Source organism: Chiloscyllium punctatum, chromosome 30 (genome assembly GCF_047496795.1).
Source record: "Chiloscyllium punctatum isolate Juve2018m chromosome 30, sChiPun1.3, whole genome shotgun sequence".
In the NCBI taxonomy this organism is placed as follows: domain Eukaryota; kingdom Metazoa; phylum Chordata; class Chondrichthyes; order Orectolobiformes; family Hemiscylliidae; genus Chiloscyllium; species Chiloscyllium punctatum.
In genome coordinates this window covers 42,451,343-42,595,521 of record NC_092768.1, presented here as the reverse complement: position 1 = coordinate 42,595,521, position 144,179 = coordinate 42,451,343, and the positions used below count along the sequence as shown (strand labels likewise).

Sequence of the window (144,179 nt, the reverse complement as noted above, 5' to 3'; positions counted from 1 at the left end):
TTCCTGGTCTGACATCCCATTCAACATCTAAAAGCAAGTGATAATAAGTGACAATATTCTATTTCTAATCACCTCCTTCTTCTCTTTCCCAGAGAAGCATTAATTGCTGAGGCGTTGCTCGTCTCTCACCAGTTGCTCAGCGCTGAATCCATGACTTCGAGGCTATTTCATGAAAAGCTGAACTGTTTCAACGTCGCCTCTAACACGATAATCCACTGGACTTTGCTGATTTGCATTGCTTATTTCTTTCTAATAAATTTTGAAATGCTTGTTCAGTTTCACTCCGCGTCTCAGATCTCTACAATGGCCCATGATCTTTGAACCCTGACCCCTGTACAGCCTGCTGTCCTTTTCAGTCCTAAGTTTTCAGCCATATCATCTTGTGGATGGGCCTGTAATCTCCGGGACCAAAATCACTGCTGTCTGCAACTCAAATGAAAAGAACCCGACAGGGATGTTTTTTTTAAAAAGTGATTTTTTTTTTGTTATTTCTCCAACCCCGATTTCCTGATTAAAACTGATTGGAATCCCACACATTGGACTGTGAGCCAAATCAAGACGGAGTGGCACGGTGGCTCAGTGGTCAGCACTGCTGCCTCATAGCACCAGGTTCAATTCCACCCTTGGGTGACTGTCTGTGTGGAGTTTGCATGTGCTCCCTATGTCTGTGTACTTTCCCTCTTGGTGCTCCGGTTTCCTCCCATAGTCCAACCATGTGCAGTTTAGGTGAATTGGCCAAGCTAAATTGTCCATTGTGTTTGGGGATGTATAGGTTAGGTGCATTAGTGAGGAGTAACAGGTTCAGGTGGGATACTCTTCAAAGGGATAGTGTAGACTTGTTGGGCTGGAAGGCCTGTTTCCACACCATAGTAATTCTAATCCTTTAAAAAAAAAGGGGGTCCTGTAACAGAATGAAATGAATATTCCAAATTAACTCTGTGACTTTTATTACTGAGCTTTTAGTTTTCCATGTGTCTTTTGGAGGTCTATAGTCACGCCTTTCAGACTGGTATATTCCAGTCCATTTTACAATACTTTTGCAGGTGCTCACTGTTCTAACACAGGGGCTGGGGCAACCAAATTGTGCACAGCAAGCTCCCGCAAGAAGGAATTTGCTAGTGACTCAAAATATTCTGTTTCTTTCCAGGTTTTTGTTGTGTGGAATGAATTCGCCTTGTTATGGTCCAGGCCAGACCCCTTCAAAACATGTCAAGAAGATAGCCCAAGACCCTCACTTTTCTAGCTGTTTGTAGAGTGGATATTCCAGGAGAGATGCAGCTGGTCAAATCACTCAGCTTTCAATGAAACAGAATTTATTTGCAGACTACTGAATGAAGCAAGAGAAAGAAAACAGAATTTAGAATAACAGCTATTTCAGAACCCAACTGACTCGATAACCCCTGCAACTTAACAAAGAGCTTTTCTTACAACATTTCATAAACACACCCCTTGGCAAAAAGGCAAAATCAAACCCAGGTTCTGACAGGGGAGAGAGAGAGAGAGAGAGAGAGAGTTTGCAGGGATCATTCGATGAAAAATGTAATCTCTTCTTTTCCCAATATTTCTCGGGGTCCCTAGCTAAAACTCAACCAAGCTAGCGAAATCCATGAACTGGGAGAACCAGCCAATTCCCTTTTATTGTACAAGTGCTTTTAAAACAAACCAGAAAAGTCTTTTCTCTGGTTGTTGCCTGAGGCAGTATCTGTTAGCCATAATCAAAGTGGCCAAAACCAGACAAAGTGGAACCCCTGCCTTTTACAACCCCTTTTGAGAATAAAACTCAAAAGGACAACATAACCTTGATAAATGAGCAGCATTGTCGCACCATTCCCCTTAAAAAAAGACCCATCAATATTCAAAGATGACTTCATTTTAACACCTCTTAACCTTACACTGTTAGTATACTGCAACACATATGCATTAAATTGACTACAACCATGCAAACATGCATTTTTGCGCTCTAAATCAGTCCATTTACTCCTGCCAACAAATGCCTCCATTTTCATCCTAGTCTCAAACATTCGTCAGCAATCACATTTTCTTGTCTCACCCCATGTACAATTCTCAAACTGAATGACTGGAATAACAAGCTCCATCTAAGCAGTCTGGAATTTTTGTCCTTAAATTTCTCCAAAGACTTCAATGGGCCTCAGAAAAATTGCTGGCAACATGAATGCTGAAATATTGTAACGCCAACACCAAGTTCAAAGTCTCCTTCTCAACTGATGAACATTTCTGCTGATGAGTGTTCAATTTCCTGGAGAAATATTCGATAGGTCTTACTATTTCTCGTTGTCTTCCTTTAAGAGCACAGCACCAACACCCGCATCACTCGCATTGATAGCCACCTTGAATGGCTTTCTAGAATTAGTTGTGGCTAACACTAGTGCAGTGGTTAACACTGCTTTCAGGCTGTCAAATGCCTCCTGATAGTCCGCTGTCCACTGTAACTTTCTTGCCTTTCTTTGGTAATTCAGTGAGTGGAGCAGCCGCACTGCGAAAATTTCCAATAACATCCAATCAATCCTCAGAACGGTAGTACTGCTCTCTTTGTTGATGGTATGGAAAACTGCCCAATCACCTTTGTTTTTGCACCCTGTGGGGCCATTTGTCCATCTCCAATAACATGGCTCAGAAAGGCGACTTGGGCTTTGGCAAATTCACTCTTCACTCAACCCTGCTTTCCAAAGTTGATTGAACAATTTTGATAAGTGCCTTCTGTGTGTGATGAAAACTCACCAGGTCATCTGTATATATGATACAATTGCGTAATCCGGCAATGACCTTATTGGTTAGTTTCTGAAATGTGGCTGGCGCATTGTTCATGTCAAATGGCATGACTTTAAATTGATGCGATCCATTCGGTGTTACGAAAGGCAAAATTGTCTTTGCTGTTTCGGACAAAGGTACCTGCCAGTATCCTCTTAGTAAGTCCAACTTAGAAATATATGTTGCTTGTCCTCCCTTTTCTCCAGTCTTCCAAAGCTGGAATCAAGTATAAATCAGTTTTTGCAACCGCATCGATTTTGCTATGGTCCACACATAATCTGGGTACCATCTGGTTTTGGCATCATTACTTTGGGTGAGCTCCAGTCTCTGCAACTTACTTTGATTATGTCGTCTTCGAGCGTGCATTCAATCTCCTTTTGAACATGTGCCAACTTTAGAGGGTTAAGCCTATAAGGATGTTGCTTAATTGGAACAGCATCTTCTACATCTACATCATGCATAATTCAGTTAGTACTTCCCAGCTTGTTGCCGCATATATCCCCATGCAATAGCAATAACTCTTTCAGGTCATTTCAATTTTCCTCTGGAAGATAATTCAATAATTCCATCACAATTTTTGACAACTTCCTCATTGTCCAATTTAATTTGAGGAATGTCCAATTCAGAATCTTCTGGACTTGGTTCTTCCCACTGTGTTGTAACCAGCAACATCTTCTCTTTTTGCTTTCCTTCCCTGTCAAAGTACCTTTTGAGCATATTCACACAACGGACTCCTTATCAAGTAGTTCACCTCACTGAATCTCTATTCAACTTGATAAGATCCACTAAACCTTGCTTTTAAAAGTTCACCTATTACTGAGGATAGCATGGTGGCTCAGTGGTTAACACTGCTGCTGCTTCACAGTACTAGGGGCCTGGGTTCGATTCCTGTCTCGGGCAACTATCTGTGTGGAGTTTGCACATTTTCCCCATGTCTATGTGGGTTTCCTCCGGGTGCTCCGATTTCCTCCCACAATCCAAAAGATGTGCAGGTCAGGTGAATTAACCACACTAAATTGCCCATAATGTTAGGTGCATTCGTCAGGGGTAAATATAGGGTAGAGGAATGGGTTACTATTTGGAGAGTCAGTGTAGACTTGTTGGGCTGAACGGTCTGTTTCCGCACTGTAGGGAATCTAATCTAATACCAAAACTTGAAGTAACACTTTATCTCCGATAGCAAAATTGCGAGTTTTGACTTCTTGTCTGCTTCCTATTTCCTTGTATGCTGTGATATTTCTAAATACCGTCGAGCCAACTCCCCCACTCTATTTAATCATTCCCTAAAATCTGACAGATAGTCCAAATACGTGGTCTCTGAATTCTGATTCACCAATTTATCTTTAATCAGTTCTAGTGGTCCTCTCACTTCATGCCCCAAAACTAATTCAAATGGATCAATTCATTTGGTGCACGTCTGATCGTAAAAAGTACAAATGGAATTCCTTTATCCCAACCATCGGAACAGTTTTGACTGTCAGCCTGACTGTATGTCTGATACCATCATTCTAGCGCTCCCTGCATGCTATCTGGGAGATTCAAATTGTTTTATGCCTAGGTTGTCCATAACCTCCTTGAATAATTTTGATGTAAAATTTGACTCTTCATCTCTGCAGGGACATGGGAACCTAGACTGTAGCTTTAGGGTGCAGGACCTGGAGTGTAGGGAGGTTAGGAACATGGTATCAATCTCAAAGGAGGATGCCTGTAAACAGGAAAGTGGCTTGAAGTGTGTATACTTCAATGCAAGAAGTATACGAAATAAGGTAGGTGAACTTGCAGCATGGGTTGGTACCTGAGATTTCGATGTTGTGGCTATTACCATGGGTAGAACAGGGACAGGATTGGCTGTTGCAGGTTCTAGGGTTTAAATGTTTTAGTAGGGTCAGAGGTGGGGTAAAAGAGGGGGAGGTGTGGCATTGCTTGTCAAAGACAGTATTACAGCGGTGGTAAGGACGATGGATGAAGACTCACCATCTGAGGTAGTTTGGGCTGAGGTTAGGAATAGGAAAGGTGAGGTCACCCTGTTAGGAGTTTTCTACAGGCCTCCTAATAGTCCTAGAACATAGAAGAAAGGATTGCGAGGATGATTCAGGAGAAGAGTAAAAGTAATAGGGTGGTTGTTATGGGGGACTTTAACTTTCCTGATATTGACTGGGAAAGCTATAGCTCGAGTTCGTTACATGGGTTGGTGTTTGTCCAATGTGTGCAGGAGGGTTTCCTGACACAATATGTAGACAGGCCAACAAGAGGTGAGGACATACTGGATTTGGTTCTGGGTAACGAACTAGGCCAGGTGTTAGAATTGGAGGTAGGTGAGCACTTCGGGGGCAGTGACCACAACTCGGTGACTTTTACTCTAGTGATGGAGAGAGATAAGTGCACTGCAGGGCAAGAGTTATAGCTGGGGGCAGGGAAATTATGGTGCGGTGAGGCACGACTTAGGATGCGTGGCTTGAAAAAGGCAAGGGCGCAATTGATATGTGGAGCTTGTTCAAGGAGCAACTATTGAGTGTCCTTGATAAATTTGTACCTGTCAGGCAGGGAGGAAAGGGTCATGGTTTAATAAGGAATTGGAATCCCTTGTTAAAGGGAAGAGGGCGGCCTATGTAAAGATGAAGCGTGAAGGTTCAGTTGGGGTGATTGAGAGTTATAAGGTAGGCAGGAAGGATCTGAAGAGAGAGCTAAGAGCAGCAAGGAGGGGACATGAAAAGTTCTTAGTTGGTAGGATTAGGGAAAACCCAAAGGCTTTCTATGTCAGGAATAAAAGAATGACTAGGGTTGGAATAGGTCCAGTCAAGGATAGTAGTGGGAAGTTGCATGTGGAGGCTGAAGAGATTGGGGAGACACTGAATGAATACTTTTCGTCAGTATTCACTCAGGAACAGGACATTGTTGCCGATGTGAATACTGAGTCACAATTAATTAGATTGGACGGCTTTGAGGTATGTAGGGAAGAGGTGTTGGAAATTCTGGAAAGGGTGAAAATAGATAAGTCCCCTGGGCCTGATGGCATTTATCCTAGGATTCTCTGGGAAGCAAGGGAGGAGATTACAGAGCCATTGGCCTTGATTTTTACGTCCTCGGAGGATAGCAAATGTGGTTCCTTTGTTCAAGAAGGTGAGTAGGGATAACCCTAGTAACTATAGGCCAGTGAGCCTCACTTCTGTTGTGGGCAAAGTCTTAGAGAGAATTGTAAGGGATAGGATTTATGAACATCTGGATAGGAATAATGTGATCAAGGATAGTCAGCATGGTTTTGTGAAGGGCAGGTCGTGGAAGGATGTGTCAGGTTATAGCGGGATATAGATAAGCTGCAGAGCTGGGCACAAAGGTGGCAAATGGAGTTCAATGTGGGTAAGTGTGAGGTGATTCACTTTGGTATGAGTAACAAAAAGATGGGGTACTGGGCTAATGGTCGGATACTTGGTAGTGTGGATGAGCAGAGGGATCTTGGTGTCCATGTACACAGATCTTTGAAAGTTGCCACCCAGGTAAATAGTGCGGTGAAGAAGGCATATGGCTAACTGGCTTTTATTGGTAGAGGAATTGAGTTCCGGAGTCCTGAGGTCATGTTGCAGTTGTATAAGACTCTGGTGCAGCCGCATCTGGAGTATTGTGTCCAGTTTTGGTCATCATACTATAGGTAGGATGTGGAGGCACTGGAACGGGTGCAGAGGAGGTTTACCAGGATGTTGCCTGGTATGGTAGGAAGATCGTATGAGGAAAGGCTGAGGCACTTGGGGCTGTTTTCATTGGAGAAAATAAGGTTTAGGGGTGACTTGATAGAGGTGTATAAGATGATTAGGGGTTTAGATAGGGTTGACCATGAGAACCTTTTTTCCGCGTATGGAGTCAGCTATTACGAGGGGGCATAGCTTTAAATTAAGGGGTAGTAGGTATAGGACAGATGTTAGGGGTGGATTCTTTACTCAGCAAGTCGTGTGTTCATGGAATGCCCCGCCAGTAGCAGTGGTGGACTCTCCCTCTTTATGGGCATTTAAACGGGCATTGGATAGGCATATGGAGGATAGTGGGTTAGGTGGGCTTGGATCAGCGCAACATCGAGGGCCAAAGGGCCTGTACTGCGCTGTATTGTTTCTATGTTTCTATGTTTCTATGTTAATTGTATCTCTGTTGCTAGTCCTTATCTAGTGAAAAATTTGAGCAACTTCTCTACAATCCTTCAAACTGGTGATATTGTGTAATGGAATGGCCTCTGGAAATCTAGTGGACACATCCATTATTGTTAACAAATACGGATTCCCACTTTATGTTTGGGTAAGGGACCTACGCAATCAATTAAGACCCTTGTAAAAGGTTCCTCAAATGCAGGAATGGCTGTTAAAAGTTCTGGTTTTATTCCTGCCTGTATTTTTCCAGTTATCTGACATGTTTGACATATCAGGCAAAATTCAACGACATCCTTGTGCCGTCCAGGTCAGTTAACATGTTTTTGTATTTTAGCTTGAGTTTTCCTGACCCCGCGATGACCTTCCACTGGTAGTTTATGTGCTGTCTGCAACACCTCCTTTCTCCAACCCTCCTGCCAATACTGCTTGATGAACTGCTGCCTCTTTCTCATCTGCCTGAATGGTCTCCATTTCTTCATTACGACATCATTTTAAAGATAATAGCAGTCAGGGATATACCTAGATTCTTCTTTCATGTTTGCCTTTTGATACAATTACTCTAGTTTCTCCCCTTTCTGTTGTAATTCAGTTAATTTTTCTGAGCTAAAGATGTCTACTTTGTCATCCATTTGCTCCTGTTTTGTCTCAACCATTTGATCAAACAAGGTCGCTGCCAATTCCACTTCTACTTTCTTATCTGTACTCCTTGATCTCTCCTGTTTCAACTGGTGACTTTGTGACCTCGTTACCACACAGTCAGGATATGCTTCCTCTAATACCTCAGTTGTCTGCTTTTTCCACTGGCATTTCAACCACAGTAGGCAGCACTCCTAGCTGTAAACCAGCTACATCATTAGCAAAGACAAATTGTATTCCTGGAGCTGAGAGTTTTTCCAGTACTCTTACCACAACTTCTCCACTCTGCACTGGACACTCGAACCTCACTTTGCATAATTGAGCACTTCCTGTTCCACTGTGAATTCCACTTAGTAGCAATTTTTCCGGTGATAGTCCTTCAGATAGTCTCCTCATCTCTCAACATCAAAAATTGAGAAGATCCTGTATCGCTTAACATTGTAACTTTATGACCTGCAGCTCCTGGCCGATGTGAGTAAAGTTTACATTCACAGGTATATGGTTTAGGAAGATCTTGCACTTCCTCCTTAACTAACCTCTGACCCGGTTGTACATTCTGGTGCAGTTGTCCAGCCTCCACTGTCTTTCCATTACCACTCCAACAAAATTCACTGGCTTATCCTGTTTTCCTATATCTGTTTTCCTAGCGCTGTTCATACCCGACCAACACTGTGGTTTCATGTAACCTACTTTATTGCAGTGAAAACACCAGAGCTTTTTAACTTCTCCGTCCCCTTCAAGGGCTTCTTTTTTCACACTATGGTTAATTATCCCTATGATCTTCACCGAGCTCTGCTTTCCCCTTTCCACATGAGGATTTCTGTTTTCTGAAGTTTCTGTCACTCATGCATTGAAAGTAAGGTTGGAAGCCAAACTTTGATTTATGGACCAACTCATAATCATTAGCCATTTCAGCCACTAATTGTGCTGTTTCAACTCTCTACTCTTCCTGATGAGTTCACACTACCTCAGGAACCGAAATTTTGAACTGCTTCAAAATAATCATCTCTCGAACAGTGTCATATGTTTGCTCTATTGATAATGCCCTTGTCCGCCTGTCAAAATTACTTTGATCCGTTGAAACTCAATGTAGATTTGACCAGGCTTCCTCCTTAGATTCCTGAAATGTTGTCTGCAGGCTTCTGGCACAAGCTCCTGTGCACTTAAGATGGTGACCTTCACCTCCTCATACACCCCAAATACCTACTCGGATAGTGATGCAAGGACCTCATTAGCTCTACCTACAACAAAACCCACATAGTCACTGGCAATTTCATTTGTTTAGCCACTTCCTCAAATGAGATGAAAAAGACTTCGACACCCTTCTCATCAAATTTATGCAATGCTTGGATATATTTAAACAGATTTCCCACCAGGACTTCGGCCATGGTGGGTTTGCTCATCCTCACTCACATCCTCACTAAGCTTACCTTCTCCCTTCATCTCCACCCTTCAAAGCCAGCAATCCCTCAGTACTGACCCTGTGACAGTGCAGCACTCCCTCAGTACTGACCCTGTGACAGTGCGGCACTCCCTCAGTACTGATCCTCTTACAGTGTAGCACTCCCTCAGTACTGACCCTGTGACAGTGCGGCACTCCCTCAGTACTGACCCTGTGACAGTGCGGCACTCCCTCAGTACTGACCCTCTGACAGTGCAGCACTCCCTCAGTACTGACCCTCTGACAGTGTGGCACTCCCTCAGTACTGACCCTCTGACAGTGCAGCACTCCCTCAGTACTGACCCTCTGACAGTGCGGCACTCCATCAGTACTGACCCTCTGACGGTGCGGCACTCCCTCAGTACTGACCCTCTGACAGTGCAGCACTCCCTCAGTACTGACCCTCTGACAGTGCGGCACTCCCTCAGTACTGACCCTCTGACAGTGCGGCACTCCCTCAGTACTGACCCTCTGACAGTGTGGCACTCCCTCAGTACTGACCCTCTGACAGTGCAGCACTCCCTCAGTACTGACCCTCTGACAGTGTAGCACTCCCTCAGTACTGACCCTCTGACAGTGCAGCACTCCCTCAGTACTGACCCTCTGACAGTGCAGCATGCCCTAAGTACTGACCCTTTGACAGTGCGATACTCCCTCAGTACTGATGCTCTGACAGTGTGGCACTCCCTCAGTACTGACCTTCTGACTGTGCAGCACTCCCTCAGTACTGACCCTCTGACAGTGTGGCACTCCCTCAGTACAGACCCTCTGGCAGTGCAGGACTCCCTCAGTATTAACCCTCTGACAGTGTGGCATTCCTTCAGTACTGACCCTGTGACAGTGTGGCACTCCCTCAGTACTGACCCTCTGACAGTGCAGCACTCCCTCAGTACTGCCCCTCTGACAGTACGGCATTCCCTCAGGACTGACCCTCTGACAGTGCGGCACCCCCACTGTACTCACTTTCTGACAGTGCGGTCCTCCCTCAGTACCGACCCTCTGACAGTGTGGCACTCCCTCAGTACTGACCTTGTAACAGTGCAGCATTTCCTCAGTACTGACCCTCTGACAGTGCAGTACCCCCTCAGTACTGACCCTCTGAGAGTGCGGCACTCCCTCAGTACTGACCCCCTGACAGTGCAGCACTCCCTCAGTACTGACCCTCTGACAGGGCAGCACTCCCTCAGTACTGACCCTCTGGCAGTGCAGCGCTCCCTCAGTACTGACCATCTGAAGGTGCAGCACTCCCTCAGTACTGACCCTCTGACAGTGTGGCACTCCCTCAGTACTGACCCTCTGACAGTACAGTACTCCCTCAGTTCTGACCTTCTGACAGTGCGGCACTCCCTCAGTACTGACCCTCTGACAGTGCAGCATTCCGTCAGTACTGACCCTTTGACAGTACAGCACTCCCTCAGTACTGACCCTTTAACAGTGCAGCATTCCCTCAGTACTGACCCTTTGACAGTGCAGCACTCCCTCAATACTGACCCCCTAACAGTGCAGCACTCCCTCAGTACTGACCCCCTGACAGTGCGGCACTCCCTCAGTACTGACCCTCTGACAGTGTGGCACTCCCTCAATACTGACCCTCTGACAGTGCGGCACATTGACATTACAACGATTGATGTCACCCAGATCACAGAGAGGAACAGAAATACTTCAGTGTACCTCCTTGCTGTCCGTGACTGAGCAGGTAATCACTTGCTGATTATTTAGAATCAATCACTGTCAAGGTGGGAAGATCAGCTGCAGACTCACACAAGGGTAACTGCAGCACCGATTCCATCTGAGGTGATCGAGACCAGGGTGACGTTTCATCAGCCTTGGTGGAATTATCGCCATGGCGTGTTGATAATTCTATGGAGAATTTGTGAGTACAGCTGACCGAGGTAACCCCTGGATAACCCCAGCTTTCTGAGCTGTCCAGGGTTCGTTCCTCCCAGTGCTGGTGTGGGTCTGGGCACTGCAGAAAGTGGCACTTCTGGTCTCGAATTGAGTCTGAAATATTCACCGTTACCCTTTCGGGAAGGGAGTCGGCCATCCTTACTGGGTCTGACTGACATGTGAATCCACAATCACCACAGTGTGCCTCATTTCTATCTGCCCTTTGAAGGGGCTCAGCACGCCACTCCGTTCAAGAGGCCGTTAGGGAAGGACACCAAATGCTGGCCCAGCCTGTACCACCCACATCTCATAAACTATAGTGAGTGGCAGAATGCAGCTTTCCTCATCAGAAATACACAGGCAGGAGTCTGGGCGAGCACTGCAAGCCAGGCAGGTGCACAAGTCAATGTTTGAGGTGTAACTCTTCCTCAGGACTGGGGGTGGGGGTTGGGGGACCTTCAGATAAAGGGGGAGGTGGTGACAGAGTGGTGAAGTGGACATAGGTGAAGACAGGTAGGGGTACGACCTGGTTGGTCAATGGGAGGAAGGAACCCAGCCACAAGGATCGGTGCTGGGTCCACTACTTTTGTTTATATAAATGATTTGAATGTAAACATAGGAGGTACAGTTAGTAAGTTTGCAGATGACACTTGGAGGTGTAGTGGACAGTGAAGGGGGTTACTTCAGAGTACAACAGGATCTTGATTAGATGGGCCAATGGGCTGAGGAGCGCCTGATGGACTTTAGTTTGGATAAAAGCAAAGTGTTGCATTTTGGGAAAACAAATCTTATCAGGACTTATACACTTAATGGTAAGGTTCTGGGGAGTGTTGCTGAACAGAGACCTTGGAGTGCAGGTTCGTAGCTCCTTGAAAGTAGAACCACAGGTAGATAGGATAGTGAAGAAGGCGTTTGATATGCTTTCCTTTATTGGTCAGACTATCGAGTGTAAGAGTTGGGAGGTCATGTTGCGCCTGTACAAGCTCTTGGTTCGACCATTTTTCGAATATTGCGTTCAATTCTGGTCTCCTTCCTATCGGAAGGATATTGTGAATCTTGAAAGGGTTCAGAGAGATTTACAAGGATGTTGTCAGGGTTGGAGGATTTGAGTATGGGGAGAGGCTGAACAGGCTGGGGCTGTTTTCCCTGGAGCGTCGGAGGCTGAGGAATGACCAATAAAGGTTTATAAAATCATGAGGAGCGTGGATAGGATAAATAGACAAAGTCATTTCCCTGGGGTGGGGGAGTCCAGAACTAGAAGGCATAGGTTTAGGGTATGAGGGAAAGATATAAAAGGGACCTAAGTGGCAACTTTTCACGCAGAGAGTTGTACATGTATGGAATGAGATGCCAGAGGATGTGGTGGAGGCTGGTACAATTGTAACATTTAAAAGGCATCTGGATGGGTATACGAATAGGAAGGGATTGGAGGGATATGGGCCAAGTGCTGGCAAACGGGACTAGATTGGGTTGGGATATCTGGTGGGCATAGGCAAGTTGGACCGTAGGGTCTGTTTCCGTGCTGTGCATCTCTATGACTCTATGGTGGCAGGGAGCAGTGAAAGGGATGGGGAGGGGCTGGGCAGGGAGTCCGGGGTTGGGGAGGGAGGTGATCACCTTCAAAAAGTCAGACTGACAGCCTGCACAACATCCTGTACCGTGTTCCCATTCCTCTGAGAAATCAGGACAGAGCTACAGCATCCATCGGTTCAGGAATGGGATTCAGAATGGGATGAAGCTGTACAACAAGGGGATGTTGCTGGGGATTCCTCAGAATCCTCTGTTTGCACATTACAGGAAAGACAAGGAGGTGTTAGAGAGGGGGCAGAAAAGGTTGCTGCCTGCACTAGAGGGTATGAGCTATAAGGAGAGGAGAGAAAATCTCTGGCTGTTTTCTCTGGAGCAGCCGAGGCTGAGGGGAGACTTGATAGAAATCTATAAAATGATTAGGTGCATAGATAGGGTTGACGGCCAGAAACTTTTTCCCAGAGTTCAAAGGCTTAATACTAGGTAGGGGTCATGCGTTTAAGGTGAAAGGGGGAAAGCTCAAAGGAGATGTGAAGGGCACATTTTCTCCACAGAGAGCGGGAGGAGTGTGGAGTACGCTGCCAGGAGTGGTGGTGGTTTAAGAGACTTTTAGATAAGCACAAGAGAATGCAAGGAACAGAGGGTGATGGACCAAGAGGAAGTAGTTTAATTTGCCTTCATGTTTGGAGCAACATTCTGGGCCACTATTCCTATGGTGTATTGTTCCATGTTCTATATTCTATTGAAACTCATGGACTTGGCATAACTTCAAGTGGGAACATAAGCATTTTGGAAGGCAGAACAAAGAGAGGTACCAGTAGTGAATGTTTATGCTGTTAGAGGGTGTAGTGGTCTGAAAGGGTGAATGTTACAGAGTGCATTCAGCACCACCCACTGTGATGGACGCACGCAGGGGGATATCACTTGAGACATTGAAAAAGTGAGACCTAACATTGAGCTCTCCCTCATTGTCTGTGTAACAATGTCTAATGTGCAACACAATACAAGCAATGGGGTTCACTTCATCTTACAGTGTGATAGTAGGCCAATGGAGGGCTGAAGACCATTCAGGCCTAGCTTGAGACACGTTTCTTGTACAGACAGAGAGCAGATGAAAGAGATCCACCTTCCAGAGCCCTACAGAAGAGAAACTTGTTTCAAAATTCCAGTCAGCATTGCAGTCCTGGAAAGAAACACACAGAGAGGTGTGTGAGTCACCAACTCTGTATAGCTGGAAGACTGGTCACATGTACACAGTGCTAGATTGCCAATAATCAGTCGGAATGATCTTGTGTTAAATATTAGCCAGAAAGCAAATAGAAACTGGGGCTTCATGAGCAAAATTGAAATAGCTGGTGGGCAAAGGAACACTGTCAAAAATAGTGCTGCAGAATTACAGGTTAGAAAGCAAAGATTAGATCAAGGAACCCTAGATTAGATTAGATCAAGGAACTGGACTCAATCAGAAACTCTCCAGTGGTTGGAGTTATACCTTGCTCAAAGGACGGTGACGGTAGTTGTTGGAGGTCAGTCATCTCAGCTCCAGGTGATTATCACTGGATTTTGTCGGGGTAGGTATTTTGCTGATTAACCTGTTCAGAGATATTATTACACAAGGAAGTTCTGACAAAGGGATTGGACTGGACTAAAGACATTAACTCGATTATCTCTGTACAGATGTTGCCAGACCTGGTGTACCTCTCCGGTACACTCAATGATTGTTTGAGATTTCCCAAGTCCACCATTCCTGGTGTTCGGTATTACATTATTACACACTTCGAGAGCAGTTGGAGCTTGAACCTGGGCCTCCTGGGTTAAATGATTCACACTACTGCTGCACCACTGGGCTCTCTTCGTTCCTCAGGATAGAATCCTAGACTCAACCATCTTCAGCTGCTTCTTTAATGGCCTTCCCTCCATCCTCAGGTCAGAGGTGGGGATGTTTGCTGACGGTTGTACAATGTTCAGCACCATTCGTGACTCCTGAGATACTGAAGCAGCCCATGTCCATATCCAGCAAGACATGGAAAATGGTCAGGTTTGGCCTGACAAGCGACAAGTAGCATCCAGGTCACACAAATGTCAGGCTCTGACCATCTCTCACAAGATGGAATCAAACCTTGATGTTCAATGGCACAATCATCACTGAATCTTCTACTATCAACCTCCTTGGTGGGCTATGGTTGACCAGAAATGGAACTGGAATAACCATATAAACACTGTGGCTACAAAAACAATTCAGAGGCTTGGAATCTTACTGCAAGTAACTCATCTCCTGAGTCCCAGAGCCTGTTCACCAGCTACACCGTGGGCGGCACCGTGGCACAGTGGTTAGCACTGCTGCCTCACAGCGCCAGAGACCCGGGTTCAATTCCCACCTCAGGCGACTGACTGTGTGGAGTTTGCACGTTCTCCCCGTGTCTGCGTGGGTTTCCTCCGGGTGCTCCGGTTTCCTCCCACAGTCCAAAGATGTGCAGGTTAGGGGAATTGGCCACGCTAAATTGCCCGTAGTGTTAGGTAAGGGGTAAATGTAGGGGTATGGGTGGGTTGCGCTTCGGCGGGGCTTGTTGGGCTGAAGGGCCTGTTTCCACACTGTAATGTAATCTAATCTAATCTCAAAAAGCACTGGAATATGACGGAATATTCCTCAGTTTCCTGGAAGAGTGCAGCTCCAACAACACTCAAAAAGCATGACATTATCATGGACAAATCAGCCAACTTGATTAATACCACACCCACTCTTGTCATCCCCAAAGCTCAGTATCTGGAGGGTGCCAATACCCTCCAGCTGTGTGGAGTTTGTGACTCACACGTGTCTCTGCGTGTTTGTTTCCAGCACTGCAATGCCGCTTTCCTCTGGCTGGAGAAGTTTGACACAAGTCGCTCTTCTGCAGGGCTCTGCGCTATTCAACCCTTTCAGCTGCTCAAGAAACTTGTACAGAGCTACACCTGAACCTCCTTCAGAGCTCCACTGCCTGCCTCCCACATGGTAGTATGAAGTGATACCCTCTGCTTTTGTTGCACAATAGATGTTGCTCTAATGAGGGAGAACTCAAGGTTAGCTCTCGCTCTTTCAATGTCTCATCCAAAAGACAAACTGCAGAAATTCACCAAAGATCCTGAGACAGCGTATTCTCAACTCATGGCCATTCCCGTTTAGAAGGGCAAGGACAGTAGATCCACCTGCTGATCCCCCTCCAAACCTTCACCATCCTGATTTGGAAATATATCACTATTCCTTCAATGATGTGGAATTCCCTCACTAATAGCATCGTGAATCTACCTACAGCACGTGGACTGCAATGGTTCAAGAAGGCAACACTCAACTACCTGCGTCAGGGCAAACTAGAGATGGATAGTAAATGGGGGCCCAGCCAATGATGCCCACATCTGAACAAGGAATAAAGGAATAAAGGCGCTCACAAGGCAAAGATATGATCATGGAAAACCTCTGCTCAATTTAAACTGTGATAGCAGGTTCAGGCAGGTCAGAAACTCGGGATTAAAGGCATAATTTAGTAGTTTAAGCAGATGAAGGCTAATGGATCACTACTGAGGCTGCAGAAAAGGCATGAGATCCATTTCCTAAAACTGCAATAAGGTCAGGAAGAATTTGTTAAACTGTAGAGAGCAGGATTCATCCAGGAAAAGAACCCTAAGCCAACAGCACAACAGACAGCGCCAATCAGCTATTCCAGAGCTGTTCAATGAGAGTTGTCTTATCGAACTGCAAACATGGGGCTTTCATTGAGTAAAGTTTTTTTTTTAAATTTCAAAATTATACTTTAATCATAAAAAAAATCTTTGTATATATACGTTGTACTGATGCAGTTTTGTTCTGGACAGTCATGTCAAGTAAACAAACCAACTTTGGAGTTTGACCTTATCCCAAGAAACCAAAAGCATTTCTTACACATGCAAGATTATATTTACATACATTGAGACACGAGGAGGGTCCAATAATTGAATGAACCCCCAGTTAAGTTGAGTTAGGAAGATCTCAGGCAGTGGTCTTTCCCAATTGAGCCCTGCCCCAAGCTCACTGACTAAGATATTTTTTATTTCCAAAGTATACTTTATTCCTAAAAGATCACTTTGCATATATACACATTATTAAAAAAGCATTTCAGTTCTGTACAGTTGCATATCAAATAAATAAACAAAGCACTGGACTTTGATTTTAACCAAAAAGCCAAAACCCTCTCTTACATGTACAATACTTTTATTGACATATTTTTGAGGCACTGGGGGGTGGGTCCGATAACCGAACAGGACTCCCATTTACCTTCAATAGGAAGACCTCAGACAATGATCTTTCCCCACTGTGCTTTCACAGCAACTGCCCAACGTTTAGTGTGTCCCTCCACAGGTAGACCTGGACCTTGGAAGTCTGCAACACTCGGTCTGCTACACAAGTGCCAGTCTGCAACAGTCAGTCTGTAACACAAGTGCCAGTCTGCAACAGTCAGTCTGCTACACAAGTGCCAGTCTGAAACAGTGAGTCTGCAACACAAGTGCTAGTCTGTAACACTCGGTCTGCAACACAAGTGCCAGTTTGCAACACTCGGTCTGTCACACAAGTGCCAGTCTGCAACACTCGGTCTGTCACACAAGTGCCAGTCTGCAACAGTCAGTCTGTAACACAAGTGCCAGTCTGCAACACACAGTCTTCATCACAGGTGCCAGTCTGCAAAATTCAGTCAGGGTCAACTCTTCGTTAAGTGAGTGGGTCAGGATGTAGACAGCAATGTACCTGGTTTCTAGCCACAGTGTGGGGTCGTTGTCACACCAATACTCCTTCATTATCATGTTGACACAATGGAGATTTTGTCAATCATCGTGAATATATGAACCTTTCATGTTCGTTTTAACAAGGGATCACTTTTAAGCAGGGGGCGAGGTGTATGGAAGCTGTTTTTGAAGAGATGCTTGACCATTTCGGAATTGTTTATTGGGCTGCTTCAGCATTCATGCCTTTATCCCACTAGGATTGAGAGGTGACATCTCTAAGAGCGAGGCTGCTGTCCTCCTTAATCCTTGCTAATCCATTCCCATCCTTTGGCCCTTCCCATCCAATCTCATCTCCTCTACTGTCTGTGTCCCTCTAATAATGGGTATGTTTTATCAGAATCTCAAGTTTCAAGTTGAAATATTCCTCATGCTTTCCCTGACTCGGTTTAAATCTGACTTGCTGCTGTTGAGCCTCCGAGCGTACTGCGTTCTCATTCCGAAAGCAAAACATGGGAAATCTGAAATAATAACAGGAAACATTCAGTAGGTCAGGCAACATGTGTGGAGACATAAAAGGAGCCAGTGGGTGTTGGGGTTATGCAGGAAAGTGAAGCTGAGGTCACATTAGCTGTGATCTTACTGAATGGTGGAACAGGCTTGAGGGGCCAAATGGCCTAATCTTGTTCCTAAACCCTATGTTCAAATATATTATAGAGACAGTTTACATTTCCATTTGACAATCTCACATCACAACAGAGCTCACATTTTAAATTTAGTTTTCCTGCTGTGCCTACACCATTGCATAGTGCTAATTCATCAGTTTTGTTTCAAGTTGATTTTCCTGCTCTGAGCTTGACTTTCCTGTCACTTGTGAATCTCTCGTCTTCCAGCTTTCAACTCGTGCCAGCTATTCAACTGTGGTAGGTCCATCACTCATCATGTGGCTCCATACTCCCTCTCCCTCTTGTAGGGCAAGGTGACCCACCACGGTGGGCAGCTAATAGGTACCTGGAGTCTGGGCAAGCATGGCTGCCTCTGCCCATTGCAGCAAGACTGAGGTAACCTGGAGGCAAGGGTTCAGTCGGGGGGGTGGGGGGTGGGGGAGGGGGGAAGACATTGTGCCAAAGTTCAATCAGAGATCAGCGACAAGGTCAGTTTGGTCTGTACCTCTGAGAGTAAGTGGTTTCAGGTCAGAGCTGAGGCAAGGCAAAACAAAGAGCAGGAAGGTTGAAAAACACAGGCAATTGCTTTAGAAATCCAAATTGGGAACTTGAGTCCGAATGGGTAACAGTTGACGAAAGAAGCTGATGCCACTGTTCTGCATTACAGTGATGTCCTCTGAAATTGCCTGAGATGTTCCAATATCTCGCAGGTTTCAGGCAGTATCCAGTGAAGCTGATGGATACAACCAAAAAGGGGGAAATTGCATTCCCTCCTGTTGGTGGGATTCCTTAAAGTGTGACGGTTCCGTCATCAAGGGGAAGGACCTACAGTTAGAAACAACACAGTCTAAGAGGGGCATTATTTTTACCCACATCGTGCAACCCAGGATAGAAATAAGGGAAGAGTTTCTCGGTGAATGTGTCAGTGAAGGTGTAGAGAACAGACATGTCATCAGCGTTGTAAAAGGTCACCAGTCCACCCTCATAGTCCAGGTAAACTCCAATGCTCCTGGGTTTCACACTCGGACATAATGAATCAATGGCAGCTCCATATTTATTCTCATTTCTCAGCCACACAGCCCAGTAACCATTCTCAGGACCTGTAATCACACATCCTTTCCTATTTGCAAACTCTCGAACTACACCCACATCCCAGTCAGTATTGTCCCCCACCTCCACCTCCCAGTAGTGTTTCCCTGAATTGAATCCCTGCGATCCCAGGACGCATGGAGCCGTGTCGAATCTCTCCGGATTATCTGGAAGCTCTAATACTGTCTCACTGTTTCTCACGCTGGTCAGGTCCTCAGACAGGATGAGGTTATGATGTGCTGTGTTTGGATCCAGGGTCAGTGAAACTGGAACTGGGTCAGAAGGAAAGATATCAGGTTAAATATTTTAGACAAAGGAAGGTGAAACAGACACAGGTTAATATTATATTCCACCAGCCCATGCGTAAATACTGCAGATAAGAAACTGCGACAAATATATCTGCCAGACTCCAGTCTAGAACCAGAGGGCATGGTCTGAGGAGTTAAGACTGAGATGGAGAGAAATTTCTTTATTCAGAGGGTGGTGAGCTTTTAGAACTCCTTGCCACAGCTGTACAGGCACAATTTGTGCAGAATTTACAAGAATACTAATTCAAGGGGAATTCTAGCAAATTTCCCTGACAAGCGCAAGACAAAAAGTTGCAACAAAATGTGTATTTTCTTAGCAACGCTCCAGTTCCCTATGAACACAAAGCTGGGTCCCCAGAACATCAGTTAAGTTTCCTAGATTAACAGTGGAGTGATAATACCAGTGGACCATCACCTCCCCTTATCGGTGATCCTCTCAGGTCACTATCATAAACCAGACATCACTGCTATAATACTATAGCTTAAATAAATGCAAAACATAATTACTATGTGTGAGAGACAGAAAGGAATGTTCACTAACACCGTTGAAACTGTGAACCATCCCAAAGCAAACCATAAAGTGTTAATGACCACATGACGCTGGCTCTATAGTGTATATGTGTCAATGATCTGATGCTATTAATAAAGCCCTGCTCAGCAAGGTCATTTCATTTGATCATGTCAGTTTTTGCATTTATTTTTAGCTGGTCATATATTTCGGTGGATTGAATCCATGAACTAAATTCTCATGAAGCCACAAGCATCAGCTTGAGAAAGGACTTCATTGAGTCGACCAAATCTGACCTGCTGTTTTAAGAATATGATTTTTCTGTAGAGTTTCTGCCCTGCTTCTCCTGAAGGTGGTGACTTAGACTCGGGTGATATTTCGACAGCAGACTGGTCAGTAAGGTGAAATCCCCTTGTAAGGTCAGAGACAAGTACAAGCAGACAGGGGACCCGGTCTAAACCTTGTCCAGTGAGTCACACTGGAAGGTCTGGCTGTCAGGGAAGAAGATCCTTTCTTTTCTGAATCACTCCAACCTGTGTCCCACAATCAGAACAGCCCCTCGCGTGTGGTCCTAGCAACCTCTACCCATTAATGTGCAGCACCTTCAGAATGGTGGGAAGGGAGCAGGAAACTCCACAGAGGGTGGACACAAAGCTGTGGGGTCTCTTACATGGAGAGATGATCTGTTTCATTTCCTTCCATACCGCGTAGAGTAATGGGCCTTGAAATCCCGTGTAATTCTTTCTTGGAGATATTTGCATCTCTTCCCCTTCACCTGTTGGATATGCAATTTCTTCGAATACATATTCCTCCAAATCCTGGATTACGTCATTGTCTTCTTCATCTTGTCCTCCATCTGCATTTCTCCCTTCCTCCCCTTTGTCCAGATACCTGTTTAAATGGGATTGATCTAATCACTCCCTGCAGGGTTTGAACTGTTTCCATCGTGTAAAAGCCAGGTGCGAGTAAGGATTAGATACTCACATTTCTTGTAATCCTTGCAGTTCCTGCAGGATAGAGAATCAGAAACATGTTCATAGATATAATGGTGCTGTTCAGATGGTAGTTATGTACAACCAGTAGTTTGAGTAAATGGTGTACAGATCTGATGGGACATTAACTGAGAGTTTGCAGTGATCTGACAGCATGTTAGTTATTAAACCCCCTTTGCCCACAAACCACTGCCTTCCCCACTCTGATTAGACTTCACATAGAATCACAAGAGATGTACAGCACGGAAACAGACCCTTCAGTCCAACTCATCCATGCCGACCAGGTATTCTCCATTAATCCACTGCCATTTGCCAGCATTTGGCCCATATCCCTCTAAACCATTCCCATTCATATACCCATCCTGATGCCTTTTAAATATTGCAATTGTACCAGCCTCCACTACTTCCTCTGGCAGCTCATTCCTTACATGAACCATGCTCTGTATGAAAAAGGTGTCCCTTAGTTCCCTTTTAAATCGTTTCCCTCTCCACCTTAAACCTATGTTCTCTAAGTTTGGACTCCCCCACCCTGGGGAAACATCCTTGTCTACTTACCTTATCCATACCCTTCATTATTTTAAAAACCTCGATAAGGTCACCTCTCAGGCCCTACTCTCCAGGGAAAATATCCCCAGCCTATTCAGCGTCTCCCAGTAGCTCAAACCCTCCAAACCTGGCAACATGCTTTTCTGAACCCTTTTAAGTTTCACAACATCCTTACTATAAATGAGAAGAGGATTAGCTCCCCTCCCTGCTTAAGGCTCTCCTAATTATCTGTTAGGGAATGTTGAAGGGGCTTCTAGCAGCAATGGTTTATATCCCCGATAATATCTCTGCACAGTTAGAAGTTATACTGTCGACTCATGACACAGTCAGACTTGGGGAAGCGAAACACTGCATAACTGATATTTAACAGCAATGGCTGAGTTCTGAATATCAGGCTCAGTGTTTAGTTTCAGCAAAGAGTGAACAGTCACTCCTCACTTTATTAATATTACAAGTGTGAAGACATCCAGTGAAAGCTTGGTAAATTTGCTGGTTTAATTACAGTCAGTGCTGCTATGACACGGTAGTTTCATTCTCGTGCAGTCCCGTGTTATTAGAAAATCATGTAACAGCAGCACCATTTAAACTAATGGGGCCAGAGCTGCATTATGACCAATGCATGCTTTAAAAGTTTGTGCTTTAGAAACAGTGTCTCCAGTTTGTCAATCGTATTATCGCGAATTTGTATTAACAAAATGCTCGTTATAGCAAAACAACTTCTATTCTGCAGGCAGTGTGAGGCGGTTTGGACAACGTGATACAGTATCCTCACCAGTCAGAACTCAATCCCACTGGATATCCACACTGCACATTGTACATTGCATATTGTACATAGCTACACTGCATATTGTACATTGTTGAAATGGGGTTTCTACCCTATAACAAAGTGCCATTAACATTTATAGCAACAGCCTGGGGATTGAGTTATAAAGGATCACCTTTAGAAAATAGATATTGTCTTGCTGCTGGATGACTTCCTTCAGGTTCAAAATATTCTCCTCAAGTGAAAACAGCTCCATTTCAGTTCTACTCTGGTTCTCCACCATTAGCTGCAGGTCTTCTTCCTTTTGTCTCATGAGCTCTTCAACGAAACATTTCTCTTTGTCTTCAAGATACTGATGGATTCTGGCAAACTGTGCGGAGATGTCCTTCTCCAAGGATGTCGTGAATTCCTAGGTTAGTGAGAGCGATTGTTTAAACAGAGTGCTGTTGAGGGATTTCAATGTTTAAACTGAACTGAAGTCATACTCACGTCCAGTTCTGCAATCTCCCTCTCCTGCTGCTGCTTTAATTCACTCTTACTTTCCTTTTCTGCCTCCATGGAGTCCAAGGCTGATTTCAGCTGGTCCTAAAAATGGAATCAGATCTCACCATGAACCGACGTCTGCTGTTCCAGCACAAACAGGTGATGGGACAACTGCTGGCAAGTGGGATTCAGGTCGAGAGTCAAATGGGCCAAATAGCCTTTTCTGTGTTGCAATGACAATGACGATGAAACTGTGAGGACAGTTGCTTTTAAAGGCATACTTGATTTCACAGTACACCAAATGCAAGGTCACTGATATTTTATTAGGACTTCCAATGTTACGTCAAACATTGGTTGTCAATGTTGATGTGAAACCACCAGAGATATTAATATCCTTACTCTCAAAATCATTCAAAATATTTTTGGAAGAAATACACGGTCATTTATTTCACTTATTAACTGAAACCTCTAATTTCCAAACAATGCTTTAAAAGAGCATTCCTAAAATAAACATTTTGTTCACAAAAATGTGATTAAATTTAACGATGGTGCCTTGACAGTATTTCATGATTTTGTTTTAAATTTGAAAGCCTCAGCCTTTTGCAGGAGACAGAGTTTGTAGGTGATTTTGTTTTCACCCAGTGTTTTGACTAGGTTTGCTGCAGATAGATTGTGTGGTCTGAGCTTCTTCTCATTCATCCCTGGGGTGTGGGTGTCAATGGCTTGGCCAGCACATCCTGGCTATGGCTGAACTATCTGAATGGTGAAGGTGGTAGAAGATTTGTAGCTCGGGTGCTCGTTGTTGTGGTTCTGTTCGCCGAGCTGGGAATTTGTCTTGCAAACGTTTCGTCCCCTGTCTAGGTGACATCCTCAGTGCTTGGGAGCCTCCTGTGAAGTACTTCTGTGCTGTTTTGCTTCACAGGAGGCTCCCAAGCACTGAGGATGTCACCTAGACAGGGGACGAAACGTTTGCAAGACAAATTCCCAGCTCGGCGAACAGGCGAAGGTGGTGGTGGTGAGCTACCTTCTTGAACTGCTCCATGCTCTGAAGTGTTGGGACACCCACAACATTGTGAGGAAGGGAATTCCAGGATTTGACCCAGCAACAGAGAAGGGACCCCAAAAAGGTCCAAGTCAGGATCGTGTGTGGCTTCGAGGGGCAGTAAAAGATATCCTACACATTTGCTGACCTTACCCTTCTAGTTTACTGTGTTCCGTCGCACAGTGGTCACACCATATACCTTTAAGAGACATGCTCATTACTGAGATCCAGGTAGATCCAGTGTCTGCCGATCTTGGGTCTGCCGAATCTCCCCTCTTTTGATGCGCATGGGAATTTGTGTTAATGAAATGTTCGCTGTTTAATATTCTTTCACATTGTGGCCATCCTGATGGGTTGGGTGTCGGAAAATCCCCCAGGACTTTCGGGGTGGCATAGGTTAGCTATGGTGCACGTTCTCCTGGGCTTCTTTACAAGTTCGGTGCACTAGAAAACGGAACTCTTTTTAGGATGTGGTGGCCCTTTTTGAACTACAGATCAACCTCGATTATCCAAATGAGACAGGCAGGGAGTACTTTATTTGGATAATTGAGAGTTCGGATAATGGATTGCTTGGATAATGGATAGCGTTTTTACGGGACGTTGAGATCTTGTTCGGAAAATCCAAAATTTGGATAACTGATGCTCGGATAATCGAGGTTGCCCTGTATATAGATGCAGACTTGTCGGCCATATTGGTCAGGGCCTTTGTGTAGCCATGAAGGCTGTGTCTGGAGGGCTGGGGGCCCCCGGGTGGAAGAATCCCAAATAAAGTGAAGGAATTCTGGGAAGGTGAGTCTAATAACTGTTTGAAAACCTAACTTCAGGCGTCGGGGCCTCCATTTGCCGAGAGGTGCGAGGGAGGAGGGAAGGACTTCTGGGAAGGTTTTAAGTGGGTGAGATCTAAACCTGAGACCCTACACCATAGGGCGTCCCTCCCACCCACCTCTTCTAACCTTACTAAGAGTCTATAAACTCAGGGACATATCAGGTAAGCATCTCTTCGATTTTTTTCCCTTTGTGTTAAGGGGACTAGCCGGGATGGCAGTGCAGGGAAAGCAATGTTCCTCCGGCAGGATGGTTGAGGTGAGGGACGCCATTAGTGTCCATCCAAGTACATCTGCAGGAAGTGCACCCAACTCCCGCTCCTCCAAGACCGTGTTGGGGAACTGGAGCGGGAGCTGGATGAACTTCGGATCATTCAGGAGGCAGAGGCTGTGATAGGTAAGAGTTACAGGGAAGTGGCTACTCCTAGGCATGAAGAAAGCTGGGTGACTGTTCGAAGGGGGATAAAAAACAGTCAGTCAAGGGATCCCTGTGGTCGTTTCCCTGAAAAACATGGATACCATTTTGGATACTGTTGAGGGGGCTGACTTACTAGGGGCAAGCAATGGGGCCCAGGTCTCTGGCACAGAGCATGTCCCTGTTGCACAGAAGGGAAGGAGGGAAAGGAGGAGAGTGTTAGTCATTGGGGACTCAATAGTTAGAGGGTCAGATAGAAGGTTTGTTGGGAACGAATGAGACTCGCGGTTGGTGTGTTGCCTCCCAGGTGCCAGGGTCCATGACGTCTCGGATCGTATCTTTGGGGTCCTGAAGGGAGAGGGTGACCAGCCTCAAGTTATTGTCCATGTAGGTACCAACAACATCGGTAGAAAGAGGGATAGGGATGTAAGGAGGGATTTCAGGGAGCTAGGGTGGAAGCTGAGAGTTAGAACAAACAGAGTTGTTATCTCTGGTTTGTTACCTATGCCACGTGATAGCGATGCAAGGAATAGGGAGAAATATCAGCTGAACACGTGGCTGCAAGGATGTGCAGGAGGGAGGGTTTCAGTCTCTTAGATAGGTGGGGCTCAGTCTGGGGAAGGAGGGACTTGTACAAACAGGATGGTCTTCACTTGAAGCAGAGGGGTACTAATATCCTGGGTGGGAAGTTTGCTGGTGCTATTCGGGTGGGTTTAAACTCGCTCAGCAGGGGGATGGGAACCGGAGACGTAGTTGCAGTGCACAGGAGGATGAGAGTAGGAAGGACAGGGACAGGATTTCAGGGTCACAGGAATGTGCTGGAAAACTGGTTTGAAGTGTATCTACTTCGACGCAAGAAGTATCCAAAATAAGGTAGGTGAGCTTGCAGCATGGACAGGTACCTGGGATTTCGATGTTGTGGCCATTTCAGAGACTTGGATAGAGCAGGATGAGGAATGGATGTGGCAGGTTCCAGGGTTTAGATCTTTCATTCAGAACAGGCAAGGTGGTAAAAGAGGGGGAGGTGTGGCCCTGTTAGTCAAGGATAGTATCATGGTGGCTGAGAGAACATTTGATGAGGACTTGTCTACTGAGGTAGTGTGGGCTGAGGTTAGAAACAGGAGAGGAGGGGTCACACTACTTGGACTTTTTTATAGGCCTCCACAGAGTTCCAGGGAGGTGGAAGAGAGGATGATTCTGGATAGGAATGAAAGGAACAGGATGGTCATTATGGGGGACTTTAACTTCCCCAACATGGACTGGAAATGCTATAACTGTAGTATGTTGGATGGATCAGTTTTTGTCCAACATGTACAGGAGAGTTTCCTGACACAGTATGTCGAAGGGCCGACAAGAGGGGAGGCCACACTGGGTCTGGTGCTTGGTAATGAACCAGGTCAGGTGTTTGATTTAGTTGGAGATGGGCACTTTGGAGAGAGTGACTATAATTCAGTTAGTTTTAGTTTAGCGATGGAAAGGGATAGATACATGCCACAGGGCAAGAGTTATCGATGGGCCAAGGGCAATTATAATGCGATTAGGAAAGAATTAGGATGCATAGAATGGGGTAGCAAAATGCAGGGGATGCAGACACTGGAAATGTGGAGCTGGTTTAAGGAACAAATATTGTATGTCCTTGATAGGTATGTCCCTTCAGGCAGGGAGGAAGTGAGAAGGTAAGGGAACCGTGGTTTACAACAGAAATTGCATCTCTTGTTAAGCAGAAGAAGGAGGGTTATGTGTTGATGAGGCAAGATGGTTCAGATGAGGCGATGGAAAGTTACAGATCAGCTAGGAAGGATTTAAAGAGAGAGTTAAGAAGAGCAAACAGAGGACACAAGCAGTCTTTAGCAGATAGAATAAAGGAAAACCCTAAAGCTTTCTATAGGTATGTGAGGAATAAAAGGATGATTAGGGTAGGAATAGGGCTAATCAAAGACAGAAGTGAGGAAGTTGAGTGTGGACCCTGTGGAGATCGGAGAGGTGCTATTTGAACATTTCTCATTGGTTTTCACTCAAGAAAAGGAGAATATTGTAGAGGAGAAGAATGAGGTACGAGATATTAGACTAGAAAGGATCGAGGTTAGTTACGAACAGGTATTATCAATTCTAGAGGGTGTGAAAGTAGGTAAGTCTCCTGGGCCAGATGGGATTTATCCGAGGATTCTCTGGAAAGCTAGGGAGGAGATAGCATGGCCTTTGGCTTTGATATTTGAGTCATCATTGTCTACAGGTTTGGTACCCAGAGGACTGGAGGATTGCAAATGTTGTGCCCTTGTTCAAGAAGGGCAGTAGAGATGACCCAGGTAATTATAGACCAGTGAACCTTACTTCTGTTGTAGGAAAGGCTTTGGAAAGGATTATAAGAGATAGGATTTATAATGATCTAGCAAGCAATAATTTGATTTCAGATAGTCAACATGGTTTTATCAAGGGCAGGTCGTGTCTCACAAACCTCATTGAGTTTTTTGAGAAGGTGACCAAGCATGTGGAGGAGGGTAGGGCAGTTGACGTGGTGTACATGGACTTCAGTAAAGCCTTTGATAAGGTTCCACATGGTAGGCTGTTGGAGAAAAATGCAGAGGCATTGAATTGAAGGTGATTCAGCAATTTGGATTAAAAACTGGCTTTCTAAAAGAAGGCAGCGAGTAGTGGTTATGGAAAATGTTCAGCCTGGAGTCCGGTTACTAATGGTGTGCCACAAAGATCTGTTTTGGGACCACTACTGTTTGTCATTTTTATAAATGACTTAGACACAGGCATAGATGGATTAGTAAATTTGCAGATAGCACTTAAGTCGGTGGAGTGTGGAAGAATGTTACAGGTTGCAGGGGGACTTGGATAAACTGCAGAATTGGGCTGAGAGGTGACAAATGGAGTTCAATGCAGCTAAATGTGAGGTGATGCACTTTGGGTAGAATAACAGGATGGCCGAGTACTTGGTCAATGGAAAGATCCCTGGTAGTGTGGATGTGCAGACGGATCTTGGAGTCCATGTACATAGATCCCTGAAAGTTGCCACCCAGGTGGATAGTCCTGTTAAGAAGGCTTACAGTGTGTTAGGTTTCATTGGTAGAGGGATTGAGTTCCAGAGCCGTGCTGTCATGCTGCAACTATACAAAACGCTAGTGAGGCCACACTTGGAATATTGTGTACAGTTCTGGTCCCCATATTTCGGAAAGGATGTGGAAGCATTGGAAAAGGTGCAGAGGAGATTTACCAGGATGTTGCCTGGTCTGGAGGGAAGGTCTTATGAGGAAAGGCTGAGAGACTTGAACCTGTTCCCATTGGCAAGAAGAAGGCAAAGAGGGGATTTGATAGAGACATACAAGATGATCAGAGGATTAGATAGGGTCGACAGTGGAAGTCTTTTTCCTAGGATGATGACGTCAGCGTGTACAAGCGGGCATAACTACAAATTGAGGGGTGATAGATTTAAGACAGATGTTAATTCTTTACGCAGAGAGTGGGAAGGGCATGGAATGCCCCACCTGCTAATGTAGTCAACTCAGCCACATTAGGGAGATTTAAACAGTCCTTAGATAAGCACATGGATGATTTTGGGATAGTGTAGGGGGACGAGCCGAGAATAGTTCACAGATTGGCGCAACATCGAGGGGCCTGTTCTGTGCTGTATTGTTCTATGTTCTATGTAATATGGGTATGCCAACTGATGCTCCTGGTGATGGAGAGCTTTGGTGGGGTTTCACTGAATGTTGTAACTTAATTTAATTTAATTTTCATTGGTTCAATCCAATATAATTTAGTGTTTTTTTGTTTAATTATTTATTGAATTGTCGTATGGGTAGTTTTCTTAAATTTTTTTAAACTGTTTGTAGAGTAGCAGTTGGTTTATTGTTATTGTTATATCATAGGATTTTTATACAATTTTGTAGTAATTTTATAATTTTATAAAAAAATTCAAAATCTTTTCTCAATAAAAATATTTACAAAACAAAAAAAACACATGTCATGATGTAATCACTGTATCATATCATGTGACCCAAGGACACAAGGGTGTCATACTCCACCTTACCTCAGACTACCTGAAGGATAAAACTCTTTTGGAAGCATGCTTTTCTCTTGCAAACTACTAGCTCTATGTTAGCCCAGACACTTATGTTTGTACTTAATAGTTAGTCATAATAAATGCCTGGCTTCCTCAATACCGCAATGTCACTGTCCAATTTCTTGTATCACAAGAGATTACTTAAGTAATGCTGTATCAGGTTAGAAAAAGCCCTGTTGAAAGAAAAATCACACATTACAACAATACTGGCTTTCTAGAAAAGACTATAAAAACTTGGTGGTCGACATCTGGAAAACTATTTGAAGGCCAATCAGACAACAGCTTTGGACAACAGAGAATTTGAACAATAGAAAATTTTTCATCATTCAGTGGCATCAGGGGTGTGTAGGCTAACGATGCAAAATTCAAGGTTACAGGGCAGGGGGTCAGGTCTGGGTGGGAGGCTCTTCGGAGGGTCAGTGTGGATTTGTTGGGCTGAATGGCCTATTTCCACACTGTAGGGATGCCATTCTAACTGACAAGGAGTGGCCTCACTGAAGTAACACACAGTTTTTTTCCCATTGATGAAAGAAAGGCGCATAAAATGTTAGAAAGTCAATGATGCAAATTTCAAGATGAAAACTAACATTAAGACCAACCGTGTCCACCTTGTGCCATGTAGACGGTAGCCCAAGAGTCTAGTGACCACTTTGTCAGATGTCACAGAGGTTCATCGATTTGGTCATTGCCTCTATTTAGTTAAAGCCTTTAGGATTGGTTTTTTGGGAAAGAAAAACAGTTTTATATTTATAACTTCACTTTAGAATGGACACATGTTTAAGGCTATCGTCATAGGTCAATAACAACGACACGCTTTGGATACATCCAATACCATTGCATTTTTTAAATTCATTCACGGAACGAGGGTGCCTCTGGTTTGTCCAGAATTTATTGCCCATCCCTCATTGCCCAGAGGGCAGTTAGGAGTCAACCAAATTGCAGTGGGTCTGGAGTCACATGTAGGCCTGGAGTCACATGTAGGCCAGATCAGGTAAGGATGGGACAGTTTCCTTCCCTAAATGGCATTAGTGAACCAGATGAGCTTTTCCCGACAGTCAGCAATGGATTCACGATAATCGCTGGAATCTTAATTCCAGATATTTATTGAATGCAAATTCCACCAGCTGCCATGCTAGGATTTGAACCCAGGTCTGCAAAACATGACCTGAGGTCTCTGAATTAACAGTCTGGTCATAATACCACTAGGCCATTGCCTCCCCCATCAGCAAAGTGCATCAAGCCAACAAATGGTGCTTGATCTCACCTAGACAAAAGCAGTTCAGCTTCCCTTGATATATTTGTAAAGCAAGAGGAACCAAGGGACCTTGGATATGCCTTTGCAGGAAACCTGGTTCCAAAGGCCTAGCTAGGCCCCAGACCAAAATACAGGTGACCTAATAAGACAGTACAACAGCATCGTACTGGCAGGTGCTAAGATGCTGCACAAACATAAACATAGTCAGAGTCAATCTCGTGAAAGGCAAACTTCAGAAGAGAGGTATTTTAGTAAAACAAACAAGGGTCAAGCTTATACAATTAATGGCAGGGTGCTGGGTAGTGTTGCAGAGGGACCTAGAGGGTTCAGGTACATAATTCTTTGAGGTTTGCGTCAGGGTGGTAAAAAGGTGTTTGGCACGCTCGCCTTCAATGCTCAGTCCTTTGAGTATAGGAGTTGGGAATTCATGTTGAGATTGTACTGGAAATTGGTGAGGCCTCTTCTGGAATACTGCGTCCAGTCTGGTCACCCAGTCATATTCAATATCGAGAGTGTGTTGCTGGAAAAGCACAGCAGGTCAGGCAGCATCCGAGGAGCAGGAGAATCGACATTTTGGGCACGAGCCCTTCATCAGGATTAATGCCAGAAACATCGACCTCCTGCTCCTTGGATGCTGCCTGACCTGCTGTGCTTTTCCAGCACCACACTATCGACTCTGAGCTCCAGCATCTACATAATAATATCCTTCATAAGTTGGAGAGAGCTCAGGAGAGATTTACCAGGATGTTCCTGGGTATGGAAGATTGGAGTTATAAAGAAAGTTATAAAGAAAAGCTGAGAACTTTTTCACTTAAGCATAGGAGGCTGACAGGCGACTGGATAGAAGTTTAGAAAATCATGAGGGGTATAGATAGAGTTAATGGTAGTTGTTTTTTCCTTAGGATGGGGAGTTTCAAAACGAGGGGGCACATCTTTAAGGTGAGAAGAGAGATTGGTAAAAGACACGTGGGGTACGTTTTTTACGCAGAGGGTGGTTTATGTGTGGAATGAACTTCCTGAGGAAGTGGTGGACCTGGGTATAATTACAATGTTCAAAATGGATTTGGATGAGTACGTGAATACTAAATCTCTGGCAAGATAATGGACCAGGGACCAGTTTGGTTTGGGATTGTGTTTGCTATGGACCAGTTGGACCAAAAGGTCTTTTACTGTGCTTTATGACTCTGTGACTCTATGAACAAGCTTTCCATATCGCTAACCTCACAAAACATGTTGGCAGGATAAGATGATCAAACGTTTCTCAAACCGTTAATATCATACATCTTGAAAGGGCAGGGTAGCACACAACAAAAGCTAAGATTGACACAGGAGCTATAGAAGCCCTACAGTGTGGAAACAGGCCATTTGGCCCAACAAGTCCAAACTGGCCTTCCGAACAGTATCCCACCCAGACCCATTCCCTATTACTCTACATTTCATCTGACTAATGCACCTAACCTACACTCCCTGAACACTATGGGGCAAGTTAGTATGGAAAATCCACCCTAACCAGCATATCTTTGCACTGTGGGAGGAAACCGGAGCACCCCTACGCAGACACGGGGAGAATGTGACAACTCCACACAGACAGTCACCCAAGACTGGAATTGAAACTGGGTCCCTGGGCCACCGTGTCGGTGTGTGTAATGTGGTACCATTGCACATCCTGAATAACATGCACCTTAGCAAGCAGGGCTCCATGTACGGTCCATGGAAGACTGTCTCACAGTGCACAGTGGAGCACCAATTCCATACCTTGGCTTGAGTCACCCTATGGAGCCAACGCACAAGCTCACCTTGGCATCTCAAAATCTCATAACATTTGGAGAAAACGTTGTCATGGCCATGTTACACCAAGTGACACAGGGATATTGAACAGGATGAGGAGTGCTTGAATCTACTTCCTGCACATGGAATGAATCTGGATATTGAACGATGCAGACTATTAATATTGTTGCAAATAACAAAGACGACGGTCCTTTACAGTAATTTAAACAATTTACATTATGTAAATTTGTTTAAACAAATTTAAACAAATATTGTGAAGAAGCTTATTCTTTGTAATTATTAAAGGAGAATCAAGGACATTGATTCCCAAACAGTCTTTATCATAAATATTGGAATAAGATATTACAGAAATTGTAAAAAAAAACCTGTTTTTCATTTGGTTGTCTCATATGCAACAACAATTCAACTGATTCCCTAAGCAACATAACACAGGTATTGTTATAAATCTGATTCCCATACAGTTACGAGGTACAAATATTGCAAGCAGTACTGTTTCCAGAAAGGAACCAGCGATCTCCTTCTGGACTGGGAGGCAGTGGTCAGGTTTGACACAGGGTTCCAACAGTCTGCATTTGGACAGGGAGCCAGTCATCCAATTCCCGATGGGAACCCAATTATCCTGTTCTGGATAGAGATCTGGAATCCAGAAGAAGATGGCAACCCAACCAACTGAGCAATTGTGCCAAACCCTCTTACACCCTGACACACACGCAGACACACACAAACAAACAAGCAGACCCACTCAGACCCAGATATATAGACACACACACCAGACCCACTCAGACCCAGATATATACACACACACACCAGACCCACTCAGACCCAGATATACACACACACACACACCAGACCCAGATATATACACACACACACCAGACCCACTCAGACCCAGATATAGAGACACACACACCAGACCCACTCAGACCCAGATATACACACACACACACACCAGACCCACTCAGACCCAGATATATATACACACACACACACACACACACACACACCAGACCCAGATATATACACACACACACCAGACCCACTCAGACCCAGATATATACACACACACACACACACACACACACACCAGACCCAGATATATACACACACACACCAGACCCACTCAGACCCAGATATATACACACACACCAGACCCACTCAGACCCAGATATACACACACACACACCAAACCCACTCAGACCCAGATATACACACACACACACACACCAGACCCACTCAGACCCAGATATACACACACACACACACACACACCAGACCCACTCAGACCCAGATATATACACACACACACCAGACCCACTCAGACCCAGATATATACACACACACACACACACCAGACCCACTCAGACCCAGATATACACACACACAATACACACACACACACCAGACCCACTCAGACCCAGATATATACACACACACACACACCAGACCCACTCAGACCCAGATATACACACACACACACACACACACACACTCAGACCCAGATATACACACACACACCAGACCCACTCAGACCCAGATATACACACACACCAGACCCACTCAGACCCAGATATACACACACACCAGACCCAGATATACAGACAAACACACAAGACCCACTCAGACCCAGATACACACATACCAGACCAGACCCACTCAGATCCAGGAACACACACACCAGACCCAGATACACACACACACACACACATCAGGCCTTCTCAGACCCAGACAGACACACACACACACACACACACACACACAGAGATCCCCCTTAGACCCTGACGCACACACAGACACAGGTACGTGGTGAAAATGATATTAGACAGAGACATAGTGATCCAGGACTGAAAGAGACCCAGAAACCCGATCAGAGGTAATCATCCAAACTTTGAAGAGTTCAACAATTCCTACTGGAAATGGACCGAGTGATGTGGCCCATCCAGAATGAAACAAAAACAGTAAAACCTAACAAACGATACACAGTGGGGTCAAACTTGATTTATAACCCTCAGAACTGTGCTCCAGTATGTGCACTTCCAAGATGACTGTTTTTGAACTGGTTTTGCCCTCTGACAGTCATCAGTGAAAGAGACCCTCAGCAATTCAATGGGAGGTGCCAGCGATCTGACTCTGCACAATCTGCGAACAATCTACTGCCTGCCATTGGCTGAGAAATCTGGGCCAAGACACACAGCGATCCTGTGCTGAACAAGGTTATCCTGTGACCTTGTTCCATTCAATGATCCAATCCTGTTTTTCTCTCTATCCCAAGCACAAACGCCAGGATAAGAGTCTCTCTCTCTCTCTCGCCTTTTACCTTGTACTTTCTCACTGCATCAGCGACAGGCAGGAAGCTGTGGCCTGAGTGTGCGGGGGAATCTCGACAAATGACACAGATCAGAGCCTGGTCGTCCTGACAGAACAGCTTCAGCTTCTCATCGTGTTCCAGACAGCGGGAACCCCCTTCCTGCTGCAGACCCGGGTTCAGCTCCAGCTGCCGGGCTTTCTCACAGAGATTGGCCAACACCCTGGCCTTCTTATAACTCTTCTGCTGGGAAACTGCGCGACATTCCGGGCAGGACACCACCTGCCCCTGGTTTTCCCAATACGTCTGGATGCAGGATTTGCAGAAATTGTGCTCACACTCCAACTGCACCGGCTCCACAAACAGGGACAGGCAGATAGAGCAGGTTAAGTCCTCAGTCAAGGTGAGGATGTATTTACTGACTGCCATCTCGTCTGCACTGCTTATTCTGTCACTCAATTTACTTTCAATTTCACCTCTACACTGGAGAGTGAAATAACATTTCTAAATCTGTCTTCTTAAAGGGACACGCCATCAGGCAAAATGAGATATGGGTTTCAGTCTCTTAGGTCAGATCATGTCAGGATGGTGGCTCTCGGTCCAGCCGAGATTTAATTTGCTCCTAGGCATTTACCAGCTGGATAAGTTAAAATGCATTTTCACAAATCAGCACTTTGTAATTTCTGATATAAGGGTCACCAAACTCGAAACATTAACTCTGCTTTCTGCCCACAGATGCTGCCAGACCTGCTCAGTTTCTCCAGCAATGTCTGTTTTTGGTTTCAGATCCCCAATATTGGCAATTCTTAGTTTTGCAATATCATCCTCAAATCCGACACATGGCACATGGTACTTCCCCAGAGACAAGAAAGGTCTTTTGCCCAACAGACAGTGAACCCTAAATTAGTGGCTAAGTTTCATTGGTATGTGAGAATTTTACCTGATAGAAATTTCAGAATTACCTTTCAAGTAGCAGGAATTGTTGCAATGTGGAGGTCAGCTCTGTTCTCATTTATCCACCATCCTGACTTGATCTGACCTAAGAGACTGAAACCCATATCTCATGATCAAATTGTTTAAAAGTACATCACTGATATCACAGGGACACAGAGACAGCCAGCTTTAAATGTAGGAATGACAACACTGATATCATAGGGACAGTCATTGTGTGAATATCAGAAATACAGCGCTGATATCACAGGGACAGTCAATGTGTGAATATCGGAAATACAGCGCTGATATCACAGGGACAGTCACTGTGTGAATATTGGAAATACAGCGCTGATGTCACGGACAGACACTGTGTGAATATTAGAAATACAGCGCTGATATCACAGGGACAGTCACTGTGTGAATATCAGAAATACAGCGCTGATATCACAGGGACAGTCACTGTGTGAATATCAGAAATACAGCGCTGATATCACAGGGACAGACACTGTGTGAATATCAGAAATACAGCGCTGATATCACAGGGACAGACACTGTGTGAATATCGGAAATACAGGGCTGATATTATCAGGACAGACATTGTGTGAATATCAGAAATACAGCGCTGATATCACAGGGACAGTCACTGTGTGAATATCGGAAATACAGCGCTGATATCACAGGGACAGTCACTGTGTGAATATCGGAAGTACAGCGCTGATATCACAGGGACAGTCACTGTGTGAATATCAGAAATACAGCGCTGATATCACAGGGACAGTCACTGTGTGAATATCGGAAATACAGCGCTGATATCACAGGGACATACACTGTATGAATATCAGAAATACAGCCCTGATATCACAGGGACAGTCACTGTGTGAATATCGGAAATACAGCGCTGATATCACAGGGACAGTCACTGTGTGAATATCAGAAATACAGCCCTGATATCACAGGGACAGTCACTGTGTGAATATCGGAAATACAGCGCTGATATCACAGGGACAGTCACTGTGTGAATATCAGAAATACAGCCCTGATATCACAGGGACAGTTACTGTGTGAATATCGGAAATACAGCGCTGATATCACAGGGACAGACTCTGTGTGAATATCAGAAATACAGCGCTGATATCACAGGGACAGACTCTGTGTGAATATCAGAAATACAGCACAGATATCACTGGGACAGACACTGAGTGACTATCAGAATGACAGCGCTGATAATCACAGTGACAGTCACTGAATCTCAGAATACAGATCTGGTATCACAGGGAGGATTAGCGTGTGAATATCTGCAGCATTCATCCATCACGTTTTTACTGTTTCACTTAACCTGTCTATATCCTGCTGTAGACTCCTTGTGTCATCCTCACTACCTGCCTTCCCATGTATTTTTGTGTCATCATGGTAACAGTGTACTTAATTTCCTCATCCACATTTATATTACAAATAATTGTGGACCTAACCACCGATTCCTGTGGATTCCACTAGTTGCAGGTTGCTGTCCTGAAAATGCCACCTTTATCCAACTCTCTATTAGTAATCCAATCCTCCATCTGTGCTAATATACCACCACTATATCCATGAACCCTTATCTTATGAAGGAACCTTATATGCAGCACCTTATTGAATGTGTTTGAAAATTGAAATATGTTACATCCACTGGTTCACAATCATCAATCATGTTTGTTACCTTTTCGAAAATGTTAATTGTATGAGACAAGAAGTTTCAAAAATTGATTGGAGAAGACCATTTGCTCGTAAAAGGACTTGATAAAGCGTGGGTTTTCAGAACTGTGATAACAGGAGTTCAGAGTCATTATGTTCCTGTTAGAGTGAAAAGTAAGGATGGTAGGATGAGGAAACAGTGGATGAAGAAGATATTGAGGTTCCAGTCAAGAATAAAACAAAATCATACATTAGATATAGACAACTAGGTTCAAATGAATCTCTTGTACAGTTAAAAGATTATCGGGACATCAGGGAGATCAGGAAGACAAGTGGCCATATGAGATAGCAACCTTAGCAATTAATGTTCAAGATATTCCAAAGAAATTTTATAAATACAGTAAGGGTGAGACAGCAACTATAGAGAGCGTAGGTCCCCTTAAAGAGGAAAGAAGTTGTCTTTCTGTTGAACCTTAGGAGATGGGAGAGATAATAAATGAATATTTCACGTCAGTTTTACTGTGGAAAAAGAAATGGAACTCAGGGAAATAAATATCGATGTTTTGAAAACAGGTCGCATCACAGCAGAGGAAGTGCTGATGGTCTTAGAAAATATAAAGGTGGATAAATCTCCAGGACGTTGTGGGAAGTTAGGGAGGAAATTGTGAGGCTCCTTAGAGGAATATTTGTATTGTATATAAATACAGTGAGTTGCCGAATGACAGATTGGTTAATATTGTACCTTAGTATAAGAAAGGGTGTAAGGAGAAGCCTGGGAACCATAGCCCTGTGAGCCTGACTTCAGTGGTGGATAGGTTTTTGGAAATGATTCAGAAAGATAGGATTTATATATATTTGTAGAGACAAGGAATGACTAGGGATAGTCAGCATGGCTTTGGGCAAGGGAAATTGTGTCTCACAAATTGGGTTGACTTTTGAGGAAGTAAACAAAAAGATTGATGAGAGCAGAGTGATAGACGTTGTTTATTTGACTGTAGTCAATCTTTGACAAAGTTTCGCCTGGTAGACTACTGCATCTGTTGCTCTCGATGTGGTCTCCTCTGCATTGGGTCGACAGGACGGCAATCTGCTAAACAGCTCAGGGAACATCTCCAGGACACACGCACCCAACAACCCCACCGCCCTTTGGCTGACCACTTCAACTCCCCCTCCCACTCCGCCAGGGACATGCAAATCCTGGGCCTCCTGTAGTGGCAAATCCAAGCGACTGACACCTGGAGGAAGAACACATCATCTTCCGCCTTGGGACCCTTCAACCAAACAGCATCAATGTCGATTTCACCAGTTTTCTCATCGCCCCTCCTCCCACCTTATCCCAGATTCAACCCTCTAACTCGGCCCTGCCCTCTTGAACCGTCCTACCTCTCCATCTTCCTTCCCACCTATCTGCTCCACATTCCCTTCCGACCTATCACAACTGCTGCCCACCTTCATCTACCTATCACATTCCTGGCTACCTTTCCAAACCCCTCCCCCCCCCCCAGCCCCATGCCCCTCCCATTTATCTCTCATTCCCCTTGGGCACACCCCCAACACATTCCTGAAGAAGGGCTTATGCCCAAAACGTCGATTTTCCTGCTCCTCAGATGCTGCCTGACCTGCTGTGCTTTTCCAGTGCCACTCATGTTGACTCTGACCTCCAGCATCTGCAGACACGCTTTCTCCTAGTTGGTAAAGTTAGATCACATGGGATTCAAGGTAAGCTTGTCAAATGGATACAAAATTGGCCTGGCAGTGTAGCAGTGTCGGTCTCTGAGGCAAGAAGACTCTGAGAGCATCAAGAATGCATCAGGAACAGCAGTTTATTAGAGCACCAATCAATCACAGCAAGGAGAGAAACTCAAGGTTGTCACACTGCGCAACACTATTTTTATACTTCCTTACATTGAAATTACATAAGTTTACAAGCTAACTGTTACTCATGCAGTTGATTATATCAAGCCTGTAAGTCATTTACCTCAGCGATAGTTACATCAAGTCTGTTAATTAATTGACTGACAGTTAATTACATCAAGTCTGTAAATTAATTACATCGAGTTTATAATTCAATTAACTAGGTATTTCAATTACATCATATTGCTGTGCACTACATATCTACTAATCAGATTCAAGCACACGGTGCTCATTTGATTATGTCATCATCCCTCTCTGTTCATGAACATTCTGTGGTCTGCTAATGTTCTGCCCTGCTTACTCATTTCCGTTGGCAACTAACTATGGTCCTGTGGTTTGGGTGGTCTGTCCTTAGCAACGCAGTGAATCAATCACCGCAAACATCTCATTCCATGGCCCTGACACCCGAAGCAACATCACACATGCACCTCTGCCGAGCCAGAAGCCCCAAAAGAACATCCCCCTCCCTGTCCTCCCTCTTCACTCCACTGTCTCTCCTACCACTGCTTCATTGGAGGAACTTGGTCCTACACCTGAGATAATTCCGAGCAACCACTGAGCACCCTATTTCCCCTCCCACAGTGGCAGGAGACAGGTGGAGATATGTTTATTGGTTTGGAGGCCTGTGACCAGCAGTGTTCCACAGGGATTGGTGCTGGGATCATTTTTGCTTGTCATTTAAATAATTGCTTTCAGTGAGAATATAGAAAGCAGGTTAGGAAGTTTGCAGATGACACCAAAACTTGGTTCAATTGTGGACATTGAAGAAAGTTATCTAAGATTACCAAGAGATCTTGATCGATTGGGTCAATGGGCTGCAGAGTGGCAGTTGGAGTTTGATTTGGATAAATGTGTTGTATTGCATTTTGGTAAAAATAAACAAGGGCAGGATTAAAGAATTAAAAGTGGGAACTTCAGTAGTGTTGTGGAACAGCGAGATCTACGGGTTCAGATACATACTCTTTTGTGGTTTGCATCACGCATCGATAGAGGGGTTAAGAAGGCATTGAGCATGCTTGTCTTCAATGCTCAGATGTTTGAGGATAAGATTTGGGACCTTATGTTGAAATTTTATTTCACTGGAGCTTAGCAGGTTGAAGGGGGACCGTACAGAGGTTTATCAAATCATGAGGGGTATAGATGAGTTGAATGACAGGTGTCCGTTCACGAGGGGGAGAAAATTGAAGAGGAGGTGGTTTATTTTTTAGGGGAAAGGAGAAAGATTTTAAAAAAACATGAGGGGTAATTTTTTTCAAACAGAGTGGTATGTGTGTGGAATGAACTTCCTGAGAAAGTGGTGGATGTGTGTACAGTTACATTTGAAAGACATTTTAGGTAAGTATATAAATAAAAAATGTTTGGAGGGATTATGAGCCAAGTGCTGGCAGGTAGGACTACTTTAATTTGGGATTGTGGTTGGCATGGACTGAAGGGTCTGTTTCTAACTCTGTGACTCAATAACTGCAACATATTTGTCATGATTTCCCAGTCAAGAAGCCATGCTGACTCTGATTTAATATATTATGAATTTGTAAATGCTGTGCTATTACAACCTTTATAATAGACAAACATCTCCTGAATATATCAAGCTAAGTGGTCTTTGTTTACTGTTTTATTGTCTTCTTAGTGATATCAGCGCTGTATTTCCAATATTCGTACAGTGTCTATCCCTGTGATATCAGCACTGTGTTTCTGATATTCACACAGTGACTGTCCCTGTGATATCAGCACTGTGTTTCTGATATTCACACAGTGTCTGTCCCTGTGATATCAGCGCTGTATTTCTGATATTCACACAGTGACTGTCCCTGTGATATCAGCGCTGTGTTTCTGATATTCACACAGTGTCTGTCCCTGTGATATCAGCGCTGTATTTCCGATATTCACACAGTTTCTGTCCCTGTGATATCAGCGCTGTATTTCTGATATTCACACAGTGACTGTCCCTGTGATATTAGCACTGTGTTTCTGATATTCACACAGTGTCTGTCCCTGTGATATCAGCGCAGTATTTCTGATATTCACGCAGTTTCTGTCCCTGTGATATCAGCGCTGTATTTCTGATATTCACGCAGTGTCTGTCCCTGTGATATCAGCGCTGTATTTCTGATATTCACACAGTGACTGTCCATGTGATATCAGCACTGTATTTCCGAAATTCACACAGTGACTGTCCATGTGATATCAGCACTGTATTTCCGAAATTCACACAGTGACTGTCCCTGTGATATCAGCACTGTATTTCCGAAATTCACACAGTGACTGTCCATGTGATATCAGCATTGTGTTTCTGATATTCACACAGTGTCTGTCCCTGTGATATCAGCGCTGTATTTCTGATAGTCACGCAGTTTCTGTCCCTGTGATTAGATTAGATTACTTAGATTAGATTACTTACAGTGTGGAAACAGGCCCTTCGGCCCAACAAGTCCACAACGACCCGCCGAAGCGTATACCACCCAAACCCATACTCCTACATTTACCCCTTCACCTAACACTATGGGCAATTTTAGCATGGCCAATTCACCTAACCTGCACATTTTTGGACTGTGGGAGGAAACCGGAGCACCCGGAGGAAACCCATGCAGACACGGGGAGAATGTGCAAACTCCACATAGACAGTCGCCTGAGGCGGGAATTGAACCCGGGTCTCTGGCGCTGTGAGGCAGCAGTGCTAACCACTGTGCTGTATTTCCGCTGTATTTCCGATATTCACACAGTTTCTGTCCCTGTGATATCCACGCAGTGTCTCTCCCTGTGATATCAGCGCTGTATTTCTGATATTCACACAGTGACTGTCCCTGTGATATCGGCACTGTATTTCTGATATTCACACAGTGACTGTCCCTGTGATATCAGCATTGTGTTTCTGATATTCACACAGTGTCTGTCCCTGTGATATCAGCGCTGTATTTCCGATATTCACACAGTGACTGTCCCCGTGATGCTAGCTGTGTATTTCCGATATTCACACAGTGACTGTCCCTGTGATATCAGCGCTGTACTTCCGATATTCACACAGTGTCTGTCCCTGTGAAAATTGTGCTGTATTTCTGATATGCACACAACTGTCCCCGTGATGCCAGCTGTGTATTTCTGATAATCACACAGTGACTGTCCCTGTGATATCAACGTTGTGTTTCGGATATTCACACAGTGACTGTCCCGGTGATATCAGCGCAGTAGTTCTGATATTCACACAGTGTCTGTCCCTGTGATATCAGCGCTGAATTTCCGATATTCACACAGTGACTGTCCCTGTGATATCAGTGCTGTATTTCTGATATTCACACAGTGACTGTCCCTGTGATATCAGTGCTGTATTTCCCATACATTCACACAGTGACTGTACCTGTGATATCAGCGCTGTATTTCCGATATTCACACAGTGACTGTCCCTGTGATATCAGCGCTGTATTTTTGATATTCACACAGTGTCTGTCCCCGTGATATCTGCACTGTATTTCTGATATTCACACAGTGTCTGTCCCTGTGATATCAGCGCTGTATTTCTGATATTCACACAGTGTCTGTCCCTGTGATATCAGCGCTGTATTTCCGATATTCACGCAGTGTCTGTCCCTGTGATATCAGTGCTGTATTTCTGATACTCACACAGTGTCTGTCCCTGTGATATCAGCGCTGTATTTCCGATATTCACGCAGTGTCTGTCCCTGTGATATCAGTGCTGTATTTCTTATATTCACACAACTATCCCCGTGATGCCAGCTGTGTATTTCTGCTATTCACACGGTGACTGTCCCTGTAAAATCTGCGCTGTATTTCCGTTATTCACTCAGTGTCTGTCCCTGAGTTATCAGCGCTGTATTTCCGATATTCACACAGTAGCTATCGCTGTGATATCAGCGCTGTGTTTTGATATTCACACAGTGACTGTCCCTGTGATATCTGCGCTGTGTTTCTGATATTCACACACTGTCTGTCCCTGTGATATCAGCACTGTGTTTCTGATATTCACACAGTGACTGTCCCTGTGATATCAGCGCTGTATTTCTGATAGCCACAGAGTCAGTCCCTGTGATATCAGCTCTGTATTTCTGATATTCACACAACTGTCCCCGTGATGCTAGCTGTGTATTTCTGATATTCACACAGTGTCTGTCCCTGTGATATCAGCGCTGTATTTCTGATATTCACACAGAGTCTGTCCCTGTGATATCAGTGCTGTATTTCTGATATTCACACAGTGACTGTCCCTGTGATATCAGCGCTGTATTTCTGATATTCACACAGTGACTGTCGCTGTGATATCAGCGCTGTATTTCTGATATTCACACAGTGTCTGTCCCTGTGATATCAGCGCTGTATTTCTGATATTCACACAGTGACTGTCCCTGTGATATCAGCACTGTATTTCTGATATTCACACAGTGACTATCCCTGTGATATCTGCGTTGTGTTTCTGATATTCACACAGTGACTGTCCGTGCGATATCAGCGCTGTCGTTCTGATATTCACACAGCGACTGTCTCTGTGATATCAGCTCTGTATTTCTGATATTCACACAGTGACTGTCCCTGTGATATCAGCTCTGTATTTCTGATATTCACACAGCGACTGTCTCTGTGATATCAGCGCTGTATTTCTGATATTCACACATTGACTGTCCCTGTGAAATCAGCACTGTATTTCTGATATTCACACAGTGACTGTCCCTCTGATATCAGCACTGTGTTTCTGATATTCACACTGTGACTGTCCCTGTGATATCAGCGCTGTCGTTCTGATATTCACACAGCGACTGTCTCTGTGATATCAGCGCTGTGTTTCTGATATTCACACAGTGTCTGTCCCTATGATATCAGCGCTGTATATCTGATATTCACACAGTGACTGTCCATGTGATTTCAGCACTGTATTTCTGATATTCACACAGTGACTGTCCCTGTGATATCAGCGGTGTATTTCCGATATTCACACAGTGTCTGTCCCTGTGATATCAGCGCTGTTTCTGATATTCACACAGCGACTGTCCCTGTGATATCAGCAGTGTATTTCCGATATTCACACAGTTTCTGTCCCTGTGATATCAGCGCTGTATTTCTGATATTCACACACTGTCTGTCCCTGTGATATCAGCACTGTATTTCCTATATTCACACAGTGACTGTCCCTGTGATATCAGCGCAGTATTTCTGATATTCACACAGTGACTGTCCCTGTGATATCAGCGCTGTATTTTTGATATTCACACAGTGTCTGTCCCCGTGATATCTGCACTGTATTTCTGATATTCACACAGTGTCTGTCCCTGTGATATCAGCGCTGTATTTCTGATATTCACACAGTGTCTGTCCCTGTGATATCAGCGCTGTATTTCCGATATTCACGCAGTGTCTGTCCCTGTGATATCAGTGCTGTATTTCTGATACTCACACAGTGTCTGTCCCTGTGATATCAGCGCTGTATTTCCGATATTCACGCAGTGTCTGTCCCTGTGATATCAGTGCTGTATTTCTTATATTCACACAACTATCCCCGTGATGCCAGCTGTGTATTTCTGCTATTCACACGGTGACTGTCCCTGTAAAATCTGCGCTGTATTTCCGTTATTCACTCAGTGTCTGTCCCTGAGTTATCAGCGCTGTATTTCCGATATTCACACAGTAGCTATCGCTGTGATATCAGCGCTGTGTTTTGATATTCACACACTGTCTGTCCCTGTGATATCTGCGCTGTGTTTCTGATATTCACACACTGTCTGTCCCTGTGATATCAGCACTGTGTTTCTGATATTCACACAGTGACTGTCCCTGTGATATCAGCGCTGTATTTCTGATAGCCACAGAGTCAGTCCCTGTGATATCAGCTCTGTATTTCTGATATTCACACAACTGTCCCCGTGATGCTAGCTGTGTATTTCTGATATTCACACAGTGTCTGTCCCTGTGATATCAGCGCTGTATTTCTGATATTCACACAGAGTCTGTCCCTGTGATATCAGTGCTGTATTTCTGATATTCACACAGTGACTGTCCCTGTGATATCAGCGCTGTATTTCTGATATTCACACAGTGACTGTCGCTGTGATATCAGCGCTGTATTTCTGATATTCACACAGTGTCTGTCCCTGTGATATCAGCGCTGTATTTCTGATATTCACACAGTGACTGTCCCTGTGATATCAGCACTGTATTTCTGATATTCACACAGTGACTATCCCTGTGATATCTGCGTTGTGTTTCTGATATTCACACAGTGACTGTCCGTGCGATATCAGCACTGTCGTTCTGATATTCACACAGCGACTGTCTCTGTGATATCAGCTCTGTATTTCTGATATTCACACAGTGACTGTCCCTGTGATATCAGCTCTGTATTTCTGATATTCACACAGCGACTGTCTCTGTGATATCAGCGCTGTATTTCTGATATTCACACATTGACTGTCCCTGTGAAATCAGCACTGTATTTCTGATATTCACACAGTGACTGTCCCTCTGATATCAGCACTGTGTTTCTGATATTCACACTGTGACTGTCCCTGTGATATCAGCGCTGTCGTTCTGATATTCACACAGCGACTGTCTCTGTGATATCAGCGCTGTGTTTCTGATATTCACACAGTGTCTGTCCCTATGATATCAGCGCTGTATATCTGATATTCACACAGTGACTGTCCATGTGATTTCAGCACTGTATTTCTGATATTCACACAGTGACTGTCCCTGTGATATCAGCGGTGTATTTCCGATATTCACACAGTGTCTGTCCCTGTGATATCAGCGCTGTTTCTGATATTCACACAGCGACTGTCCCTGTGATATCAGCAGTGTATTTCCGATATTCACACAGTTTCTGTCCCTGTGATATCAGCGCTGTATTTCTGATATTCACACACTGTCTGTCCCTGTGATATCAGCACTGTATTTCCTATATTCACACAGTGACTGTCCCTGTGATATCAGCGCAGTATTTCTGATATTCACACAGTATCTGTCCCTGTGATATCAGCGCTGTATTTCTGATATTCACACAGTGACTGTCCCTGTGATATCAGCGCAGTATTTCTGATATTCACTCAGTGTCTATCCCTGTGATATCAGCGCTGTATTTCCGATATTCATACAGTGACTGTCCCTGTGATATCAGCGCTGTAGTTCTGATATTCACACAGGGACTGTCCCTGTCATATCAGCACTGTTTTTCTGATATTCATACAGCGACTGTCTCTGTGATATCAGCGCTGTATTTCTGATATTCACAGTGTCTGTCCTGTGATATCAGCGCTGTATTTCTGATATTCGCACAGTGACTGTCCCTGTGATATCAGCACTGTGTTTCTGATACTCACACAGTGTCTGTCCCTGTGATATCAGCATTGTATTTCTTATATTCACACAGCGACTGTCTCTGTGATATCAGCGTGTGTTTCTGATATTCACACAGTTTCTGTCCCTGTGATATCAGCGCTGTATTTCTGATATTCACACACTGTCTGTCCCTGTGATATCAGCACTGTATTTCCTATATTCACACAGTGACTGTCCCTGTGATATCAGCGCAGTATTTCTGATATTCACACAGTATCTGTCCCTGTGATATCAGCGCTGTATTTCTGATATTCACACAGTGACTGTCCCTGTGATATCAGCGCAGTATTTCTGATATTCACTCAGTGTCTATCCCTGTGATATCAGCGCTGTATTTCCGATATTCATACAGTGACTGTCCCTGTGATATCAGCGCTGTATTTCCGATATTCATACAGTGACTGTCCCTGTGATATCAGCGCTGTAGTTCTGATATTCACACAGGGACTGTCCCTGTCATATCAGCGCTGTATTTCTGATATTCGCACAGTGACTGTCCCTGTGATATCAGCGCTGTATTTCTGATATTTGCACAGTGACTGTCCCTGTGATATCAGCACTGTGTTTCTGATACTCACACAGTGTCTGTCCCTGTGATATCAGCATTGTATTTCTTATATTCACACAGCGACTGTCTCTGTGATATCAGCGTGTGTTTCTGATATTCACACAGTTTCTGTCCCTGTGATATCAGCGCTGTATTTCTGATATTCACACACTGTCTGTCCCTGTGATATCAGCACTGTATTTCCTATATTCACACAGTGACTGTCCCTGTGATATCAGTGCAGTATTTCTGATAGTCACACAGTATCTGTCCCTGTGATATCAGCGCAGTATTTCTGATATTCACTCAGTGTCTATCCCTGTGATATCAGCGCTGTATTTCCGATATTCATACAGTGACTGTCCCTGTGATATCAGCGCTGTAGTTCTGATATTCACACAGGGACTGTCCCTGTGATATCAGCGCTGTTTTTCTGATATTCATACAGAGGCTGTCCCTGTGATATCAGCGCTGTATTTCTGATATTCACAGTGTCTGTCCTGTGATATCAGCGCTGTATTTCTGATATTCGCACAGTGACTGTCCCTGTGATATCAGCACTGTATTTCTGATATTTGCACAGTGACTGTCCCTGTGATATCAGCACTGTGTTTCTGATACTCACACAGTGTCTGTCCCTGTGATATCAGCATTGTATTTCTTATATTCACACAGTGACTGTCCCTGTGATATCAGCGCTGTATTTCTGATAGTCACACAGTGTCTGTCCCTGTGATATCAGTGCTGTTTCCGATATTCATACAGTGACTGTGCCTGTGATATCAGCGCTGTATTTCTGATAGCCACAGAGTCTGTCCCTGTGATATCAGCGCTGTATTTCTGATATTCACACAACTGTCCCTGTGATGCTAGCTGTGTATTTCTGATATTCACACAGTGACTGTGCCTGTGATATCAGCGCTGTATTTCTGATAGCCACAGAGTCTGTCCCTGTGATATCAGCGCTGTATTTCTGATATTCACACAACTGTCCCCGTGATGCTAGCTGTGTATTTCTGATATTCACACAGTGACTGTCCCTGTGATATCAGCGCAGTATTTCTCATATTCACACAGAGTCTGTCCCTGTGATATCAGCGCTGTATTTCTGATATTCACACAGTGACTGTCCCTGTGATATCAGTGCTGTATTTCTGATATTCACACAGTGACTGTCCCTGTGATATCAGCGCTGTATTTCTGATATTCACACAGTGACTGTCCCTGTGATATCAGCGCTGTATTTCTGATATTCACAGTGTCTGTCCCTGTGGTATTTAGTTAGTGCTGCTGTTAATCTCATATTTGTATTTCAATAAATTCCCCTAGATTCATTTTGCCATCTCAATGAATTTTATCCGCAGCTCAGTATTGTGCTGGTGTTCTTTTTTTTTAAGAAATATGGTTTCTGTGTGACAGTGGATGATAGGGGTGCATTGGATGTAATTGGGGGCCATCTATGTTGTATTCGGCCTTACAGTTCTGCCCCTGCAGTCAATCAGTTTTTGTTGCTCTGCCTGTGATCTATGCATCTCACTTTTCTTGACTCCCTTCTTTATGAACATCCGATCTCTGTCGGAGTTGACTAAAAGCAATAATTCAGACTGCTCCGTTTTCGAGGGGCATACAATTCTGGACCTTGTGTGTGAGAGAGAAATTCTAACCTGGACACGAACGTGGACGTTCAACCTCATCCCTAATATTTCAATCAAATGTTTGTGCTGTGTTTCTGAGTATGTGAGGGGAAAATGCTCAACCCTGTCCAAACGGGGCGGGGGGTTCTTTTCTGACCGACCAACATCTTTTTCTGTGATATGCAATTCCTGGCGCCAAGGAGGTTTGTTTGTGTCTCCAAGTGTGAAAATATAACTCAGCTCGGTCTAGAGAGGTAGGTGTGCCTCTGTGTTCCGGTAGTTAACGCCCACAAAAGAGGAAATACCCAGCCATCAGTGCTTCATGCTATCAGCTCCCTTCCTGTATCGACTCAAGGGGAAGGAATTGTGAGAGTCCACGGGGATATTGTGCACATCTACCCCTGATGACCGTGTAGTGGGAGGATCGAGACTGAAGGTGCAACCACAGAGATGGCCCTCAGCAAACCCGTCTTCAGCCTGATGGAGGATCTGACCTGCTCCATCTGCCTGTCCCTGTTTGTGGAGCCGGTGCGGCTGGGCTGCGAGCACAATTTCTGCAAGTCCTGCATCCAGCGGTGCTGGGGGAAGCAGCGCAAAGCGGTGTCCTGCCCGGAGTGTCGCGCTGTTTGCCCCGGCAGAGGCTACACCAGCAACAGGGTGTTGGCCAATCTCTGTGAGAAAGCCCGGCAGCTGGAGCTGAACCCGGGTCTGCAGCAGGAAGGGGGTTCCCGCTGTCTGGAGCACGATGAGAAGCTGAAGCTGTTCTGTCAGGACGACCAGGCTCTGATCTGTGTCATTTGTCGAGATTCACCTGCACACTCAGGCCACAGCTTCCTGCCTGTCGCTGATGCAGTGAGAAAGTACAAGGTAAGAGGGCCTTTGTTGTTGTTGTTGTTGTTGTTGCAAATATATGCGTTAGTTATAACTTCTGTATGAGTACATTGCAAAACAGGAAGCATTTCAAAATATATGGCGTTCCTCATTTGAACCTTTGCACTGCCAGATACCTCCACCCCAATGTAAACAATATAATTGTTATAATGGGATTGAGTCAAAATACAATACAAACAATACAACTGTTCTCTGAATGTCTCAAGGAACTGCAGTATTTACATTCCCAAACTCTAACTTAGACCCTCAGTATATCAGTATATAATGTGGCGGTGCTGGTGCTGTATTGGGGTGGACAAAGTTTTTTTAAAAATCACACAACACCAGGTTATAGTCATAGAGATGTACAACACAGAAACAGACCCTTCGGCCCAACTCATTCATGCTGATCAGATATCCGAACATAAACTCATCCCATTTGCCAGCATTTGGCCCATATCTCTCTCGACTCTTCCTATACATATACCCATCCAGGTGCCTTTTAAATGTTGTCATTGTACCAGCCTCCACCACTTCCTCTGGCAGCTCATTCTATACATGCACTCACCCTAAACCTATGCCCTCTAGTTCTGGATTCCCCCACCCCAGGGAAAGGACTTTGTCTATTTACTCTATCCATGTCACTCATGATTTTATAAACATCTATAAAGTTTAAACCCCTCAGCATCTGATACTTCAGAAAAAAAAAGCCCCACACTATTCTGCTGCTCCATGTAGCTCAAATCCTCCAACCCAGGGAACATCTTTGTTAATCTTTCCTGAACCCTTTCAAGTTTCACAACATCCTTCTGACAGGTGGAGACCAGAACTGGAGGATTGGGAGCTACAGGGAGAGGCTGAATAGGCTAGGGCAATTTTCCCTGGAGCATCAAAAGCTGCGGGGTGACCTTATAAAGGTTTATAAAATGATGATGGGCATGGATAGGATAAATAGACAAAGTCCTTTCCCTGGAGTAGGGGAGTCCCAGAACTAGATGGCATAGGTTTAGGGTAAGAGGGGAAATATGTAAAAGGGACCGAAGGGGCATTATTTACACGCAGAGGGTGACGCATGTATGGAATGAGCAGCCAGAGGAAATGGTGGAGGCTGGTACAATTACAGTTTGGAGGGATATGGGCCAAGTGCTAGCAAAAGGAGCTGGGTTAGTTCAGGATATCTGGTTGGCATGGACGAGATAGATCGAAGGGTCTGTTTTCATGCTGTACGTCTCTATGACTATAACCTGGAGTTGTGTGATTTTTAACTTTGTCCACCCCAGTCCAACACTAGCACCTCCACATCATTGATATACCAAGGGTCTAAGTTAGAGTTTAGGAATGTAAATACTGCAGTTTCTTGAGATATTTAGTGAACAGTTATATTGTTTGTATTGTATTTTCACTGCAAGGTGCCTCAATCCCAGTATAACAATTATATTGTTTACATTGGGATTGGTGAATAAACCTGTTAGACCATGCAACACCAGGTTATAGTCCATCAACCTTACCTAGTGGATTTTCCCCTCTGCACCTTGGCAGCAGCTGCTCCAAGTTTAAGTGTGTCACTCAGCACATAGCCCTGGACTTTGGAATGTGCCAGTCTGCAACACTCAGTCGAGGTCAATCCCTTCCTATGCAAGACTAACAAATTTCAGGCAAACCAAAGAGTTAACGGTCCTCCAGGCACAGATGATGTTTGTCTCCATGTTCAAGGAACAGAGCACAGGATTGAACACATGCTGTATTCAATGTCCAATGTCCTCTACAACCACAACATGACCTCTTTACTCCTATACTCAATACACTGACCAATACAGTGTTCATCTGAGGATCACTGTGTTTCTGTTCAAAGTTAGCTTGAGTTTTTGTCAAGGTGCAGATTGCTGGCTCCAGGATTATACTATTTAGTTGTGTTGGAGTCAGTTTCATTACAATGGGGCACTGCTTGATGACAACAACGGTGAAGCATGATTCTCTCATTAGAGAGCACTGACCTCATTAGAGAGGTTTACCCTGAAGGTTATCATGCCTCAGGCAGGGGGTGAGGTTGAGAAGGCTCGATCTTCAAGGTGACCTCAACCAATACAAGAATTAAACCCATGTTATTGGTGTCACTCTGATTGGCGAACCAGCTGACCAACCAACTGAGCTAAATATTCATCAATAAGCATAGAGAACAACTTTATTACCAAAACGTTAACTCTGATTTCTCTCCACAGATGCTGCCAGACCTGCTGAGCTTTTCCAGCAGTTCCTGTTTTCGTTTCTGATATACAGCATCAGCAGTTCTTTCAGTTTTTATTTTATTACAATATTACCTCATTTATGTGAAATAAATATATAGTATCATTCTAATTGCTATTAGGGGTGGCACGGTGACTCAGTGGTTAGCACTACTGCCTCACAATTCCGGCCTCAGGCAATGCTCTATGTGGGGTTTGCACATTCTCCCCATGTCTGTGTGGATTTACCCCGGGTGCTCTGGTTTTCTCCCACAGTCCAAAGATGTGCAGGTTAAGTGAATTGGCCACGCTAAATTGCCCATAGTGTCCCAGGATGTGCAGGTTAGGTGGATTGGCCATGGGAAAGGCAGGATTACACGGACTATAACACCAGGGTATAGTCCAACAGGTTTATTTGGAAACACTAGCTTTCGGAGTGCCGCTCCTTCATCAGGTGGTTATGGAGAACATAATTGTAAGATACAGAAAATAGAGCAAAAGTTTTCAGTGTAATGTAACTGAAATTATGCACAGACGCTCACACAATCCCACCCCAGACACACACACACACACACACACACACACACACACACAGACTCCTACAGACACACACACACTCTCACACTAACACATGCACCCTCTCACCACAGACTTAACCCCTTTATACTCACACACCCATATACACTCTCTCTCACAGACACTCACAACCCCCCCCCCCACACACACACACACACAGATACACTGACACACACACACACACACACACACACACACACACACACACACACACACACACACAAACTCACATGCACAGATACACATATACGTTTGTGGGGTGAATTTGTACTTGCAGAGTTACATTGTACATTGCCCAAAAACTGCATGAATCCATGTAAGATTCTGTTAATTCATTTTTAGATTAGAATCAGTCTAAACATTATGGCACAGACAACAGCGCACAGAGGTGCTAATACCCAATACATTATTTGGGCTGACACCAATTGTTAAAGTTAACCTGAGAATGTAACTTTTTTTTAAAAAAAGTTTTGTGATTTACGTATGAAAGAAGTGAAACTATCATGGTCATTCTAACAAATGAGAGACTTAAACAATTAGGGTATCTTCAATGTATAATTTCAGTTGCATCACACTGTAAACTTTTGCTACAAATTCTGTGTCTTACAATTGTGTCCTCCACAACCATCTGGTGAAGGAACGATGCTCCGAAAGCTAGTGTGCTTCCAATTAAACCTGTTGGACTATAACCTGGTGTTGTGTGATTTTTAACTTTGTATATCCCAGTCCAAATCATTACAAGGATAAGGTAGACGTCTGGGTGGGATGCTCTTCAGAGGGCTAGTGTGGACTCAGTGGGCTGAATGGCCTGCTTCCACCCTGTAGGGATCTAAGATAATTGTAATAATGACAATAGAGACTCCTGTTGCAATTTTTACATTGCGCAACTATTTGTGAATTAGTTTCATTATATTCTTTATCTTTAAATAATGTAACAGTATCAGTTTAGTTATAACCCATGCAGTATTCCGCGGAAACACTCAGCCTTTGGCCTCAGGAACAACAAGAGGTCTGTCAGTGGATCGTCCTCTCCCTTTTACAGACATCTGTTTGATTTTTAAAAAAAGACGTCTCCTGAAAGCTTGTGAAGTTTACCCCCCACAGCTGTTCCTCAAAACATTGAGAGAAACTCTGAGCACAAACCACTTGAATCAACTGGAAAAGTACTCCGTTAATTTACCAGCTTGACTGCTTTTGATGCATGCTGGGAAACCGGGTTCGATGTCTTAGTGGGACAACACAATCTGTACACCACAAAGGGTGTCGGGTCTCTGGCCAAACAAACAACAGATGCAAACTCAGCCTCATGTAAAAAGCATAGGTTTTAAAGTAATAACTTCTATTAAGATATAGTTTTGACCGGGTTCAGAACATAAGAACTAGTTGGAGGAGTAGGCAATTCAGCTTCTCGAACCTGCTCTACTCTTTAATGCAATTGTGGCTGATCTCATCTCGTTTTCAACTCCATTTTGCCCTATAACATAGAACATTCCACACACAACAGGCCCTTCAGTTCACTGTGTCTGAGCTGACTACGAATCCCATCTACCTGCATGTGGTCTGTACCCCTCTATTCTTTGCCTGTTCACATGTCTCTTTAAATGCCTGTTAAATGTTGCTATTTTATCTGCTTCTCCCACCTTCCCTGCCAGTGCATTCCAGGCACCAGTACCCTCTGAGTTTAAAAAAAACTAGCACCGCACATTTCCTTGAAAGATCCCCCATGTCTCCCCTAGTATTTGACACTTCCATCCTGGGAAAGAGACACCGACTATGGGCAGCACGGTGGCACAGTGGTTAGCACTGCTGCCTCACAGCGCCAGAGACCCAGGTTCAATTCCCGCCTCAGGCGACTGTCTGTGTGGAGTTTGCACATTCTCCCCGTGTCTGCATGGGTTTCCTTCGGGTGCTCCGGTTTCCTCCCACAGTCCAAAGATGTGCAGGTTAGGTGAGTTGGCCATGCTAAAATTGTCCGTAGTGTTAGGTGAAGGGGTAAATGTAGGGGAATGGGTCTGGGTGGGTTACTCTTTGGAGGGTCGGTCTGGACTTGCTGGGCCGAAGGGCCTGTTTCCACACTGAAAGTAATCGAATGTATCCATCCTATCCGTGCCTCTCATAACCTTGTGTAGGTCTATGACCCCTCAGCCTCTCATACTCAAGTGAAAATCATCCAAATTTGTCCAGCCACTCCTTATAGCTAATAAGCACCAATTCAGACAACGTCCAGCTCTGAAGAGTCATCTAGACTCAATGTTAGATTGCTCTGTCTCTATGGATGCTGTCTAACCCGCTTTGATGTCCAGCATTTATTTTTGTTTTCGGTACAGGTTCCAGCATCTGCAGTAATTTGCTCCAACATCCTGGTCAACCTCTTCTGCACCCACTCCATATCCTTCCTACAGTGTGGCGAGTAGAACTGCGCCCAGTGTTCCAAATGTGGCCTCACCTTAGACATCTGCAACATGACTCACCAACTTTCCTTTTGCTATGCTCCGATCAATGAAGGCAAGCATGCCACCTTCCTTCTTTATCACCTTATCCACTTGTGTGGACACTTTCAGGGAGCTATGAACTTGGACACCAAGATACCTCTGCATATCAACGCTTCTAAGGCTGCAGCCATTTACTATATACGTTCTTCCTGCGTTTGACCTCCCAAAAAGTATTACCTCACACCTGTCTCGATAAAACTCCATTCGCAGTTTCCTGCTCAATTTCCCAGCTGATCTATGTCCTGCTACGTCCTTTGATATCCTTCTTCACCATTCATAACTCCACCAACTTTGTGTTGTCTGCAAACTTACTACACAATCCACTATATTTTCATCGAAGTCACTTAACTATATATTTCAAATAACAGAGGCCCTAGCACTGACCCTTGAGGTCACGGACCTCCTGTCAGAACACCCTTCATGACTACCCTCTGCCTTTAGTAGCCAAGCTAATTTTGCTTACAAATTGCCAACTCACCATGCATTTCATGCGATTTGATTTTCTGGACCAGCCTATCATAAAAGATTTTGTCGAATGCTTCAGTTACATTTCAATTAATTATTGATTAAAAATCTATCTATCTCCTCCTTACATTTATTCAATGTCCCGGCACCCACTGCGCCCTGGAAATGAGATTGGATTGGACTGGTTGGACCGAAGGGTGTGTTCCCATGCTGTATGACTCTGTGCAAATATGTCCAACTTCCTACGAATGCAAAAATATACATGAATATGTATTAAAAAAAACTATACAGCATATCAGACATTTAATCTATATATGTATGTGAGAAGTAAAGCCAGTATTTATTTAGGGATTGTCTGGAGATTTGTTCACAGCTGAAAAGCATCAATTTCCACAGTACTTCCTGATAGTTTGCTTTTGTTTACTGTAGCAATTGCATGTATTTTTTTTCCCATAGAATCCCTACAGTGTGGAAACAGGCCCTTCGGCCCAACAAGTCCACACTGCCCCTCCAAGAGTAACCCACCCCGATCCATTCCCCTACCCTATTATACTCTATTTGCCCCTGACAAATGCACCTAATGTACCCAACCTGCCCATCCCTGAACACTGCGGGCAATTTAGCACGGCCAATTCACCTAACCTGCACATCTTTGGATTGTGGGAGGAAACTGAGGAAACCCATGCAGACACAGGGAGAATGTGCAAACTCCACACAGACTGAGGCTGGATTCACATGCAGGTCCCTGGCGCTGTGGGGAGTAGTTGTTAAGCACTGAGCCACTCTGCCTCCCATTTGTTTGCTCCACTTTTTATTTGGAGATAGCATGTTAGAATCTTTTTCAAACTGTTTGCAGTTTGGTCGAAGTGAAATACTGCGAATGCTGGATGTCTGAAATATGAACTGAAAGTGCTGGAGAAACGCAGCAGGTCTGGTAGCAGACGTTGTAAAGATGAGTCAGGGGACTCTGTTTATGTTTCCAGCAACAGCCTGTTTTTAATCTGTATTTGCAATGCTGACACTGGTGGCGGCATGGTGGCACAGTGGTTAGCACTGCTGCCTCACAGCGCCACAGACCTGGGTTCAATTCCTGCCTCAGGCGACTGACTGTGTGGAGTTTACACATTCTCCCCGTGTCTGCGTGGGCTTCCTCCGGGTGCTCCGGTTTCCTCCCTCAGTCCAAAGATGTGCAGGTCAGGTGAATTGGCCATGCTAAATTGTCCATAGTGGTAGGTAAGGGGTATGGGTGGGTTACTCTTCGGCGGGTCGGTGTGGACTTGTTGGGCCGAAGGGCCTGTTTCCACACTGTAAAGTAATCTAATCTAACCTAATCTAAAACCATGTAGATAATTTGATGCACCACTTAAACAGAAGATCTCTGGTTAATGCCTGAACTCTTGTCCTCATAGTTTGTGATCTAACAACACACGTCACAATCAAATCTGATTCTACTTTTAGGATCAGTTGAAAGCATCTTTAGATTCCATGGAGAATGAAAAGGAAAGTAAAAGTGAATTAAAGCGACAACTGCAGAGAGAGATTTCCGAACTGCATGTGAGTATGACTTCAGTTTCCCTTATAATCCCATGATACTTTCCCTACCTGCTGTTCAAATGATCTCCGTCACTGTTGTAGCAACTCACTGGAACCCTGGAGAAGGACATCTCTGCACAGTTTTTCAAAATCCATCAATATCTCAAAGACAAAGAGAAATATTTAATCGAAGAGCTGAGGCAAAAGAAGGAGGAAGATCTGCGACCAATGGAGAAGAACCTGAAAAGAATCGAAGAGGAGCTAACTTCGCTTGAGGAAGGGATATCGAACCTTTGTGTAGACATCAAGCAGCAAGACAATATCTCTTTTCTCAAGGTGATCATTTTATATTAAAAAGACCCTAAGCTGCTGGTGTAATTGCAAACAGAAATTCATGAGATGGTCTGAAATTGGTGAACTCAGTGTTGAGTCCAGAGAGCTGAATCGAAAGATGAAGTGCTGCTTCTCAAGCTAGCGTTGAGCTCCATTACAGCACTGTAGCAGGACCTAGTTCAGAAACATTAGTGTCACAACAAGTTGGAGAATAAGTGTTTGGAAGCTCAGGGTCACACGTGTTGTTTGAGTGGGGGTGTTCTGCAAAGCCATTACCCTGTGAGTGTTTGGTCTCCCACAGTACAACATCCTGAAACGCAAATAATGTGTATGAGTGTAAAATAGGAACAAAGCAATCACTGTTTCACTTGAGGGGAGTGTTTGAATCATTGGTTGGTGCAAAGGGAGGATGCGAAAGCTAAGTGTTGCATCTCCTGCATTTGCAAGGAAAATGGTGTTTGGGATGAAAGCAGTTATTGGTGACGACTGAGGAGTGGACCAGGGTGTCCTAGAGGGAAAAGTCTCTTTGGAGCACTGAAAGGGGGAGGGCAGGGGAAGGTGTGATTAGTGGGGGCACTATGCTGGAGAGTGGCAGGAAAGTCAGAGAATGACAATTTAATATGCGGGCTGGTGAGGTGGAGGGTGATGAGGAGGGAAAGTTTATCATGGTGCTAGATGGGAGAGAAAAGGCGGAGTGTGGAGAGACACACAATGGATCAGCCATTATGGAGAGTCCCATCATCCACCATGGTGAAGAATGAGGGGCTAACCTCGATTGAGGAAAACAGCAAGACTTGGTCGTAGCACAATGGCTCAGTGGTTAGCACTGCAGCCTCACAGCACCAGGGACCAGGGTTCGATTCCAGCTTCAGGCGACTGTCTGTCTGTCTGTGTGGAGCTTGCACATTCCCCCGGTGTCTGCATGGATTTTCCTCCGAGTACTCCAGTTTCTTCTCACAATCCAAAGATGTGCGGGTTCGGTGGATTGATCATGCTAAATTGCCCATAGTGTCCAGGGGTGTGTAGATTATTCATGGCAAATGCAGGTTTACAGGGATGGGGGGGAAGTGGGCCTGGGTGGGATGTCCTTCAGAAGGTCGGTGTAGGTTTGAAGGGCCGAATGGCCAGTTTCCATACGATAGGGATTCTATGATTCCATCTGTTCAGAAGCAAAATTCCTAAAGATTGCACTGTCAGGACAGAAGTCACAGACTTGGGAGAAACTTGGAAGCAGGGTGTGACAACATGCTGCAGATATAACTGAGGGAGTTGATGGGCTTATAATGAAGCAGCTTATCCTCAGAAATGGGGACTGCATAGTTCAGGAAGGGTCAGAGATGGACTCAGATGAGGGTGAAACAAGGCTGGAAATTGACAAGGAATGTTTTGGAGCGAGTTGTAAAAGGCTCTGATCGAGTCTGGAATGAGTGAGGGAGGGAAATTTAGGGCTTGAAGGATCCACGTCCAACATATCTCACAAAAGTTCAGCCTTTGCCAGGCAGGCACCCATAACAATACCTTCCACTGCAGTGGGAGTGAGTGGAGTTGAAGGTGAGGTAGTTCAGAGTGGGAACAAGCTCAGACAGGAGGAGGAGGGTGGTGCTGGATTTGGTCTGGTCTAACCTCTGTTAGAGGCACAGAGAGGCTTCACTTAACATATCCTTTTGGATATGTTAAGGAGGTTGTTAAGGAGGCATTTGGTGGGTTGGTGTTTATTAGTAAGGGAATTGAGTTTCAGAACCATGAGGTCATGCTTCAGCTGTACGAGACACTGGTAAGGCCACACCTGGAGTATTGCATACAGTTCTGGTCATTGCATGAAAGGAAGGATGTGGAAGCTTTGAAAGGGGTTCAGAGGAGATCCATGAGGATGTGGCCTGGTATGGAGGGAAGGTCTTACGAGGAAAGGCTGAGGGATGTGAGTCTGTTTTCATTGCAGAGAAGAAGGTCGAGAGGCGACTAGACAGTATATTCCTGTCAGGGTGAAAGGAAAGGCTGGTAGATACAGGGAATGCTGGCTGACTAAAGAAATTGAGGGTTTGGTTAAGAAAAAGAAGGAAGTATATGTCAGGTATAGACAGGATAGATCGAGTGAGTCCTGAGAATAATATGAAGGCAGTAGGAGTATACTGAAGAGGGAAATCAGGAGGGCAAAAAGGGGACATGAGATAGCTTTTCCAAATAGAGTTAAGGAGAATCCAAAGGGCTTTTACAAATACATTAAGGACAAAAGGGTAACTAGGGAGTGAATAGGGCCCACCAAAGATCAGCAAGGTGGCCTTTGTTTGGAGCCGCAGGAGATGGGAGAGATATTAAACGAGTATTTTGCATCAGTACTTACTGTGGAAAAGGAAATGGAAGATATAGACTGTAGGGAAATAGATGGTGACATCTTGCAAAATGTCCATATTACAGAGGAGGAAGTGCTGGATGTCTTGAAACGCATAAAAGTGGATAAATCCCCAGGACCTGATCAGGTGTACCCTAGAACTTTGTGGGAAGCTAGAGAAATTATTGCTGGGCCCCATACTGAGATATTTGTATCATCAATAGTCACAGGTGAGGTGCCGGAAGACTGGAGGTTGGCAAACGTGGTGCCACTGTTTAAGAAGGGTGGTAAGGACTAGCCAGGGAACTATAGACCGGTGAGCCTGACCTTGGTGGTGGGCAAGTTGTTGGAGGGAATCCTGAGGGACAGGATGTGCATGTATTTGGAAAGGCAAGGGCTGATTCGGGATAGTCAACATGGCTTTATGCATGGGAAATCATGTCTCGCAAACTTGATTGAGTTTTTTGAAGAAGTAACAAAGAGCATTGATGAGGGCAGAGCGGTAGATGTGATCTAAATGGACTTCAGTAAGGCGTTCGACAAGGTTCCAAGGTTAGCAAGGTTAGATCTCATGGAATAGAGGGAGAAGTAGCCATTTAGATACAGAACTGGCTCAAAAGTAGAAGACAGAGGGTGGTGGTGGAGGGTTGTTTTTCAGAGTGGAGGCCTGTGACCAGTGGAGTGTTACAAGAATCAGTGCTGGCTCTACTACCTTACATCATTTATATAAATGATTTGGATGCGAGCATAAGAGGTACAGTTAGTAAGTTTGCAGGTGACACCAAAATTGGAGGTGTAGTGGACAGCGAAGAAGGTTACCTCAGATTACAACAGGATCTTGATCAGATGGGCCAGTGGGCTGAGAAGTGGCAGATGGAGTTTAATTCAGATAAATGCGAGGTGCTGCATTTTGGGAAAGCAAATCTTAGCAGGACTTATACACTTAATGGTAAGGTCCTAGGGAGTGTTGCTGAACAAAGAGACCTTGGAGTGCAGGTTCATAGCTCCTTGAAAGTTGCAGGTAAATAGGATAGTGAAGAAGGCGTTTGGTATGCTTTCCTTTATTGGTCAGAGTATTGAGTACAGGAGTTGGGAGGTCATGTTGCGGCTGTACAGGACGTTAGTAAGGCCACTTTTGGAATGTTGCTTGCAATACTGGGCTCCTTCCTATTGGAACGATGTTGTGAAACTTAAAAGAGTTCAGCAAAGATTTACAAGGATGGGACATCTGGTCGGCATGAACAAGTTGGACCGAAGGGTCTGTTTCCGTGCTGTACATAGCTTTTAAATTGAGGGGTGATAGATTTAGGACAGATATCAGGAGTAGTTTCTTCATTCGGAGTTGTGGAATGGCCTGCCTGCAACAGTAGTAGACTCGCTGACGTTAAGGGCAATTTAAATGACATATAAGGGTAGATAGGGATAATAATGGTTAGATGGGCATCAGGTTAGTTTCACAGGTCGGCGCACCGTCGAGGGCCGAAGGGCCTGTACTGCTGTAATGTTCATTGTTCTGTGAAAACAAAAAATGCTGGCAATCACAGCAGGTCAGGCAGCATCCGTGGACAGTCAGAAAGGTAACGTTTCGAGTCTCAAAATGACACTTCCCCCATTCAGGGATGAACCATTATCTAGACTCGAGACATTAACTTTCTGTCTGTCCATGGATGCTGCCTGACCCGCTGTGATTTCCAGCATCTGCAGTAATTTTCTCCTGAGGAGACTATCAAGATGGACAATGAATTGTAAAGGGGTTCGACGACCATGGTGAAGATGAACTGGTTGCTGGAATCCTTCATTTAAGCTAAAAGATTGTCTTGCTTTAGTTTTTTTTTATTCCCCGCTCCCCGAATTTCCTGAAGTGAATGGTATGTTGGGGGTTCAGTCTGATGGTGACCAACCATGAGTATCGATCTTTCAAACTTTAAAGTCTTAAACAGCAGAGCAAATCCTATCAGATGTGTTGAGGGCAGGGGTAACTGAAGTGGTATCACTGTAGTGTGTCAGTGAAAGCTCTATCAGTTCCATTTGTTTTTTTACTAAAATCACTGCTTATTTATTTTTATAAGGTACAACCTAAACAGCACCATGTATCTATTAACGTGATTCTGATTCTTTATCCTGCAGGAAGCAAAGAGATTGGGAGAAAGGTGAGTATCTAATCTCAGTGTGCATCTGGGTTTTGTTGCCTGCATCCAGCAATGAGTGATTAATTCAATCCCATTGTAACAGATATCTGTCCAACAAGGAGGACAGAGAAGATGCAGAGAGCAGTGAAGCTGAAGAAGATAGCATTAAAAGCCGGGATTCTGAGGACGATGAAGGAGAAGGAAGTGAATGCTCAGCAGAAGAAGAAAAAGAGACGCCTCTATATTCAAGAAGGAAATACACAGGATTCCGAGGCCCGTTGCTCTACACCGTGTGGAAGCAAATGAAACAGATCATCTCTCCGGGTAAGAAGTCCCACAGCTTTGTGTCCACTCTCTGGAAAGTTTCTGTTCTGTTATTGAGTGGAGGAGGTCAATGTTGGCAGTATCCCCTGGGATCTCTCACTCAAGGGCCATACTTTGGGTGGGACCTGAGGGGAAGTGATACAACAATGTTCGGGATCAGGACAGCGTTTGTTATGGTATTCACACCCAGACGTTGAACAGAATTGGAAGTGGTCAGAAATCACGAGTCCTTTCCTAGGACACGGCACCTCCCACGTTGGCAGGGGGCAGAAATGGATTCGATTCCAGATCCACAAATGTGTTTACAGTGACCGCTCGACATTTAAATTCTCCACAGTGTCACTTTTCAGACCAGGTAAGGGCGAGTGTACACCTTACATTGGGATAACAGGGGTGTGCTTTTGGAGAAGTAAGGTGTCATGTTGGACTCCTGGGGCACTTTTCGAAGGAGTAAAAACTGCTGAGATTGAGGTTGAGTAGCCATCCTTTGTGAGAAGTGAGCTACGACGTTGGGAGAGATCAGGGGCCATCTTGAGCTGTTAACTCTAGACAAGCTTGTCACAAAATAGTGCATTGAGAATTCCTACCTGTCAAAGGACTGTCATCGTTGTCAAAAACTGTCATGGCATCAAAGGGACAGGTCACAGCATTTAAAGCTCCCGATATATAAATTAGTGAAAACAAATCTGGAAAGTTTCTATCTCACTCTGTTGACATAAGCCTGACAATTTCCTCTATTGTCGAAGAGTGTACTGCTGGAAAACTACAACCGGCCAGGCAGCATCTAGTGAGCAGGAGAGTTGATATTTCGAGCATTAGCTCTTCAACAGGAGCGTTGGAAACATAGACTCTCCTGCACCTTAGATGCTACCTGACAGGCTGTGCTTTTCCAGCACCACACTCTTCGACTCTGATCTCCAGCATCTGCAGTCCTCACAATCTCCTAATTTCCTGTCTTGGGTGAGTGCTGGAAAACTATGCGAATTCAGGTTATTACAGTAGGGTTCACTTGAGGTAGACAGCGACAATTGCTTTTGGATTTTGTTTTGATGTGGGACTGTGAATTCCAACACTTGATACACTTGAATGCAACATTTCCTGTCAGAAGACTGTATCTTGCTGTTGAAATGTGCAGAAAATGATTGCGTTTTTATGACTGAGTATTTTTCTTAGTATATGAAGTCCGTAAAACATTTACATTAGAACAATAGAACTTTAACTTTCATTATCTATGCTTGGGTCTGGAGGTAAGCCATGGTTGATGCTCAGTGCATTGGCATGGGAGGTCAAAGAGCATAGGGTAGTAACTGGGTGAATGGGTTGGCATGTAATGGCATTATGTTGGCATAGGTGCCACCCAGCATCCAGTCTGTCTGATCTAGAAGGTGACCACAAGTAGGCCATCACTAACAGAGGAAATGTTGGTGAACTACTGCAGGTATGGCTACATCTGAAAAAAATCATATTGGACCTGAAGCATTCACTCTGTTTATCTCTTCACAGATGAGTTTCATCCAGTATTCTGTGAGTCTATTACAGCCTTACCAGTGGTCACCTTGTTGATCAGACAGACTGAATGCTGAGTGAAAAACTGCAGATCAAGGAGAACTGTCACCCCTCCCTCCCCTCGCAGGCTGTTCAGGGGAAGTGGTGTTTCACATGGAACACTGTCATTCATTTATTGACATCCATATGTATTCCAGACAGTTGCTGTCCTGTCACCTTACAGTGATGCACCACTGAAAGCCAGTGTTTCTGCACATGCACAGTCCCTGCACCATTAATGGTCAAGTTTGGACAATAAACACTGCCATCCACCCAGTCTGTAATCCATCTGTACATATTGGAGAGCAGCAATGTGTTTAACTATACTCTGGGCCTAGTCTGTAATACATCTGTCCGCTGTACACAGAGTCATACGGTATGGAAACAGACTCCTCAGTCCAACCAATCCATGCCGACAATAATCCCAAACTAGACTAGTCCCACTTACCCACTCCTGCCCCATATCCCTTCAAACCTTTCCTATTCATGTACTTATCCAAAAGTCTTTTAAATGTTGTAACTGTAGCCACATCCACCACTTTAGGAAGTTCATTCCACCCATGAAACACCTTCTGTGTAAAACAATTGTCCCTCATGTCTTTTTTTTAAACCTCTTTCCTCTCCCCTTAAAAATGTACCCCCTATCGAGGGAAAAGACAACTACCATTAACTCTGTCTGTACCCTGTATTATTTTATAAACATCTACATGGTCACCTCTCAACTTCCTACACTCCAGAGAAAAATGTCCCTTTTATCCAGCCTTTCTTTATAACTCAAACCTTCATATTGGAGTGTGGTAATCTATCTAACTATGCACTGTACCCAGTCTGTAATACATCTGACCACTGTACATATCAGAGAGTGTCAATATATCTAACAATGCACTGCACCGCACCCAGTCTGTAATATAGCTGTCCACAGTACATATTGAAGTGTATGATATATCTAACTACAAATTGTAACTAGTCTGTTATACATCTGACCACTGTACAGATTGGAGTGTGGTCACACATTAAGCTATATTTTCCTAACCATTTTGTTGTAGATTACTTAACGTGATGTATTTACTGTTTTTGCAGCCCCAGCCTCACTGACCCTGGACCCAAACACAGCGCACCGTAATCTCATCCTGTCTGAGGACCTGACCAGTGTGAGACACAGTGACCGGGAATTACAGCTTCCTGACAACTCGGAGAGATTTGACAGGGCTCCATGTGTTCTGGGGTCACAGGGATTCACATCAGGGGAACACTACTGGGAAGTGGAGGTGGGGGAGAAGTCTGAGTGGGACGTGGGTGTGACTAAAGAGTCTGCAAATAGGAAGGGAAAGATAACACTGGGACCTAGGAGTGGGTACTGGGCAGTGTGGCTAATAAATGGGGATGAATATGAAGCCACTGAAAGCTCACTAGTTACCCTGACTCCAAGTGTGAAACCCAGGAGCATTGGAGTTTACCTGGACTATGAGGGCGGACTCGTGACCTTTTACAACGCTGATGACATGTCCGTTCTCTACACCTTCACTGACACATTCACCGAGAAACTCTTCCCTTATTTCTGTCCTGGGTTCTTCGAAGAGGGTAAAAATGATGCTCCTCTTCAACTGTATCATTTCAAATAATAGAGTCCTAAACTGGTGGCTCTGAGTAATTCTCCCTCATTGCTCTCCCCACACACAGTGGGAGAGAAAGGATTGGCGGATGGAGGGGAGGACATAAAATGAAATGTGACCTCAGCCCTCAGTGTATGTCAGACATATGTCTGGTGGTGACTTATGGATTTATCTGTGTTTCTACCTTGCGATACCTTAAAAACCTGATTGAAACTCAGTGTAGTCTGTCAGGGTGTTAGGTGGGAAAACCAGGAGTCAGGTGGGAACAGTTGGATCAGGCGGGAAGTGTTTTGCCTGTTCTGCTTTTCCTGCCAGGAGGTTCAGGAATTTAACCCAAGGAATCGGCCTGCATCCTCAGAAAGGGGAATGATTTTGGAAATCCGAATCTTTCTTTTGTGGTGTTTGAACAATTGTAAGTCATGTGGGTGTTGTTCAGTTCTGATGTAATAGTTTCCTAATATACAATACATTTTTTTGACATATGTATGAAGACCCAGTTTGTTGGTGAAATTTATTTGCAAAAGGAATTTTCATGTTAAAACGTAAATGCTAAGTGGCTTTCCTATAGTTTTAGTCTTGGATCCCCGATCAATCAAATCACCCGTAATTATAAGAACAATTATCAAACAATGCGCACCAGAGGCAGTACAACAATAACAAAAGGGGAGGGAAGGAGGGAGGGAAATGAATTAAGAAAGGCTTGGAAGGGGAGCATTGCACTCCAACCCCTGCAGTGGCTCACCTCTGTCCAAATACCTTAAGGCTGCTGGGAGACACTGCCTTCTTCCTCTCTGCAGTGACCTGGGCATGAACATAGCCCCAGAAGAGGGGCAAGGCAGCTGGGCATCACTAGCTCCCCCCTCCCAGCCTGACATCTGGAACCATGGGGTGGCTATGTTCTTGGATTTTTAGTAATTGGATTGAAATCAGCAGAAACCCGTGAGTGAGCTCAGGCCACTTTTGCTGTGTCGAACCCCCATGCGGGCGGCACGGTGGCACAGTGGTTAGCACTGCTGCCTCACAGCGCCGGAGACCCGGGTTCAATTCCCGCCTCAGGCGACTGACTGTGTGGAGTTTGCACGTTCTCCCCGTGTCTGCGTGGGTTTCCTCCGGGTGCTCCGGTTTCCTCCCACAGTCCAAAGATGTGCAGGTCAGGTGAATTGGCCATACTAAATTGCCCGTAGTGTTCGGTAAGGGGTCGATGTAGATGTAGATGTAGGGGTATGGGTGGGTACGCTTCGGCGGGGCGGTGTGGACTTGTTGGGCCGAAGGGCCTGTTTCCACACTGTAAGTAATCTAATCTAATCTAAAAATCACTTTAAAAAGTTAGAGTGATGTGTAAGGATCATGCTTGGTTTGTGCCAAAACATTAACTTGCCTTACTCCTTCAGCGCCGGCTAACACGATGTGCTTTTGATATAGCAGGCGCTGTATTTGAAGGTAAATTAAGAATGGCAATAACCTATTTATGGTGTCTTCATTGTGGATGGTCTTTAACAACAACCTAATATTTCTAATCCTCCAACTCCAACCCCATTGCTCACTGCGGTGAAAGTGCTTGCATTTGGCACTTTTTATTGATAGCCAGACTAAGATTGGCAATCCATCATATAAAGTCGTAGAGTCATACAGATATACAGCACAGAATCAGACCCTTCGGTCCAATTTGTCCATGCCGACCAGATATCCCAACCCAATCTAGTCCCATTTGCCAGCACCTGGCCCACATCCCGAAAAGGGAAAGCTTCTATTCTGCCACGAAAAAAGAATAAAAATCACTTCACGCTGACTCTGCGCTCAGTGAGATGAACGTGGGAAGTCTCTGCCTCAGAAAGGAGGGTTTTCTAGTTAATCGCCTCTTGACGTCAGTCTGCATCTTTAACACATTTCTGAAGGATTGACTAAGAGACCCGATAGCTTGCTCTTCCATTATTTTTGAGATTTGTTCATTTAGTTCATCAAACGGGTGACTTGGTAGCGTTACAAAACCAAAGCAGCGCACAATATTGATTGGTCCCGTGTCGATGTTCAAATTATAATCGCCAGAACTTTAAAATTCAGTGGCTCACTCATGGCCCAGTTCTGTTCTCAATAACAACGTTTGTTTGTTTTTCACCCCCACACCCCCATGTCTCAGGGAGAGAGGGTCTCCCGGGTTCAATCACTGAACAAGCTGCCAAGATCAATGGAGAGGCTATCTTCCACCCACAGCACCATGCTTATTCCTGAAGCAAACTTTTACAATGTCTCCTCTCAGCTCCCACAGAAATGAGTTGGGAGTGGGTGAAATGAAGCCTGAAAGTTCAAACAAACCCCCTGCTGAAAATTGGTCAAAAAATGGAGATTGGGAGAAATGTGGGAACTCATGAGACATGTAAGGTTGTGGGGCATGTCCGATAACGTGTTGAAAGCCAGTTGATAGGTAACCATAGACTGTCCAATGCATTCCCGTATTCCCCCCTCTCCCTGCCCTCACAAAATCTCATGCCCCATCTATACCACTGCTATGACCTCACATCACTCCCACCCGCCCCTCCATGACTCTTCCATAACCACTCTTCTGGTGATATGGTGCTGGAAAAAAACAGCCCCGGTCAGGCAGCAACTGAGGTGCAGGAGAGTTGAGATTTTGAGCATAAACTCTTCAATTATCCAGCTCTTCAACTCTCCTGCTCCTCGGATGTTGCCTGACTGGCTGTGCTTTTCCAGCACCATACTTTTGGACTCTGATCTCTGGCATTTGCAGTCCTCGCTTTCTCCTACTCTTCTGGCGATCACTCTTTGTTAGAACCTGTGGCTCGGGTGACTGACCTTCAGCAACTACAACCATCTTCCCTTTGTGATAGGTATGACTTCCCAACAGTTTTCCCTCGGATTCCACTTGATTTATATTTGGCCAGAGTTCTTTGATCCGCAGGTCAGTAAAATACTGCCTTGATGCCACGCATAGTCAAAATTTGCACAGTGACTGACCCTGTGATATTGATACACAGAAATTTGAAGTCCTCTTTGTGACAGAGGTTTGTCTGTGTCTGTAATCAGAGGTCGATAAGCCAAATTAATGACTTGTGGACATGTCTGTTTAATGTCTTTAAGCTGTATAATTGACAAGCAAGAAAACCAAAACTGATCAATGAGGTTGCTCGGTGCCACTGTCCCTTTTGAGAGCACCAATCGAGAAGTGGTATTTTGACAGTGAAACTTGCAGGAGTGAAACCAAAAGTTAAAGTGAGTTACAAGCAATCGAGATGGCCGCCTGTCAACCGAGCTTATCCCTGACCGAGGAACTGACCTGCTCCATCTGCCTGTCCCTGTTTGTGGAGCCGGTGCGGCTGCACTGTGATCACAATTTCTGCAGATCCTGCATCCAGCGGTGCTGGGCAAACCAGGGGGAGGCGGCGTCCTGCCCGGAGTGTCGCGCTGTTTGCCCCGGCAGAGGCTACACCACCAACAGGGTGTTGGCCAATCTCTGTGAGAAAGCCCGGCAGCTGGAGCTGAACCCGGGTCTGCAGCAGGAAGGGGGTTCCCGCTGTCTGGAACACGATGAGAAGCTGAAGCTGTTCTGTCAGGACGACCAGGCTCTGATCTGTGTCATTTGTCGAGATTCCCCCGCACACTCAGGCCACAGCTTCCTGCCTGTCGCTGATGCAGTGAGAAAGTACAAGGTAAGAGGCGAGAGAGAGGGAGAGAGAGCAATGTCAGTTTGTGACTGGGATTGCAGGAGTGAAGGGCTGCAGCCGCTTGTTGCGTTGCTTGAAGACTCGGGATCCCCGGATCTCTGCAATCGGACCGCTGGATCTCTCTCTCTCCAACCCGGTAACGGGGGTTCCATGCTGTTGAGCTGAGAGCCCACAAAGCAGTGCCCACATTCGTCCCCAGAATTTGATTGCTCAGTGTGGGGGACACGGTCAGATCCTGTGGTTTGTGGGTGTCTGACCCTGGGCTGGGTCATTTTGACTGCTGTCCTTTGTTTACCCTTGATCACCATTTTTTCTACGGTGCAGCAAGAGGCCCATTCGGTCGCTTTCTTATGCCTTCCCCTGCCCCCAAAGAAGACCCCTTGGTTATTGTGAATAAACATCCAGTGGCCCAATTCAATTACCCCTCCAACACTGGCTACTTTATGACTCCCCTCCCATGTCCTTCTACCTTCAGTGAATGATTCTTCAGTGAATGATTCTTCAGCACAGAGTTGCCAGAAAGCTCTCCAAAAGTTCAGGGTCACCAAACTGGTTGGAGATATTGGAGGACTGAAAACCTGTTTAATTGGAATATTTACGTTAAATCCTGCGATGATATGGACAACACGGCTTCATTGCCTTGTCTTTTCCCATAATCTGCCATTTCATTCCCCTTCAGACAATGATCTGCAAACCTTTTTAGGTTTGTGCACAGGAAGTGGGCGTCGCTCGCTAGGCCAGCATTCATTGCCCAGAGGGCAGTTGAGAGTTCAACCACATTGCTGAGATTCTGGAGTCACATGTAGGCCAGACCTGGTGAGGATGGCAGATTTCCTTCCCTCGAGGATATTAGTAAACCAGATGGGGTTTTTCTTCCACCAATCAATAATGGTCAGTCAGTCGATTCTAAATTCCAGTTTATTTTACTGAATACAAATTCCACATCTACTGCGGTAGGATTCAGAACCTGGGTCCCCGCGAACAGAGTTTCTCAATCGTTAGGAGAAAGTGAGGGCTGCAGATGCTGGAGATCAGAGTCAAAATGTGTGGCGCTGGAAAAGCACAGCAGGTCAGGCAGCATCCGAGGAGCAGGAGAGTCCAGACTCACAGCAACGTGTTTGACTCTGAACCATCCTCTGGGCACTGGAGGGTTGGCAGTAAATGCTGGCTTGGCCAGTGTTGCTCCCAAGCCACACTCTGTGAATGAATAATGAAAACTCAAAGGTGTTTTCATGTACTCTCAAGTCCCTCCTGGAGAATCGTGGCTGAATATGTTGTTTCCCCTTGTTTTTCTGACCAAAACGCTTTGCTTTACTCTACTCGACATTAAATTCCTTCTGCCCTTGCCCACGGTTTCCATTTTGTCTTCATCCTCCTGAAATTTCTGAGCACAACCCCTGACAATTCACAATAACACCGAAGTTGTGAAATGGTTGCCTGTATGTCTAATGTTTTAATACAGCTTAAGATAAACAGTGATCCTCATGCTGACCGTGAGGGAAATGCACCGTAAACTCTACCAGGTCAAAAGCAGCCACTCACCACAATGTTCTTGCACACCTTGTGTGCTGAAATGCAGAATACCTGGAGTTCGGCGTTATTACAACTGTTTATATTACCAATACAACATCATATTCTTACCAAGACTCTTAACGATTTTTATAGATGCGCTGTGGAAAGCATTCTATCCGTATGCATCACAGCTTGGTATGACAACTGCTCTGCCCAGGGCCATAAGAATCTACAGAGAGTTGTGAACACAGCTCAGTCTATCACTTTCCACCATTGACTCTGTCTGTACTTCTTGGTGCCTTGGGAAGGCAGCCAACATCATCAAATGGCCCTCCCACCCCGGTTGTAAGCTCTTCCAACCTCTTCCACTGGGCAGAAGATACAAATGCTTAAACACACGTACCAACAGATTCAAGAGCAGCTTCTTCCCCACTGATATTAGATTTACAAATGGACCTCTCAAATTTTAAATTTAAATGCTGATCTCGCTGTTTATGCTCCTTCTCTGCAGCCGTAACATTATATTTGTCACTCTGTTCTATCATGGGATGATCTGCCTGAAAAACAAGTCTTTTCACTGTACCTGGGTACATATGACAATAATAAATCAAATCAAATTATATTCCCCTGTGGGGCCATATGTACCTCCAACTCGCCTTAGTTACCACATTCCATGCAGACACAAGAAACTGAATTTTGGCCTGACGGCATTTCCTCTTACTCTGCATATGTTACAAACTCTTTTCAAATTGCTCTCTGTCTCTCTTCCTATTCTTTTTTCCTCTTGTTTTTCCTCCCTAAAGGTACTGCTTGATTTGCAAGCCTGTGCTAAGTTAGTTCAAATCCTCCCAACAGCACAAGAAAATTGTCGTACAAAAACATTTAACCCAGTTCAAAGCCCTACTGGCCTGTGCAGTTCCCAGCATCCCCAAACTGATTAGAGTACAAGTGCAAAACCTTCCATCTTCTCTCCAGCAATTTATTACGCTGCGATTTCAATATTCATGAGTATTACTAATGGCAGCAAACCGTGATTGCAATGTTTAAAAGAGACTTTTTATTCACACATGGGACATGGGCATCACTGACTGGCCAGCATTTATGACCCATTCTTGATTGCCCCTTAAGGTGGTGGTGGAGAACTGAATTCTTGAAACGCTGCATCCCACGTGCTGTTGGTAGACCCACAACGGCATTAAGGAGGGAATTCCATGATTTTGATCCAATGATGGAGGAGAAACAGTGATATATTTCCAAGTCAGGATGGGGAGTGACTTGGAAGGAAACTTGCAGCTGGTGGTATTTCCATGTATCTGCAACTTTCCAGATGTGAGTGATTGTCGGTTTGGAAGCTACTGTCTGAGGATCCTTACTGAATTTCTGCATCTTATAGATGGTGTGCACTGCTGTTACTGAGCATCAGTGGTAGAGAGAGTGGATGTTTGTGGATGTGGTGCCAATCAAATGGACTGCTTTGTCCTGGATGGTGTCAAGCTTCTTGAGTGTTGTTGGAGCTGCACCCATCCAGGCAAGTGGGTAAGATCCCATCATACCCCTGCCTTGTGCCTTGTAAATGATGGACAGGCTTTGGAGAGTCAGGAGGTGAGTTATTCGCTGCCAGTATTCCTAACCTCTGACCTGCTCTTGTAGCCATTCTATGGTGTATTTGAACATGACTGCTTCAGCATTTGAGGAGTCATGAATGGTGCTCAACATTGTGCAAGCATTGATGATCATTCCCACTTCTGACCTTATGATAGATGGGAGGTCATTGATGAAGCAGCTAAAGATGGTTGGGTCTTGGACACTCTACCGAGAGACTCCTGTAGAGATGCTGTGGTACTGACATGGCTGACCTCCAACAACTACCACCATCTTCCTATGTGCCAGGTATGACTCCAATCAGCAAATAGTTTGACCCCCTGACTCCCACTGATTCCAGTTTTTCAAGGGCTTCGTGATGCCACACTTGGTCGATGTGGCCTTGATACCAAAGGCTGTCCCTCTCACCTCACCCCTGGAATTTAGCTCTTTTGTCCATGTTTGAATCTAGTCTGTAATGAGGCAGGAGCTGAGTGGCCCTGGCAGAACCCAAACTTCTCACTGAGCAGGTTATTGCTGAGCAGGTGCTGCATGAGAGTACTGTTGATGACCCCTTCCATCACTTCACCAATGATCGAGAGTACACTGATAGAGTAATTGGTTGCGTTGGATTTGTCCTGCCTTTTGTGTACAGGACATATCTGGGCAATTTTCCACATTGTTGGGAAGATGTCAGTATTGTAAGTTGCTGGTTTCTCACCTGGTTGCCTAACACCTGTATGAAGGACCACATTCCTCTTTCAACGATGTAGTGGCAATTAAGATAGATTACAACTGCTGTTCATTCCCTTTCTCAGCCTTTGAGTGTTCTGCCACTGCTCAGTGATATCCTTTACCATGGCATCAGTGAGGCAGCACTCCTGCCTGCAGCAAAAATGCCCATCTGTTCCCCCTAGTGATTGAATTACCCTGTCTCTGTTGGTTCTCCAGTCTTCTGCCTGTCAACTACCTCAGCCTCACCTCGGCAGGCTCTGACAGCCCAACCCAAAGGAATCATCACTCTCACAAGTATTTCAGCTGCTTTGCCAGTCGGAATGAACGACACCCTTTACTATCTGCCTCCCCCTCTTTGCCCATTCTCACCCTTGCTGCACACCCTTAAGTTGGCAGAGTCGCCTCATCCAGAAGCATGCCGTCTTTCAGTCTTGACAAGAGGATGTGGGTTCAAATCCCACCAGGGCAACTGCTAAATACAAATCTGAAATTCAAAGCTGGCCTGTGCAGTTCCCAGCATCCACAAACTGACTATAGTACAAATCCAAAACCTTCCAGCTTCTCTCCAGCAATACATTACTCTGCGATTTCAATATTCACGAGTATTATTAATGGCAACAACCCGTGATTGCAATGTTTGAAGAGACTTTTTAAAGTTGTTTTAATGAAACAACTCTGCATCTGATTCACTAATGCCCTTTACAGAAGAAAGTCTGCTGTTTTTACGTGGTCTGTGATTCTATATCCACAGTAACATGGGTGTCTCTTCCTGTGTGATTATGGCCAAAGAGGCCACTCAGCTGTTTCCATGCTCCAAACAAAAGAGAGACCAACTCGCATCAACCAAGTCATCGGGAATGATAATTACAAACCTAACTCCTTGTAAAGTCTTCCTTGCTATTGGTGGTGTAGTGGACAGCGAAGAAGGTTACCTCCGAGTACAACAGGATCTTGATCAGATAGACCAATGGGCTGAGGAGTGGCAGATGGAGATTTATTTAGATAAATGTGAGGTGCTGCATTTTGGAATCGCAAATCTTAGCAGGATTTATACACTCAATGGTAAGGTCCAAGGGAGTGTTGCTGGACAAAGAGACCTTGGAGTGCAGGTTCATAGCTCCTTGAAAGTAGACAGGATAGTGAAGGTGTTTGGTATGCTTTCCTTTATTGGTCAGTGTATTGAGTACAGGAGTTGGGAGGTCTTGTTGCGGCTGTACAGGACGTTGGTTCGGCCAATTTTGGAATACTGCATGCAATTCTGGTCTCCTTCCTATCTGAAAGATGTTGTGAAACTTGAAAGAGTTCAGAAAAGATTTCCAAGGATGTTACCAGGGTTGGAGGATTTGAGCTATAGGGAGAGGCTGAATAGGCTGGGGCTGTTTTCCCTGGAGCGTCGGAGGCTGGGGGGTGACCTTATAAAAGTTTATAAAATCATGATGGGGATAGATAGGGTACATAGACAAAGTCTTTTCCCTGGGGTGGGGGAAGTCCAGACTAGAGGACATAGGTTTAGGGTGAGAAGGGAAAGATATAAAAGTGAACTAAGGGGCAACTTGTTCACGCAGAGGGTGGTACGTGTATGGAATGAGCTGCCAGAGAATGTGGTGGAGGCTGGTACAATTGCAGCATTCAAAAGGCATCTGGATGAGTATATCAGTAAGGAGGGTTTAGAGGGATATGGGGTCAAGAGTGTGGTGCTGGAAAAGCACAGCAGGTCAGGCAGCATCCAACGAGCAGGAGAATTGCCATTTTGATGTGAAGGGCTCTTGCCTGAAACATCGATTTTCCTGCTGTTCAGATGCTGCCTGACCTGCTGTGTTTTTCCAGCACCACACTCTCGACTCTGATCTCCAGCATCTACAGTCCTTGTTTTATCCTTCGAGGGATATGAGCCAAGTGCTGGTAAATGGGACGAGGTTCAGGTTATGATATCTGGACGGAGTTGGACCGAAGGGTCCGTTTTTGTGCTGTACATCTCCATGACTCTGAAACAGCTGGGGGGGTTGTGCCAACTTTTGGAGAGCTGTCCCACAGACTAGTCAAGCAATGGCCTGACATAGGTACGATCCATTGGTATTACTATCAGGCAATGTTCCGATGCTACCATCATCAGCCTTAAGTAATTCCTGTTGCAATGGCAGGACAGACCCAGCAGAGGTGGAGACACGGTCATACACAGTCAGCAGGGAGTTGCCCTGGGAGTCCTCCCTATGTCTACTTTGTCAATCTCCTTTAGCATCTTACATAGAACATAGAACAGGTCAGCACAAGGAAATGTCCTTCAGCCCACAGTGTTGTGCTGAACATGACACCAAAACAATCTAATCCCTTCAGCCTGCCCTTGGCCCATATCTCCCCATTCCTTGCATATTCATGTGCTTATCTAAACATTTCTTAAATACCCCTGTCGTCTCTGCCTCCATCACTGCCCCTCATTAACCTCAATTAGATCTCCTCTCATTCTTCTAAAGTCCACAGAGTAGGCCTGGACGGATATGTGGTAAGTAACGTCTAGGCCACAGTAGTTCCAGGCAGTGACTATGTCTCCAACAGAGAAGGTAACCATCTCCCTTTGATGCTCAATGGCATTACAACACTACGAACATCCGAGTGATTGGAGTAAACATAGAAATATTGTGGCTACAACAGCAGGTCAGGGGATAGGAATACCACAGCAAGCAACTCATCTCGTGTCTTCCCATTGTATGTGCACCATCTACAAGTACCAAGGTAAAAGGGTAATGGAATACTGGTGATTTGGAGATGCCAGTCTTGGACTAGGGTGTACAAAGTTAAAAATCACACAACACCAGGTTATAGTCCAACAGGTTTAATTGGAAGCACTAGCTTTCGGAGCGACATTCCTTCATCAGGTGGTTGGGGAGGACACAATTGTAAGGCACAGAATTTATAGCAAAAGTTTACAGTGTGATGTAACTGAAATTATACATTGAAAAATACCTTGGTTGTCTGTTGAGTCTTTCATCTGTTCGAATACCATAATAGTTTCACTTCTTTCATGTGTAAATCACAAACCCTATTTTTTAAAAAGTTGCATTCTCAGTTTAACTGTAACAGTGGTGTTAGCTAGACAATATGTTGAAGGTGTCAGCCCCCTGTGTTCTCTGTCTGTGCCATGATGTTTAGACTGATTCTAATCTAAAAAGTGAGTTAACAGAGTCTTATATGAATTCATGCAATTCAGTTTTTGAGCAAAGTACAATGTAACTCTGCAAGTACAAATTCACCCCACAAACGCGCGCGTGTGTGTGTGTGTGTAGTGAGTGTAGAGTGTCTTATGTCTGTGAGGGGGTGTGTGTGTGAGTGTGTGTGTCTGGGGTGGAGAGGTTATGAAAGTCTATGAGAGAGTGTATATGTGTGTGTATGAGTGTAAAGTGGTCTAAGTCTGCGAGGGGTTGCATGTGGGAGTGTGTGTGTGTGTCTGGGGTGGGGGGTTGTGAGTGTCTGTGAGAGAGAGTGGTCTAAGTGTCCCGCAGGGTTCAGTGTTGGGGCCGCAGCTGTTCACACTATATATTAATAATCTGGATGAAGGGACTGGGGGCATTCTAGCGAAGTTTGCCAATGATACAAAGTTGGTGGACAGACAGGTAGTACTGAGGAAGTGGGGAAGCTGCAGAAAGATCTAGACAGTTTGGAAGAGTGGTCCAGGAAATGGCTGATGGAATTTCAATGTGAGCAAATGCGAGGTCTTGCACTTTGGAAAAAATAATATAAGCATGGACTACTTTCTAAACAGTGAGAAAATTCGTAAAGCCAAAGTACAGAGGGATCTGGGAGTGCTAGTTGAGGATTCTCTAAAGGTAAACATGCAGGTTGAGTCCGTGATTAAGAAAGCGAATGCAATGTTGTCAATTATCTTAAGAGGGTTGGAATATAAAAGCACCATTGTGCTACTGAGACTTTATAAAGCTTTGGTTAGGCCCCATTTGGAGTACTGTGTCCAGTTTTGGTCCCCATACGTCAGGAGGGACATACTGGCACTGGAGCATGTCCAGCGGAGATTCCCACGGATGATCCCTGGAATGGTAGGTCTAACATACGAGGAACGGCTGAGGATCCTGGGATTGTGTTCATTGGAGTTTAGAAAATTAAGGGGAGATCTAATAGAAACTTACAAGATAATACATGGCTTGGAAAGGGTGGACGCTAGGAAATTGTTTCCGTTAGGCGAGGAGACTAGGACCCGTGGCCACAGCCTTAGAGTTAGAGGGGGTCAATTCAGAACAGAAATGCGGAGACATTTCTTCAGCCAGAGAGTGGTGGGCCTGTGGAATTCATTGCCGCAGAGTGCAGTGGAGGCTGGGACACTAAATGTCTTCAAGGCAGAAATTGATAAATTCTTGATGTCACAAGGAATTAAGGGCTACGGGGAGAATGCGGGTAAGTGGAGCTGAAATGCCCATCAGCCATGATTGAATGGCGGAGTGGACTCGATGGGCTGAATGGCCTTACTTCCACTCCTATGTCTTATGGTCTAAGTCTCTGAGGGGATGCATGTGTGAGTGTGGGAGTGTGTGTGTCTGTAAGGGTGTATGTGAGTGTCCGTGGATATGTGTGTCCGTGTGTATGTGTATGTATAACAGTGCATGTGTGTAGGAGTGTTTGTGTGTGTGTGTAGGACCCAAGGTCCCGGTTGAGGCCCTCCCTATGGGTACCGAACTTAGCTATCAGCCTCTGCTCGGCCACTTTCCTCTGCTGCCTGTCCCGAAGTCTGCCTTGGAGGATGGTCACCCGAAGGTCCGAGGCTGAATGTCCTGGACCACTGAAGTGTTCCCCAACTGGGAGGGAACCCTCCTGTCTGTTGATTGTTGTGCGCTGCCCATTCATCCGTTGTCGTAGCCTTTGCTCGGTTTCCCCAATGTACCATGTCTCAGGGCATCCTTGCCTGCAACGTACAAGATAGACACCGTTGGCTGAGTCACATGAGTACCTGCCATGTACAAGGTGGGAGGTGTCCCCACGCGTAATGGTGGTATCCATGTCCACTCTGACACATCTTGCAGTGTCCACCATGACAGGGTTGTATGGAGTTGTCCTGAGAGCCAGGCAGCTTGCTACGAACAATGATCTGTTTGAGGTTTGGCGGTTGTTTAAAGGCAAGTAGTGGAGGTGTGAGGAAGGCCTTGGTGAGGTGCTCATCCTCATTGATAATGTGTTGCAGGTCACGAAGAACATGGCATAGTTTTTCAGCTCCTGGGATGTACTGGACAATGAAGGGTACCCGGTCGGTTGCAGCACATTTCTGTCTCCTGAGGAGGTCATTACGGTTCCTTGTTGTGGCACGTTGGAACTGGCAGTCGATGAGTTGGGCATCGTACCCTGTTCTTGTGAGGGCATCCCTGAATACTTCCAGGTGCCTGTCACGTTCCTCCTCATCTGAACAGATCCGGTGTATGCGTAGGGCTTGTCCATAGGGGATGGCTGTTTTAATATGTTTTGGGTGGAAGCTGGAGAAGTGTAGCATTGTGAGGTTGTCTGTGGGTTTGTGGGTAGAGTGTGGTGCTGAGGGCTCCATCCTTGATGGAGATACATGTGTCCATGAATGAGACAGATTGTCGAGAGTAGTCCATGGTGTGTTTGATGGTGGGATGAAACTTGTTGATGTCACTGTGTAGTTTTATCAGTGACTCCTCGCCATGGGTCCAGAGGAAGAAAATGTCATCAATGTATCTGGTGTACAATGTTGGTTGGAGGTCCTGCATAGAGAAGAAGTCTTGTTTGAACCTGTGCATGAAGATGTTGGTATATTGGGGTGCAAATTTGGTCTCCGTGGCTGTTCCGTGTGTCTGGATGAAGAACTGGTTGTCAAAGGTGAAGACGTTGTGATCGAGGATAAAGTGGATGAGTCGTAGGAAGGTGTTCGGAGATTGGCAGTTATTGGTGTTGAGTACTGAAGCTGTTGCCGTTGTGCCATCATTGTGGGGAATGCTGGTGTAGAGTGCTGAAACATTCCATTGTGACGAGGAATGTTCCCGGTTTGACTGGTCCATGGGTGCTGAGTTTCTGTAAGAAATCCGTGGTGTCGAGACAGAAGCTTGAGATCCCCTGTACCATAGGTTCCAAGATGCCTTCCACATAGCTGGAGAGATTCTCACACAGGGTCCCATTGCCTGATACGGTGGGACGTCCTGGTGTGTTGGCTTTGCGTACCTTTGGAAGGCAGTAGATGTCACCTACATGAGAAGTACGTGGGATGAGAACACATAGGGAACTCCAAAGGACTGGATCCAAAGTTCTGATCGATGTGTTTAGTTCATGGGTGTGTCCTTTGGTCGGATCAGCTGGTAGTTGCCTGTAGTGTTCCTGGTTGTTCAGTTGTCGGTACACTTCCTTGCAGTCGTCTGCTCTATTCTGAATGACAATGGCTCCTCCTTTATCTGCTGGTTTGATGATAATGTTGTGATTGGTTTTGAGAGCCTGGATGGCATTGCTTTGTGAACAGGTGATGTTTTGCTCTACCTTGTGGGTACGGCTGATGAATCTAGCATTTATATATTTCCTGACGGTTTGAGCTTACACGTCAAGCCCAGGGCAGCGGCCCTGCGGTGGGGTCCAAGTTGACACCTTCCTTGGTCGCTCCTCCACAGATCCCTGTGATGACTGTTCCAGTTCATCAGTGGGCTCATGGAATACTGGATTGCCTGGATGGGTGTAACTCCAACAGCACTTGATTAGCAGCACACCCACCATTCTCAGCTTTCACTGGCTTCACCACTATGTACAACACTAACAGTGTGTAAGCCCCTTCTAAACCCACAATCACTTCCACCTCGTTGGACATGAGTGCCAGATGTATGGGAATACTACCACCTGCAAATTCCCTCCACCCCACAGACCATCTTGACTTGGAAACCTATCATCAGACGCTCTTTGGTCTGTCTGAAACCTGTTGATCTTCCAGTTGAAGGAGTTGACCCCGACCGAGTGTTGCAGACTGGCACATTCCAAGGTCCAGGACTACGTGTTGAGGGACGCGCTGAAGCTTGGGGCAGCTGCCGCCAAGGCGCAGTGGGGAAAAACCACCGTGTAACATCGGCCTGCCCAAGCACAGGGGGCCTACGCAGTAAGGGGGCTCTGCTGACGCCTCAGCTAAATATATGGATAGTAAACATACAGACCTGTATATATGAATGATTAATTCCGATCTCTGTATGTAAAGAAATGAAATGTGTGCCTATGAATGGCACCACCAATTGTATAGATCATCAAAATATTTTATGAATAAAGTATATTTTTGAAATTAAAAAAATCATTCCTTCGGTGTCACTGGGTTAAACTCCTGGAACTCCTTCTGAAACCACATTGCAGATCTACCTGCAGCACATGGCCTGCAGCAGTTCAAGAAGGCAGCTCACCACCACCTTCACCAAGTCGTTTCAGGATAGGAAGTAAATTCTGGCCAAGCCGATGATGTGATCAAAAACGAATAAATACTGTCTTGTCAAAATCACTTCTGATATTGATAGTAATTAAGTCAGCTTTATAGTTTAAGTTAAAATCCTCCAGGTATATTCACCCACCTCATCTCTTTCTCCTGTGATGATTTTGTTTTGCCTAATTCAGGCATGCAGCCTTATCCTAAGGCAATAAAAACAGAAAACACTCAAAAAGCTCAGCAAGTCAGGAGGGTGATGGAATACTCCCCTCTTGCCTGGATTGGTGCATCTCCATCAACACTCAAAGAGCTTGACACCATCCAGGACAAAGCAGCCCGCCTTGATTGGCTCCACATCCACAAGCGTCCCTTCCCTTCACCACCGATGCTCAGGAGCAGTAATGTGTACTATTTACAAAATTTAACCAAAGATCCTTAGACGACACCTTCCCATGACCACTTCCATCGAGAAGGACAAAGGCAGCAGATACATGGGAACAACACCACCTCCAAGTTCTCTCGCTATCCTGACTTGGAAGTGTATCGGCATTCCTTCACTGTCACTGGGTCCGAATCCTGGAATTCCCTCTCTAAGGGCATTTTGGGTCACCCCACAGCAGGTGGACTGCATCGGTTCAAGATGGCAGCTCACCACTAGCTTCTGAAGGGCAATTAGGGGTGGGTAATAAATGGTGGCCCCAGCCAGCGATTCCCACATCCCACAACATGAAGACATTATTAAAAAAAGCCAGGCAGCAACTGTGGAATTTTTACCAGCACTTTCTTCATTATCAGCTGTCCACCATCTGCAGTGTTATCCTGACCCAGTGAAAGCCCTTCATCAGGTTTCTCATTCACTGCTACCTCTTCCCAAATTATAAAAGCTAGTGTCTCCTTGTGCCTGACTGGGTTGTGGTATAAAAGTAGAGATTACAATAGTTGATGGTGAGATCTGATTTCATTCCAGAATGAACTGAAAGAGCTCTTGAGTTCCGAGGACGACGACTTGAAAATGATATGCATATTAAAACAAAAACAGGCGAAAGAGATTTCAAAACTGGGTGTGAGTATTACTTCAGCTCCCTTTAAGCACAGCAATCTGTGAACAACCCACCATTTAAACCATTCTCTCACTGTCTTAGCAATTCACAGCATCCCTGGAGAAAGACATCTCCGCAAAGTTTGCCAAGATTCACCAATATCTCAAAGACAAGGAGAAGCATTCAATTAATCGGCTGAGGAGACAAAAGGAGGAAGATCAGCGACGATTGGAAGAGAATATGAAACAAATAGAAGAAGTTGCTGCACTTTTTGAAACTCTTATGAGCTTTGTTGCAGACAATGAGCAGAATACTGGCATCTCCTTTCTCAAGGTGACTTTTTTATATATACAGCCCAATCTCCAAGCTTTTAGTACAGTGTACCATTTTACAACCCCATCACAACATTTGGCAAAGAGGGGTTAGTCAGGACTGGGCTTGATGTGCAGGGGTGGGGGGAATGTTCCACACTGTCAGTGCTTCGTTTTAGTCACAGTGCAGCTGGAACCTGAGTAAAGGTGAATTACTGAGCCTCTTGCAGGTCCCCGATGTGTTTTCAATGTTCATAAAGAACTGAGGGGCTGAAGGTAAGCACTGACACTGAGAAACTAGCCAACATCTTCAAACACGTACATGTTGTGTTGGCTTCTCCCAGTTTGACAGCAATCTATAGTCATTGATCCCTACAGTGCGGAAACAGGCCCTTCAGCCCAACACTGACTCTCCAAAGATTAAGCCACCCTGACCCATTCCCCTACCCTATTGCTCTACATTTCCCCTGCACCGGGCGGCACAGTAGCTCAGTGGTTAGCATTGCTGCCTCACGGCACCAGGGATCTGGGTTCGATTCCAGCCTCGGGCAACTGTCTGTGTGGAGTTTGCACATTTTCCCTGTGTCTGCATGGGTTTCCTCCGGGTGCTCCAGTTTCCTCCCACAGTCCAAACATGTGCAGGTTAGGTGAATTGGCCAAGCTAAATTGTCCATAGTATTCAAGGATGTGTAGGTTAGATGCATTAGTCGGGGGTAAATGTAGAGTAATGGGGTGGAGGAGTGGGTCTGGGTGGGTTGCTGTTCGAGGGTCAGTGTGGACTTGTTGGGCTGAAGGGCCTGTTTCCACATGGTAGGGATTCTATGACTAATGCACCTAACTTACACATCCCTGAACACTATGGACAATTTAACATGGCCAGTTCACCTACCCTGGACTGTGGGAGGAAACTGGAGCACCTGAAGGAAACCCACACAGACACAGGAAGAATGTGCCAACTCCACATAGATGGTCACCCAAGGCTGGAATCAAACCAGGGTCCCCGGTGCTATGTGGCAGCAGTGCTAACCACTGAGCCACTGTGCCACCCTTGAGTGAGTGAGCCCCATGAGTGTTAACCCTGGCAGCAGAAATGTGTTTGGATTCACGGGACTAACGCCCGAGAGCAGTGATGTGTCGGAAAGGATCAATAAATTCTCAATAAAAACATAAAGAACTACAGGTACTGTGAATCAGAAACAGAAACAGAAAATGCTGGAGAAGCTCAGCAGCTCTGGCAGTGTCTGTGGAGAGAGATCAGAGTTAACATTTCAGGCCAAGTGACCCTTCCTGAGAACTCAGTAAATTCTCAATGTGTTCAGTAGCGGAGGAAAACCTGTCAAGTGCACTCAGAGTTGGGGAGGAGATGGAGTAGCTATCACATCATTGAATCTAGTCAGTGAAAATTCCACCCAAAACCCTTCGTATTTTTCAGGAATTACTGGGTAATCATTAAGAAAACAAAATACAGTTGAAACATCTATTTGTTAAAATGCTTCTAATTCTCTCACCTGCAGAAATTGGAAAGATTGAAAGAAAAGTGAGTATCAAATGCAAGCCCATATACAGATTTACACATTGATCACAGTTTGTGCCCAGGAACAAGTGATTAAATTAATCCCATTTGAACAGATACAAGGACAAAGTGAAGGAATTGGAAATTTTCCAGCACAACAATGAGGTGGAGATGGTGGAGTTTGAGAGAGAGAAGTACACAGGGTTTCAAAGCCCCTTACTGTGCGCAGTGTGGAAGGAAATGAAACCAATCATTGCTCCAGGTAAGAAGCTGCAAGCAGGAAGAGGGGGGTTGAAGCGAACCGGTGATGAGACGGGGTGAGGTGAGGGGAGATATGGTCAAGCAAAGGGAGGCAGGAATGCGATGTAGCACAGCAGCAACTTGAGGAATGATTGCAAAGTGTGGCGGAATGGGTCAGACTGTAGCCATGTTAAAAACAAAGGCATCGGCAGGTGAGGCCAGAAATTATTGAAAAGAGAAGGAAATGGGTTTAAGGCCCTGTACCTGAATGTACGCAGCATTCATAACAAAAAGGATGAACTGTTAACATCGATGGAGATGAATATTTATGACCTGATATGCATTACATGGTTGACTGTATGAACAGGGAAAGAGAGGAGGCCACTTGACCCTTTGACCCAGCTCTTTCTTCCAATAAGATCAGATTTTAACCTCAGCTCCACACTCCTGCATGTCTCTGATAATCTTGCGCTCCCTTGGTAACCAAGAATCTACCTACTTGTACCTTGGAAATGTTTAACGATTCTGCATCCATTGCCTTTTGTGGAAGGGAATTCCAAAGACTGTATCCTTTGAGGAAGGAAATGATCCGTACTCATCCCTGCCTTAAATAGGCGGCCCGTTATGATCCTTAGTTCTAGATTCTACCACAAGAGAAACAGACCCTTCGGTCCAACTCATCCGTGCTGACCAGATATCCAAAATTAATCTAATCCAATTTGCTAGCATTTGGCCCATATCCTTCCAAGCCCTTCCTATTCATATACCCATCCAAAAGCCTTTTAAATGTTGCAATTGTAAGGCCTCCACCACATCCTCTGGCAGCTCATTCCACACACTACCCTGTCCATGACAAGGTTGCCCCTTCGGTCTCTTTTAAATCTCACCTTAAAGCTACGCTCTCTAGCTTTGGACTCCCCTATGCTGGGAAAAAGACCTTGGCTTTACACCCTATCCATGCCCCTTATGATTTTATAAACATCTCCAAGAGGAATCGGTCTGGTAAACCTTCACTGCACTCCATCCATAACCAGAACATCTTTCCTCAGGTAAGGAGACCAAAACTGCATTCCAGGTGTGGTCTCACCAATGCCCCGTTTAATTGCAGAAAGATATCCCTGCTCCTGTACTCAGATCCTCTCACTCTGAAGGCCAACATACTATAGTATGTTGTTCCCTGTTGCTCCTGCATGCTTACATTAAGTGACTGGTGTATGAGGAAACTCAGGTCTCTCTTAATTTATAACCATTCAGCTAATAATCCATCTTCCCATTTCCCAAAGTGGATAACCTCACACTTATCCAACTTCATATTGCATCAGCAATGTGTTTGCTCACTCACCCGACCTGTCCAAATCACGGTTTGGCATCTCCGCATCCTTCTCGCAGCCTTGTGTCATCTGCAAATCTGGGGCTATAACATTTAGTTTGCTCATCGAAATCGTTAATTTATATTGTGAATAGCGAGAGCCCTGACACTGATCCCTGCTGTATCCCACAATTCATGTCTGCCATTCGGAAAAAGACCTGTCTCTTTCTACATGAAAACTGAAAGAGCTGTGGACGCTGGAAATCAGAAACAAAAACAGAAGCTGCTGAAAAAGCTGAGGAAGCCTCACTCGACCTGAAACGTTAACTCTAAACAGATGCTGCCAGACCTGCTGAGCTTTTCCAGCAATCTCCGTTTTTGTTCCTGTTAATTTCTACTCTCTGTTCCCTCTTCATTTTAATACACTACCCAATCCCATGCACTTCAATTTTACACACGAGTCTCGAACATGGGACCTTATCAAAAGCCTTTCAAAAATCCAAATAAACCACATCCACTGGCTTCCCCTCATCAACTCTATGAGGTGCGTCCTTGAAGAATTCCACTAGATTTGTCAAACATGATTTCACTTTTGTAAATCCATACTGACTCTGTTTAATTCTGCCGCTATTTGCTGAGTAAAACTTAACATAATGTGTTTTAATTTTCCCTAGATGCTATCTCCCTGACCCTGGACTCAAACACAGCACATCCAGGCCTCATCCTGTCTGAAGACCGAACCAGTGTGAGATATGGTAGCAGACAATTACAGCTTCCTAATAATCCGGAGAGATTCGACACGGCTCCGTATGTCCTGGGATTGCAGGGATTCACTTCCGGGAAACATTACTGGGAAGTGGAGGTCAAGGACAAGGCTGAGTGGGATGTGGGTGTGGTCAGAAAGTCAGCCAGTCGGAAGGGAAAGATAACACTAGATCCTAAAACTGGATACTGGATTGTGTTGCTGAAAAATGGGAATGAATACAGAGCCAGTCAAAGTCCATTAGTCCCCCTGAGTCCGAGTGTGAAACCCAGGACCATCGGAGTTTACCTGGACTATGAGGGAGGCCTAGTGACCTTTTACAATGCTGATGACATGTCTGTACTCTACACATTCACTGACACATTCACCGAGAAACTCTTTCCTTTATTCTCTCCTGGAGTGTACAAAGCAGGTACAAACGTTGCCCCTCTTAAACTCCATCGTTTCGGACCATAGATCCCTAAATTCTTGTCAGAGCAAGAAGGGATAGAGTGCTGACATTGACCCCCAATAAGGTGAGAGAGGGGTAAAATGGCCATTTTATGAAATGTGATCTGTGGAGTGAAGTAGAGAGTAGCTCAGCAACAAGAGCTTCCCCAGCACTGCCTATGAGCCATGGAAGCAGGAATTAAAGCCTTGTCCCAAATCCTCCTTCCCCCTTCAAGCAAGATGCTGTAGCTAAATCACTACAAGTTACCTTTAGTTTGGCTACTTATGAAGAAATCTCTCAGTTGGTTAAGTACGAAATTAATGATTTAAACATTATTGCAGCCAAACATTACAGCCAAAAAGGACCCCTCAGGGAGGCAAGTTAAGCTTCACAACTCAACAGGGCTATTATCGAAACTGAGATGAGGAGTTTCTTCTCTCAAGAGGGTTGTGAGTCTTTGCACCTCCTTCCTCTCAGAAAGCTGTGGCGGTAGAGTCCTTGTGTATATTCAAGACTGAGACAGCTAAATTCTTGATCAGCGGGGGAATCAAAGGTTTATAGGGTTAGGTCAGGAAAGTAGAATGTTCGGAATGTCAGACAGGTATGGAAACCACTTTGAGGACCCTGACCATGCTGTCCTCTGAGGTAACTATGTTTTAGCGGAGTTGTTTTCTAACTGAAGTTGTTTACAAGAATTCTTTTGTTGATCTTGCTGCTGTATCCTCTCACCTACACTCTCTATATGGGAGCTCTGTTAGAACCGCACCACTAGTTATCTGCTATTAACTTCTGCTAACAGTATGCTACATCACAGCCTAATGTTGTTAGACCACCTAATGTTGTTAGACATGCATTGTTCTGTAACTAACAGTAGGTCACTTGTAATCCTATATAACCTGTGAGACCCTGTAGCTTGGCGGAGAGGTCGTGGTTTTGAGTGGTCACTGCTCTCTTCCCGTGATATCATGAATATACGCGTCAATTACTCAAGGCCTGCACATGAGATTTAATCAGCGAGAAACAGAAAACTGCTACAACAATAGACCATCATCGATTGAAGCAAGCTGAAGGGGCTGAATGGCCCCCTCCTGTTCCAATTTCTCATGGTTGGAAGGTCTTGCAAAGAGGCCAGAGGTGGTATTTCCCGATGCTTTCGTGCTGTGGATTATCTAAGTCTCTGAAGCATGCAGGAACCCAGGTTTCACTACTGCCCAATCAACAATGACCTCAGTCTCAGGTTTGAGATGTTGGTTGCTGATGTTTTAAATGAGAGCATGGTCTCGGGACTGTGCCTCCCTGTCAATGCTTCCAATTGATTGCTTTTTTGAAAGGCCATTCAGGGGTGTTATTACACACCTCTGGAGCAAGTGGACTGGCCTTCTGCTTCACAAGCGCCCTCCCTTTGGAATGCTCTTTAGAAGTATTATAACTATAGGCAGGACAGACTGCAGCAATGTAAGGACCTGATTCCCCTAGCTGATATCCCAGCATCGCGACTAGGCAACCTGAGCCATTAATGTTCGAATCATAGAATCCCTTCAGCACGGAAGCAGGCCATTTGGCCCATCAAGTCCACACCGATCCTCTGAAGAGCATCCCACCGTTGGCCAACTCCTCTGTAAGCCGACATTTCCCATGTCCGATTCACCTAACTTGCACATCCCTAAACACTGGGGCAACTTAGCATGGCCATTCTCACAACTGAACTTATTGCATCTCATACTAATAAAGCTGCTCCACCATCTTTTCATCCTTGCCTATCCTTTCAAAACGTCATATATGTAGTTCTCAACTTTATATAAATATCCTCTGTATTAGCTACAAGAGCATACCATTAATTCATTTATATGGCTTCTAATATTACAAGATTTAAGTAAAGAGTCATTACTTTTGCCTTTTCCGCCCTTTGACTCTGTTTGCTAATTTTATGTGCTCATACACTGGGCCCCAGGCCTGACACAGAATGAAACCAAAATGGATTCTCAAGGGATACAAACAGGTAACACATCCATCTTAACAGAGGTGACAATGGTAAAAAGACACTGACTACCTCATACCATACAGACTTCCTTTGGCAGAGAATTGAAAGAGGAATAGTATCTTAAATAAAAGAATATTCTACCTCTCCTCCCAACCAAACCTGTCTTCCCTTTTAATAGACAACTAATGGTATACAGAGGCACAGCATTTGCAAATCTGTCTTTGCTTGCCTATTACATACATATTTTTATGTGCAAAGATTATATACACATTGCAATTTCTGCTTTTTGACTATGATTTGAAGTATTAAATTGTGAAAAAAATTGGTTGCTGAGGCGTTTCCGAATATGTATAGCAAACAATAAGAAATATACTGCAAGTGATTGCATTTACCAGTAGCATGCCTATTTCATTCTAAGACAGCCATTGTTTTCCATTGTTTTAATAAATGACACTTTTTCTTCATAAAATCATATCTGACATTTTTTGGCAAAAAGCCGATAGGTTAATAATAAGTGCATTCATAGAGGGGAGCTTTTTCCTAGTTTTATCAGTATTTGGCGGGGGGGGGGTTAAATCTGACGAATTCAGTCAATTCAGTTCACTCCTGATACAACTGCAACCACGCAGTGAAAGTCATTTCACTGCATCACAGAGCCTCTGTTCGAAACAGGGGCGCTGGTGATTTTTAGCCCATCAAGACTGGTTTATAAAGTAAGCATCTCTGAAAGGTACCAGAAGGCGTATTAAAAATGTTTCCAATTTTTTTTAAAAAGGATTTAATTTGTTAAGAAACGGACTGGGATACACCTTTGGAAGCAGTGCATGGTTCGGTTTTGGATTCCATGTTATTTTCAGAGTTTTAACATTCAGGAAATGGAGGGACACACTTCAACAGCTCCAACAGTTCCCAGCCCGAGCACTCATTGAGAGGACAACTTAGACCCATCCTTGAAGTAGACTTTAGATCATAGAACATTATAGCGCAGTACAGGCCCTCGATGTTGCACTGACCTGTGATACCAATCTGAAGGCCATCTAACCTACACGACTGAGTGCATGAAATTCCCAGGATAGTAAATGATCCAAGGGGATTACAGTCAGAGAGTAGGGAGCTGGAATCGGGAATAGACCCAATCTAAATTCAGTTACAGGGTTGTTAAAGTGGTATATTAATGCAGAGTCACACAAACCTAACACAGAGAGCACAGATTTAAGATGTGAGTTCTGGTGAAAGATCCTGCATGTGGAACATTAAAGCTATTTTTTACTCAGTGCAGTTGCTGCCTGGCTTGTTTTCCTGTTTTGATCTCAGATATCCAGCTTCTGCAGTGTTTTGCCTGGAAATATAAGGAGGTCTGGTGAGAGGAATGGGATTGGGGAGCCATGGGTGTGGAGTGGTTGGGTCTGGGTGAGAGAGGTTGCAGGAGACTTTTGAGGTCAGGTCAAGCCTTATCTTTTTTAGTTAGATACACTAAGTAGTAATGGCATGGAATCCATTCGCTCGGTTGGCTGGCTATCTAGCTTGTGATGCTGAGTGATGCCAACAATGTGGGTTCAATTCCAGTTGAGGTTACCATGAAGGATTCTCCTTCTCAATTCTGTCTCTTCCCCAGATGGTGGAGCACATCAGGTGAAAGCACCACTGTTGCCTATCTCTGTTGAGAGAGCAGTCTTATGGATCTGTAATGACCTTACAGGGTCTGTCACAAAGGCTGCTTGTGAGAAAATGGTGGTAATGGATTAGCAAGGATTGAGATCCACAGGAAAGCAGCCTCACAGAGATGTCAACTCTCGGTGATAGCAGCAAAAGTAATGATTGCACAATGAGATACATAAATGGGACAACTGTTCCAAAGTACAGACACGTCCTCGGTTTAAAGATGTTGTTTAAAGGTCTGTTGCTAGAGCTTCAATCTACAGGGGGTCTAACCACAGGCAGGTCTCATGGGTTCCCCATGTCAGTGAAAGGAGATTGTAACAACGCAAAGCCCTTCTCCAGATAGATGCTGCCCATTTTCAGACGGCTTTTCCCTCACAAGGCCCTTGTTTTGCAACCATCCCCTGCCAGTCACCTCTGCCAAAGCAGTTAATCCCCTTCCAGTGGGATGGCAAGGCTTGCAGGGAGGATGAAAAGGAATGAAAGCCATTGACACCAATTCCATCTCGAGATCTACTGTGCCTCGAGAGCCTGTTCCGCTGAGTCCTTTCAATGTGGTGCCTGAGCAACGTGGGAGATGTCAGGACACAGGGCAGAGGGGGAGCGATCTCTGAGGCCACTAACAGTGAGACACATGGAGCCCAGAGATGGGTGGTGTAGGGTCTGAGAGAAACCCGGGGGTGCAGCATGAGCCCAACTAAGACAAGGAAGTGACTACAGAGGGGGAGAGAGAGGTGTAAGGGCACTCTGGGTTAGACCATGGGATCAATGACACTAAGACACGTGCACATAACACAGGTTGAATATTCAGTTCACTATTCATGTCCGGAATTGAAATGAATTCGCTTTCTTGTCACTCAAATGAGTCCAGTTAGAAGTTTGCAGTCACTGCATTACAGCACCATCTCAGATACAAAGGCACAGATACTCAAGTTCAAATTCTTAGGAAACAAAAAAAAGTTAGGAAAGTCAAGAAATAAATAGCCCATCATTGTCAGTCTTCAGAATAAACTTGAAAAATAAAACAAAAGTGAAAAGTTCAGAGTATCAGTCTTTCTGACCCACTCCACGCTGGCACCAACTCACAAAGGAGGCCCCCAATACCACGCCGCCATCAATGTAAGGGTTGACCCACTTTAGGCACCATCTCTTCACCACTGGGCCCACTTCGCTGACACCACAGACCCCACACTCACCCAGCAACCAAGAGTCACTGGCTCTGCTGCCGAAACAGGTCACACTCGGCATCCCACTTCAGCTGCAGTTGTCACTTTGCGGGGCTGCCATCTTGAAGAGTCCGCTGCCTCCGTCCCCGATCACTGGACAGGCTTTGCTGCCACTACTGGGCCCAAATGCCAGGAGGGGAACCTCACTGCTGCCCCCCCGCTGGCCGTGAACACCAGGAGGGGAACCTCACAGCTACCCCCCACTGACCCCGAATGCCAGGAGGGGAACCTCACTGCTGTCCCCCACTGGCCGTGAACAACAGGAGGGGAACCTCATTGCTGCCCCCTGCTGGCCGTGAACACCAGGAGGGGAACCTCACTGCTGTGCCCCCACTGGCCGTAAACACCAGGAGGGGAACCTCACTGCTGCCCCCCCGCTGGCCCCGAATGCCAGGAGGGGAACCTCACAGTTACCCCCCACTGGCCCCGAATGCCAGGAGGGGAACCTCACTGCTGTCCCCCGCTAGCCGTGAACACCAGGAGGGGAACCTCATTGCTGCCCCCCCACTGGCCCTGAACACCAGGAGGGGAACCTCACTGCTGCCCCCAGCTGGCCCTGAACACCAGGAGGGGAACCTCACTGCTGCCCCCGGCTGGCCCTGAACACCAGGAGGGGAACCTCATTGCTGCCCCCCCACTGGCCCTGAACACCAGGAGGGGAACCTCACTGCTGCCCCCAGCTGGCCCTGAACACCAGGAGGGGAACCTCACTGCTGCCCCCGGCTGGCCCTGAACACCAGGAGGGGAACCTCATTGCTGCCCCCCCACTGGCCCTGAACACCAGGAGGGGAACCTCACTGCTGCCCCCGGCTGGCCCTGAACACCAGGAGGGGAACCTCACTGCTGCCCCCGGCTGGCCCTGAACACCAGGAGGGGAACCTCACTGCCGCCCCCTGCTGGCCCTGAACACCAGGAGGAGAACCTCACTGCTACCACCCGCTGGCCCTGAACACCAGGAGGGGAACCTCACTGCTGCCCCCCACTGGTACTAAATGGTGAGAGATTGCATTCACTGCTGTCACCTCCGATCGCCAGGGGAATGTCCTCACTGCTGCCGGTTCCTCCAATCACTGGGAAGAGCCACATCTGCCACTCCGCATGTGAGCCTCCCTCGCTACCGTGCGCCTGTGTGTATGGCCAGATTGTGGCTTCTATTGATATCAAAGCAAACATTCAAAGATATGAGAGTGGTGTCTGTGAAACATTCCTTCCTCACCTTGTGTGGACTCAGCATTCTTCATGAGTTGATATCTCTGGCACATACCCATTTTACAGTGCCAGGCAATGGTGTGGGGGTGGGGAGAATGCAACTGGGAGGAAGAGTTTGGGAGAGTGGGGTAGGGAAAGAGATTCAGACTGGGGAAAGATTGGGATATGGGGAAGATGGGTGGCACGGTGGCACAGTGGTTAGCACTTCTGCCTCACAGCGCCAGAGACCCGGGTTCAATTCCCGCCTCAGGCGACTGACTGTGTGGAGTTTGCACGTTCTCCCCGTGTCTGCGTGGGTTTCCTCCGGGTGCTCCGGTTTCCTCCCACAGTCCAAAAATGTGCAGGTCAGGTGAATTGGCTAAGTTAAATTGCCCGTAGTGTTAGGTAAGGGGTAAATGTAGGGGTATGGGTGGGTTGCGCTTCTGCGGGGCGGTGTGGACTTGTTGGGCCGAAGGGCCTGTTTCCACACTGTAATGTAATGCAATCTAATCTAATATTGGGTTAGAGGGAGAGATTATGATTGGCAGCAGATTAGCATGTGGGGGAAGATAGTGGGATAGGGAGAGGGATTGGAATTGTGGAAGACTGGGATGTGGGGCCAGAGGGAGAGATTGGGACAACTAATGTCTGAAGCAGGGCATGGGGGAGGGAGGAGGGAGAGGTGTGATGACGGATTATTCTCCTTGGACTTGGAAGCTGATGACTGGCTCTGGAGACTTGGGTTGGAATTTCCTCACAACACAGGGTGGAATTTGAATCTTTTTAAAAATTTAGAACTTAAATAGTCAGCGATGACCATGTTGAACAGTAAACTCCAATGTTTATTAGTCTCTTTGATGTGCTACTGTTACCTGCATTTGTGGTAAAATATATATGTGTAAAGACAGTATGATGAATAAAGGATAAATTTTACAATTAAAAATGATCTTGCGCTCTCAAAGCAGAGGGCACAGGCATTAAAGAACGATAAAGTTGCTCTGGAAATTAGAAGGACTGGTGGGTTTTATAGAGGTGCTATGTGGGAGTAGCACGGGGGCTCAGTGGCTAGCACTGCTGCCTCACAGCGCTACGGAGACAGGTTTGATTTCAGACTCGGGCGACTGTGTGGAGTTTACACATTCTCCCTGTGTCTGTGTGGGTTTCCTCTGGGTGCTCCGGTTTCCTCCCACAGTCCAAAGATGTGCAGGTTAAGGCCCTCACCCTGATGGCCACCTTTGTGTGTGGCTGCATCAAGCTGTGCGTGGATCCCCGGTACGCAAACACCAAGTGTCAATACGTACTGAGGTTCTACCTGTCCCCCGTGTTGCGAAGGATGGGCCTGGCCTCGCTGCCGCGGAACGCTCTGAGTTGCTGGACCGTTCCGTATCACCTGTCCTTCGTGGAGAAATTTATGAAGAAAAACACCTTTGATCACAAGTCCATCAGGAAGTGGTCAGCATGTAGTGTCCTTGAGACTCTTCGGGAAAAGGAGAGGGCGGATCCTGTCGAACGGTTCCCTGAGCAGACTGTCAAAGCCATTTGGCAGAATGCCTCATCGCCAGAACTTTCCAACAAGCACCAAGACATGGCTTGGCTGGTGGTGAGAAGGGCTCTGCCTGTGAGATCCTTTACGCACGCCCGGACTCTTAGCCGCACCACACGCTGCCCTTGAAGCGGCTACGGGGGAGACAAGACTGTCACACACCTCCTTCTGGAATGTGCCTACGCAGAGGAAGTCTGGAGAGGAATGCAGTGGTGTTTGTCGAGGTTCGTCCCGAGCAGTGCCGTGACGCGGGACTCCGTGCTCTACGGCCTGTTCCCCAGGACGCACACCGAGACGAAGATCAACTGTGCCTGGAGGATCATCAACTCGGTGAAGGACGCTCTCTGGACGGTCCGAAACCTGTTGATCTTCCAGCTGAAGGAGTTGACCCTGACTGAGTGTTGCAGACTGGCACATTCCAAGGTCCAGGATTACGTGTTGAGGGACGCGCTGAAGCTTGGGGCAGCTGCCCCCAAGGCACGATGGGGAAAGACCACCGTGTAACATCTGCCTGGCTAAAGAAGAACGGGGGGCCCATGCAGTCATTTGGGCTCTGCTGACGCCTCAGCTAAAAATGTAATCATACAGACCTGTAAATAGGAATGATTACTCTGTTTTCGGTATGCAAACAAATGGAATGTTTACATATGTATGGTATGTCCAACTGTACAGACCATCAAAGTATTTTATGAATAAAGTATATTTTTGAAATTTAACAAAATATTGCCTTCACAATGTTATCATTGTACCAGCTTCCACCACTTCCACTGGCAGCTCATTCCATACACGCACTACCCTCTGGGTGAAAAGGTTTCCCTTATGCTCCTTTCGTATATTCTCCCTCTCACCCTAAACCTATGCCTCTAGTTCTGGACTCCCCCATCCCATGGCTGTTCACCCTATCCCTGTCCCTCATGATTTATAAACCTCTACAAATTGACCCCTCAGCCTCTGTTGCTCCAGGGAAAACAGACCCAGCGTATTCAACCTCCCCTTACAGCTCAAAACCTCCAACCCTGGCAACATCTTTGTAAATCTTTTTCTGAACCCTTTAAAGTTTCACAAAATCCTTCTGATAGGAGAGGGACCAGAGTTGCACACTGTATTCCAAAAGTGGCCTGACCAATGTCCTGTACACCTGCAACATGACCTCCCAACTCCTATTCTCAATGTTCTGACCAATAAATGAAAGCATACTAAGTGCCTTATTCACTATCCTATCTACTTTTGACTCTACTTTCACGGAGCTATGAACTTGCACTCCAAGGTCTCTTTGTTCAACAACATTCCCCAGGACCTTACCATTAAGTGTATAAGTCTTGCCCTGGTTTGCCTTTCCAAAATGCAGCATCTCGCATTTATCTAAATAAATCTCCATCTGCCACTCCTCAGCCCATTGGCCTGTCTGATCAAGATCCCATTGTACTCGGAGGTAACCTTCTTCGCTGTCCACCACACCTCCAGTTTTGGTGTCATCTGCAAACTTACTAACTATACCTCTTATGCTCACATCCAAATCATTTATATAAATGATGAAAAGCAGCAGACCCAGCACTGATCCTTGTGGCACTCCACTGGTCACAGCTCTCCAGCCTGAAAATTAGCCCTCCACCACCACCCTCTCTCTTCTACCTTCGAGCCAGTTCTGTATCCAAATGGCTAGTTCTCCATGTATTCCATAAGATCTAACCTTGCTAACCAGTCTCCCATGAGGAACCTTGTCGAACACCTTACTGAAGTCCATATAGATCACGCTCACCACTCTGCCCTCATCAATCCTCTTTGCTACCTCTTCAAAATCTCAATACCGTTAGTTTCTATGGCACTGGATTTGCACTGGGCTCTTTGAACCTCAATTAGCAATCTTGAATGGTGGACAAAGAGGGGATGTGGGAAGGACACTTGTGTATCTCTGCCCTGACTTTACTGGCACACCCCCACCACCTCTGCAGGTTATGGAGAACAGGTACATTAAGACTAGGAAGGGACCCCAGCCCCTGTGTAGCCTGCCCGTTGAATTAGGTGAAATGTCCCCAAAACATGGCCATGGTTGACTATCTACTACCTTCTGGGAAATTATGGATGGGTAATAAATGCTGGTCCACCTAGTGACACCCTCATCCTGTGAGCAAGTAAAATTACATTTCCAAGTCAGGATGGTGAGAGGCTTAAAGGGGAGCTTGCAGGTTGGTGGACGTGTTCCCATGTATCTGCTACCCTCCTCCTTCCAGATAGGAGTGATTGTGTGTTTGGAAAGTACTGTCTGAGGATCTTTGGTGAATTTCTGCAGTGCATCTTGTAGATGGTAGACTCTGCTGCGATTGAGGAGCAGCAATACATGGAGGGAATATTTGTGATTGTTGTTGAGTGTGAATCCTGAACGCTGTCGCCATATTATTACAATGGCTACAGAGCAGTTCAGAGGTCAGGAATCCTGCAGCGGGTTTCGAATCATAGAATCCCGCCAAGGCAGGCAGAGGTCATTCGGCCCATTGAGTCTGCGCCAACCCACTGAACAGCATCCCACCTAGACCCAAGATCTCACCCTATCCCAAAAACCCCACATTAACCATAGCTAACCCACCCAGCCTGCACATCCTTGGGCACTACAATTTAGATTAGATTAGATTCCCTACAGTGTGGAAACAGGCCCTTCAGCCCAACAAGTCCACACCGACCCTCCGAAGAGTAACCCACCCAGACCCAGCTCCCTCTGGCTAATGCACCTAACACTATGGGCAATTTAGCACGGCCAATCCGCCTAACCTGCACAACTTACGACACATAAGACGGCATGGTGGCTCAATGGTTAGCACTGCTGCCTCACAGCACCAAGGTCCCAGGTTCGATTCCAACCTCGGGGGTGACTGTCTGTGTGGAGTTTGCATTCTCCCCGTGTCTGCGTGGGTTTCCTGCGGGTGCTCCAGTTTCCTCATACAGTCCAAAGATGTGCTGGTCAGGTGAATAGGCCATGTTAAATTGCCCATAGCTCTAGGTGCATGAGGGAGATGGGTCTAGGTGGGCCAAAGGGCCTGTTTCTGCCCTGGAGGGAATCTAGTCTTATCATATAATCTCCAGTGTGGAAACAGGCCTTCTGGTCCAACAATCCTCACTGACCCTCCGAACAGTAACCCACCCAGACCCATTCCCCTACCCTATTACTCTACATTTACCCCTGACGAACGCACCTAACCTGCACATTCCTGAATACTATGGATTGTGGGAAACCCATGCAGACACGAGGAGAATGTGCAAACTCCACACAGACAGTCCCCCGAGGCTGAAATTGAACCCAGGCCCCTGGCGCTGTGAGGCAGCAGTGCTAACCACTGAGCCACCGTGCTGTCCTGACTTTGGGAGGAAATTGGAGCACCCAGAGGAAACCCATGCAGGCATGGCAAAATGTGCAAACTCCATACAGTCGACTGGAGTTGGAATCAAATCTGGGTCCCTAGAGCAGTGTGACGGCAGTGCTAACCACTAAGCCACTTTATCTTCCCCAACTCACCTCCTGACTCCCCTGTCTCCCATCTACAAGGTCAGAGTGTAATGGAATACTCTCCACTTGCCTGGATTGCAGCTTCAACATTCTCCAAGTCTAACACCAGCTGTAACAAAACAGCCCACTCAATCAGAATCCGATGTAAGCATTCACTCCCTCCATATTGATACTCAGTGTGTGTCAGTCACAAGATGCAACACAGCAACTTGCCAGTACTCCTTTGGCAGTGCCTTCCAAACCCATGCCCTCTACCATCTAGGAGGACAAGGGCAGCAGATGCATGAGAACACCGAGCCCTGCAGGTTCCCCTCAAGTTAGTTCACCATCCTGACTTGGAACTGTATCGCTCTGCCTTCAGTGTCGCTGGGTCAAAATCCTGAAACTCTGTAATCTCAAATGACTGTAGCAGCTCAGGGAAATGGCTTAGCACCAACTTCTCTAAAGTAAAAGTAGTATGCTCAAAACCCTCAAAGGGGTTTTCACTCGAGAGGTGAGGCCCCAAAACCACAACCGATTATGGTGAGATACTCCCTGTCAACCGTGTGTGTAGAGCCACTGAGTAGAAACATCATTGTTGTAACTGCTGCAATGCAGAGATAGGGACCGATGCGATCTTATCCAGGGGAACATAAAACACTTTGGCCTAATGAGCCAGGCACATCCTTCCCTTCATAGATCCACATTGACTGTTCGATCACTTCACAATCACTGTGATTCCAGCAATTCTTTTGTTATCTGGTTTCTGCGCCTCACTGGTTATTAATGGCGGAGTGATACTTCCAACTTTTTAACCCGAGGCATGACTCCACAATCTCTTAGTGACGTTTTCCTAAACTTTCAATCAGATAATATAAACAAGAAGTAGGTGGCACTGCTCATGGGCTTAGAAGGTGCTACATGAGGTGCCTTGGTGAATTTCTGCAGTGCATCTTGTAGATAGTATTGTATACACTAACGGTACTGAGCATCATTGGTAGAGTAACTGAATTTAGTGGATCTTGTGGGTTGCTTTAGATTACATAGTATGGAAACAGACCCTTCAGCCCAACAAGTCCACACTGACCCTCCAAAGGAGAGCAACCCACCCAGACCCATTCCCCCACCTAATATTTACCCCAAATAATGCAGCTAACATTATGGGCAATTTAGCATGGCCAAGTCACTTGACCTGCACATCTTTAGATTGTGGGAGGAAACAGACACCGGGAGAATGTGCAAACTCCACACAGGCAGTCCCCCAAGGTAGGAATTGAACCCAGGTCTCCAGCGCTATGCTAACCACTGAGCCACCGTGCCACCCAGTTTTGTCAAGTTTCTTCAATGGTGATGTGGAGGAGCCAGTGTCCGACTGGAGTGGATACGACACAAGGTCATAGTTCAACAGGTTTATTTGAAATCACAAGCTTTCACAGCACTGCTCCATTGCCTGACGAAGATGCAGTGCTCAGAAAGCTTGTGATTTCAAATAAACCTGGTGGACTATAACCTGGTGTCGTGTGACTTCTGACCTTCTTCAGTGTTGTTGGAGCTGCACACTTCCAGGCACGTGGGGGAGAATCCCATCTGACTTACGCCTTGCAGAAGGTCATGGCAGAAGATGTTTGCATTTTCCAACAAATTCACTGCTCACCTATTGCATGGCAGCCTATGGGATCGTGCTGTACACATGTTGGTTTCCCTGTACCACAACATCAAGGCTGTGGGTGTGGTTTGCTGTCGGTTGACTTTCTGTGGAGACAAAATGCAGTATCAGTGGGTAAGCTGCTTATTTAAGTTGAGATGTAACTCGGCAGATAGAGGTGCCCCCCGCGCTTTGATGGACAACAGTTGCTTTTCCCTGCCCGGAGAGTTTGAGAAATATCATGGTAATCATCTCCCTGGAATGCTCACATCATTATAACGATCCAACATGAAGTGAACAAAACTGTCTCGATTCTATAAACCGAGACCTGCAAGCCTTTCACTGCTCCTTGAGCCATCTGCCAATAATTAATGTGCTTTTCATGTTCAAACAGAATGGCAGATCCATCCTGCAACACAGAGACCCTGCAGGTTGAAACGCAGCCTGACCTTGGCAGCTGCATTGAATGTCTGAGGGATGATACAAGCTGTGGTTTCGTTTATGGGAAATAGCAACTGTTGTTGGCCGAGGGTCAAGTCATTCCCACATCATGGGGTAGAGTCGGGGAAAACACAGAAAATAACAAAATGCATTGAAGTAAGGCCTTTCACAACCTCAACTCTCATTGGTCAACTTTGACACAGAGCCATTGTTATAAAGTAGGAAACGTGGCAGTGAAATGTGGCCAGAAAACCCCCCCTCTTTGAAATAGTGCCCTGGGAGCTTCCACATGTACCCAGATAGGCAGATGGGGTGTCAGCTTAACGTCTCATTGATGTTAAAAGGTGCAAACTCTGACAGTGCAGCACTCCCTCAGTACTGTACTGGATTAACACAGCAGATATTCCTGCACTCCGATCTCTGGAGGGAGAACCAGAGCCCCTTGTGTCTGCTACCAATTCAGTCACAACCTTGAAGCAAAGTCTCAGCGGAAAACAGAGCACTCAACAGAAACGCAGAGCTGGGTTTTACATGCCCCCATTCTTTGGCCAGGGGTGGGGAGGGTGACATAAAATGGGATGGACGCCCCATCAACTTCCCTGAGCTGTTCCTGACAGCATGGTGTGGTGGGCGGCTCTGAAATAAGATAACCATTGAGGGTCGATTGAGCTCATACGAGGCCATGTGTTCGCATCCCATCCCACAACAGGGATGGTGTTGGCGGAAGGGACTGTTTGCTTTTTTTTTCCCTCCAAGAAATGACTTTTGAAAGGCAGAAAACACAGGGTGGCCCTATCGACAGGGGCACTCTGTACTCTCCTTCCAGAAATCCAGGTTGCATTTACACCCAAGCTTGGCACTGCTCAGGGATTTCAAGAGCTATTAGCATGTGGAGCATTACCACCCCGGCGAGGGGTTGGCAATCCAACTGTGCCCTTGTTTAACACAGCCCACTCTATGATAAGGGCATGGAGCAGGCATTCCTTGCTATTAATCAGATACAGACTGGTTTATAATTGCAGAGAGCAGGGAATGGGTTAGCATTTCACGCCTAGTTCCCCCATTCCCACAAAACATTTCACCTGTAAAATCTCCAGGGTCCATCACAGCCTGGATTGAATGGGAATGGAAATCCCTTGGGGGGGAGCGATGCCGTCAGTCCCATGCCAATTTACCCAAACTCACCAGTGACAATTCTAATTGAAACCAGCTAGTGTGGGAGACCATCAGGTTCAGGGGCCAGGCTGGTATATACCCCCATTCAACTGGAGTCATAGAATCCCTGTTGTATGGAAGCAGACCATTCAGCCCATTGAATCCACACTGACCCTCCAAAGAGTATCCCACACAGACCCACCCCATCCTTGTAACCCTGCATTTACCATGGCTAATCCTGCGCATCCCTGGACACTATGAGCAATGTAGCATGGGCAATCCACCCTAACCTGCATATTGTTGGACAGTGGGAAGAAACCAGAGCACCCAGAGGAAATCCACACAGACACGGGGAGAATGTGCAAACTCCACACAGACAGTCACCTGAGGCTGGAATCGAACTAGGGCTCCTGGGACGATGCGGCAGCAGTGCTAACCCACTGATCCACCATGCCACCTTGAAAGATTGCAAGCAGTATTGTCAAACAGGTTTAAACTCAGTGAACTGACAGATTTAGGTTCAGTGTTCTGATAAAGAGTCACAGGACCCAAAACATTAACTTGGCTTTTTTTTCCCCAAAGATGCTGCCAGACCTGCTGAGTTTCTCCAACAATTTCTTTGTTTTTGTTTCTTTGTTTTATTTCTGTTTGATTTTGATCCAATGTTAGGTTAGGTTCATCCCATGAGATCAGCATTGATGAAACACTTCACCAATAAGGAAGAGGCGATGGTGCATTAGCAACATCAGTGAACTCGAAACTCTGGTTTAGACACTGGGCGATCAATGCACCAGCCCCACGAGTACAATTAGTGGAATCGAATTTCAATTAATTCAATTGGAAAATAAAAGTGAGCAACAACTATTGACACCAATTGTTATAAAACCCATGTGGCTCACTAATGAGAGTGAGTGTAGATGCTGGAAAAGCACAGCAGGTCCGGCAGCATCTGAGGAGCCCTTCATCAGGAATTAACCTTCACCTGGTCTACAAGTAACTCCAGACCCAACACAGTGTGGTCAACCCTTAACGGCCCTCTGAAATGATCTTGGGAGCTACTCAGCTTACGGGCAACAACTGTTGACCTTGTCAGTGCTGGCAGACCCCATGAAAGAGCCGTGGAGTGTTTATAGTGCCGAAAGAGGCCCTTAGATCTCATGAATCCACACTAATCATCAAATTACAGAGTGCAGAAAGAGGCCATTTAACCCATCGAGTCTACCCTCACCCTCCCAAAAGCATCCCACCCAGACCCCCACCCTATCCCTGTAACCCCAACTTTACCATAGTTAATCCACCTAGCCTGCATACCATTGGACACTGTGGGGTAATTTAGCACAACCTAACCTGCATTGGACTTTGGGCTGTGGGAGGAAACTGAAGTGTCCTGCAGAAACCCACACAGATGCAAAGACAGTCACCCAACGGAGGGTGAGGGACCCTGGGTCTGTGAGGCAGCAGTGTTGCCATGTTATCCACCATTATATTCTAAAACGAACACAGAGAATACTGGAGAAACGCAGCAATTCTGTCAGCAACTGTGGAGAAAAATAGAGTTGTGAAAATTGTGACTATCTGTGAAAATGGGATGGCATGGACAAGTTGGGCTGAAGGGCCTGTTTCCATGCTATAAACCACTGTGACTGAATGGTATCATGCTTTGAATCTGGTAAGACTCAGAACTGATTTTCATCCATCTATTCTATTCCGCAGCACTTAGCCCACAGCCTTTGATGTTATGACATTTCAAGTGCTTATCTAAATCATTCATAAATATCTTGAGGATTCTTGCTTCCTCTACACTTTCAAGCATAAAGTTTCAGATACCCACAACTCTCTGAGTGAATATTTATTTCCTCAAATCACCTCAAATTGGGGTGGCACAGTGGCTTAGTGGTTAGCACTGCTGCCTCACAGCACCAGAGTCCCAGGTTCAATTCTAGCCTTGGGTGACTGTCTGTGTGGAGTTTGCACATTCTCCCCGTGTCTGGGTAGGTTTCTTCCCACAGTCCAAAGATGTGTGGGTCAGGTGAATTGGCCATGCTAAATTGCCCAGTGTTAGGTGCATTAGTCAGAGGGAAATGGCTCTCTGTGGGTTACTCTGTTGAGGGTCGGGTGTGGACTGGTTGGGCCGAAGGGCCTGTTTCCACACTGTAGGGAATCTAATCTAATCTTAAAAATAAAGCTCCTGCTCCTTATCTTAAAAGCTGATGATTCATCCCTCCATTAAGGGGAAACATTTCTTCCAATCATACCCTGTCAAAATATGGTACATCGCAATTGGACTCCCCTCTCAAATTTCTCTGCTCGAGGGAAAGCAACCCCAGATGCTCCAGTCTTTCTTAGTAGCTGAAACTATCCAGGCAAGGCAACCTTCAGGTGAACATTCTTTGCACCCTGTCTCATGGCATGGGTGACTCAGTGGTTAGCACAGCAGCCTCATAGCACCAGGGACCTGGGTTTGATTCCAGCCTCGCATGACTGTCTGTGTGGGTTTCCTCCAGGTGCTCCAGTTTCCTCCCACAGGCCAAGTGAATTGGTCATGCTAAATTGCCAATTCAGGCAGTGTTCAGGAATATGTAGGTTAGGTGCATTAGTCAGGGGTAAATGTGTGGACAATAGGGTAGGGGGATGGGTCTGGGTGGGTTACTCTTCTGAGGGTTCGTGTGAACATGTTGGGCTAAATGGCCTGTTTCCACACTGTAGGGATTCTATGATCCTTCCTATAGTGTGGTCATTAAAACTGTACGCAATACCCCAGCTGTGAACTCACTAACGTTGTATACTACTCCTTCAACACTCCCTTATTCTTGTATTCAATATCTTGACTAATAAAGCCAAAAATTCCACAGTTCCATTTAAGCTGTTTTTAGAGGCACTGATATACTAGCGTGCATTGATTTCAATCACTTTTTCTAAAATAAACTTGTCATTTTGACCAGCTTGAATTCAATGGGGTGAGGGGCAGAGATCAGATGAGACCTTGAGAAATTAGACTCGAGTGGAAATGCAGGTGGGACCATTGCCTAGTAGTGCCATCACTAGGCTATTAACCCAGAAACTCTGGTGATGTTTTGGGACACAGGTCTGAATCCTGCCACAGCAGTTGGAGGAATCTGAATTCAATAAAAAAAACTGGAATAAGAATCTTCTGATGAGCATCGTACCATTGTGGATTGTTTAGAAAAATCCAATTGGTTCCCTAACGCATTTCAGGGAAGGAAATCTGCCATCCTCACCTAGTCTGGTCTACATGTGACTCTAGACCCCACAACAATGTGGTTGACTCTCACCTGCCCTCTGAAATGGCCTAGCAAGCTGGTCAGTTGTATCAATAACAACAAAAGCTCAACAAAGAAATGAAACTGGATGGACCATCTGGCATTGACCTTGGCACCGAGAAAGACAATGGCAATAAACAGCCCTGTTGACCCTGCAAACTGCTCCTTCTGTACATCTAGGGGCTAGTGCCAAAATTGGGAGAGCTCTCTCACAGACCAGTCAAACAAAAGCCTAAACACAGTCATGCTCATGGAATCACACTTTACAGACTATGTCCCAAACATCACCAGCACCATGTAGGGGAGGCAATGGTTTAGTGGCATTATCACTGGTCGTTGTGGTTCTGTTCGCCGAGCTGGGAATTTGTGTTGCAGACGTTTTGCTTGGAGGCTCCCAAGCACCTAGACGTCACCTTACTTTCCACATTATGCTTTATTCATTTAAAAAATCTTTATATACACACACACACTAGGTGACGAAACGTCTGCAACACAAATTCCCAGCTCGGTGAACAGAACCACAACAACGAGCACCCGAGCTACAAATCTTCTCACAAACTTTGATCACTGGTCTGTTAACCTGGGGCACCAGGTAATGTTCGGGGGACCCTGGTTCAAATCCTGCCATGCCTGATGGTGGATGTGACCTACTCCAGTGGCCTCTAGCATCTTCAGCCAATTCCATTCACATGAAAACAAGGAAGGGTTTAAAGGGCCATTTTAAGACTCAATTCCTAGCCCAGGTTCAAGTCCCACCTGCTCTAGAGAAATAACATCTTTGAACAAAGACAAGTTGCATATTTCAAACCCTTCAGGGTTAAAATTTGGGACAACGGGCGAAACTGAAAGCGATTGTTGGCGGGATTTTTTTTTATTTGGAGGGAATTCGGTCCATTGATCTGCATCCAAGGCGGGAAGAAGCTCCGGGACAGCCATGGCATCCAGTCGAGAGGTGCAGAGCCTAGCGGAGGAGCTGACCTGCCCGATCTGCCTGTCGCTGCTCACGGAGCCGGTTAGGCTGCAGTGTGAGCATAACTTCTGCCGCGGCTGCATCAGTCAGTGCTGGGGCCCCGAGGGCTCTGAGCCGCTGTGTCCGCAATGCCGGCTCCTCTGCTCGGACAGGGTGCTCAAGCCGAACCGGGTGCTGGCTAACCTGGTCGACAAGCTGCAGCGGCTGGGCGACCAAGAGGAGCTGAAGGCGAGCGGGGAGCTGCAGTGTCCCGAGCACCAGGAACCTCTCAAACTCTTCTGCCGGGATGACCGTGAGCTGGTGTGTTTGGTCTGCAGGGATGATCCCGGACATTCCCAGCACAGTTTCCTACCTCTGAAGCAAGCTGCCTCCCTCTACAAGGTAGACCCCCCCGACTTTGGGAACAGTGAGTGACTGGGGACACAGTTGGGAGCCCAGGACTTGCATGTCCAGTGCATGTCTCTCGTTGCATGTAATTCCCCCCCCCCCGACCCCGACCTCGACCTGTCGAGCGTCTCAATGAAAATACCAGCCGCGAGGTTCTGAATGGCACAGAAAGCGGCCATTCGGCCCATTGCGTCTATGCCAGCCCATCAAATATTCCGCTCTTTAAACCAAATAAAACAAGGATTACTGGAACAGAAATGCAAATTCACGGTTAAGGGAAACTTATTAAACAACCAGAAAGTTACTGAATCAAAATGACACTGTTTCAGGTGATGGTGCACCCCAGCTGTCTGTTCAAATCCGATTTTCCTTTTTTCTTATGCTTTATTCATTTAAAAAACTTGATATACTATATATATAGTATACTTGATATACTATATATATAGTATATCAAGAAATAAACTAACATTGGAGTTTGACTCTGAAAAACCCGAAGGCCTCTTTAACACACAGTGCTGTATTTACATCGAGTTGAAGCATCAGGAGGTTCCTATCCCGTTTTCCAGCCCTGTTTGCCGTGTCATTTCAGTTGGTTAGCTGAACGCTTATTTCAATGTAGTGAGGGTTCCTGTCTCTAGCGTTCTTTGAGGCAATGAATTCCAGATTGGGACCACCCGAGAGGATAAAGATACTTGAATTAAATTTATTGTCACGTGTACCCAGGCACAGTGGAAAGCTTCTTCAACTTCAGGCCACTTACGTTAAACCTTGGCCCTACTGTCCATTGAGGGTGATTTCTTTTTCTTGTTAGGTAAAAACAATGACTGCAGATGCTGGAAAGCAAATACTGGATTAGTGGTGCTGGAAGAGCACAGCAGTTCAGGCAGCATCCAAGGAGCAGCGAAATCGACATTTCGGGCAAAAGCCCTTCATCAGGAATAAAGGCAGTGAGCCTGAAGCGTGGAGAGATAAGCTAGAGGAGGGTGGGGGTGGGGAGAGAGTAGCATAGAGTACAATAGGTGAGTGGGGGAGGGGATGAAGGTGATAAGTCAGGGAGGAGAGGGTGGAGTGGATAGGTGGAAAAGGAGATAGGCAGGTCGGACAAGTCCAGACAAGTCATGGGGAGTGCTGAGCTGGAAGTTTGGAACTAGGGTGAGGTGGGGGAAGGGGAAATGAGGAAACTGTTGAAGTCCACATTAATGCCCTGGGGTTGAAGTGTTCCGAGGCGGAAGATGAGGCGTTCTTCCTCCAGGCGTCTGGTGGTGAGGGAGCGGCGGTGAAGGAGGCCCAGGACCTCCATGTCCTCAGCAGAGTGGGAGGGGGAATTGAAATGTTGGGCCACAGGGCGGTTTGGTTGATTGGTGCGGGTGTCTCTGAGATGTTCCCTAGGAGGCGCCCAGTCTCCCCAATGTAGAGGAGACTGCATCGGGAGCAACGGATACAATAAATGATATTAGTGAATGTGCAAGTAAAACTTTGGATGTGGAAGGCTCCTTTAGGGCCTTGGATAGAGGTGAGGGAGGAGGTGTGGGCACAGGTTTTACAGTTCCTGCGGTGGCAGGGGAAAGTGCCAGGATGGGAGGGTGGGTTGTAGGGGGGCGTGGACCTGACCAGTAGTCACAGAGGGAACGGTCTTTGCGGAAGGCGGAAAGGGGTGGGGAGGGAAATATATCCCTGGTGGTGGGGTCTGTTTGGAGGTGGCGGAAACGTCGGCGGATGATTTGGTTGATGCGAAGGTTGGTAGGGTGGAAGGTGAGCACCAGCAGCGTTCTGTCCTTGTTACGGTTGGAGGGGTGAGGTCTGAGGGCGGAGGTGCGGGATGTGGATGAGATGTGTTGGAGGGCATCGGAACGCCTCATCTTCCGCCTTGGAACACTTCAACCCCAGGGCATCAATGTGGACTTCAACAGTTTCCTCATTTCCCCTTCCCCCACCTCACCCTAGTTCCAAACTTCCAGCTCAGCACTGTCCCCATGACTTGTCTGGACTTGTCCTACCTGCCTATCTCTTTTTCCACCTATCCTCTCCTCCCTGACCTATCACCTTCATCCCCTCCCCCACTCACCCATTGTACTCTATGCTACTTTCTCTCTACCCCCACCCTCCTCTAGCTTATCTCTCCATGCTTCAGGCTCACTGCCTTTATTCCTGATGAAGAGCTTTTGCCCGAAACGTCGATTTCACTGCTCGTTGGATGCTGCCGGAACTCTGTGCTCTTCCAGCACCACTAACCCAGAATTCTTTTTCTTGCTGTCTATGCCCTTCAGAGTTGCATATGTGGAAATGAAGGACAACATTTTCCCTCACCCCCGCACCGCGCCTTCCCCACAGTCATCTCTGGTTGAAGGAAGACAACGCCGGCTTTCCTCCTTCTCCTTCACAGCTGAATCCTTCCAGTTTCCCTCCACACCCCCACCAGCATTCAGGAGAGACCCTCCCAACCCACCCTCCACTCCCAACACCTTCCCCTGCCACAGCAGGAAGTGCAAAACCTGCGCCAACACCTCCCCCCACGTCACCTCCGTCCAAGGCCCCAAAGGAGCCTTCCACATCTGACATCTGTTGCATCCGATGAGGTCTCCTGTATATCGGGGAGACTGGATGCCAACTTGCGGATCATTTCAGAGAACATCTCTGGGACACCCGCACCAACCCCACTGCCCTGAGGCTGAACACTTCGTCTCCCCCTGATGAAGGGCTTTTGCCTGAAATGTCGATTTTCCTGCTCCTCGGATACTGCCTGACCTGCTGTGCTTTTCCAGCACCACTGTCATCTTGATTCTAATCTCCAGCATCTGCAGTGCCCACTTCTGCCTACTTCAACTCCCCCATCCACTCCCACCAAGGACATGCAGGTCCTGGGCCTCCTCCATCCATTGCCAAACCCTAACCATCCAACGCCTGGAGGCAGAATGCCTCATCTACTGTCTTGGGACCCTAAAACCATATGGGATTAATGTGATTACACCAGTTTCATCATTTGGCCTCCCCCTCACGTTATTCCAGTCCCAAGCCTCCAACCCGGCACCACCATCTTGACCTGTCCATCGCCTTTCCCATCTATCCACTCCACCCTCCTCTTTGACCTATCACCTTCTCCCCCATTTTCATCTTCCTATCACATTCTCAGCTACCTTGCGCCTAACCCACACCCCCCATTTATCTCTCAGCCCCCCAGCCCACAAGCCTCATTCCTGATGAAAGGCTTATGCTCGAAACGTCAATTCTCCTGCCTCTTGGATGCTGCCTGACCTGATGTGCTTTTCTAGTGCCATATTAACAGTCTGGTAAATGTGCCCTGCATCCTATCGAGTATAATTACAGCCTCCCTATAATGTGGGGTGTACAGTTCTGTGGTTGTAAAATTCCTAGGGTATAAGATTGTGTTAAGTTTGGTGTGTGTTCAATCATTGGGTGTAAGATTATGTGTGTGAAATAGTATGGGTGCAAAATTCTGTGGGGTGTAAAGATTGTGAGGTGTAAATTGCATGTTGTGTATTATTTTTGTGGGATGAAAGATTGTGGGCAGCATGTTGGGCTCAGTGGTGAGCACTGCTGCCTAACAGCGCCAGGGACTCAGGTTCGACTGTGTGGAGTTTGCAAGTTCTCCCTGTGTCTGTGTGGGTTTCCTCGGGGTGCTCCTGTTTCTCCCACGGTCCAAAGATGTGCAGGCTAGAGTGGATTGGCCATGCTAAATGGTCCATAGTGTCTCACAATGTGCATGTTAAGTGGATTAGCCATGGGAAATGCAGGGTTAGAGGCAGGAGTCTGGGCTCCTTTTTGAAGGGTCAGTTAGGATTTGAACAGCCCGTTTCCACACAGGAGGGATTCTCCAAATGGTGTGGTGTGCAAACTCATGTGCGGTGTAAAAATGTGTGACATTTTGCAAGTATAAGATCTTGTGGAATGTAAAATATTGCAGGTTTAAAACGTGCTGTGTAAAGTCTTGCCACGTGTGCAGTGGTACAGGCAGGAACCCATGTCAGCAAGCGGTCAGGCTGCACTTTAACCTGTGCAGTCACGGGTTAAAATCATTCAGGCAGTCACCGTTACTCCAGGGGGCCAGCAACACTGAGGGGATCTCTGCTCGATCAGTGCTGCAGGGATCTGGAACATTTAAAGGGAGCCCAACATCACCAGCGCTACTGAGACTGGGAACAGTTAAAGGAACCCCTCTCTCAGCATCACGTGATTTGATGAACATTTAAAGGGATCCTACCCCTAACTATCTCTCCAAAGACATAGTCAGAGTGATAGGAAACCCCTACCATCACTTCACTCGTCATTAACAGTTGAAATTTGTTCTTGGCTAAATGCTCACTGTGCTTCAGGACTGGAAAACTTTATCCTGGAGGCATTCCCTGTTTGGCCTGACTCACCTGAATCCTCTGCCTTGGTTCCTGTGGGTCCCTGGCTGCTATCCCCCCACTGTAAGGTGTACAGTGATTTGGTTGAGCTCTGACATTGTCCTTAGTCACTCCTATCCCACCCCTTGCCTTCAAATCAAATTTGCTGCTGTTGTCGGACTAGGCAACAAACACTTGGGGAAGGGAGGAGGCCTGGCCAAGAACTCAGAGTCCATAAAGAGTGAAAATAGACCATTTGGCCCAACAAGTCCACACTGACCCTCCGAAGAGTATCCACCCAGACCCATTCCCTTATTACTTTACATTTCCTCAGACTAATGCATCTAACCTACATGTCGCTGAACACGAGGGGCAATTTAGAGGGGAGTGATACAAAAGGGTCCAAAGGGGCAAGCTTTTTCACATAGAAGGTGGTGAATGTCTGGAACAGGCTGCCAAGGCAGTAGTGGTGGTAAGTACAATTTCATCATTTCAGAAATGTTTGGACAGGTACATGGATGGGCTAGATATGGAGGGATATGGGCCAAATGCAGGCAAATGGAACTAGTTAAAATTGTGAGAACCATGGACATGTTGGGCCGAAGGGCCTGTTCCCATGCTCTATGACACATTACTTTCGCTGCCTGACTTGGGTGTTGCCGGCAAGCCAAGCATGGTTAATCGTCCTGACGGATTTCTGAGGGATGGATTTTTGGCACCACCGTCACTGGGGCATTTTTGCTCGGGGTGGGTGTGGGGAAGTCCACGTAAAATAGGATGTGTGGTTAGCACACCACATCCTTGCCCTCCCCCAACCCATTCCTCAGCGAAAAGAACACAGAATTGCTATGGCATAGAATGAGGACGTTTGGCCCCTTATATTTACTGATTTTATTAACTAGTGCCATACTCCTGCCTGTTCCTAATGTCCCTACGTTATTTCTATCCATATAATCTTCCAATGCTGTCGAGTGCCTGATTTGAACTTGCCTCCATTACAATTCCGTACCCCAGTTATTGACTGAGCGCAAAGTTTTCTCACCCTTTTTGCACGTCACTTTAAAAATATGTCTTCGCATTTTTGTTCATTTTACAAGCAGGAACAACTTTGTTTGATGAAAGGCCAGCTCTCTGGGTTTTAATCATGATAGAACTAGTTTGAGGTGGCACAGTGACTCGGTGGTTAGCACTGCTGCCTCACATTGCCACATCGTATTCTGGTTAGGTGCATTAGTCAATAGAGGGTAATAGGGTCATGGAATGGGTCTGGGTGCATGCAGATCTTTCCCATGATCTATAACATTTGAATGGTGCATGGACAAGGTGCCCACTAGCCAGCCTGGCCTAATGGCTTCTTTGTAGGCCTTAACTGCCCAACTATGGCGTGATTAAGGGTGGATTCCTGCCTCTGCTGCTGCAATATGGTTAGCAGGAGAAGGCCGAACAGAGTGGGCAGACTGTCCTATCACCAAATGTTGTGATTAAACAGGAAAGAAGGTGGAGGTGGGTGGGGGTGGTGTTACCATAACAAGTTACAGGCATTGCTGACAAGGGCAGAGGGGGACTCGTGCCATCAGTGCCAGCTATACCGGCGATGCCAAACTCTTGGTATTGGATGCTCCCTCAGATCTGTGATCAAAGGGACGATGGTTGGTTTAGACACTTGTTCAGGGAAGGGGGGGGGGAGCATTGAGAGTTTTTAGAGAGCAAGTTCTTCGAGGGGGATGGAATATTATCCATGACAAGTGGCACCCCTCTCCTTCCTTGTGGAAATTAAATAATTTTCTTGACAAAAGACATTTCTACTGCACTCTGTTTGCTTGTAGTACTGGTCTTATGGCCTGGGCCATAATATCAAGGCCAGCTGACGCTCTGCCATGCTAATTTGACCCTTTGTCATTTATTTACCCCCAACCCCTTGAATGCATTGCTCTCATCGCTGAGTGACCGCCTGCAGTCCCAGTGATGGCCACTAAAGATCTCTGGCGCCACTGAGTCTGCAAAAGCTGGCAGCTGACTGAAACACTGGGCAGTTTTCAAGGGTCTGCCCACTTTGCGGTGAAAGTGCCAGTCTGAGGCTTTTGTTAAGGGGCGCTCTTGGTGCAGGGGTAATATCCCTACCTTTCAGCGAAGAGACCAGGGTTCAATTCCCACCTGCCTCAGAGGTGTGTGTTAACATCTGTGAACAGATTGATACATATTGAAGATATTTACAATGTGATGTGCTTATGGCAGATACTGGTATTGTGGTGATGTTACTAGACCAGGAGTCCAGGGACCCAGGCTCATATTCTCAGAACATAGGTTCAAATCCCATTGGTGGAATTGAGGGACTTTTGTTGTACAGGGGCAATGTCTCTGTCTCTGAACCAGGAGATCTGGACACCTGCTCCAGAGGTGGGTCAGAATATTAATAATGTAATAGTGGTGTGGGCTGGCTTTTCAATTAACATTGGGTTTTTTTTATGAGGTTGATATGGAGTCAGAAAATCATACAGTACAGGAACAGACCCTTCGGCCCAACATGTAACCCAAACTGAACTAGTCTCATTTGCCTGCATATCCCTCTAAACCTTTCCTGTTTATGCCCAAATGTGTTTTCAACATTGTAAATGTACCCACCTTGACCACTTCCTCTGACAGTTCTTTCCATACACACAACCTCTGTGTGAAAAAGTTGACCTTGCTTTCGAATCTTTCCCCTCTCACCTTAAACCTATGCCCTCTAGTTTTGGACTCCATCATCCTTGAAAAAAGCTATTCACCTTATCTCTGGCTCCCATGATTTTATAGCCTCTACAAGATCACCCCTCAGCATCCAGTGCTCCAGGGAAAAAAGGTTTCGGCTTTCCAACCTGCCATAAGGTCATAGAGCACCTAAACCTTTGCTATTCATGTCCTTGTCCGAATGGATTTTAAATGTTGTAACTGTATCTGCATCTACCACTTACTCTGGCTTATAACTCAAACCCTCCAGTCCCAGTAACATCCTTATAAATCTTTTCTGTACCTTTTCTAGTTTCATAGCATCTTTCCTATAGAAGGGTGACCAGAATTTTGTGCGGTATTCCAAAGATGGCCGAACCAATGTTACCATTGTGCAGCTGTAACATGATTTCCCAACTCCATTGCTTAGTGCACTGACCAATGAGGGCAAGAGAGGGATAGGAGCAAATGATACAACTGAGGAGAAAACACAGTACAACTGGTGACCGATAGCATGTACCTCCTCCAAATGAAGTTCCAGCATGACCAGTACACTTAGTCTGAAATATTTCTGTTCTTTTTAAACACGATTCTCCCTCTCTGGATCCTTTTCTGTAAAACTAATCCTCTGGATTACCAGTTAGCTCTATGGTCGTGCAAGAAGGCAGTCAATGGTTATTCACTTTGGCGTGGCTCTGCAGTCACATGTGGTCATCGCCGAAAGAATGTGAGTGAACCAGATTAAGTGTTTAAGAGTGAAATCGTCAGTGCTGAGGGATGAAATAGAATGAAGGTAAATCCGCACCTGCAGCTCTCTAACCATTGACTGCCTTAACCCTTTGGAGACACACTGTATTTTGACCTTCGATGTATATGGAGATTGTTTAACTGTGCATTTTGACCTTCTTCAGAATGAGTTCAATGAGCTTCTCGCAGTGGAAGATCGGAAACAGAGGAAGAGGAGTCTCCTCATCACCCAGCAACAGGAGAAGATTGCTGAGCTGGAGGTATGTTCAGCTCCACTGTGTCACCTTCTTGGTCAAGAGGGGAGTTCTAACTCCTGCTGGGGGAGTGGAGAACAGGCGATAATGGAACAGGCACAGATATCCATTATACTGTACATCCTGCTCATGGGGCTAGAGAACTCATTCCTGGTTTCGTATCCAGAAAACCATGGCTATTTAACAACTCAAATTCATCCTGGTTTCATCTTGTTACTCCTAATAGTCATTTGGTAACATAGAAATCTGGTAATCTTGCTGAAAAAAAAAGTTTTGTCAAAAGTTTTCATCTTGGACTGATCAGGGCAATGTGCAAGAATACCAATTCCAGGTGGGTTTATCATTTATTCTGCTTGAAAGGAGAATGCTGATTGTTTGATATCCCGATTGGTAATAACATTGCCATGAAAAGTGCAATAATTAATGCTGATTGACAGTTTCCAGTCGGATGTTGTTTAAATTTTAAACCCAGGCAGGTTCCACACAGCATAAATACTGCTTTCCCTTTTTAATTGGTCCTGTTCAATGCAAGATGAAAAGCTTTGATAAAATGTGTCTTATTCCTTACTTCAGCTCATTGTGTTACCTCTTCTTTGACCTTGCACAAATATCCTCTGAGCTGATCCTATGATATCTCAATTTAAAATCAATTTAAACACTTCCCTCCGGGTGGAGCATAAATTGAAGTCAACGCCTCTGCAATTCCATTTTCCTTTGTTGCTGATATTTCCAAATCTTTATTTCCATCAGGACAGTGGTTTTTGTACTGTCCATTACATTAACAATCTTCATGCACACCTCCTCAATATCTTCCTGACTGCTCACCCTTATCCTATCCTCAGTAGAGTCATCTCAAACTATCCAGTCCATGTTTTAAAGCTCACAATGTTCCGATTGCTTACTCCTTCATCTGTGCCCATTGATGTACTTCGTCTCCCAGTCAGGGGTCTATCTTCATTATAAAATTCTTTTTTTAAAAAGCCCTTACTATCTCAGTAATTACCTCCAGCGATATCTGCACATCTCGAATGCTGGCCTCCTGTGCTCTGCCAACCTTATTCTATTGATGTCTATACTTTCACTTGCCGAAGCACCACAGCTAGTAGTTCCCTTACAACACCTCTCCACATCTATACCTCATTTTCCTCCTTTAAAGCATTTCTTAAAACTCTCTGATCAAGCTTCTGATCGTATAATCAAACATTGCCTTCTGTGGTTTGTTATCATACTTTGTTTATAATGTCCCTGTGAAGTGCATTGGGTTACTCATTAAATGGAAGTTACTATATTAATTAAAGTCAGAGAATTGTACAGTATGAAAATAGACCCTTTGGTCCAACTCATCATTGCCGACCAGATATCCTAAGTTAATCTTGTCCCATTTGCCAGCATTTGGTCCATATGCCTCTGAACCCTTTCTATTCATCCAGGTGCCTTATAAATGTTGTATTTTTACCAGCCTCCAGCACTTCCTCTGGCAGCTCATTCAGTACACACATCACCCTCTGTGTGAAAAAGTCACCACTTCCTGTTTCTATCTTTCCCCTCTCACTTTAAAACCATGCCTTCTAGTTCTGGACTCTGGGAGAAAGACACCTTGCCTATTTACACTATCTATGGCCCTCATGATTTTATAAACCTCTGTAAGGTCACCCCTCAGCCTTCAATGTTCCAGGGAAAACAGCCCCAGCCTATTCAGCACCTCCCTGCAGCTCAAACCTTCCAACCCCAGCAACATCCTTGTAAATCTTTTCTGCACCCTTTCATGTTTAGAAACATCCTTCCTATCGCAGTGAGACCAGATTTAATACAGTGTTCCAAAAGTGGCCTAACCAGTAACCACTTTTAGTGTTGTTAATGTTGGGGCTGTATTACAGGCCTCCCACCAGTGAGCGTGAGGTAGAAGAACAAATAGGTAAACAGATTAGATTAGATTACTTAGTGTGGAAACAGGCCGTTCAGCCCAACAAGTCCACACCGACCCTCTGAACAGCAACCCGCCCAGACCCATTCCCCTACATTTACCCCTTCACCTAACACTACGGGCAATTTAGCATGGGCAATTCACCTAACCTATGGAAATTAGAATTATGGAAAGATGTAGAGGCAATAGGGTAGTGGTGATGGGAGATTTTCATTTTCCCAACATTGACTGGGATACACGTAACGTCAGAGGTCTGGATGGGGTAGAATTTGTAAGAAGTGTCCAGAAGAGTTTTCTAGAGCAGTATGTTAATAGTCCGATGAGGGGAGGGGCCATATTGGACCTAGTATTGGGGAACGAGTCAGGCCAGGTGGTAGAAGTTGCGGTGGGGGATTTCTTTGGGAACAGTGATCACAATTCTGTAAGTTTTAGAATACTCATAGATAAAGAAGAGAGTGTTCCTAAGGGAAGAGTACTAAACTGGGCCAAGGCCAATTATATCAAAATTAGGCAGGAGCCTAATGTGGATTGGACACAGCTATTTGAAGAGAAGTCCACATTTCAGAAGTGGGAGGTTTTCGAAGATAGTGCAGGATAGGCATCACCCGTTGAAGGCAAAGGATTGGAAGAGTAAGGTTCGTGAACCGTGGATGACAGGAGAAATTGTACGACTAGCCAAGAGGAAAAGGGAAGCATACATAAAGTCTCGGCAGCTAAGGACAGAATGTGCCCTGAAGAATATCGAAAGAGTAAGACAAGTCTTAAATGAGGAATCAAGCAGGCTAAAAGGGGTCATGAAATAGCTTTAGCGAGCAGAATTAAGGAGAATCCCAAAGCATTTTATTCTTATATAAGAAGCAAGCGGGTAACTAGAGAAAGGATTGGTCCTCTAAAGGATAATGAAGGAAGGCTGTGTGCCGAACCTGAGAGAATGGGTGAGATTCTGAATGATTACTTTGCATCAGTGTTCACTGAGGAGAGGAACATGATGAATGCTGAGATTAGAGATAGAAGTTTGATTAGTCTGGATCACGTTGACATAAGTAGGGAAGATGTGTTGGGTAGGCTAGAGGTTATTGAGGTGGACAAATCCCCAGGACCAGATGGGATCTGCCCCAGGTTGCTGAGGGAGGAAATAGCTGGGACCCTGACAGATATCTTTGTGGCACCCTTAAATACAGGTGAGGTGCTGGAGGACTGGAAGGTTGCTCATGTTGTCCCCCTGTACAAGAAGGGTAACTACAGACCAGTGAGCCTGACGGTGGTGGGAAAGTTGCTCGAGAAGGTACTGAGGGATAGGATCTATTTATACTGAGAAAAGAATGGTCTTATCAGTGATAGGCAACATGGTTTTGTGCGGGGGAGATCATGCCTTACCAGGAAGTGACTAAGTTGAGAGATGAAGGAAGGGCTGTTGATGTCATATACATGGACTTTAGTAAGGCGTTTGATAAGGTTCCCTGTGGTAGACTGATGGAGAAAGTGAAGCCATATGGTGTGCAGGGTGTTCTAGCTAGGTGGATAAAGAACTGGTTGAGCAACAGGAGACAGAGAGTAGTAGTTGAAGGGAGTTTCTCGAAGTGGAGAAAGGTGACCAGTGGTATTCCACAGGGGTCAGTGCTGGGGTCACTGTTGTTTGTTTTTTATATATATATAAATGCTCTGGAAGAGGGCACTGTTGGTATGATCAGCAAGTTTGCAGATGACACAAAGATTGGTGGAGTAGCAGAAAGCATAAGGGACTGTCAGAGAATACAGGAGGATATAGATAGACTGGAGAGTTGGGCGGAAAAGTGGCAGATGGATTTCAATCCAGACAAATGTGAGGTGATGCACTTAGGCCAGTCTAATTCTAGAGTGAATTACACAATAAACGGAAGAGCTTTGGGAAAAGTTTATGGGCAGAGAGAGATCTGGGAGTGCAAGTCCATTGTACCCTGAAGGTTGCTGCACAGGTGGATACAGTGGTCAAGAAGGCATATAGTATGCTTGTCTTCATTGGATGGGGTATTAGAGCTGGCAAGTCATGTTAACATTGTACAAGACATTGGTTCGGCTACATTTAGAATACTGTGTACAGTTCTGGTCGCCACATTATCAAAAGGATGTGGACGCTTTGGAGAGGGTGCAGAGAAGGTTTACAAGGATGTTGCCTGGTATGGAAGGTGCAAGCTATGAAGAGAGGTTGAGTAGGTTAGGTTTGTTTTCAATAGAAAAAAGGAGATTGAGGGGGGACCTGATTGAGGTCTACAAAATCATGAAGGGTATAGACAGGGTGGATAGAGACAAGCTTTTTCCCAGGGTGAAGGATTCAATAACGAGAGGTCACTCTTTCAAGGTGAGAGGTGGAAAGTTTAAGGGGGATACATGTGGCAAGTACTTCACACAGAGGGTGGTGGGCATTTGGAACGCGTTGCCAGCAGAGGTGGTAGAGGCAGGCACGGTAGATTCATTTAAGATGTGTCTAGACAGATACATGAGTAGGTGGGGAGCAGAGGGATACAGATGCTGAGGAATTGACCGACAGGTTTAGACAGTACATTTGGATCGGCTCAGGCTTGGAGGGCTGAAGGGCCTGTTCCTGGGCTGTAAATTTTCTTTGTTCTTTGTTCTTATCATTAAAGGAACAAAATTCCCATTTACAGTACACTTAAATTTGGAATAATGCATTCAGTTTTCCATTGCAAAATTCAGATGGATATTTCATTCACAATCACATTTCCAATCTTTTCCATATTTCATTCCCTGACTCATTGTTTCCTTTGGACTGTCACTGAATGTACTGTATGTTCAGCCATGCAGTGTGGCTTTGACCAGGTGCTAGGGCTGAGGGAAGAATGATCCTGTATCTCTTCCACAGGAGACCTCTGGGGAGCTCTTGCATCACCTCTCCTCGGAATTCTCGAAGATGCACCAATTCCTCTTGGAGAAGGAGCAGCATTTAAGTGAAGAGCTCGAGCAAGAGAAGGAGCAGTGCCTGCAAACGATGGAGGAGAATCTGACTGTGATTGAGACGGTCTGGTCAGTCACAGAGCATGATCTTTCCCAGCTCCGAGCCAGAATCACTCAGCAAGCTGACTGCCAGTTTCTCAAGGTGTGTACAGGGCTCCCAATACACTGTAACTATGAAGAAAAACAGCCTGGAATTTAACAAGATCTTAACCTGGCATTAGTCCATTTCTTACCCATTTTGTCCCATGGCTGGTCCACCGTTATCAACCATAGAAACCCTACAGTGTGAAAACCTGTAGGGCCTTTGGTCCAACAAGTCCTCACTGACCCTCTGAAGAGTAACCCACCCAGACCCACTCCCCTACCCTATTAATCTATATTTACCCCTAACTGATGCCCCTAACCTACACATCCATTAACACTATGGGCAATCTAGCATGGCCAATTCACCTAACCTGCACATCTTTGGATGGTGGGAGGAAATTCACACAGACACAGGGAGAAAGTGCAAACTCCACATAGACAGTCACCTGACGCTGGAATCGAACCCGTGTCCCTGGCGCTGTGAAGCAGCAGTGCTAACCACTGAGTCGAACCTTGAGTGATATTTATTCTGTCCTTCAGGTGGGGAGATGGATGAAAATTCTGGAGAATTGGAACCGGTTTTGAGCAGTTTGCTCCATTTCTCACTGGTTGTGATGGAAGATCCTTATCCTTGCCCCTTCCCTGACTCTGCAATCTACCCCGACCTCTCGACTCTCAGAGGGATCTGTACTCTTCTAATTCTGGCCTCTTGAGCTCTGATTCTCCAGCTCCACCACTGGAGATGGTGCCATCAGTTTGCAGAATCACTGAAGTGTTACCACACAGGTGGAGGCCATTTGGCCTCTCGAGTCTGTACTGGCTCTCCAAATGACAACTCACTTACTGCCAGTTTCTTGTTTTTCTCTTCTCCCATACCATTGCTCATTGTTTCAAACTAATCATCAAAAGTCCTTGTGAATCAATCTCCAACAATGCAATGCATTATAGACATGTACCACTCTATATTTTCTCACACCAATTTTGCAAATCACTTGAAATCTCTGTCCTCTTGTTCTCAATCCTTTTCTGAATTGGGAACAATTTCTGCCTCTGTCCATACCTCTCATGACTTTGAATACTTACGGAGAGTCATAGAGCACGAAAGCTGACCCTTCGGCCCACTGGCCCATGCCTACCATAAACTCAAACTAAACTAGTCCCACCTGCCTGCACTTGGCCCATTGCCCTCCAAACCTTTCCTATTCGTGTACTTATCCAAATCTCTTTTAAACGTTGTAACTGTACCCACATCCACCACTTTCTGTTGGAGTTCATTCCACACATGAAACAGTCGCTGTTTAAAAGAGTTGCCCCTCATGTCTTCAATGTGTTCTCCATTTAGCCTGCTTCTCTCCAAGGAGAACAGTCCCAACCTTGCCAAACTATCCTTTTAACAAAATTTCCAGTCGCCTAGGCCTCAAACTCTCAAGTTTTCTTCTTAAACCCCTCTGTGTCATTCCTTCACTCTCTTCCTTCTGCCCTAAGATATTAAAACATACCTGTTGTCTAAGCTTTTGCTCTTGTGACCTAATATCTCCTGTGTGGCTCAGTGTCACACTGTGTTTTGTGATGCCAAAGTGAACATTGGGATGTTCCATTCCCTGGAAGGTGTTCTGTGTGTATATAAATAATTGTTAGGGCCACAAGATCCTATGAAATCGGAGTTGACCATTCAGCTGCTCGAGCCTGGTTCTCCATTAATAGGATCATGGCTGATCCGACATTCTGTACATCTTTCCCTCTAACTCTTGATTTGCTTACTGATCAAGAATCTATCTATCTCCGCCTTCAATATACAAGGATCTTGCTCCCACAGCTTTCTGTGACAAGTTGTTTAAAGACTCTCAACCCACTGAGACAAGAAATCCCACCTCTTCTCAGTCTTAAATTGCCCCCCCCCTTTATTCTGAGACTATGCTGCCTGGTTCGAGTCTGCCTCATGAGAGGAAACATCCTTTACCCTGCCAAGCCCCTTAAGAATCCTATCTGTTTCAAAGAGATCGCCTCCCGTTCTCGTAAACTCCAGTGAGTAGAGTCCCAACCTGTTGAGCCTTTCCTCATAAGACAGTCCCTCCATACCAGCGATCACCCTGGTGAACCTTGTCTGAACTGTACCCATGAAATAATGTCGTTCCTTAAATAGGTGGACCAAAACTATCCGCAGTATTCCACATGTGGTCTCACCGGCACCTTGCACAGTTGCATTAGGACTTCCCTACTGTTATCCTCCAACCCCTTCAAATAAGGGCCAACCTTCCACAACATTCCTGATTATCTGCTGTACCCGTATCCTCACATTTTGTGTTTCCTGCACAAATCCCTTTGTGTTGCAGCACTCCACAGCCCTTCTCCGTTTAAATAACACTCTGTTGTTGATGATCTGGAGCCATCTTTTACAAGTGTCCTGGACCTGCATTGTGTCGCATTCCTGACACAAACAACTTTTCTGGATATTTGAGCTTTGTTTTAGCAAGTAGAGATGTAGTTCGGGATGTGACTGATGTTTGACAAATGACAAATTGAATGAATGGGTGTCAAGCAGTATTATTCTGATTATGGACAGCAAATACAGGCATTCCCCATTTTTTTGAAAGTTTGCTTTGTGCACATTTGCTTCAACATTAGCCCCTGTTTTTGCTAACCGAAAGAAATCTGGAGGGATTTCGCTTTTACGAAGAAAGATGAAATTTTTCCCAAATAGATTAACGCTTCTTCGCTTTACGCCATTTCAGCTTATGAAAGATTTCACAGGAACGCTCCACTTTCAGATAGCGGGGGGAGACCTGTACCAGAATAAAAGTGAGTCACTGCGGATACTGCAAAAACCAGAACATGTTGGAGATATTCAACGGGTCTTTGAGCATCTGTTGCTTCAAATGTTAATTTGAAGTCCAACATGACTCTCCTTCAGAACTCTCCCACAGTGATATCAAACTTGAAACTTGCTTTCCCCTGGAAGCTGATGTATGTGATAGTCATAGAGGTGTACAGTATGGAAACAGACCCTTCGGTCCAACCTGTTCATGCCGACCAGATATCCCAACTTAATCTAGTCCCACCTGCCAGCACCCAGCCCATATCCCTCCAAACCTTTCCTATTCATATACCCACCCAAATGCCTTTTAAATGTTGCAATTGTACCAGCCTCCACCACTTCCTCTGACAGCTCATTCCATACACGTACCACCCTCTGCGTGAAAAGGTTGCCCCTTAGGTCCCTTTTATATCTTTCCCCTCTCACCCTAAACCTATGCCCTCTAGTTCTGGACTCCCTGACCCCAAGGAAAATACTTTGTCTTTTTACCCTATCCATGCCCCTCATAATTTTGTAAACCCCTATAAGGTCACCCCTCAACCTCTGACGCTCCAGGGAAAACAGCTTGTTCAGCCTCTCCCTATAGCTCAAATCCTCCAACCCTGGCAACATCCTTGTAAATCTTTTCTGAAACTTTTCAAGTTTCACAACATCTTTCCAATAGGAAGGAGACTAGAATTGCACACAATATTTCAACAGTGGCCTAAAGAATGTCCTGTACAGCCGCAACATGACCTACCAACTCCTGTGCTCAATACTCTGACCAGTAAAGGAAAGCATACCAAATGTCTTCTTCACGATCCTATCTACCTGTGACTCCACTTTCAACGAGCTATGAACCTGCACTCCAAGTTCTATTTATTCAGCAACACTCCCTAGGACCTTACCATTAAGTGTATAAGTCCTGCTAAGGTTTGCTTTCCCAAAATGCTGCACCTCACATTTATCTGAATTAAACTCCATCTGCCACTTCTCAGCCCATTGGCCCATCTGGTCCAGATCCTGTTGTAATCTGAGGTAACCTTCTTCACTGTCCACTTCACCTCCAATTTTAGTGTCATCTGCAAACTTATTAACTGTACCTCTTTTGCTCGCATCCAAATCATTTATGTAAATGACAAAAAGTAGAGGGCCCAGCACTCAGCCTTGTGGCACTTCACTGGTCACAGGCCTCCAGTCTGAAAAACAACCCTCCAGCACCACCCTCTGTCTTCTACCTTTGAACCAGTTCTGTTTCCAAATGGCTAGTTCTCCCTGTATTCCGTGAGATCTAACCTTGCTATTCAGCCTCCCATGGGGAACCTTGTCGAACGCCTTACTGAACTCCATACAGATGATGTCTACTGCTCTGCCCTCATCAATCCTCTTTGTTACGTCTTCAACAAACTCAATCAAGTTTGCGAAATATGATTTCTCACGCACAAAGTCATGTTGACTGTCCCGAATCAGTCCTTGCCTTTCCAAATACATGTACATCCTGTCCCTCAGGATTCCCTCCAATAACTTGCCCACCACTGATGTCAGGCTCACTGGTCTATAGTTCCCTGGCTAGTCCTTATCTCTTTTCTTAAACAGTGGCACCATATTAGCCAACCTCTATTCTTCTGGAACCTCACCTGTGACGAGCGATGATAAAAATATCTCAGTAAGAGGCCCAGCAATCACTTCTCTAGCTTCCCACAGAGTTCTAGGGGTACACCTGATCAGATCCTGGGGATTTATCCACTTTTATGCATTTCAAGACATCCAGCACTTCCTCCTCTGTAATATGGACATTTTGCAAAGTGTCACCATCTACTTCCCTTCATTCTATATCTTCCATATCCTTTTCCATAGTAAATATTGATGCAAAATACTCGTTTAGTATCTCCTCCATTTTCTGTGGCTCCACACAAAGGCCGACTTGCTAATCATTGAGGGGCCCTTTTCCCGCCCTTGTTCCCCTTTTGTCCTTCATGTATTTGTAAAAACCTTTTGGATGCTCCTTAATTCTATTTGCCAAAGCTATCTCATGTCCCCTTTTTGCCCTCCTGATTTCCCTCTTAAGTGTACTCCTATTTCCTTTATACTCTTCTTAAGGATTCACTTGATCTATCCTGTCTGTACCTGACATATGCTTGCTTCTTTTTCTTAACCAAACCCTCAATTTCTTTAATCATCCAGCATTCTCTATACCTACCAGCCTTCCCTTTCACCCTGATAGGAATATACTTTCTCTAGATTCTCGTTATCTCATTTCTGAAGGCTTCCCATTTTCCAGCCGTCCCTTTACCTGCGAACATCTGCCTCCAATCAGCTTTCGAAAGTTCTTGCCTAATACCGTCAAAATTGGCCTTTCTCCAGTTTAGAACTTCAACTTTTAGATCTGATCTATTCTTTACCATCATGACTTTAAATCGAATGGAATTATGATCGCTAGCCCCAAAGTGCTCTCCCACTGACACCTCAGTCACCCGCCCTGCCTTATTTCCCAAGAGTAGGTCAAGTTTTGCACCTTTTCTAGTAGGTACATCCACAGACTGAATCAGAACATTTTCTAGTACACACTTAACAAATTCCTCTCCATCTAAACCCTTAACACTATGGCAGTCCCAGTCCAGGTTTGGAAAGTTAAAATCCCCTACCATAACTACCCTATTATGCTTAGAGATAGCTGAGACTTCCTCACAAGTTTGTTTCTCAATTTCCCTCTGACTATTGGGGGGGGGTCTATATTACAATCCCAATAAGGCGATCATCCCTTTCTTATTTCTCAGTTCCACCCAAATACCTTCCCTGGATGTATTTCTGGGAATATCCTCCCTCAGCACAGCTGTAATGCTATCCCTTATCAAAAATGCCACTCCCCTTTCTATCCTTCCTGTAGCATTTGTATCCTGGAACATTAAGCTGCCAGTCCTGCCCATCCCTGAGCCATGTTACCGTAATTGCTATGATATCCCAGTCCCATGTTCCTAACGATGCCCTGAGTTCATCTGCCTTCCCTGTTAGGCCCCTTGCATTGAAATAAGTGCAGTTTAATTTATTAGTCCTACCTTGTCCCTGCCTGCCCTGACTGTTTGACTCACTTCTGTTCTCTACTGTACCAGTCTCAGATTGATCTCTTTCCTCACTATCTCCTGAGGTTTCCGCCCCCCCCACCTTACTAGTTTAAATCCTCCTGAGCAGCTCTAGCAAATCTCCTTGCCAGTATATTATGAAAACAAAAAAAAATCACTGGAAATCATAGCGGGTCAGGCAGCATCTTTAGAGTCATAGAGATGTACAACATGGAAACAGACCCTTCGATCCAACGCATCCATGACGACCAGATATCCCAACCCAGTCCACTCCCACCTGCCAGCACCCAGCCCATAAATCCAAACCTTTCCTATTCATAGACCCATCCAAATGCCTCTTAAATGTTGTATTTGTACCAGCCTCCACCACTTCGTCTGGCAGCTCATTCCATACACGTACCACCCTCTGCTTGAAAAAGTTGCCCCTTAGGTCTCTTTTATATCTTTCCCCTCTCACCCAAAACCTTGCAAAATGTCCAGATTACAGAGGAGGAAGTGCTGGATGCCTTGAAACGGGTAAAGGTGGATAAATCCCCAGGAACTGATCGGGTGTACCCGAGAACTCTGTGGGAAGCTAGAGAGGTGATTGCTGGGCCTCTTACTGAGATATTTGTATCATCGATAGTCACAGGTGAGGTGCAAACGTGGAGGTTGGCTAACGTGGTGCCACTGTTTAAGAAGTACGGTAAAGACAAGCCAGGAAACTATAGACCAGTGAGCCTTGCCTCAGTAGTTCTAGACTCTAGTTCTGGACTCCCCGACCCCAGGGAAAAGGCTTTGTCCATTTTTCCTATCCATGCCCCTCATAATTTTGTAGACCTTTTTAAGGTCATCCCTCAGCCTCTGACGCTCCAGGGAAAACAGCCCCAGCCTGTTCAGCCTCTCCCTATAGCTCAAATCCTCCAACCCTGGCAACATCCTTGTAAATCTTTTCTGAACCCTTTCAAGTTTCACAACATCTTTCTGATAGGAAGGAGACCAGAATTGCACGCAAAATTTCAACAGTGGCCTAACCAATGTCCTGTACAGCTGCAACATGACCGACCAACTCCTGTACTGAATACTCTGATCAATAAAACAAAGCATACCAAACGCCTTCTTCACTATCCTATCTACCTGCGATTCCACTTTCAAGGAGCTATGAACCTGCACTCCAAGGTCTCTTTGTTCAGCAACACTCCCTAGGACCTTACCATTAAGTTTATAAATCCTGCTAGGTTTTGCGTTCCCAAAATGCAGCACCTCGCATTTATCTGAATTAAACTCCATCTGCCACTTCTCAGCCCATTGGCCCATCTGGTCCAGATCCTGTTGTAATCTGAGGTAACCCTCTTCGCTGTCCACTACACCTCCAATTTTGGAGTCATCTGCAAACTTACAAACTGTACCTCTTATGCTCGCATCCAAATCAGTTATAAAAATGACCAAAAGTAGAGGACCCAGCACCGATCCTTGTGGCACTCCACTGGTCACAGGCCTCCAGTCTGAAAAACAACCCTCCACCACCACCCTCTGTCTTCTAACTTTGAGCTAGTTCTGTATCCAAATGGCTAGTTCTCCCTGTATTCCGTGAGATCGAACCTTGCTAATCAGTGTCCCATGTTGAACCTTGTCGAACGCCTTACTGAAGTCCACATTAGTCACATCTACTGCTCTGCCCTCATCAATCTTCTTTGTTACTTCTTCAAAAAACTCAATCAAGTTTGTGAGACCTGATTTCCCATTCACAAAGCCATGTTGACTAACCCGAATCAGTCCTTGCCTTTCCAAATACATGTACATCCTGTCCCTCAGGATTCCCTCCAACAACTTGCCCACTACTGAGGCAAGGCTCACTCATCTATAGTTCCCTGGCTTGTCTTTACCACACTTCTTAAACAGTGGCACCACGTTAGCCAACCTCCACGTGTGCACCTCACCTGTGACTATCGATGATACAAATATCTCAGTAAGAGGCCCAACAATCACTTGTCTAGCTTCCCACAGAGTTCTCGGGTACACCTGATCAGTTCCTGGGGATTTATCCACCTTTACCCGTTTCAAGACATCCAGCACTTCCTCCTCTGTAATCTGGACATTTTGCAAGATGTCACCATCTATTTCCCTACAGTCTATATCTTCCATATGCTTTTCCACAGTAAATACTGATACAAAATATTGATTTAGTATCTCCCCCATTTTCTGTGGCTCCACACAAAGGCCGCCTTGCTGATCTTTGAGGGGCCCTATTCTCTCCCTAGTTACTCTTTTGTCCTTAATATATTTGTAAAAACCCTTTGGATTCTCCTTAATTTTATTTGTCAAAGCTGCCTCATGTCCCCTTTTTGCCCTCCTGATTTCCCTCTTAAGTATACTCCCACTGCCTTTATACTCTTCTAAGGATTCACTCGAGCTATCCTGTCTGTACCTGACATATTCTTGCTTCTTTTTCTTAACCAAATCTTCAATTTATTTAGTCATCCAGCATTCCCTATATCTACCAGCCTTCCCTTTCACCCTGACAGGAATATACTTTCTCTGGATTCTTGTTATCTCATTTTTGAAGGCTTCCCATTTTCCAGCCGTCCCTTTACCTGCGAACATCTGCCTCCAATCAGCTTTCGAAAGTTCTTGCCTAATACCGTCAAAATTGGCCTTTCTCCAGTTTGGAACTTCAACTTTTATATCTGGTCTATTCTTTTTCATCACTATTTTAAAGTGCTCCCCCACTGAAATCTCAGTCACCTGCCCTGCCTTATTTCCCAAGAGTAGGTCAAGTTTTGCACATTCTCTAGTAGGTACATCCACATACTGAATCAGAAAATTGTCTTGTACACACTTAAGAAATTCCTCTCCATCTGAACCTTTAACACTATGGCAATCCCAATTGATGTTTGGAAAGTTAAAATCCCCTACCATAACCACCCTATTATTCTTACAGATAGCTGAGATCTCCTTACAAGTTGGTTTCTCAATTTCCCTCTGAAATTGGGGGGGGGTCTATAATACAATCCCAATAAGGTGATCATCCCTTTCTTATTTCTCAGTTCCACCCAAATAACTTCCCTGGATATATTTCTGGGAATATCCTCCCTCAGCACAGCTGTAATGCTATCCCTTATCAAAAATGCTACTCCACCTCCTCCCTTGCCTCCCTTCCTATCCTTCCTGTAGCATATGTATCCTGGAACATTAAGCTGCCAGTCCTGCCCATCCCGGAGCGATGTTTCTATAATTACTATGATATCCCAGTCCCATGTTCCGAACCATGCCCTGAGTTCATCAGCCTTCCCTGTTAGGCCCCTTGCATTGAAATAAATGCAGTTTAATTTATTAGTCCTACCTTGTCCCTGCCTGCCCTGACTGTTTGACTCACTTCTGTTCTCTACTGTACCAGTCTCAGATTGATCTCTTTCCTCATTATCTCCCAGGGTCCCGTCCCCCCCCCACCCCCCACCTTACTAGTTTAAATCCTCCTGAGCAGCTCTAGCAAATTTCCCTGCCGGTATATTAGTCCCCTTCCAATTTAGGTGCAATCCGTCCTTCTTGTACAGGTCGCTTCTCCCCCAAAAGAAATTCCAATGATCCAAAAATGTGAATCCTTCTCCCATACACCAGCTCCTCAGCCATGCATTCTCCTGCTCTGTCCTCCTATTCCTGCCCTCACTAGCTCGTCGCACTGGGAGTAATCCAGATATTACTACCCTTGAGGACCTCCTTTTTAAATTTCTGCCTAACTCTCTGTAATCTCCCTTCAGAATCTCAACCTTTTCCCTTCCAATGTCATTGGTTCCAATGTGGACAATGACCTCTTGCTGGACCCTCTCCCCCATGAGAACATTCTGCAACCTCTCTGAGACATCCTTGATCCTGGCACCAGGGAAACAACACTCCATTCTGTTTTTTTTTCTGCTGGCCACAGAAACGTCTACCTGTACCTCAAACTAGACAGTCCCCTAACACAATTGATCTCTTGGAAGCCAACGTACCCCTCGTTGCATTCGAGCTGGTCTCTACACCAGAAACTTAGCTGTTCGTGCTACATTCTCCTGAGAATCCATCGCCCCCTACATTTTCCAAACAGCATATCTGTTTGAAATGGGTATACCCACAAAAGACTCCTGCCCTAGGTGCCTACCTCTCTTACCTTTCCTGGAGTTAACCCATCTATGTGACTGTGTCTGAGACTCCACCGCCCCCTTCCGATAACTGCCAGCTATCACATACTGTTGCTGTTGCAAATTCCTCATCGCTTCTATCTGTCTCTCCAACCGATCCACTCGATCTGATAAGATTCGCATCCAACAGCATTTATGGCAGATATAATCCGCAGTAACCCTTAAACTTTCTTTAAACTCCTACATCTGACAAGAAGCAAAGGCCATTTTTGCTCCTTCCCAATCTACAGACCCAGAAAATAACACCATCTTATTCCTCTACAAAACATTGCACCAGGTTAAATTAATAGCTCTTTCTTATATTTTAAGTTTAATCAAGAGACTTATCTCCAAAAACATATAATCAAGAAAGAACCCACTGTACTCACGAATGCAGTCTTTCACTTGGACAGATTTAAAACAACAATTAACTTATCTGATTCTGTGCTGTGAACTTCGCCCAAACCGGTTCCTCCAAGATTAGTTGTGAAATTCACTGTTTGTTAATTTTCCCAGAAGCACTCCAATGTCCAGCAACACATGAATTCAAAAACAGCAAAGTCAGTAACTGTGCAGGTTTTTTCTCTCTCTCTCTCTCTCTCTCTCTCTCTCCTGCACTGTCCTCACCACGTGCTTCCTTTGTCTGTTCTTCTCCCTTTTAAAACTGACTTTTTTTTCCCAAAGTTCCAAAACAATGCAACAGTATATAAAACAGTAATTGCTGCTCCTGGAATTCGAGGAAATCACTTCCAGCACCTAAAATACCTCAATTAAAAAAAGGAGCAGCTCTTACAGCCAGAAATGTTTCCCGTCCACCATCTTGGATTACCTAGAATCCAAGCTAACATTTGGAGTCTAGCTGCCTCTTCACCAGCTCTGCTGGTTTCCTGGCTAATACCTATCCCTCCATCAGCATCTCAAAAAAGTCAGGTCATCTAATCGTTACCATGCTGTTAATTGTGGGATATGACAGTGCACAGATTCAGTGCCACATTTCGCATATTACAACGGTGCATTTGGTTCCATACTACGCACATGTTTGACTGTAAAATGTCTTGACCTTCTGAGAAGTCCCAAATAATGACAAGCTTATTCTGGTCTGTATACAATGCCAGGCAATGCCTGGAACAATTGGCCATTGCCTCCCTACGACTTGTTTGACTGCAAAGATCAATGCAGGTTATCAACAGTGAGAATGCTTTACTCGTTATTAACCATTGTGTTCTTTTTAATTGTACACAGGAATTCAAAGGATTAAGAAAGCGGTGAGTGTACATTACATGATTTACATATTCACCATTGGTGTATTTAATTTTAACTATTTTAGTTGATATTTCAAGCAAACATGTTGTTAATCCATTTTCTCAGACTCCAGGAAATGGGACAAAAAACGGAAGCGAGTGTGGTAAGCAAAGGCCTGGAATTGGGAATATTCAAGGGACCCCTGCAATATACTGTCTGGAAAGAAATGTTACAAATCCTCTCACCTGGTAAGTGACGTATGGGTTGGTTATAAATCTCTCTCTGGTAAAAATTGATAGATTTACTGTAATTATCTCTTTCTGGTAAATACAGATGGATTTATTGCAATCCTTTTACTTTCCCAGTCAAACCAATAGATAAACATCTTGTTCTGCTATCACACTAATTCATAATATGGTATGTGGAACTCCATACCAGTCATCACACTGGCACTTAGACCATATATACCAAAAGCAGGCAGATCATATCAAATGGCAGTCTGTTTGGCTGTTCACCAAACATGCAAGGTACTGAACAGACCCAATCAGCCCATTATTTCAAAACTCACAACACAGAGTCCAATTCTAGATGTGATTCTGCAATTGGGCAGAATTTTCTGGAATATCCTTAAAAATGGGGAATTATGCTGACAACCAATTTAGAATTGTCAGTCAGGCTCACAGTGGTGCTTTTGTGTTTACTGGAGGCAGTATAAATTAACGCACAGGGCTCTTTCCTTAACATGCAGAAAGAGATGTACCCACAGAGCGTCTGTTTCGACTCAACAAAATAGGGGATAGCCATTTGCCCATTCATTTCACGGGGCAATATCTTGACCAATCAGAGCCAACCTTCCTGGTTTAAAATTTATTGAAATCTGGCAGTTAACTGTCAATCGCCACTAACTGGTACATTCTCCATGGCAATGCCTCTACCAATTGCAGTCCAGTTATAAAGCAATCATCACTCTCCTCTCATGTAAGTGTGAGCTTGTCTTTTGAATTGGAATTCTTGTTAAATGTTCTGATGCATGCAAGTCAAATGTCAAGGGAATATCCAGCCTTCACATGAGAGGAACTACATTTCAAACTATATCTCACTGAAGGTGCCGATGAACAAATTACTGAAAGGAAGGGTTTGACACAACAGTAAATATGAGTTGAAGAAAATATCAATGTGAATGCAATAATTTGATCATTTTTGAAAATGACCAATTCATAAACATGACCATTAGAAAATGCCAAACCAGCAAAGCTAATCAATAAAATCTATTTTACTCTTTCACTTAAGAAGGAGGCAGAGAGGGAGAGAAACCTGTGCCTTTAATCTTGGTCAGCAAGGCGATTGGTGAGGACCCGAGCTGAGCAAAGGAATTAGTTTGAGACTATTTTTTGCATCCACATCTGATGTTATCATGGGACATGCACTCTGGGTGGAATTCATATGAAAGTGGGGATCAAAAACAAGCTGCCTTTTACCCTGGGTTTTTCTGTAATGGTGTCTGGACAAGAAGGAGGGTGTGTACATATCCGGTTCACTCCCAGTCTCAGGGTTCACTCACATTCACTCTCACACACATACAGAGCCTCTTATTCACTCACAGACTCATTCATAGAATCAGAGAGTCCCTGCATTGTGGAAGAGGGCCTTTTGGCCTATCAAGTCGGCACCAACTGTCTGAAGAGCATCCCTCCCAAACCCACTCCCCGAGCCCATCTCTGTAACCCTGCATATCCCGTGGCTAATCCACCTAGCCTGCACATACCAGCACACTATGGGCAATTTTGTATGATCAATCTGCCTAACCTGCACATCTTGGGACTGTGGGAAGAAACTGGAACATCCAGAGAGAGCCCACGCAGATGTAGGGAGAATGTGCAGACAGTTGCTCGAGGCTGGAATTGAGTCTGGTTCCCTGGTGCTGTGAGGCAGCAGCACTAACCACTATGCCACAATGCTGTCAGAAAACCACTCTCTGAGTCACTCTTTCTCTGAGGACACTGAAGCACAAGGGGTCTATACTATTTGAGCAAACTCAGAGGAGAAAAAACATAGTTTAAAACAAAAAGTAGTAGTGTAATTAGAAATGTACGTGCTGGTTGTACTATTCTGAGGTACTGGATTAGTGGTGCTGGAAGAGCACAGCAGTTCAGGCAGCATCCAACGAGCAGCGAAATCAACGTTTCGGGCAAAAGCCCTTCATTTATTCCTGATGAAGGGCTTTTGCCCGAAACGTTGATTTCGCTGCTCGTTGGATGCTGCCTGAACTGCTGTGCTCTTCCAGCACCACTAATCCAGTATTTGATTTTCAGCATCTGCAGTCATTGTTTTTACCCTATTCTGAGGTATACTAGTTGGACCAGTATGCTTCATTTGCAAATCTTATTGGGTTTTCCTTAAGAAGGGGTCGATCAATTCCATCTGCAGAAATAGAGAAATGGAATTAAAAAGTAAAAAAATTGCCTGTTTTGTGGAAGGAGAATCATTTTGTAACAAGAGGCTTATTAGTAACTGAACGAGAGGGGGAATGTGTCACATTGGGGAGCTGTGTGTTGTGTGCAGATGTTTTTCTAATAAAGAGAATTTGAGTCAAATTCTGAGTCAATGATGGCCCTCTGTAAAGTATTCAGTTCGTCCTATTTCCCCACTTTATCCATGTGTGCCTCCAAAATTTACTTCATTCAAACAACCAAACCAGTTTCCTTCCAAAGCCATGGATTGTTTCAGTTTGCACTGACCTTGTGAGTCACCAAGTTCAGGGCATTACCAATTGCTGCATTAGAAAGATGTTGCACCATGTATCCAAAACTTTAAATGTCCCTCTCGTGCTTGTACTATGAGCAGGTGGGAAGACTATTGTCCTTGCCCGCATTATCCAAACTGAGCATAATGTTGGAGGCTTGTATCACATCTGCCCACGAGTGCTTGTGCTGCATAGAGAACAGGTTTAGCTTCTCCACCCCAGCCTTGTAGCTGGAGCTATTCTGGGAAATCTCAGCTTGCCCCCTCTAAAGGACATCTTTTCTAAAGTGGGGTAACTTGGACCTGAGGCCTAATCAGAGCTTGACCAAGGTCCAGGAAAACACCCCCTGCTTTTGTACTTGTTTCTTCTGATGGCCAACATCTCCCAAGCTTTGTAGCCTCTGGTTCTCTCTCAGTGTGTCCTATTTAAGGCAGGGATGAAGAGACCGTGTGTCTTTGGAGACCTTTCCCTTGAAAGGCAGAGGAAGCAGCTCTTGAATCTTTTTAAGGTAGAGACAGATAGATTGTTGACGAACAAGGTGGGTTGGGCATGGGAGTAAGTGAGGACTGCAGATGCTGGAGACCAGAGCTGAAAATGTGTTGCTGGAAAAGCGCAGCAGGTCAGGCAGCATCCAAGGAACAGGAGAATCAATGTTTCGGGCATAAGCCCTTCTTCAGGCCATGGGAGTAGGCAGGAACATAGAGTTGTCAGATCAGCCTGACCTGACCTGACTGAATGGTGGAGCAGCCTAGAGGGGCTACATGGCCCTACTGCTGCTCCCAATGGTATCGTTACATGTCCTGCCAACAACAAAGAGCTGTACACATGCACTGCCAGGTTCCTCTGTTCCTGCACACCCTGTAGAACTGAATTTTAGTGTTTCTATTTGGAAGTGGGGAAGGAATGGAGAGCCACACTGGGAAGGGTTAGGAATGGGCTGTCGTGGAATATAAACCACCTTATGGACTAACATATAAACACCAAATGGGGGAGACAGTGACCTAGTGCTATCATCCCTGGACTGTTAACCAGACACCCAGATAACGTTCTGGGGAATGGCAGATGGTGGAATTTGAATTCAATGAAAAAATATTTGAGCTTATGAACCAAATGATGACCATGAAGCCAATTTTGATGATTGGTAAAAGCAACATTAGTTCATGAATGTCTCCTAGGGAAAGAAACTACCATTCTTACCTGGCTGAGATGTGACTCCACAGCCACAGTGATGGGTAATGAATGCTGGCGTACCCAGAGATATCCACGTCCCCCATGAATGAATAAAACATGTTCCTGTGTCCCTCCAGTGCTTGAGCCATGAGCTGATGAGGAGATTTCCTTTCCTTGTCCGTAATGTCTGAACCTGACATAATCTCAGACACTTGTAACAAATCTCCCCCTCTGTCTCAATGTTTATGTCAGTCCACGCTGTGTTTTTCTTTCACAGCCAAGAGAGTCACCATCACCGGAACTGCCCTCACAGTTCACTGGCGGTGGCCAGCAGGCTCAGAGTCAGTCCCCTGAACTGAGGAGATCTCCTGGTTATATTTTTCTTTTTTTTATCTTTCTTCTCCCCCACGATAGTGCTTATTTTTCCTCACATCACCCATGTTATGCAGGGACTCAGCAAAGATACCAATCGCAGAAATAATTGTATTCAATACTCTTTCATCAGGAAAAACTTCAATCTGGCTGGGAACCAGTGATAAGCAAAGCTCGAAAGGGGCAATGCTTATGTCAAGGATGTTAATAAACCGCATGAGGTTTTTTCCAGTTGTGACATGGTCGCCATTAGGTCAGCTTTTCGTCACATTTTTTTCTTCAAGTAAGATGTCAACATCTGCCCTTGGGGGGTTTGAACAGAATGTTAGCTTGAGATGCTGCATTACTAACTCAGTGACACTACCATTACACCACTGCTTCCAAAGGTAGGGACATTACCACTACACTGAAACTCAGGTAGCATTGGGATTTGAACTAACGCCCCCTGAGAGGTTGTAACCTAGCACCTCGGAACACTGGGCCACATTCCAGATATCTAACATCGGCACAAAGACATGGTTCAGATAAACACGCGGATTATTGCATTCCTGGCGTGAAGCCAACAGGCTTAACCAGTTTGGGGACCAAACCTCAGACCTTAGAGTCATGTAACTCACACAGTACCCGTCTGAGCTTCCTGCCCAACTCCATGAAGTGTTACACTCCACTACAGCCTACCCCCTCCCGCTGTGACCCTCTATTGATGTTTCCTCATTCACTTATCCAGCTTCCCCTGAAATGCACACACTCTCTACTCCAAACACTCCCTATGGCAGCAAGCTGCATGTTTTGTCCTCTCCTGTACGGTGGCTCAGTGGTTAGCACTGCAGTGTCGCAGCGCCAGGAACCTGGGTTCGATTCCAGCCTCGGTCGTCTGGGGTTTGCACATTCTCTCCGTCTCTGCGTGGGTTTGTTCTGGTTACCTCCCACAGCCCAGAGATGTGCGGGTTAGGGTGGATACGCCATGCGAAATTGTCCTATAGTGTTCAGGGATGTGCAGGTTAGGTGCATTAGTCAGGGGTAGAGGAATGGATTTGGGTCGGATACTCTTTGGAGGTTCGATGTGGATTTGTTGGACCAAAGGGCCTGTTTCCACACTGTAGGGATTCTATTCGAAAGATGTTTCTATTATAGAGTCATAGAGATGTACAGCATGGAAACTGACCCTTCGGTCCAACCCGTCCATGCCAACCAGGTATCCCAACCCAATCAAGTCCCACCTGCCAACTCCCGGCCCATATCCCTCCAAACCCTTCCTATTCATATACCCATCCAAATGCCTCTTAAATGTTGCAATTGTACCAGCCTCCACCACTTCCTCTGGCAGCTCATTCCATACACATACCATCCTCTGCGTGAAAATGAGCTTAGATTTAGAATAATTACAGTGTGGATACAGGCCCTTCGGCCCAACAAGTCCACACCGACCTGCCGAAGCGTAACCCACCCAGACCCATTCGCCTACATTTACCCCTTCACCTAACACTACGGGCAATTTAGCATGGCCAATTCACCTAACCTGCACATTTTTGGATTGTGGGAGGAAACTGGAGCACCCGGAGGAAACCCATGCAGACACGGGGAGAACATGCAAACTCCACACAGAGAGTCGCCTGAGGCGGGAATTGAACCCAGGTCTCGGGCACTGTGAAGCAGCAGTGCTAACCACTGTGCCACCGTGACGCCCACAATGTTGCTCCTTAGGTCTCTTTTATATCTTTCCCCTCTCACCCTAAACCTATGCCCTCTCGTTCTGGACTCCCCCACCCCAGGGAAAAGACTTTGCCTCTCTACCCTATCCATGCCCCCCCATAAATTTGTAAACCTCTATAAGATCACCCCTCAGCCTCCGATGCTCCAGTCCCAGCCTGTTCAGCCTCTCCCTATAGCTCAAATCCTCCAACCCTGACAACATCCTTGTAACTCTTTTCTGAACCCTTTCAAGTATCACAACATCTTTCTGATAGGAAGGAGACCAGAATTGCACGCAATATTCCAACAGTGGCCTAACCAATGTCCTGTACAGCCCCAACATGACCTCCCAACTCCTATACTCAATACTCTGACTAATAAAGGAAAGCATGCCAAATGCCTTCTTCATTATCCTATCTACCTGCGACTCCACTTTCAAGGAGCTACAAACCTGCACTCCAAGGTCTCTTTGTTCAGCAACACTCCCTAGGACATTACCATTTAGTGTATAAGTCCTGCTAAGATTTGTTTTCCAAAAATGCAGCACCTCGCATTTAGCTGAATTAAACTCCATCTGCCACTTCTCAGCCCATTGGCCCATCTGGTCCAGATCCTGTTGTAATCTGAGGTAACCCTCTTTGCTGTCCACTACACCTCCAATTTTGGTGTCATCTGCAAACTCACAAACTGTACCTCTTATGCTCGCATCCAAATCATTTATAAATATGATGAAAAGTAGAGGGCCCAGCACCGATCCTTGTGGCACTCCACTGGTCACAGGCCTCCAGTCTGAAAAATAACCCTCCACCACCACCCTCTGTCTTCTACCTTTAAGCCAGTTCTGGCTAGTTCCCCCGTGTATTCCATGAAATCTAAACTTGCCAACAAGTTGATTTCCCTAACTGGATTTTAAATAATCCCTACAGTGTGGAAACAGGCCCTTTGGCCCAATAAGTCCACACTGACACTCAGGAGAGTATCCCACCCAAACCCATTGTCCATTCCCCTATATTTACCCTGACTAATGTACCTAACCTACACATTCCTGAACACTATGGGGCATTTTAGCATGGCCAGTTCACTGAACCCGCACATGTTTAGCCTGTGGAAAGAAACCAGAGCACCCGGTAGAAACCCACACAGACTCGGGAAGAATGTGCAAACGCCACACAGACAGTTGCCCGAGGTGGGAATTGAACCCGGGTCCCTGGCGCTGTGAGGTAGCAGCGCTGATCACTGAGCCACCCTGTCACCACAACAGTTGACAGCTCTTCTCTTGATGGTGTCTGGTTTTGATTGTTCCTGTGTCGCGCGTTTCTAACCTTCTTGTTATTCTCACAAAGTGCCGGCGCCGCTCACCCTGGATCCCAGCACAGCGCAGGCCAGGCTCCTGCTGTCCGAGGACCTGACCGCGGTCCACGCTGGCGATGAGAGGAGAAACCTACCGAACAACAGGGAGAGGTTCGAGCCCTGCACCTGCGTGCTGAGCAGCCAGGGCTTCAGCTCCGGCCGGCACTACTGGGAGGTGGAGGTGACCAACAAGACCGACTGGGACTTGGGCTTGGCCCGGGAGAATGCCCAAAGGAAGGGCCAGATCACACTGATGCCCTCGGTTGGCTATTGGACCATATGTCAGAGGCGAGAGCACATCTACGGGGCGCTGACTGCTCCCTCCACCCTCCTCAAACTGGGCGCCAAGCCCAAGAAGGTAGGGGTCTACCTGGATTACGAGGGAGGGCAAATCTCCTTTTACGATGCCGACAGCATGACCCACCTCTACACTTTCACCGACACCTTCAACGGCAAACTATTCCCCTTCTTCAACCCCTGGTTAAACGCCAGGAACTCCGAGCCCCTCAAACTGTGCCACGTGAAACTGTAACGGGTTTGGGGGAAGGGGGAAGGGGGAACGGGGCACACCTCGCCAGAGCTCAAACGTTGGTTCGGGAAACGTGATGCACAAACCTCCCGGGAAATCCAGCAGGTCAAGGCCTCAGCCAGTTGGGAGTCTCCGGAATTTGCCAGTCGATCCACTGCCTCCTGGTGTCTGCCTCAGCCTCTCCATTATTTGTCAGCACTTGCTAGTTATCCATATTAACCACCCACACCCCTCCCCCCGGTCCCCTCACCCTGACAAGCAGTTTAAACCTTGTGCCCATCTCATGGATTCATCTTTCTTAATGCCATGCCAGTCTGCAGACTGAGTCACCCTGGAGTTTTCTAAAGTTGAAACCTTGTCATTCGAAAATGTATTCTGCATCTTCTTTCCCTTACTCTCAGTCCAGTACATCCTTCCCTCTGTTTCTCTTTCTGGACCCGATATTGATCCTAAATGACACTGCGTTCTTCACCACATGTTCCTCCATTGTCTTCACCTTTTACTCTCAGGATGGTCAGTCCTGCTGTTCCCTGTGCTCCCACTTCCTCACCTGAGGTGATGTCATCAACGCACTTGTCCAGCAAGGTCGGACCTGCAAGGAATTTGACGACATGCAGAGCAAAGCAGCCTGCTTGATTGGCAGCCCATTGAGAAACATTTCCTCCCTCCCGCAATCAATGTTCAGTCGCAGCAGTGTGTACCATCTACAAGCTGCACTGCAGAAGTTCACCAAGGCTCCTTAGACAGCTACTTCTAAACTCACGCAGGAGAAGGGCAGTAGATACCTGGGAACCTGCAAGTGCCCCTCCCACCTTCCTGACTTGGAATACATCGCCGTGCCTTTACTGTCAGTGGGTCAGAATCCTGGAACTGGCTCCCACATGGTAGGGTGGGTGTAACTACAGCAGTTCAAGGAGGCAGCTTACCCCCGCTTTCTCAGAGGTAACTGGGAGTGGACAATAAATGTTGGCCTGGCCTGTGACATCCATGTCCCATGGATAAAATAAAAAAACAAGAACAAATTGGACTCAATCTGAAGGCCGTAGGAAACTGTAACTGACCATGCCATGAGATGAATTTTACACCTCACCCATGCTGGGCGTGTTTTTGATGGGGTAAGGGTCATATTAAATACAAGGGCTGGTCAGCTCACCACCATCCCACTCACTTGTAAGTGCTGTCACTCACTCTGGTGGGAGAAGGGAAGGAGTTCCCAAATCCATAAGACCATAAGACATAGGAGTGGAAGTAAGGCCATTTAGCCCATTGAGTCCACTCCGCCATTCAATCATGGCTGCTGGGCACTTCAACTCCACTTACCCGCATTCTCCCCGTAGCCCTTAATTCCCCGAGACAAGAATCTATCAATCTCTGCCTTGAAGACATTTAGCGTCCCGGCCTCCACTGCACTCTGCGGCAATGAATTCCACAGGCCCACCACTCTCTGGCTGAAGAAATGTCTCCGCATTTCTGTTCACTGCCTGCTCACCATTTCTGACTAACTAATGAATGGGCCATTAAGCTGCTCCTGTTGCTGAGTAATCAACCCATTTTTAAGGGTACATGACACAGAAAGATGCAGGAGAGCCAGAATAGGGATTTCAAATTCTCACAGTAATTAAGAACACAGGACTGTTATGTTTCATTCAGTCACTTCCTTTATCTGTTGCCCATTTAATTCAGAGTCCTTTACTTCAATGTAAACATGTACGAATTGACTGTTTTACGCACTGTGTTCGAAGGTCAGTGACTAATCCTGTTCTGTAAAGTGCCTGGAGATATTTGCTTCTTTATTAAAGGTACGGTTGAAAAGCTAATTGGGGTTGTTGTTTTTACTCGATCTTCTCCTTTGGTCAACCACAAGGCGTATGTGATTCAGGTAAAACAACACCATCCTGTTTGTCACACAAGCCATACTGACCATTACCCAGCAGCAAAGATGCCAATTCGGAAGCACACACCTCCTTCTGGAATGTGCCTACGCAGAAGAAGTCTGGAGAGGAATACAGTGGTGTTTGTCGAGGTTCGTCCCGAGCAGCGCCGTGACGCGGGACTCCGTGCTCTACGGCCTGTTCCCCGGGACGCACACCGAGATGAACATCAACTGCGCCTGGAGGATCATCAACTCGGTGAAGGACGCTCTCTGGACGTTCCGAAACCTGTTGATCTTCCAGCTGAAGGAGTTGACCCCGACTGAGTGTTGCAGACTGGCACATTCCAAGGTCCAGGACTACGTGTTGAGGGATGCGCTGAAGCTTGGGGCAGCTGCCGCCAAGGCACGGTGGGGAAAGACCACTGTGTAACATCTGCCTGCCTAAACACAGGGGTCTGACGCAGTAAGGGGGCTCCACAGACACCCCAACTAAACATGTAATGGTACAGATCTGTATATATGAATGATTACTCTGTCTCTGTATACCAAGAAATAGAATGTTTATGTATGTCTGGCATGACCAATTGTACAGATCATCAAAATATTTATGAATAAAGTATATTTTTGAGATAAAAAGGGATAATTCTTCAGGCCCTGGAGTGGGGATGTGCTGGGAGATTATTTCCGTTCAATGGACAGTCTCACAGTAAAGGAGTGTCCATTTCGGATGGGGAGAGGACAATGTTCTCTCACTCAGAGGGGGGTGTGTCTTTGGAATTCCCTGCCCCTGAGGGTCTGTGGATGTTCAGTCATTGAGTAGATTCAGGACCAAGTAATTGGATCTGAATTAAATGGATAGGAATGGGGAAGGTGGGGTGGAGGGAGCAGATCAGCCAGGTTCTTATTGAATGAGCAAAGAGCATGAAGGGCCGAATGTACTCCCAGCTGTCCGAGTTCTGTCTGTACAGGGATGGAGAGACACTGCTGGGAATGGAATTGCTCTCAGTTGGTGACCATTGGGATGGTTTCAGCGATGGGAATTTGGAAGATGAACGAACCGTGCTGCTGTGTGTGCGTCTGTCTGTGTATATATGTCTGTGGGTGTGTAACTGTGTATATGCATGTGTCTGTGTGTGTGTCTGTGTATATGTGTGTGTCTCTCTGTGTGTCTGTGTGTGTGTGTATGTGACTGTGTATATGTGTGTGTGCGAGTGTGTCTGTGTGTGTGTGATAGTGTGTGTATGTGTGTTTGTGTGTATGTGTGTGTGTGACAGTATGTGCGTGTGTGTATGTGTCTGTGTGCGAGTGTGTGTGTGTGAGACTGTGTCTATGTGTCTGTGTGTGTGAGACTGTGTGTATGTGTGTGTGTGTCTATCTATGTGTGCGAGTGTGTGTCTATCTGTGTGTGTCTGTGTCTGTGTGTGTGTGTGGGTGAGGTACTGACCGTCCCCCGTTCTTTTTCAGGTCGGAGGGTGTGGCTAAAGTGGAGCTTTTCCTGTTCTTCACCACCCTGCTGCAGAAGTTCCACTTCCAGGCCCCACCAGGGGTGACAGACCTGGACACCAGCCCGAGAATCGGCTTAGTGTCCAACCCGAACCCCCACCGGGTTTGTGCTGTGTCTCGCTGATGGGACCCAGTGACAGGCCCAGTCGGTCTTTCACTGCTGGGTTTATAAAGGTGGGAGCTGCAGCACAAAGTGTGAGGCAGCACCAGAAGCGGATTACCCTGTCTTTATGTGACGTGGCACACAATCATTTACTCTTCGTACAAATCTATATCGTCCCACCTTCACTTCTGTAACGATAATGTTTCCAGGGAATCAACTGAGAATGTTCTCCCATTACAAAAGGAGGCAGACATTTCATTGAGAGTTTGAATTCTGTTTGCAGATTAACTCAGACCCCATTCCAAATCGGATTCATTTTGAGAGAATCCTTGCTTTTTGGAGCATTATGTTCATTGAGGTATTTGAACTGATGCATTGCAATGACTGACTGGTTAAACCATGTTCCCTACTCTTGCAATAATTCCCATTTCTCTCTGGTTTGTTTGTTTGGCAGGTTCCACACAGCCTAGTCAGACTGGTCGGTCTAGTTCCATAGAAACCTAACTGTGTGAAAACTGTCAGGGTAATGTGAATGTGCAATGCAAAGACCTAATACTGGCACTCTAACTCAAGTTATGCAAAATATTATTTATTGTTAGAAAATATAACTCAAAGTGCAGAAGTAAGTGGCATGCTCTTAGATGTCCTAATTACTTATTAATCTCCGGTGCAGCTCATTGCTGACTGACTGTTGCAGTTTGTAGAGATCAAGTTTAGATTTGCTCAGATTAAACACAATGTTGGTGAAAGGTGTGATCACTTCTTTTCATCCCTGCTGTCCTTAAGAACTGTCCTGAAGGAATGAAAGGAATTAAGTTTGACTTGCACGGGGCACAGAATGTGTGATGGAGATATGTTGGCATATTTTAATTATGTGTTTTTAAAGGAACTGTTTGAGAAAACAATGACTGAAGAGTTGCAGCTAATCTGGAGCTGGGGGTGGGCGGGGGGGGAAGGGGTGGGTACAGACGCAGCCTTTGCTGGCTACAAGAAGTTGACTGGTCTATGGATGAGTGACCAATAGCCGATGACAGCGTATCAGAGAGTTGTCCATTTATGAATAAAACTCGTACGAGGTTCTTGTGAAATTGATACACACTGGTTTATTTCACGCTATCGTGGGAAGAGAAATTGACCACACGTATACAGAATGGGTACTCTGTACAGATGAGCCTCAGCTCTGTTCCCTGAAGTACAGGCATATTCCGTTCTTTATAGGGTCACAGAGACTGATGTTAATTACAGGACAATACGATTCTGATTACAGTTGATAGGTTTGACATTGTTGAATCAACGCTGCATGTCCAGCAGTATCTGTCAGGTAAACATTGCCCACAGGAGGTGAGCTAATCTAAAGGCATTGAGACAGTAAGGGGTCACATCCTGTACACAATAGTTCCATAGGACAGTGGCCATCCATATGGAATACCCTGGTGCCATTTAGTCTGTGGGAACATTGTGTCAGCTGGACTCCTGGTGAGACAGAGAGAGCCTTTGTGGATTCTGGAGGTGCAGTGCCATTCTGAAGTCGAGAATCCCATTAGCTGGTTGTTTAGATAACATGTTCCTCCAATTAGGTAATGGCTCAGTATTGGCTCTTTTACTGTTAGTTCCTGAGTGTAGCTAATTTAAGGTACCAGTGGCATTGTGGGTAGGCCCTCTTTCGCTAGAGCCAAACATGTTTTCTGTAAGGAAGTGGTCAGTAGGCAAAATGGTATTCCCTTCTCCCACACAGAGACTGTTCTGCCTGGCAACAACTGAGTGATTGGTTCTCAGGTCTCGGGAAAGCCTGAAGCTGGGAACAAATTTCAAAGAGAAAGAGGGGGGGTACAGTACTTCCTCAGCTCAGGAACAGTCTCTCTGTTCACTGCAGTCAAAGCAACTGATGAAAAGCAGTTTGAGTATCATGGGGATCAACGGTTATAGGGAGAAAATGGGAGAATGGCGTTGCGAACCTGATCAGACATGGCTGAATGGTGGAGCAGACTTGATGGGCTGAATGGCCTAATTTCTGCTCCATGTCTTATGGTCTTATCTTTCCTGCAGCAATAGTTGTAAGTTGTGGCTTGTAACTGATAAATCAGAGACATTTTTAATGTGATACCAGCCATCTGTTGCTTCTGCAGGTATTCAGAGTAAGGAGCACTGCAACGTGCTGGCCAGCAGAAGGACTTATACACTTAAAGGTAAGGTCCTAGGGAGTGTTGCTGAACAAAGACCTTGGAGTGCAGGTTCGTAGCCTTTTGAAAGTGAAGTCACAGGTAGATAGAATAGTGAAGAAGGCGTTTGGTATGCTTTCTTTTATTGGTCAGAGTATTGAGTACAGGAGCTGGGAGGTCATGTTGCGGCTGTACAGGACATTGGTTAGGCCACTGTTGGAATATTGCGTGCAATTCTGGTCTCCTTCCTATTGGAAAGATGTTGTGAAACTTGAAAGGGTTCAGAAAAGATTTACAAGGATGTTGCCAGGGTTGGAGGTTTTGAGCTGTAGGGAGAGGTTGAATAGGCTGTTTTCCCTGGAGCGTCAGAGGTTGAGGGGTGACCTTGTAAATGTTTACAAAATCAAGATGGGCATGGGTAGGGTAAATAGACAAAGTCTTTTCCCTGGGGTAGGGGAGTCCAGAACTAGAGGGCATAGGTTTAGGGTGAGAGGGGAAAGATATAAAAGAGACTTAAGGGATAACTTTTTCACACAGAGGGTGGTACGTGTATGGAATGAGCTGCCAGAGGAAGTGGTGGAGGCTGGTACAATTGCAACATGTAAGAGGCATTTGGATGGGTATATGAATAGGAATGGTATGGAGGGATATGGGCTGGGTGCTGGAAGGTGGGACTAGATTGGGTTGGGATATCTGGTCTGCATGGACCAAAGGGTCTGTTTCCATGCTGTACATCTCTATGACTCTATGAGATCATTTCGACAACAGAATCTGGGAATGAATACTATTGAACTGTCTTTCCAGTCTTTCTTATGATCATAATCTGTTTTGCCCTGTTATTTGTCTGTGGGTTTATGTGTGTGACAGGGGAGTTTCGAAGGGGATTAGAAGTTGGTAATTATATGCCAGTGGTTTCTAACCGATTACTTGAAGTTAAAAATTGCACAATACCAGGTTATAGTCCAAAAGGCTTATTTGGAAGTAAACTAGCGTTTTCAGATAACCAGGTGTTGGACTATAACCAGGTGTTGTGTGGTTTTTAACTTGGTCCACCCCAGTCCAACACGGCTCCTCCACATCAAGGTTACCTGAAGTTCGAGACTAATTTCTTGGAATAAATATTGATTCTGGTTCAATGCAGAAACCTGGTGTGTGATTTCTATCAGAAATTCGGGGAAACTGGGGAATACTTCTTGAAATTGTTAATGTTCCTAATGACACTGGGAACAATGAGGCTTGACTAACAGCTACCTCAGTGATTTATAACAAGATGTAATGTGTAAAAGGTCATCGAGTCTCGGAGATGTACAGCATGGAAACAGACCCTTCAGTCTAACTCCTCCATGCTGACCACATATCCTAAATTAATCAACTCTCTTTTGTCAGCATTTGACCTATATCCCCCTGAACCTTTTCAAGTTTCACAACGTCCTTCCTACAGCAGGGAGACCAGAACTGAACGCAATATTCCAAAAGCGACCAAACCAATGTCCTGTACAACTACAACATGACCTCCAATTCCTACACTGAAGTGAACTGTTAATCTGCGACAGCCCATTTTGCTCTCTGTAATAATTGAGGAGTCACAGCTGAAAAGGAAAATTGTTTCTTGTTGGACACCAAAACAGAGCCACGACTTGTTTTGTATATGGGCTAGTCCCAGCCTGGGGCAGACAGTTCTGCAGACCCATCCCTGAGTCTGCTTTGTAAAGGGCTCAGTTGATGCATTCCAACTATATCACCCAATGCCTCTCACTGCCCAGAGTGTGGGGCCTGGACTGGTGGCTGGTCGCTTGCTGTTTTGAGCCAGAGCATGGAGATGGGCAGGTTTGTACTTTTTCTCTGTTGCACAGGCTCATGTGTACAACACTGAGAGGTCACATGATAGAGAATTCATCGTGCCTTTTTGAACATCTATGTATCCCTGGGTCTGTCACTTAAACAGATCTCTGCTTGCAACTTGCAGCGTCCCCAAGAATGAGGCTGATCAGGATTAATCTTTTGCATTGAGAGAAGAGATAGAATCCACACAAGTGTGGAAACAGGCCATTCGGCCCAACAGATCCACACCAACCTTCCAAAGGGCATCCCACCCACACCCTGTCCTCCTCATGGCCAATGCACCTAGCCTGCACGTGGGCCATTCCACCCTAACCTGCACATCCCAGGACACTATGGGGCAAATTACAGTGGCCAATCCACCTAACCTGCACATCCTTGGATGGTGGGAGGAAACCGGAGCACACGCAGACACAGGGAGAATGTGCAAACTCAACACAGACAGTTGCTTACGGATGGGATTGAACCAGGGCCACTAGCAC

The 144,179-nt window shown here is 45.6% G+C and overlaps 5 protein-coding genes across 7 annotated transcripts in view; 4 read left to right on the top strand and 1 right to left on the bottom strand.

The window, feature by feature from the left end:
- Positions 1–210, top strand: part of LOC140455034 (hereditary hemochromatosis protein homolog) — a 15,760-nt gene extending 15,550 nt beyond the window's left edge. Inside the window, exon 6 of the mRNA XM_072549707.1 lies at positions 93–210. The gene's annotated coding sequence lies outside the window, so the exon portion shown is untranslated. The remainder of the gene's footprint in view (positions 1–92) is intronic.
- Positions 211–16,225: 16,015 nt separating this feature from the next.
- On the bottom strand, positions 16,226–34,599 carry LOC140455450 (zinc-binding protein A33-like). The gene is made up of 6 exons (XM_072550325.1): positions 34,183–34,599; positions 22,482–22,577; positions 22,168–22,401; positions 20,676–20,698; positions 20,362–20,582; positions 16,226–19,147 (listed from the first exon to the last, which is right to left on the bottom strand). Exons 1-6 carry the CDS (start codon positions 34,597–34,599, stop codon positions 18,618–18,620), a joined length of 1,521 nt encoding a protein of 506 aa, XP_072406426.1. The 3' UTR covers positions 16,226–18,617.
- A 13,216-nt stretch (positions 34,600–47,815) lies between these two features.
- On the top strand, positions 47,816–65,127 carry LOC140455449 (zinc-binding protein A33-like). 2 transcript variants are annotated; one of them, XM_072550323.1, is made up of 6 exons: positions 48,023–49,071; positions 56,288–56,383; positions 56,465–56,698; positions 61,152–61,174; positions 61,257–61,477; positions 64,103–65,127. In XM_072550323.1, exons 1-6 carry the CDS (start codon positions 48,655–48,657, stop codon positions 64,642–64,644), a joined length of 1,533 nt encoding a protein of 510 aa, XP_072406424.1. In that variant the 5' UTR covers positions 48,023–48,654; the 3' UTR covers positions 64,645–65,127. The 2 variants fall into 2 exon arrangements, with proteins under 2 accessions (XP_072406425.1, XP_072406424.1); XM_072550324.1 differs by lacking the exon at positions 56,465–56,698 and having other exon boundaries at positions 47,816–49,071.
- A 2,725-nt stretch (positions 65,128–67,852) lies between these two features.
- LOC140455448 (nuclear factor 7, brain-like) lies at positions 67,853–87,595 on the top strand. Its single transcript, XM_072550322.1, has 6 exons — positions 67,853–68,300; positions 80,507–80,602; positions 80,682–80,912; positions 82,405–82,427; positions 82,520–82,665; positions 84,627–87,595. Exons 1-6 carry the CDS (start codon positions 67,884–67,886, stop codon positions 85,169–85,171), a joined length of 1,458 nt encoding a protein of 485 aa, XP_072406423.1. The 5' UTR covers positions 67,853–67,883; the 3' UTR covers positions 85,172–87,595.
- Positions 87,596–103,519: 15,924 nt separating this feature from the next.
- On the top strand, positions 103,520–138,037 carry LOC140455446 (zinc-binding protein A33-like). Of its 2 annotated transcripts, XM_072550320.1 has the most exons (6): positions 103,520–104,093; positions 112,063–112,158; positions 116,937–117,170; positions 128,365–128,387; positions 128,491–128,612; positions 135,685–138,037. In XM_072550320.1, exons 1-6 carry the CDS (start codon positions 103,677–103,679, stop codon positions 136,221–136,223), a joined length of 1,431 nt encoding a protein of 476 aa, XP_072406421.1. In that variant the 5' UTR covers positions 103,520–103,676; the 3' UTR covers positions 136,224–138,037. The 2 variants fall into 2 exon arrangements, with proteins under 2 accessions (XP_072406421.1, XP_072406422.1); XM_072550321.1 differs by lacking the exon at positions 116,937–117,170.
- Positions 138,038–144,179: the final 6,142 nt, after the last annotated feature.

What these genes read in the sequence shown, in the direction of transcription:
- LOC140455449 (XM_072550323.1), top strand. Translation starts at nt 48,655, where the DNA reads ATGGCCCTCAGCAAACCCGTCTTCAGCCTGATGGAGGATCTGACCTGC. An exon ending in ATGCAGTGAGAAAGTACAAG is followed by an intron (nt 49,072 to 56,287) that starts GTAAGAGGGCCT and finishes TTCTACTTTTAG; the next exon opens with GATCAGTTGAAAGCATCTTT. An exon ending in ACAATATCTCTTTTCTCAAG is followed by an intron (nt 56,699 to 61,151) that starts GTGATCATTTTA and finishes TTTATCCTGCAG; the next exon opens with GAAGCAAAGAGATTGGGAGA.
- LOC140455446 (XM_072550320.1), top strand. Translation starts at nt 103,677, where the DNA reads ATGGCATCCAGTCGAGAGGTGCAGAGCCTAGCGGAGGAGCTGACCTGC. An exon ending in AAGCTGCCTCCCTCTACAAG is followed by an intron (nt 104,094 to 112,062) that starts GTAGACCCCCCC and finishes GACCTTCTTCAG; the next exon opens with AATGAGTTCAATGAGCTTCT. An exon ending in AGAAGATTGCTGAGCTGGAG is followed by an intron (nt 112,159 to 116,936) that starts GTATGTTCAGCT and finishes TCTCTTCCACAG; the next exon opens with GAGACCTCTGGGGAGCTCTT.
- LOC140455450 (XM_072550325.1), bottom strand. Translation starts at nt 34,599, where the DNA reads ATGGCAGTCAGTAAATACATCCTCACCTTGACTGAGGACTTAACCTGC. An exon ending in ATGCAGTGAGAAAGTACAAG is followed by an intron (nt 22,578 to 34,182) that starts GTAAAAGGCGAG and finishes TTCCATTTTTAG; the next exon opens with GACCAGCTGAAATCAGCCTT. An exon ending in GAAACAGATCATCTCTCCAT is followed by an intron (nt 19,148 to 20,361) that starts GTAAGAGACCCC and finishes CTTCTGACCCAG; the next exon opens with TTCCAGTTTCACTGACCCTG.
- LOC140455448 (XM_072550322.1), top strand. Translation starts at nt 67,884, where the DNA reads ATGGCCGCCTGTCAACCGAGCTTATCCCTGACCGAGGAACTGACCTGC. An exon ending in ATGCAGTGAGAAAGTACAAG is followed by an intron (nt 68,301 to 80,506) that starts GTAAGAGGCGAG and finishes ATTTCATTCCAG; the next exon opens with AATGAACTGAAAGAGCTCTT. An exon ending in AAGAGATTTCAAAACTGGGT is followed by an intron (nt 80,603 to 80,681) that starts GTGAGTATTACT and finishes TCACTGTCTTAG; the next exon opens with CAATTCACAGCATCCCTGGA.